At 46.6% G+C, this 144,179-nt stretch overlaps 3 protein-coding genes across 8 annotated transcripts; all 3 read right to left on the bottom strand.

Moving 5' to 3' along the window:
- Window positions 1-58,780: 58,780 nt before the first annotated feature.
- Window positions 58,781-87,405, bottom strand: USP18 (ubiquitin specific peptidase 18). 5 transcript variants are annotated; one of them, XM_057556729.1, is made up of 11 exons: window positions 87,384-87,405; window positions 75,946-76,053; window positions 74,699-74,795; window positions 73,079-73,224; window positions 67,791-67,870; window positions 67,382-67,528; window positions 66,929-67,024; window positions 66,326-66,493; window positions 61,814-61,945; window positions 61,301-61,350; window positions 58,781-59,406 (listed from the first exon to the last, which is right to left on the bottom strand). In XM_057556729.1, the coding sequence occupies exons 2-11, from the start codon at window positions 75,947-75,949 to the stop codon at window positions 59,361-59,363; spliced, it is 966 nt and encodes a 321-aa protein (XP_057412712.1). In that variant the 5' UTR covers window positions 75,950-76,053; window positions 87,384-87,405; the 3' UTR covers window positions 58,781-59,360. The 5 variants fall into 5 exon arrangements, with proteins under 5 accessions (XP_057412712.1, XP_057412713.1, XP_057412711.1 ...); XM_057556730.1 differs by lacking the exon at window positions 87,384-87,405 and adding an exon at window positions 87,332-87,381; XM_057556728.1 differs by lacking the exon at window positions 87,384-87,405 and adding an exon at window positions 87,134-87,360.
- Window positions 87,406-101,232: 13,827 nt separating this feature from the next.
- On the bottom strand, window positions 101,233-118,269 carry TUBA8 (tubulin alpha 8). Its single transcript, XM_007178629.3, has 5 exons — window positions 117,858-118,269; window positions 108,065-108,287; window positions 106,468-106,616; window positions 104,431-105,111; window positions 101,233-101,544 (listed from the first exon to the last, which is right to left on the bottom strand). Exons 1-5 carry the CDS (start codon window positions 117,858-117,860, stop codon window positions 101,251-101,253), a joined length of 1,350 nt encoding a protein of 449 aa, XP_007178691.1. The 5' UTR covers window positions 117,861-118,269; the 3' UTR covers window positions 101,233-101,250.
- Window positions 118,270-127,029: 8,760 nt separating this feature from the next.
- PEX26 (peroxisomal biogenesis factor 26) lies at window positions 127,030-136,026 on the bottom strand. Of its 2 annotated transcripts, none has more exons than XM_007178630.3 (5): window positions 135,476-136,026; window positions 134,304-134,444; window positions 133,572-133,867; window positions 131,943-132,089; window positions 127,030-129,538 (listed from the first exon to the last, which is right to left on the bottom strand). In XM_007178630.3, exons 1-5 carry the CDS (start codon window positions 135,688-135,690, stop codon window positions 129,435-129,437), a joined length of 903 nt encoding a protein of 300 aa, XP_007178692.2. In that variant the 5' UTR covers window positions 135,691-136,026; the 3' UTR covers window positions 127,030-129,434. The 2 variants fall into 2 exon arrangements, with proteins under 2 accessions (XP_007178692.2, XP_007178693.2); XM_007178631.3 differs by lacking the exon at window positions 127,030-129,538 and adding an exon at window positions 129,565-131,837.
- Between the last annotated feature and the right edge of the window lie 8,153 nt (window positions 136,027-144,179).

Genomic DNA, 144,179 nt, shown 5'->3' with positions numbered 1-144,179 from the left:
CCAATAAACACATGAAAGAATGCTCAACATCACTGATCATTAGAGAAATGCAAATCGAAATTACAATGAGGTATCACCACACACAGGCAAGAATGGCCATCATCACAAAAATCTACAAACAATAAATGTTGCAGAGGTGTGGAAAAAAGGGAACCCTCTTGCACCGTTGGTGGGAGTGTAAATTGATAGAGCCACTATCGAGAACAGTATGGAGGTTCCTTAAAAAACTAAAAATAGAACTACCATATGACACAGCAATCCCACTACTGGGCATATACCTGGAGAAAACCATAATTCAAAAAGAGTCATGTTCCACAATGTTCATTGCAGCTCTATTTGCAATAGCCAGGACATGGAAGCAACCTAACTGTCCATCAACTGATGAATGGGTAAAAAAGATGTTGCACACCTTCAATATAAAATGGAATATTACTCAGCCATAAAAAGAAATGAAATTGAGTTATTTGTAGTGAGATGGATGGACCTAGAGTCTGTCATACAGAGTGAAGTAAGTCAGAAAGAGAAAAACAAATACTGTATGCTAACACATATATGTGGAATCTAAAAAAAAAAAAGAAAGAAAATGGTTGGGAAGAACCTAGGGACAGGACAGGAATAAAGACGCATACATAGAGAATGGACTAGAGGACATGGGGAGGGGGAAGGGTAAGCTGGGACGAAGTGAGAGAGTGGCATGGACTTATATATACTACCAAATGTAAAATAGCTAGCTAGTAGGAAACAGCTGCATAGCACAGGGAGATCAACTCAGTGCTTTGTGACCACTTAGAGGGGTGGGATAAAGAGGGCAGGAGGGAGATGCAACAGGGAGGAGATATGGGGATATATGGATATGTATAGCTGATTCACTTTGTTATAAAGCAGAGACTAACACACCATTGTAAAGCAATTATAGTCCAATAAAGATGTTAAAAATAAATAAATAAATAAATAATTTATGCCCCCCCAAATTAAATCTTTTTTAAAAATAAATAAATAAAAAAAGCACTCAATGACATGGAACTCTAAACCTAAGTATTTTCAGTACTATAGTAAATGTAAATGGATTAATATCCTATTAAAGTGTAATTTTTTATATTATGTGCAACTAAATTTTTTTCACAATATACAGGTAAAATAAAAGAATTACATTAGAAAGGAGAAAACATTCCATGTATTTAAAAACAATAAATCAATAAGCATATAATATGCATCTTAGATATAAGTAGTCTAAGTTCAGAACAATTTGTCATTATTGTAATTAGTATTATTATACCAATTTCTTAAAAACATTTCAATACTTTTTGTATTTGAAAAACTATTTTAATATTTTTTTCTTCGCTCTTTTGTGGTCTAATACATGGTAAGTATTTAGATGCTAACATAACCTAAAAATATATTTTGTTTTTTTACAGCCGAATAAAACTGAATCAAGAAGAAATAGATAACTTGAACATACTGATCACTAAAAACAAAATAGAGGGCTTCCCTGGTGGCGCAGTGGTTGAGAATCTGCCTGCCAATGCAGGGGACATGGGTTCGAGCCCTGGTCTGGGAAGATCCCACATGCCGCAGAGCAACTAGGCCCGTGAGACACAACTACTGAGCCTGCGCGTCTGGAGCCTGTGCTCCGCAACAAGAGAGGTCGTGATAGTGAGAGGCCCACACACCGCGATGAAGAGTGGCCCCCGCCCGCTGCAACTAGAGAAAGCCCTCGCACAGAACGAAGACCAAACACAGCCAAAAATAAATAAATAAATAAATAAATTTTTTTAAAAAATAGAATCTGTGATTTTAAAAAACTCCCTACCAACAGAAGTCCAGGATCAGATGGTTTCACAGGCAAATTCTACCAAATATACAAAGCAGAACTTACACTGATTCTTCTCAAACTCTTCGAAAAGAATGAAGAGTAAGGAATACTTCCAAAGACATTCTATGAAGCCACTATCACGCTGATATCAAAAGCAGATGGGGGGGGGGGGAACTTCCCTGGTGACACAGTGGTTAAGAATCAGTCTGCCAATGCAGGGGACATAGGTTCGAGACCTGGTCTGGAAAGATCCCACATGCCACGGAGCAAATAAGCCTGTGTGCCACAACTACTGAGCCTGCGCTCTACAGCCCACGAGCCACAACTACTGAGCCTGATAGCCACAAATGCTGAAGCCCACGCACCTAAAGCCCATGATCTGCAACAAAAGAAGCCACCACAATGAACAGCCTGCAAACCACAACGAAGAGTAGCCCCCGCCCGCCACAACTAGAGAGAGCCCGAGCACAGCAACGAATGCCCAATGCACCCAAAAATAAATAAAGAAAGAAATTTACTTTAAAAAAAAACAAAATAAAACAGATGGGGACTTTTCTCATGGTCCAGCAGTTAAGATTTTGCCTTCCAGTGCAGGGGGTGCGGGTTTGATCCCTGGTTTTGGAGCTAAGATCCCACATGCCTCACAAACAAGAAACCAAAACATAAAACAGAAGCAATATTGGAACAAATTCAATAAAGACTTTAAAAAAAAACACAGAGAAAGACACTACCAAAAAAGAAAACTGCAGGCCAATATCTTTGATAAATATAGATGCAAAAATTCTCAACTGAATATTAGAAAACAGAATCTGACAACACATAAGAGGATCATACACCATGACCAAATTTGATTCACCCCAGTGTCACAAAGTTGTTTCAACATATGCAAATCAATCAACATGATACACCCCATCAACAAAGGAAAAACACAAAACAAACGATCATCTCAATAGATGGCAAAAAAACATTTGAAAAACTTCAACATCCATTCATGATAAAAACACTTACCAAAGTGGGTATAGAGGAAACATATCTCAACATAATAAAAGCTATTTATGACAAACCCACAGCCAATATAATACTCAATGTTCATAAGCTGAAAGCCTTCCCGCTAAAATCTGGAACAAGACAAGGATGCCCACTCTCACCTCTTCTCTTCAACATAGTATTGGAAGTCCTAGCCACAACAATCAGACAAGAAAAATAAATAAAATCTAACCAAACTGGAAGGTAAGAGGTAAAGTTGTCATTATATGCGATGACATGATAATATATATAAAGGAAACCCTGAAAATTCCACACAAACACTACTAGAACTGATAAACAAATTCAGCAAAGTAGCAGGATACAAGATTAACATACATAAATTGGTTGCATTTCTTGGTTTTTCTTTTTTTTTTTAATTTATTTTGGCTGCATTGGGTCTTCATTGCTGTGCACGGGCTTTCTCTAGTTGTGGCCAGTGGGGACTAGTCTTTCTTGTGGTGTGCAGCCTTCTCATTGCAGTGGCTTTTCTTGTTGTGGAGCACGGGCTCTAGGCACGCAGGCTTAAGTAGTTGTGGCACATGGGCTCAGTAGTTGTGGCTCACTGGCTCTAGAGTGCAGGCTAAGTAGTTGTGGCACACAGGTTTAGTTGCTCCACAGCATGTGAAATCTTCCTGCATCAGGGCTCAAACCCGTGTCCCCTGTATTGGCAGGTGGATTCTCAACCACAGAGCCACCAGGGAAGTCCCTGGTTGTATTTCTTTACACTAACAATGAAATATCAGAAAGGAAATGTAAACAAGCAATCCTTTTTTAAATGGCATCAAAAAAATAAAATGCTTAGGAATAAACCTCACCAAGGAGGTGAAAGACTTATATGCTGAGAACTACAAAACATTAGTAAAGGAAACTGAAGATGATTCAAAGAAATGGAAAGACATCCCACGTTCTTGGACGGGAAGAATTAATACTGTTAAAATGGCTATACTACCCAAAGCAATCTACAGATTTAATGTGATCCCTATCAAATTACCCATGACATTTTCCCCAGAACTAGAACAAATAATCCTAAAATGTATCTGGAACCATAAAAAGTCAGAACTGTCAACACAATCCCTAGGAAAAAGAACAAAGCAGGAGGCATAACCCTCCTAAACTTCAGACAATACTACAAAGCTACAGTAATCAAAGCCACATGGTACTGGCACCGAAAGAGATACATGGATCAATGGAATGGAATAGAGAGCTAAGAAATAAACCCACACACCTATGGTCAATTAACCTTCGACAAAGGAGGCAAGAATATACAATGGGGAAAAGATAGTCTCTTCAGCAAGCGGTGTTTTGAAAGTTGGAGAGCCGTATGCAAATCAGTGAAGTCAGAACATACCCTCACACCATACACAAAAATAAACTCAAAACGGCTTATATGCTTAAATATAAGATAGGACACCTTATAACTCCTAGAAGAGAACATAAGCAAAACATTCTCTGACATAAGTCATACCAAGTTTTCCTAGGTAGTTCTCCTTAGGCAGTACAAATACAGTAAGCCACCTACATACGAACCTACAAGTTGCAAACTTTCAAAGACGCAAACGTCCATTCGCATGTCCAATCATGTAAGTTAGTTCACGTGTCTGGCATACATTGTCACGTGCGTGCTTCCTCTATATGTGGTTGTGCTTTTGTGTACTTTACAGTACTGTATAGAGTACAGTAGTACATTACCTTTATTTCAAGCCCAAGATGTCTGGAAGCAACCGTAAAAGCAGAGGTGATGTAGCTGGTACTGTTAAGAAGCGCCAAGCGATAATGATGGAAACAAAAGTGAAAGTCATTGAGAGAGTGGAGCGAGGCAAAAAGATGTTAGACATCGCTCATTCTTATAACATGAATCATTCAATCATTGGCACGAATCTAAAGAACAAGGACAAGATCATGGAACATGTGAAGTCTGCTGTGCCAATGATGTTGACAAAATATCGAAGAAGCATGGAAAAGTGATGGAGGAGATGGAGAAACTTCTCAGTGTGCGGATGCAGGATTAACATCAGTGCTGAGTCCTGCTCAACTTAACGCTGATTCAAGAGAAAGCTAAAAGCCTTTATAAAGACTTGAAGAAGAAACACGGCAAAGAATCAGAGGGCACATCTTTTAATGCCAACCATGGCTGGTTTCATCGGTTCAAGGCTAGAGCCAACCTTCACAATGTAAAAGTAAGTGGAGAGACAGCAAGTGCAGATAGGGTAGCTGTCCAGGAACTTCCAGAAACACTTTGAGAAATTATTGATGATGGTGTGTATTTACCCAACCAGGTTTTTAATGTGGATGAGACACAACTGTACTGGAAACTGGAAACTATATTCAATATCCTGTGATAAACCATAATGGAAAAGAATATATATAGATATATAGATATACATATATATATAGATATATAGAGAGAGATAGATATAGATATATATCTATATATCTATGTATATATAAAACTGAATCACTTTGCTGCACAGCAGAAATTAATACAACAATATATAAAGGCTGCAGAGGGTGTGGAGAAAAGGGAACCCTCCTGAACTGTTGGTGGGAATGTAAACTGATACAGTCACTATGGAGAACAGTATGGAGATTCCTTAAAAGCTAAAAATAGAACTACCATATGACCCAGCAATCCCACTACTGGGCATATACCCAGAGAAAACCATAAATCAAAAAGATACATGTACCACAATGTTCACTGTAGCACTATTTACAATAGCCAGGACATAGAAGCAACCTAAATGTCCATCGACAGATGAATATATAAAGAAGATGTGACACATCTATACAATGGAGTATTACTCAGCCATAAAAAGGAACAAAATTGAGTTATTTGTAGTGAGGTGGTTGGACCTAGAGTCTGTCATACAGAGTGAAGTAAGTCAGAAAGAGAAAAACAAATACCGTACGCTAACACATATATATGGAATCTAGAAAAATGGTACTGACTAACCTAGTGACAGGGCAGGAATAAAGACACAGATGTAGAGAACGGACTTAAGGACACAGGGGGAAAGGGGAGACAGGGATGTAGTGAGAGAGTAGCACTGACATATATACACTACCAAATGTAAAATAGCTAGTGGTAAGCTGCCACATAGCACAGGGAGATCAGCTCGGTGCTTTATGTCCCCCAGAGGGGTGGGATAGGGAGTGAGAGAGGGAGGCTCAAGAGGGGGGGGATATGGGGAATATATGTATACATATAGCTGATTCACTTTGTTGTAAAGCAGAAACTAATACAGTGTTATAAAGCAATTATACTCCAATAAACATGTATTTTAAAAACCCACAACATTGTAAATCAACTACACTTGAAAATATTTCTTAAGTGCAAAAAATTTTCTGAACGTAAGTTTTATTGTGTGTGTGTACCACAGGTTCAATATATATGAATTATGTCAAATTGATTACATTGCTTTTCAAAATAAAGAATTTTTGATATTTTACATCAGCTTCATATTATAAATGCAGAAAAACTATATTATTTTTTTCTAAAGTTCAGAAATAGCCATTTTGCTCATTCGGTATACTATAAACCACTAACTATTAAAAAGGGATTTGTGACCTCTTCCTTCCAAAGAAATATTTCTCCACTCACACAAGTTTAATAGAATGTTCCGCCATGAACTGACTTCCCACCTTAGAGACACGAGATTTGAATTCTGAAATCTCTTTCTTGCAAAAATGTCCAATTAGCATCCTAGCATTACAGAAAGGAAATGCTTTTTTCCAGATCTCAAATTCCATACAACTTTAGTCAAGACATCATGTATGTTTTTTTCACACACACAGACTGTATTTTATTTTTACAAAAGATAAATCAACTGACACCAAGCATTGTAAATGGATGACCACAACAAAAGCAACAATGATTGCAATTACCAAACATGAAACACACTCATACTGTGTCATAATATTGACATTCAGTCCAGTAATCCTCCACTGTAACAGCTCCTTTACTTTGCAGTGAAAGACATCATGTATTTTTAAATAATCAGCACTCACCTGAGGTCTTTAAAAATCAACATAAACATAATTTTGTGTTCTCTTTCATTTATTCTGGTTCTAAGTGGTCATTTCTAAACGAAAGTATTTAAGTATGTTAACGTCATCTTATAACATCGTATTTCAAATGACTACCGTATCTCCAAAGATGAAATATGAGGAACTCACAATTAGGCTCTCCAAAGTTTTGCTCTCTGAATGTGTATGACCCTTCTGCTGAATCCACACTGTTCATTATTCTCTGAGAATATTCTTTTTCTTGTATAGCCATCTCACATGCTCTTTCATTTCATGAAGTTTTTTCCTACAATATTATGTCTAGTTTATTTCTGAGAATATGCATTATTTCAGAATGATATTTATAGACACAAAGACTTCTCTATAATTCCCTGAGAGTTTCAAGAACTCCTTCTTTTTTTTTTTAATACCTAGATTCTGAAGCTCTCCACAAAGCATTACTAAACTTGCATTTACATAAGTATCTACATATTAATCACACATTAATGCATTTACAATTGTATTATGATTTATTGCTAATTTTGGAGCATAAATGCAGCTGTCTTATTTACCACCCTTTTGGAAATCACTTTAATATTTGCACTTAGGACTTGAAAGAGAATGGATAAATAAAAACCTGAAGAATATGCAAATACAATTTATATATTTCTCATAAAATTAGGTGATTATCTAACCTTTATCCAGAAAAAAAGAAGAGCCCAGATACTCTGCAGGCATGATACTCGAGAATGTGTGGTCTTCCAGCAGGAAAACATGCAGTAATCCATGTGGCAGAGTTTACCTGTGACCAGCTGGGGTTAGTGACCTATGCATTCCTTACATGCAACATATCAGGAGTGGAAAAAGGGAATTTTGTCAGTTGTGGCAATAAGTATAATGAAGATTTGTAGCAGATCATGCTCCTATATTCAACACAGGTACAATCAAAAGTTTGCTCAATTCTGGTAGATCTAAGTCTGTATCTGTTACCTTGTCTTTAACGAGGAAATGTCAGAACTGACTTCCAAAAAAAAAGTGTTTTGTTTGTTTGTTTGTTTTAATTGGAGTCACGGTGAGTAAGACAGAGCTCAGAACAGCTACTGTGGCTTAGTGATTCTCTCATCAGGAAATACAGTTTCTACTTCCTTGTTTATTCTCCACATCCTGAGGTAAGTAAAGTTTCAGTGAAAGATAAATCTACAGGGTGAAAAGAAAAGAAAACTTACATGTGCTGTTAAGATCCTTTTGACAGGTTGTACCACGTATGTCAGTGTTTCTGGGGATGGACACAAGCCAGAACTCCCTACTCTGACATTTTCACTGATGTCATTCCCCTTGATCCTCAATTTGAAAGTGGATAAAAATGTTTTCTATGTTTTCTTCTTTAAGAAATTAAATAAAGAATGCTTTCTAGACATGATCCTCTAATGATTTTGAGTCAGTGGTCATCAACAGAGGAAAAGCACAGAATCTCATCCCCACAGAAGGGTGACATCCAGTCAAGTTAGAAAATTCTCCCCGAAATCAGAGTTTCATCTTTAACATGCAGTCAAAGGCTTTCATGGGTTCTGCATCACTCTGCACTCAGCCCTACCATATGGGATTGGCTCTGAGAATCTCACATCAGATGACTGACAAACATGTCATAGTACACTGATCTGGTACCAGATCCTGCCTCTCTTAATGATCTCCTGCAGGGACACTGGAATATTCTAGGATATTTCCTGGAGCCCTCTATTCTACACAGGTACACTTCCAAGTAGAAGCAGAAGCTTGGATTCTCACTGGGACCCCTGCTCTGTCCAACCAACCTCTCTAGAAATATGATGTTCTAATCTCTCCTGATTAGAACATTTCAAGGTCTCTCCCTGTGCTAATTTAGTAAAGGTAAAAGAGAAACAAGAAATAGCAAACTATGCAGGGAGCAATATATAAGATTCCTTTACTTAATGTATTTATCTGATATACCCAAATATTGAGAAATATAGATTCATTTCATAATGGTCAAGAAAAGAGGAGGAGGAACCTCCATGCCAACAGTATATATAAAATGGAATCAATATTGCATAAGCTCCAGCTTAAGCTTCGCTACGAGGTACTAACTCTTCTCATAAAGAAGCAATAGTTCTCCATCATTTGAAGCACACTGAGGACTCAGACAGCTGGACACTGAGGGTGTAGTCTCCTCACTCGAATTCTGTACCTGCATCACAGAGCCATGAAATATTCCCAAAGAATTATTAAGGATGAGGTGGGGAGCCGAAATAAAAGAGATGAATCCATAGTCTGTCCTGCCATCTGTTCTGCTGGATATTACCACCATCTTGGCCCAATATGACCTTCCCACTTTTCTCTGGGCCTCCCTACTTTCCACCTCCATCCTCTCATTATATCTTACCTACACTTGGAAACGACTCTAGTTTTTCCACTTATCTTTATCAACAAGTAATCCAAATAGCAACTGTGTGTATAACTCCTTAGAAACCTCAGGTCTGACTCAGTAATAATACATGACCTTCGAAGTCCAAAGTTTTCCTAATTCCCTTTATTATTTTTTTTCTAATTTCCATGTACTTACACTCTTAACACCTCCACTGTTCTCAGGTTCGTCTTCCCTGCAAAATCTGTCAACCTAGACATAGACTTAAGTACCACCCTCTAATTATCTCCTAGGGAATCCAGTTTTTTAAAAAGCCTCAGCAAGCCTTATGGACTTTATTAAAGACTCTTTAAGATAACCCAATGGGAGATAGCAGTACACCTACAGATATCTATCTAATACACCCTCAGAGTATTTTTTTTTCTTTTTTGTAAAGTCTCTTCTGGCCAATGAAGACTCTCAGCTCTTCTTCTTCAACATATGCAGTGTCTCACCCTGCTGATTACTCTCTGCTCTATCCCAGGTCCACTCCCTTTCCTGATATTACATTCTTTCCCAATTTTGTATGTTGGTAAAATCAAATAACATAAAATATAACATGTTAATTATTATAAAGTGCACCGTTCAGTGATATTAAATACATTCATATTATTGGGCGATCAACATCGCCATTTATCTTTCTAATTCTTTTCTACGTTTTAAAACTGTAACTCTATATCCTTTAAACATAACTTTCCTTTTTGGTCCATAGCCACCTGAAAAGCATCATTACCCTCCCAATTTCTATGGTTTTGACTACACTAAGTACCCCATATAATTGAAATAAGTAGTTGTATTGTTATGACTCACTAAAAGTCACCAAAATGGCATTTTTGTTAGCTAAATTTCCTCAAGATTCATCCATGTCGTAGCATATTCCTAGATCTTTTTCTTCTTAAGGCTGAATAATATTGTATTATATGGGTATACCACACTTTGCTTATCCAGGAACTAGTGGATGAACACTTAGGTTGCTTTCATATTTTAGCTACTGTGATTATTACTGCTCTAAACACTGGAGTACAAATATTTCTTTAAGACCCTGATTTCAATTCCTTTGGGTATACCTCATAGTAAAATTCCTGGATCATGTAGTAATTCTATTTTTCAATATCTGAAAAATTGCCATACTCTTTTGCAAAGCAGCTGTATCATTCTACATTCCCGCTGACATAGCACAATGGTTCCAACTCCCTCACATCCTCACCAATACTTGTTTTCTGCTTGTGTATGTGTGTGTGTGCTTGTGTGTGTATGCATGCACACGAATATATAAACATGCATTTAGTGATATGGAACATCTATTCAAGTGCTTAGTCATTTGTACATCTTTTTGAAGAACCATCTATTCAAGTCTTTTATCCATTTTTGAATCATGGTGTTTGCTTTTTGTTCAGTTGTAGGAGTTCTCTGTATATTCTGAATAGAAATCTCTTGTCAGATAGATGGCTTTCAAATATTTTCTCCCATCTTGTGCATTGCCATTTTATTATGTTTACATTTCTTTGATACACATTTTTTTAAAAATTATGTACTGCAAATTGTTAGTTTTTTTGTTAGCTGTACCTTTGTTGTTCCTTCGTTTCATATTGAGGAAAACACTTCCAAATCCAATGTCATGAAGCTCTTGTCCTGTATCTTCTTCTAAGACTTTTTATTTTATTAGGTCTTATATTTAGTTTCTTGATACGTTTTCATTAATTTTTGCATATGATGTTAGGTAAGGGTCCATCTTCCTTCTTTTGCATGTTGACCACAAGACTTCTCAGCACCATTTGTTGAAAATACTATCCTTTCTACTTTGAAAAGTCTTAGCAACTTGTCAAAAATCATTTGGCCATATATCAGGGTTTATTTCTGGGTGTTCTATTCTATGGGTCTTGAATAAGGGAGAAAATAGTATAACTTATCCAGGTTGATGAAGAACATAAAGACCAGGACTGAGAATTAGGAGGGCAATATAAAACAGCAGGGAGTAAAAGACAGTGTGAGAGAAGATCTTGTATTTGCGAGTTCATGGAAATAGGATCATGCTAAAACTACTAAACGCCTGACTTTGAACAATACGGTAAATGTGCCAGCAAGAAACATAACACTTACCCATCTCTGGGAAATATAGTATGGGCATAAAGATAAACTACACACAAATATATTAAACAGGGAAGGGTTTTCATGGTGTGAGAATATTGTGGGATTTGAAATACAATTTACTTCTGTTCTACCATTGTCTCTAAAATTTATCAAAGTGTATATACAAGCAATTCCAATTCTGGTAATGTGCTTGACAGGTTTATATATGAACTTCAGCAGACCAGTAAATGTACATTCATAGTAGGACTGTTCCCTAAACCAAAAAACAAAACTCAAAAACTGCAAAGACTGGAGTTCACTTTGTCAACACACATACAGATGCAATGATGGTTAACGGTCCAAAAAGAGAAAGTGAGCATGGGTGCAAGAGGTTAATCCTCAGGCTGGGGTGGGGTGCAGAGTTTGAGGATAACACAGGTAGAAAAGGCTTTTGTCCTATCCTTGATTTTTGAGGTATGGAAATTCACAGGGCACACTACCTTCATTTCAAAATGAATGAATGCACTATCCAATTTCTTTAAACAGGCAAAGTAAACATGAGTGATAATAAATTTCAAACTGTCGCTAATCAAATAAGATACTAAGAAAAATTAAATAATATGATTTAAGAATGAAGTAGAGAGATTGTCCAACAGGGTAGCATTCAAAGGCCCAGAGCTTGATGCCTCTCATGGGCACACCAAAGTCACAACTGTTTACAGAGCAGCAATTGATGAAAAAGGCTGGGACCTACCATAAAAGATGTTTTACAGCTAAAGATATAAGGAAGGCACCTCAACAAGACAGGAAGGAAGGGCAAAATCTCAATAGTCAAGACCCATACCACCAGGTGGGTGGCCCACAAACGGGAGAATAATTACAATTTCAAAGGTGCTCCCAGGTAGCAAGGGGTTTGAAGCCAACATCAGGCTCCCAAGCCCAGGGATCCTGTGCTGGAAAGAAGAGTTCCCAGAAAGTTGGGCTTTGAAGACCAGTAGTGCTTATTTTCCAGAGAGCCAGAGGGTTGTGGGAAATAGAGATTCCACTCTTAAAAGATGCTCACAAAATCCCACATAATCCGAGAATCAGAACAGAAGCAGTCATTTGAAAGGATCCCAGGTCACACCTACCTCCTGATCTTGGAGAGTCTCCCAGAGAGGCAAGAGGCAACTACAGCACAGCCTCAGGGACAGAGACACTGGCAGCAACCATTAGGGGGAGCTCCTTCTACCTCGTGGACACTGGTACCAGCAAGCATAATTTCAGAATCCTCCCTCTATTTTTTAGCCTCAGGACCGAGCCCTACCCATTTCCACCAGACTATAGACACAAGTACTAGGATGCTGCAGGCCAAGCAACTAACTGAGCAGGGTATAGCCCCACCCACCAGCGAACAGGCTGCCTTCAGACCCTCTCAATGCACAGCTGCCCCTGGACATGGGCCCAGCAACCAAAAGCCCCAGGACCAGCCTCCACACCTCAGTGGACAGGCACAAGCCCCAGAGTCCCTGGCGCCTCTGACACGTGAGCCTACTCTGGCCTTGGAGTCAGCCTCACCATCGGCAGGTGATAACTGCACAGGGACTGGATGGGGCTTGGACCTACCCAACAGCAAACCTGCTCGAGCACTGGGATCAGCCTCATACACCAACAGGCACACACCAGCTCCAGGAATATCACAGCCCAGCAGCCTGTGTGACCAGATCACTCACTTGCAGGCCAGAAGCAGCCATGGACTCAGCTGGGACCTGACCCTGCCCATCAGAATGCCAACATAAGATTAGGGATACCCCAGACCCTGCAGAGAGCTGTGTCAGGAACAGTGATCCAACACCAACTCTGCGACTCCTGGGCCCTGCAGCCAGAACACAGGACATGTCTCTTCCTCCCAGTAGCCAGTATAGCCCCAGGACTGGTGACTGGGCACTAGCCCTGACATCACCTGGACGGCAGTTCTACCCATAAGTGAACCAGCACCAGATTTGGTGTCCCCCAGAGCTGTGCAGCCAGCTGCCTTATGATTTAGTCTCACCAAGCAGCACAGACAGCCTCCATACAAGGCAGAGCCTGGCAAACAAGCAGTCTGGGGGCAGCCAAGCCTACCAGACCACCCACAGTAGTCAGCCCACCACAGCAGAAGAGCCCAAGCAGCCCACATAGGGGGTACACCTAGAATATATAGCTCCAGTGACCAGGGGAAAGGGGGCTGCTGGGACCTATAGGACCTCTCCTACAAAAGGCCACTTCCCCAAGGTCAGGAAATGTAACAAACCTACTACATACATAGCAATAAAAACAGCAAGTTAAGAAAAATGAGGTGACACAGAAACATGATCCAAATGAAGGAACAAGATAAGAACTCAGAAGAAGATCTAAGTGAACTGGAGATAGCCAATCTACTCAAGAAAGAGTTCAAGGTAATGACTGTAAAGATGATCAAAGAACTCAGGAGAAGAATGGACGACCAGAGCAAGAAGTTAGAAGTTTTTTAAAAAGAGTTAGACCATTAAAGAACAACAAAACAGAGATGAGGAATGCAATAACTGAAGTGAAAATACACTAAAAGGAAACTACTGTAGACTAAATGATACAGAGGAATGAATCAGAAAACTGAAGGACAGAGTACTGGCAATCACTGAAGATGAACGGTAAAACGATAGATTAAAATGAAATGAGGAAAGTTGAACAGACTTGTGAAACAACATCAAGTGTACTAATATTTGCATTATACTGGTCCCAGAAGCAAAAAGGAAAGAGAAAGCAGTGTAGAACATACCTGAAGACATACAAGCTGAAAACTTCCCTAACCTGGGAAAGAAAACAGACATCTAAGTCCAGTAAACACAGTAAGGCCAAAACAGGATCAACCCAAAGAGGACCACACCAAGACTCACTGTAATTCAAATGGCAAAAAAATAAAGACAAAAAGACACTATTAAAAGGAGCAAAGGAAAAGCAACAAGTTACAAACATGGGAACTTGCATAAAGTTATCAGCTGACTTTTCAGGATAACCTCTGCATGCCAGAAGGGAGTGGCATGGTATATTTAAAGTCATGAAAGGGAAAAGCCTATAACCAAAAATACTCTACCCAGCAAGGCTCTCCTTCAGATCTGATGGTGAGATCTAATGTTTTACAGAGAAGCAAAACTAAAAGGGCTCAGCATCGCCAAACCAGCTTTATGAGAAAACTTAAAGGGGCTTTTCTAAGTGAAAAAGAAAAGGCCATGACTGAAACATAAAAATTAGGAAAGGAAACTTACTAAAGGAAAAACCTCACTGGTTAAGGCAAATATTCAACAAAGGTAGTAAATCAACCATGTACACAGCTAACAGGAAGGATGAAAGAAAACAGTAATAAAATCATCTATATTCACAATAAGAAGTTAAGGGACACACAAAACAAGTAGATGTAAAATATAAGGTCAAATTCAATAACTGTGGAGGAGGAGAGTAACAATGCAGGGTTGGTAGTGTCCATGTGAAATTAAGAGCTCAGCAACTTAAATAATCACACACACACTCACACAAAACTGAAAGAAATCCAAACATAATATTAAAGATAGTCCTTACGTCACAGATGAAGGGAATAAAAGGGGAAGAAAGGAACACTGAAGAAATTAAAGAGGGATTCTAAAAATACCCAAGACAAATGAAAATGAACACACTATGATCCAGAATCTATGGGAGACAGCCAATGCAGTTCACGGGGGGAAGTTATAGTGATACAAGCTTATTCTTAGGAATCAAGAAAAATATCAAATAAACAACCTAACATTACACCTGAAGGAATTAGAAAAAGAAGAAAAAACAAAACTCAAAGCTGTCAGAAAGAAAAATTAAGAAAACTATACCATATGCAATCACATCAAAAAAAAATCAGATACCTAGGAATAAACACACCTAAGCAGGTAAAAGACATGTGCTCAAAAATCTATCAGCCATTGGTGAAAGAAGTTGAAGGCAACACAAAAAGATGGAAAAATATAGCATGTGCATGGACTGGAAGAATTAATACTCTTAAAATAACCATACTACCAAAGACAATCTACAGATTTAATGCAGTCCCTATCAGAATACCAAAGCATTTGCACAGAACTTGAAAAAGTCATTTTAAAATTTGTATAGAAACACAAAGACCCCAAATAGCCAAACAATCTTGAGAAAGAACAGAGCTGGAGGCATCACGCACCTTGCCTTCAGACTATACTGCAAAGCTACAGTAATCAGAGAGAATCGTACCGGAGCAAAAACAGACACAAAGATCACTGGAAGAGAATAGAGATCCCAGAAATAAGCCCACACACTTATATTTAATTGATTTATGACAAAGCAGGCAATATGGAGAAAAAACTGTCTCTTCAATAAGTGGTACTGGGGAAACTGGTCAGCTACATGGAAAAGAATAAAATTAGATTATTTTAGCATACCATATATAAAATAAACGCAAAACTGAATAAACACCTAAATGTAGGACCAGAAACCATAAAACCGCTAGAGGAAAATATAGAACATTCTTCAACATAAATGATAACAACAGGTTTAGGTTCAGTCTACTAAGGCAAATGAAACAAAAGCAAAAATAAACAAATGGGACTTCACTAAACTTAAAAGATTTTGCACAGCAAAGGAAACCAAAGACAAAATGAAAAGACAACCTGCTGAAGGAGAGACAATATTTGCACATGATAAGAGGTTAACACCAAAAAGATGACCAAGCAAGGGTTCATATCTAAACTACAGAAACAGCACATACAACTCAATATCAAAAAAACACCCAAAATATTTTTTTAAAAAATGAGAAGACCTAAATAGACATTTTTCCAAGAAAAAAAATACAGATAGACAGCCAGAACTCACAAAGATGCTAAACATAGCTAATCGGCAGTAAAATGCAAATCAAAACTATGAGATATATCACCTCAGTCTTGTCAGAATGGCTGTCATCAAAAAGATCACAAATAACAAAGGTTAGTGAGGATGTGGAGAAAGGGAAACTCTTGTACACTCTTGATGTGAATGTGAAGTAGTGCAGCTACTGTGGAAAGCAGAATGGAGGTTCCACAAAAAAATAAAACTAGAACTACCATAATATCCAGCAATTTCACTCTTGGGTATATCAGAAGAAAACAAAAACACTATTTCAAAAAAAATAACTGCACACCAATGTTCATAACAGTGTTATTTGCCATAGCCAAGATATAGAGTCAAACTAAGTGTTCATCAATAGCTTAGTGGATATAAAAGATTTTTTATGATGACTTCAGCAAAAAATGAAATTTTGCCATTTGCAAGAACATGGATGGACTTGGATGGTATTATGCTTAGTAAAATAAGCCGCAGAGAAAACAAGCATGGTATGTTATGAGAAAACAAGCATGGCATGTTATGAGAAAACAAGCATGGTATGTTATCACTTAGAGTGGCATCTAAAAAATTGAATACAACAACAACAAAAAACAAAAACAAAACAGACTCACAGATTAAAGAACAGACTAGTGGTTACCAGCAGGGAGAGACAGGGTGGAGAGCAAAATAGTGGTAGGAGATTTTGAGGTACAATCCACTATGTATAGAATCAATAATCTACAGTGATGTACTGTATAGCATGTGGAATATAGCCATTCTTTTATAATAACTATAAATGGAGAAGAACCTAAACATTTATGAATCACTATGTTGTACCTCTGAAATTAATATAATAATGTAAATTAACTATAGATCAATAAAATATAAAGTAAGAAACAATAAAGGGGAGACACAGATTATTAGATAGAAATCAATTAAATAAACACAAGTTTTAGAAATCAAGGAATTAAAAAACAACATGTAAGACACAACATTGGCATTTAAAGTGTACAATCTATTCATTTAAAAGAAATCATTTAAGTGGTAAAAAATGGTACCCATTCCCACAATTTTGTATATCTAGGATAAATTATTATCTACAAAACTATGTTACAAATATTCACTCAAAAAGAAAGAGAAAATTTGGATAAAACCATTTTAGTATACAAATTTAATATCAAAGTCTCTATGTAAAATTGATTTGAATAAGTTCTGTTAGCCACTTCTAGTTTCTTTGTGATGTAAAATCTTTTAAAGCATAAAAATCAGCCTTTCTATATTATTCCATTAGACATACATAAAAGTTAAAAGAAATGAGAAGACAGAACAATCAACCAGGAAGGTGAATTTACTGAGAAACAGTCATTCGTTCTCCCTCCTCCTTTTCTTTTCCTCCTTTTCCAGGTCTCTTTCGGTTCCAATCAAGAGAAGTCTTGAGAGTTCTGAGAATATTTCTTTGAGGGCTTCAAATCACCATACTTACATCCTCTGCCACAACTACACACACGGGAACAAAAATAAACCTCTGTTATCTACTCATGTAGGAGGGATTCAGGCAAAATAAATTCCTACATGGAGACCAACAGGTGAGTTTTCTACCTGTTCTTTATAATGTCCTTCCATTATAGTAAATCCCATACATTATGAGGAAGAAGCGGTTATGTGAGCTTTTCCTTGAAGTCAAAAAACTTGCATTCATTTCAAGTACCTGGTGATCATAGGGTACAGCCAGGGAAGGTGCCATCCCCCTTGGGGGGAGGGGCGGTGGATGGGCTCCCGCACCCATGCACCTCCTGATGCACAGATTCTGGAGAAACAAAGGGCGGTCACACCGCAGTCAGCCTGTCAGGCTGTCGGGCCACTGGGCAACCCGACCAGCCTGGAAGTGCCCCATCAGTTTGCTGAAAGCAAAACTCTGTCCCCCCTGTGAAGCCAGGCAATTTGGGTCAGAGAGTCAGAGGAGACCGGTAATCAACTCCTCCTCTCTGCTCACCTCCTTGGGGTTACAGCAACCCCATCTCCAAACCCAAATCTGACCCTGGAGTGCCAAACTGGGAGTGGCAGGTGGGCTCTGCCGGTGCTTCAGCGCCCTCTGGGGGTTGTCTGCTCTAAAGCCAACTCTCAGCCCTTCCTCCTCCTCCTTCCCTAGTCCTGGGGGCTGTCTTGCCTCCTGCAGCTGCTGGCCTGAATTCATTCTTCTTTTTTCTCCAATTACAATGAAGTGTCTTACAGAGGTTTGGAATCTCTTGAAGAAGGAAGATCTTTTAGTCAATACACCTTAACCGTGAGAAGTTGGTTTCAAGAATGAACCTGAGGCTTCCCTGGTGGCGCAGTGGTTGAGAATCTGCCTGCCAATGCAGGGGACACGGGTTCGAGCCCTGGTCTGGGAAGATCCCACATGCCACGGAGCAACTGGGCCCATGAGCCACAATTACTGAGCCTGCGCATCTGGAGCCTGTGCTCCGCAGCAAGAGAGGCCACGATGGTGAGAGGCCTGCGCACCGCGATGAAGAGTGGTCCCCACTTGCCGCAACTAGAGAAAGCCCTCGCACAGAAACGAAGACTCAACACAGTCATAAATAAATAAATAAATAAATAAAAGACCGTGAATTTCTTTAAAAAAAAAAAAAATGAACCTGAAATACTGTATTTTTCTCCTGATGATTCCAAGGAGAGACAGCTCAAGTTTTCTAAATCATAACAAAAACCAAGGTAAATATGATATTCTGAGCCAGAGATGAAAAAGCAGTTTTTAGCACCCCCTCCTCATGTCATATGACCGGGATTTAAATCAATCAACTGCCACTGGTTTTTAAATCACATGACCCAACTTTAAATCAATCAGCTGCTTCCCTGTAACTCACGTGACTTGGCTTTGAATAGTAAGAAATGCAGAGGTATAAAAATGATGTTCTGAACAATAGATGGAAAAACAACATTTTAGAAAGTTTTTTTCTTTTCGAATGGACCATTCATTGCCTACAGAATAAAGGATTCTCTTGTGGATTTCTTGAACTGTAAACACATACATTGTCTCCGTTGGCTTGATTGACTTAGATGTTGGGGTTTTTTTGTTGTTGTTGTTAACATCTTTATTGGAGTATAATTGCTTTACCTTGTTGTGTTAGCTTCTGCTGTATAACAAAGTGAATCAACTATTGGTATACATATATCCCCATATCCTCTCCTTCTTGTGTCTCCCTCTCACCTACCCTATCCCACCCCTCTAGGTGGTCACAAAGCACTGAGCTGATCTCCCTGTGCTATATGCAGCTGCTTCCCACTAGCTATCTATTTCACCTTTGGTAGTGTATATATGTCCATGCCACTCTCTCACTTCATCCCAGCTTGCCCTTCCCCCTCCCTGTGTCCTCAGGTCCGTTCTCTACATCTACGTCTTTATTCCTCTGCAGCGACTCCTGCTAGGGACGGATACTTCCTTTTATGCTCAGGGAAATCCCCTAGTTTGAATATGATTTGAGTTTGATCCTGTGAAACCATCAGAACTTCCCACCAGAGATAAATGAGGAGATTCTGGCCTTTATTAGTATGCATGATGAACACGGGTGTCCTGGCTGTACTTGCCAACCCTCCTATTTACCCACCTATTTTTATCCACCTTCCTCCCTGTGAGTACCTTTGACCAACCCTGGGCTCAGACTCCTGACCTATTACAGTGACTTTGTCACCCTTTCTTTAAAAATGGACAGGTAAGAAAATGAATTTAACCTAGAAGCAGCAGCTCAGTAAGGGAAATAAAATCATCAGAAGTTATCTAATCACAGCCACAGCCATCCAGGGCTCTGTCTTACCTGCTGGGTCATAAGAATGGGACCTTCCTAAACTTGAACGGCATCCAATAAAATAAGTAAATGTCTGCTCACCTCTGGCTCTTGGAGGGACTGCTAGGCAGTCTACCCAGTGTGTACTAACTGCAAAACACTGTCATGGTTGTGAAACACCTATGTTCCAGGAAAGCTTTTTGGGGTGCATGGGGAAGGTTTCTTTTTGACATCAAGCAAAAAATAAATCACCAAGCTCTTTGGGCACAGGGGTTCTTAAGAGGGCAGTAGAAGGAAGGAATGGGCAGAAAAGACGATCTCCAATGAAGTGAAGGCCGTTTTTCCAAAAGAGTAGGATTTAGTCTCAGTTTAAGGAGAACACTTTTAAATAGCTGGGACAGTTCCAAGCTGCAGTTTAGGGAACGAGTGCTTCAAAAGAACAGTGCTTTAAAAGTCCTGGCAAGGCAGCAAGAGGATGAAGAGTTGGTTTTGCATAGTTTTGAACACAGGAGTAAAGAAGCAGAGGCATCTCTGACTAAAAGGCCCTGAGATCCTATGGCATCAATGGGTCAGTTGCAGGGGCAGGGGGTGTGGGGGGCGATATTTCTCTCTCAACGTCTCCCAGGGCAGCCACCCCTCCCGACCCCACCCCCCCACTCCCTTCACCCTTCCTCCCTCCACTGTTGGGTCCCCAGGGACAGCACTTTTCAAGCTGGAGCGCTCAGGCACCATCTCTGCAGTCTGGACTCTTCCTGGAGCCTGGCAAGTCTGGGACAGGAAGGCGGGTCTGCAAGGCCGCTGCGGTGCAGTCGGACCTGGAGGCCTGGAGGGGAACTGGAGCCCTGAAGCCCACCCACGTCCTTGAAGCCGAGGGAGGAACACATCCTCCTAACAGTACTTCTCAGGGGTCAGCGTGCTCCCCACCCGACGGTGATCCATACTCACTTGAGGCAGCAAGGACTGCCTCTAACTGGCCCCCTCGATTCCGCCTTAAGGGTCCTCGCACATGTGTGATAGCGCAGGCCCCGGATCTCTTTAGTCAGCTGAGGCCAGTGCTGCCAGCGTCCCTCCAGTCCCATCCCCCAGCCCCTCCCTCTGGGACTGTATCTAATAGAAGAAAGAGCACAGAGGAATTGGCTGAATCAAGGAACCTGGGAGCCTGGGGATGAGATTGAAGACCGAAACCTAAGGCGCAATTACATATTATTGGAAACTCTTGTGGGGTGTGTGGGGGGAGGTTAGGAGGCTGAGAGGCTGAGTCGACCTGGTGAGTCCAGCCCCAGGACACCACACAGCCCTGTCCCCCTTTCCCTGCCATCAGACAAGGGGTGCCGCAACTCCAGCCGGGACTCTGCACTTCCCCCTCCCTGATCCTCCAGAAGAGCAGGTGGCCCCCCTCTGAGGGCAGGGGCAAGACCACAGACCAAGTCCCCCTGCACTAAGGCGCTGCTGGAAGCTCTTCCTGAACAGCAGTGCTGGCTTGGAGCGAACCCGTGCACCGCCAAAGTTGGTCTCGTCCTGCAGCTGAGGGACGCAGGCTTTAAGTCAGCTGCCTTGGCTTTAAATCAATCAGTCCCCCCTTTAAGTCAGGTGACCCGACTTTAAATCACTGTGTGCCCCTCAAGCCTGCAACTTCAAAAGTTGGGAACTTCACTTGGATCCCAGCACCTCACACAGCTGAATGCACACTGTAGTCACCCCCAAGCCTGGCTTAGAGGCAGGATATAAGGTAAGGGGATGGGCTGCACACGTGGTGAGGAGGGTGCACCTCATGTACCAGAACGGTCCAGGGACTCTGGGTACAGCAAGCAGTGCACGATACAGCAGCTCCCTGGCCAAGCTGGTGATGCACAGGGGGAGCAGGCACACCCAGGCACGCAGAGGCTCCAGGCCGGGAGCTGGGGCACAGCCAGCCGGGAGGGTGTGAAAGCCGAGGACCTGAGCCTTCTTGAGAAAGGCAGACACAGAGGATGGATGAGAAACAAAGACCAGATGAAACATGGATTTGAAAAACACACCCTGCTCTTGAAATTGGGGTGGGGGCACCCCAGATTTGAGTCTTCTTACTCCCCAGTACCTAGTGCTTTGGCATTTGCCCAATTACTTATAAAATGTGACTGATAATATCTAACCCATAGAATACTGCATTTGGAGTGGTTTTGCGTGTTTATGTTTCTATAGTGGAATAATCTTTGCTACAAGAAAAATGTACACAATCTGAAATAAATTCAAACCCCTTTTTAAAAAGTACTATATCGGACTTCCCTGGTGGCGCAGTGGTTAAGAATCTGCCTGCCAAGGCAGGGGACATGGGTTCGAGCCCTGGTCAGAGAAGATCCCACATGCCGCGGAGCAGCTAAGCCCATGCGCCACAACTACTGAGCCTGCAGGCCACAACTACTGAAGCCCACGCGCCTAGAGCCGGTGCTCCACAACAAGTGCAGCAAGAGAAGCCACCGCAATGAGAAGCCCGCGCAGCACAACAAAGAGTAGCCCCCGCTTGCCGCAACTAGAGAAAGCCTGCGCATAGCAACGAAGACCCAACGCAGCCAAAAACTAATTAATTAATTAATTAGTTAACTATTTTCAAAAAAGTACTATATCCTTCTGTACAACTTCTCTGGGAAGAACAGAGAGATGGCGTAGGAGAGTGAGAAAGACCAATACTTAGTGCACATCCCTGATGCAGGTGCTCTGCTGGCTCAGATAGTTTTATCCCCACTTTACAAAGGAGGAAATAATCTCAGAGAGGTTTAGTAATTTTCCCAAAGCCAAACAGCTATTGAGTGGCAGAACCAAGATCTGAACCAAGTCTGTTACCTTCAAAGCCTAAGTCCTCATCACAACAAAACTCAATTAATATTTACATTTATCGAATTACACTGCAACCTGGGGAGTTCTTGGCATAATCCTGAGTAAGAGTGAGAAAGAAAGAAATAGCATTGTTCCTACAGTCAACCAAAATTTTTGGAGCAGCTGCTAGATGCCTGGCCCTTTTTGGGGTTCAGCAGTGATCAAGACAGGAAGAGTCCTGCTTTCATGAACCATGTAGTGGGGAGGAGAGACGGGTGCAACTTGGGTGAGGGATTTCACCTTGCTGGGCCTCTGTTTTCTCATCTGGAAAATGGGATGGGTGTTCCTCATATTCTGGGATTGTCCAGCCCTCACATTCTCTGATTCCATAAGAAGCATTTGTTTTCCTGTTTCTTTAAAATTCATTCAGGCCGTGAGCTGTGATGAATGTTGTTAGCTGCTCCCCAAATCGCTCTATTTCCACCCTTTTCCTGTGATCAGGTCTTTCCCGAAAGATGACCACAATCAATCAAGTCACAACCTAAGGGACACCCAGCAGAAAAATTCCAACCCTTGCTTCCCAGGAGCTCTGCGGTCTACCTGCCAGGTAAACTTAACTCACCTGGCACAAGGTGGCCATCCCTGGTTTCACATCTACATGATCTCAGGCACAAACCTCCTTGTTTTTCCATTTTGTCTTTAAGTTACTTGTTGAAACAACTGCACAAATATGACAAAGATATAAAATCAGGCATCTTCTGCCCCCAGTGCCTACTAATAAATGATTTTCTGCCACTTTAATGATAAAGATAGAACATTTCAACATTCTGCTGCCCTTATTATTTGTCATTTTTGTTGATATTTCTATTGAATACATCTTTCAGTATTTTAACAATGGAACATTTATTTAGGTTGTTCCAGACCCAGCCTTTAGTGGTAAAGGTTTTGTTGTTATATTTCTATTATGTTTCCTTCAAAAATCATTATCCTATTTAAATGGATTAGGTCAATTCTATAGGCATTTATCTTATGATACTGATGAAATTGATACATAGAGGGCAGCAGTACAAGTTGATTGGACTTGAGAACCTCTATTAGCACAGTTAAGTATAAATATTATCTATATGTAAACCAAAGTACATGCCGAGTGAGATTCTCCGACTTTTTTTCACTGTCTGCCCCTCAAGCCTGTGAGAAATGGAATATTTCTTGCCATATCAGTAAAAAAAGGATGTCACAGTCGTCAGCACTTGCAGCCCTCCAATGTGAGCCGGCGGGCCCTGAGGCACTCAGGATATGCAAATACAGAATGCAGGCCCCAGAGAGCTGAGGTGCATATCAAAGGAAGGATTTCAGTGAGCCCAGACTCTTGCATCTTCCCAAAGAAAAGCATTCCATTCCTCACCTTGGGAGAGCTGGTTTTCCTTAGTTAACAATCACCTTTTTTTTTTTTTTTTTTAATTTATTTATTTATTTATTTGTTTATTATTTTTGTCTGTATTGGGTCTTCGGTTCGTGCGAGGGCTTTCTCCAGTTGCGGCAAGCGGGGGCCACTCTTCATCGCGGTGCGGGGACCGCTCTTCATCGCGGTGCGCGGGCCTCTCTCCACCGCGGCCCCTCCCGCTGCGGGGCACAGGCTCCAGACGCGCAGGCTCAGCAATTGTGGCTCACGGGCCCAGTCGCTCCGTGGCATGTGGGATCTTCCCAGACCAGGGCTCGAACCCGTGTCCCCTGCATTAGCAGGCAGATTCTCAACCACTGCGCCACCAGGGAAGCCCAACAATCACCTTTTGATGTTCCCCATTACCTGCGCCAGTCCCCTGCCCTGTCCCCTCCCCCCGGTACTTTAGCTCAGGGAGGAAGGAGCGCAGATGGACTCGGCTGAATAAGGGGCCTGCGCGCCTCGGGAGGAGTTTTCGGCCGCTTTCCCCACAGTCGGGAGGAGGGGCGCTGACGCTGCAGCCGGACCCTGCGCCTCCCTTGCCCCGTTTCCCCTCAGGACGCTCAGGCCGACCCCCTCCCCACGCCCACCAGGCCCCGCGAGCCAGGCCGAGGGCAGGGGCGAGAGGAGGGACCGAAGTTCCCGGGGACCAGACGCTGGAGGCCGCTCTTCCTGCACAGCAGCGGCGGGTGGCAGCGAACCCCTGCCCCTCAGAAGCTGGTCTTGCGCTGCCGCCCAGGCACCGGACCAGGAGGAGGGTCGGCGCCCACTTACCCGGCCCGCCGTCCCCAGGACTGTCGCGGCTTCGGCCGCCGGGGCCCCTCCAGAGCCGGCAGCCTCAGTGAGGCCACCCTCCCCTCGGGCTCCGGGGCAGTTCCGTGACAGCGAAGGGAAGAGACCCCTCCCGAGCCGGGAGTTCCAGCTCTGAGGAAACGCGGGCTCTGTTCTGGGCGCAGGGCGTGGGACCGCTCTGCCCCGAGGCCTTCCGGGAGGGAGGGGGCGCCGGGGGAGGGAGCCGCCAGGAGCGCAGGGCCCCGTCGGGGGTCCTGGAGGGGCGGTCGGGCCTGGGGGCCACGCCCACTGTGGCCGCAGCCCAGGCCTTTTTCCTGGAATCCTACACAAAAAAGTTAGAAAGATACACGGTCTATAGTAAATATTCACAAATGATTGTTGCTGCTGTGCTTACTATTCTATTAAAGGTGTAAAATCCATAAAACACTTTAAGTTCAAAGTTAAATATGAATTTTTACCTTTCTAATTATGTCTCTTCTATTCACAATTGTGGTTAATGAATCAGAGACTGTGGCATCACTAGTTAAAAATGAGCTTGTTAAAAAAATAGAACTCAGGCCCACCGGACCTACTGAATCACAACCTGCACTTTTACAATCTCCCCAGTGTACTTGTGTACCCATGAATAGTTGAAAGGTACATTTCTACCTCGACATGTCTTTTCTGTCTGAGAAATACACACATTTTATCCAGTTTGATATAAATAAAACACTCAAAAATGCATATGCCTGTGTTGAAACCATCATCTTATCATTTCTTTTCCAGACAAGTATAGTCTCTATACTGGTTTTGTGGATCACACGCCATACTCTTTTTTTGTAGTTAGAAATAAGGTAGAGAAAGTTACTTTGTAAATATATACATATATATATATATATATATATATATATATATATATATATATGTATGTATATATATGTATATATATATATATATATATTAGTGGATAATTGCAGACAGTCTTCTAAATTAAAACCAGTTCTCTTACCTTGCTGTTTTCTTCTTGGGTCACATTATGAACTCTTCCCGTGGCCACATGGCATGTGTACTTTTGATTTCAGGGACTGCTGACATTCCAGGATGTGGCCATAGATTTCCCTCAAGAGGAGTGAGAATACCTGGACCAAGATCAATGGGAATTGTACAGGGATGTGATGTTAGAGAAGTATAGGAACCTGCTCTCCTTGGGTGAGGATACCTTCCTTCCAGAATTCCTTATCCAACCACAGGGTTTGGAGTCCTTCATTTGTAGAATGTCTCCTGGAATCTTCTGCTTCCTACAATAGGGTTTCAGTTTGCAACGTTTCAGGAAAGATTGGGAGTTTGTGGGTATAATTTATCTTATTCTTTTCAAATTGCAGCCTCCCTTTTAATATACTTTGTAACTGCTTGGGATGTGTCTATATGAACTGTGTACTATATGCTTCTGTTATAGTCCTTACAATATTTTATTGTCTTATTTTCTGTAACACTTTTCCATGGATTCTTTGGGCTTAAGGTATATTAAAAGGGAGACTGCAATTCTGGGACTTCCTTGGTGATGCAGTGGTTAAGAATTCGCCTGCCAATGCAGGGGACCCGGTTCGATACCCTGTCGGGGAAGATCCCACGTGCCACGGAGCAACTAAGCCAGTGGGCCACAACTACTGAGCCTGCGCACCACAACTACTGAAGCCGGCGTCCTTGAGCCCGTGCGCCATTTATTTTTTGGAGAATAAAACCGCCTCCGAGTGATTAAAATTTAGACCAGCTAGTCAAAATGCTTTATCACCTGTTCTTCTAAAACACTGATCAACGGAACAAGTTTTACTAGGGATAACAGTGTAATTGTATTCTGGAGTTCATATCGGCAATGTGGTTTATGACCTTGATGCTGGATCACGACATTTCAATGGTATAACTGCTATTAATTGTCTGTTTGTTCAGCGATTAAAGTCTCACGTGATCTGAGTTCAGACTGGAGTCATCCTGGTTGGTTTCTGTCTATTGCAGATTTCTTCCAGTATGAAAGGACAAGAGCAATTTGGCTTACTTTACAAAATGTCTTCAAACTAAATGATGATATAATCTACATTCAATTAATTTATACATACCCTACTGTAGAACAGGGTTTGTTACGGTGGCAGAGCCCGGTAATTATGTAAAACTGAAACCTTTATCTGCACTGGTTCAAGTCCTCTTCCTAAGAATATGTTTATAATCAACATTCTTTCACAAATTACCCAATTTAATTCACCATAGCATTCCTCATGTTAACTAAATGGAGAATCCTAGGCTATATACAAATCCAGAAAGGGCCAAAAATCATCAGCCCCCATGGATTATTACAACCCATTGCTGAGACATTCAAATTATTTATTAAAGAACCACCATGACCATCAACATCATCAATTTATATATTATTGCCCCAATGCTAGCCTTAACCCTGGCTCTCACAACATGAATTCCTCTTCCCATATCTTATCCACTAATTAATATAAATGTAGGCATACTATTTATATTAGCCATATCAAGCCTAGCCATTTATTCCATCCTCTGATCTGGATGAGCTTCAGATTCAAAATACTCACTCACTGGAGCTCTAGGGACAGTAGCACAGACAATCTCATATGAAGTAATGTAACAGTTATTCTATTCTCAGTCCTACTGATGAATGGATCATTTACACTTTCAACAGTAATTTTTTTTAAACATCTTTATTGAAGTATAATTGCCTTACAATGGTGTGTTAGCTTCTGCTTTATAACAAAGTGAATCAGTTATACATATACAATATGTTCCCATATCTCTTCCCTCTTACATTTCCCTCCCTCCCACCCTCCCCATCCCACCCCTCTAGGTGGTCACAAGGCACCGAGCTGATCTCCCTGTGCTATGCGGCTGCTTCCCACTAGCTATCTATTTTACATTTGGTAGTGTATATATGTCCATGACACTCTCTCACCCTGTCACATCTCACCCCACCCCCTCCCCATATCCTCAAGTCCATTCTCTAGTAGGTCTGTGTCTATATTCTCGTCTTGCCACTAGGTTCTTCATGGGCTTTTTTTTTTCCTTAGATTCCGTATATATGTGTTAGCATACTGTATTTGTTTTTCTCTTTCTGACTTACTTCACTCTGTATGACAGACTCTAACTCCATCCACCTCATTACAAATACCTCCATTTCATTTCTTTTTATGGCTGAGTAATATTCCATTGTATATATGTGCCACATCTTCTTTATCCATTCATCTGTTGATGGACATTTAGGTTGCTTCCATGTCCTGGCTATTGTAAATAGAGCTGCAATGAACATTTTGGTACATGACTCTTTTTGAACTATGGTTTTCTCAGGGTATATGCCCAGTAGTGGGATTGCTGGGTCGTATGGTAGTTCTATTTGTAGTTTTTTAAGGAACCCCCATACTGTTCTCCATAGTGGCTGTATCAATTTACATTCCCACCAACAGTGCAAGAGGGTTCCCTTTCCTCCACACCCTCTCCAGCATTTATTGTTTGTAGATTTTTTGATGATGGCCATTCTGACCGGTGTGAGATGATATCTCATTGTAGTTTTGATTTGCATTTCTCTAATGATTAATGATGTTGAGCATTCTTTCATGTGTCTGTTGGCAATCTGTATATCTTCTTTGGAGAAATGTCTATTTAGGTCTTCTGCCCATTTTTGGATTGGGTTGTTCGTTTTTTTGTTATTGAGCTGCATGAGCTGCTTGTAAATCTTGGAGATTAATCCTTTGTCAGTTGCTTCATTTGCAAATATTTTCTCCCATTCTGATGGTTGTCTTTTGGTCTTGTTTATGGTTTCCTTTGCTGTGCAAAAGCTTTTAAGTTTCATTAGGTCCCATTTGTTTATTTGTGTTCTTATTTCCATTTCTCTGGGAGCTGGGTCAAAAAGAATCTTGCTGTGATGTATGTCATAGAGTGTTCTGCCTGTGTTTTCCTCTAAGAGTTTGATAGTGTCTGGCCTTACACTTAGGTCTTTAATCCATTTTGAGTTTATTTTTGTGCATGGTGTCAGGGAGTGTTCTAATTTCATACTTTTACATGTATCTGTCCAATTTTCCCAGCACCACTTATTGAAGAGGCTGTCTTCTCCACTGTACATGCTTGCCTCCTTTATCAAAGATAAGGTGACCATATGTGCGTGGGTTTATCTCTGGGCTTTCTATCCTGTTCCATTGATCTATATTTCTGTTTTTGTGCCAGTACCAAACTGTCTTGATTACTGTAGCTTTGTAATATAGTCTGAAGTCAGGGAGCCTGATTCCCCCAGCTCCATTTTTTGTTCTCAAGATTGCTTTGGCTATTCGGGGTCTTTTGTGTTTCCATACAAATTGTGAAATTTTTTGTTCTAGTTCTATGAAAAATGCCAGTGGTAGTTTGATAGGGATTGCACTGAATCTGTAGATTGCTTTGGGTAGTAGAGTCATTTTCACAATGTTGATTCTTCCAATCCAGGAACATGGTATATCTCTCCATCTATTTGTATCATCTTTAATTTCTTTCATCAGTGTCTTATAATTTTCTGCATACAGGTCTCTTGTCTCCTTATGTAGGTTTATTCCTAGATATTTTATTCTTTTTGTTGCAATGGTAAACGGGAGTGTTTTCTTAATTTCACTTTCAGATTTTTCGTCATTAGTGTATAGAAATGCAAGAGATTTCTGTGCATTAATTTTGTATCCTGCTACTTTACCAAATTCATTGATTAGCTCTAGGAGTTTTCTGGTAGCATCTTTAGGATTCTCTATGTATAGTATCATGTCATCTGCAAACAGTGACAGCTTTACTTCTTCTTTTCCGATTTGGATTCCTTTTATTTCTTTGTCTTCTCTGATTGCTGTGGCTAACACTTCCAAAACTATGTTGAATAATAGTGGTGAGAGTGGGCAACCTTGTCTTGTTCCTGATCTTAGTGGAAATGGTTTCAGTTTTTCACCATTGAGGACAATGTTGGCTGTGGGTTTGTCATATATGGCCTTTATTATGTTGAGGAAAGTTCCCTCTATGCCTACTTTCTGCAGGGCTTTTATCATAAATGGGTGTTGAATTTTGTCAAAAGCTTTCTCTGCATCTATTGAGATGATCATATGGTTTTTCTCCTTCAATTTGTTAATATGGTGTATCACATTGATTGATTTGCGTATATTGAAGAATCCTTGCATTCCTGGGATAAACCCCACTTGATCATGGTGTATGATCCTTTTAATGTGCTGTTGGATTCTGTTTGCTAGTATTTTGTTGAGGATTTTTGCATCTATGTTCATCATTGATATTGGCCTGTAGTTTTCTTTCTTTGTGACATCTTTGTCTGGTTTTGGTATCAGGGTGATGGTGGCCTCGTAGAATGAGTTTGGGAGTGTTCCTCCCTCTGCAATATTTTGGAAGAGTTTGAGAAGGATAGGTGTAAGCTCTTCTCTAAATGTTTGATAGAATTCACCTGTGAAGCCATCTGGTCCTGGGCTTTTGTTTGTTGGAAGGTTTTTAATCACAGTTTCAATTTCAGTGCTTGTGATTGGTCTGTTCATATTTTCTATTTCTTCCTGGTTCAGTCTCGGCAGTTTGTGCATTTCTAAGAATCTGTCCATTTCTTCCAGGTTGTCCATTTTATTGGCATAGAGTTGCTTGTAGTAATCTCTCATGATCTTTTGTATTTCTGCAGTGTCAGTGGTTACTTCTTTTTCATTTCTAATTCTATTGATTTGAGTCTTCTCCCTTTTTCTCTTGATGAGTCTGGCTAATGGTTTATCAATTTTGTTTATCTTCTCAAAGAACCAGCTTTTAGTTTCATTGATTTTTGCTATTGTTTCCTTCATTTATTTTTCATTTATTTCTGACCTGATCTTTATGATTTCTTTCCTTCTGCTAACTTTGGGGTTTTTTTGTTCTTCTTTCTCTAATTGCTTTAGGTGCAAGGTTAGGTTGTTTATTCGAGATGTTTCCTGTTTCTTGAGGTAGGCTTGTATTGCTATAAACTTCCCTCTTAGCACTGCTTTTGCTGCATCCCATAGGTTTTGGGTCGTCGTATCTCCACTGTCATTTATTTCTAGGTATTTTTTGATTTCCCCTTTGATTTCTTCAGTGATCACTTCGTTATTAAGTAGTGTATTGTGTAGCCTCCATGTGTTTGTATTTTTTACACATCTTTTCCTGTAATTGATATCTAGTCTCATAGCGTTGTGGTCGGAAAAGATACTTGATACGATTTCAATTTTCTTAAATTTACCAAGGCTTGATTTGTGACCCAAGATATGATCTATCCTGGAGAATGTTCCATGAGCACTTGAGAAAAATGTGTATTCTGTTGTTTTTGGGTGGAATGTCCTATAAATATCAGTTAAGTCCATCTTGTTTAATGTATCATTTAAAGCTTGTGTTTCCTTATTTATTTTCATTTTGGATGATCTGTCCATTGGTGAAAGTGGGGTGTTAAAGTTCCCTACTATGATTGTGTTGCTGTCGATTTCCCCTTTTATGGCTGTTAGTATTTGCCTTATGTATTGAGGTGCTCCTTTGTTGGGTGCATAAATATGTACAATTGTTATACCTTCCTCTTGGATCGATCCCTTGATCATTATATAGTGTCCTTCTTTGTCTCTTATAATATTCCTTATTTTAAAGTCTATTTTGTCTGATATGAGAATTGCTACTCCAGCTTTCTTTTGATTTCCATTTGCATGGAATATCTTTTTCCATCCCCTCACTTTCAGTCTGTATGTGTCTCTAGGTCTGAAGTGGGTCTCTTGTAGACAGCATATATATGGGTCTTGGCTTTGTATCCATTCAGCCAGTCTGTGTCTTTTGGTGGGAGCATTTAATCCATTTACATTCAAGGTAATTATCGATATGTATGTTCCTATTCCCATTTTCTTAAATGTTTTGGGTTTGTTATTGTAGGTGTTTTCCTTCTCTTGTGTTTCTTGCCTAGATAAATTCCTTTAGCATTTGTTGTAAAGCTGGTTTGGTGGTGCTGAACTCTCTCAGCTTTTGCTTGTCTGTAAAGGTTTTAATTTCTCCATCACATCTGAATGAGATCCTTGCTGGGTAGAGTAATCTTGGTTGTAGGTTTTTCTCCTTCATGACTTTAAGTATATCCTGCCACTCCCTTCTGGCTTGCAGAGTTTCTGCTGAAAGATCAGATGTTAACCTTATGGGGATTCCCTTGTGTGTTATTTATTGTTTTTCCCTTGCTGCTTTTAATATGTTTTCTTTATATTTAATTTTTGACAGTTTGATTAATATGTGTCTTGGCGTGTTTCTCCTTGGGTTTATCCTGTATGGGACTCTCTGTGCTTCCTGGACTTGATTAACTATTTCCTTTCCCATATTAGGGAAGTTTTCAACTATAATCTCTTCAAATATTTTCTCAGTCCCTTTCTTTTTCTCTTCTTCTTCTGGGACCCCTATAATTCGAATGTTGGTGCGTTTAATGTTGTCCCAGAGGTCTCTGAGACTGTCCTCAGTTCTTTTCATTCTTTTGTCTTTATCCTGCTCTGCAGTAGTTATTTCCACCATTTTATCTTCCAGGTCACTTATCCTTTCTTCTGCCTCAGTTATTCTGCTATTGATCCCATCTAGAGTATTTTTAATTTCATTTATTGTGTTTTTCGTCATTGCTTGGTTCCTCTTTAGTTCTTCTACGTCCTTGTTAAATGTTTCTTGCATTTTGTCTATTCTATTTCCAAGATTTTGGATCATCCTTACTATCATTATTCTGAATTCTTTTTCAGGTAGACTACCTATTTCCTCTTCATTTGTTAGGTCTGGTGTGTTTTGACCCTGCTCCTTCATCTGCTGTGTGTTTTTCTGTCGTCTCATTTTGCTTATCTTACTGTGTTTGGGGTCTCCTTTTCACAGGCTGCAGGTTCGTAGTTCCCGTTGTTTTTGGTATCTGTCCCCAGTGGGTAAGGTTGGTTCAGTGGGTTGTGTAGGCTTCCTGGTGGAGGGGACTAGTGCCTGTGTTCTGGTGGATGAGGCTGGATCTTGTCTTTCTGGTGGGCACGTCCACGTCTGGTGGTGTGTTTTGGGGTGTCTGTGGCCTTATGATTTTAGGCAGCCTCTCTGCTAATGGATGGGGCTGTGTTCCTGTCTTGCTAGTTGTTTGACATAGGGTGTCCAGCACTGTAGCTTGCTGGTCGTTGAGTGAAGCTGGGTCTTGATGTTGAGATGGAGATCTCTGAGAGATTTTCGCCGTTTGGTATTACGTGGAGCTGGTAGGTCTCTTGTGGACCAGTGTCCTGAAGTTGGCTCTCCCACCTCAGAGGCACAGCCCTGATGCCTGGCTGGAGCACCAAGAGCCTTTCATCCACACAGCTCAGAATATAGGGGAGAAAAAAATAGAAAGAAAGAAAGAGGATAAAATAAAATAAAATAAAGCTATTATAATAAAAAATAAGAAAAAAATTATTAAGAGTAAATGTATTCAGAAAAATTTTTTTTAATTTTTTTTAATTTTAAAAAATAGATTTATTAATTTTTATAGTAAAAAATAAGAAAAAAATTATTAAGAAAAAATTATTAAGAAAAAATATTTTTAATTTTTTAAAATAAAAAATATGAAAAAACTTATTAAAATTTTTTTTAATTTATAAAAATAGAAAATACGGAAAAAATTATTAAGAAAACATATATTAGGGGAAAAAATTAAAAAAAAAAAAAAACGGACGGACCTAACCCTAGGACTAATGGTGAAAGCAAAGCTATACAGACAAAAATCTCACCCAGAAGCCTACACATATACACTCACAAAAAAAGGAAAAGGGGAAAAATTAATATATCCTGCTCCTAAAGTCTGCCTCTTGAATTTGGGATGATCCGTTGTCTATTCAGGTATTCAACAGGTGCAGGCACATCAAGTTGTTTGTGGAGCTTTAATCCGCTGTTTCTGAGGCTGCTGGGAGAGATTTCCCTTTCTCTTCTTCGTACAGCTCCCGGGATTCAGCTTTGGATTTGGACCCGTCTCTGCATGTAGGTCGCCTGAGGGCGTCTGTTCCCGCTCAGACAGGACGGGGTTAAAGGAGCAGCTGCTTCGGGGGCTCTGGCTCACTCAGGCCGGGGGGAGGGAGCGGTACGGAGGAGGCAGGGTGAGCCTGCGGCGGCAGAGGCCAGCGTAACATTGCAGCAGCCTGAGGCGCGCCGTGCGTTCTCCCGGGGAAGTTGTCCCCGGATCACGGGAGGCTGGTAGTGGCGGGCGGCACCGGCTCCCGGGAGGGGCGGTGTTGAGAGTGACCTGTGTTCGCTCACAGGCTTCTTGTTGGCGGCAGCAGCAGCCTTAGCGTCTCCTACCAGTCTCTGGGGTCCACGCTGATAGCCGCAGCTCGCGCCCGTCTCTGGAGCTCGTCTACGCGGCGCTCTGAATCCCCTCTCCTTGTGCGCCGCAAAACAAAGAGGCAAGAAAAAGTCTCTTGCCTCTTCGGCGGCTGCAGACCTCCTCTCGGGCTCCCTCCCGGCTAGCCGCGGCACGCCAACCCGTTCAGGCTGTGTTCACACCGCCAGCCCCAGTCCTCTCCCTGCGATCCGCCCGAAGCCCGCGCCTCGGCTCCCAGCCCCCGCCCGCCCCGGCGGGTGAGCAGACAAGCCTCTTGGGCTGGTGAGCGCTGCTCGGCACCGAGCCTCTGTGCGGGAATCTCTCCGTTTTTCCCTCTGCGCCCCTGTTGCTGTGGGATCCGCGCTGATACCTGCGGCTCGCGCCCGTCTCTGGAGCTCATTTAGGCGGCGCTCTGAATCCCCTCTCCTTGCGCGCCGCGAATCAAAGAGGCAAGAAAAAGTCTCTTGCCTCTTCAGCAGCTGCAGACTTTTTCCCGGACTCCCTCCCGGCCAGCACCAAAGGCCGAGCCTCAGCTCCCAGCCCCCGCCCGCCCTGGCGAGTGAGCAGACAAGCCTCTCGGGCTGGTGAGTGCTGGTCGGCACCGATCCTCCGTGCAGGAATCTCTCCGCTTTGCCCTCCGCACCCCCGTGGCTGCGCTCTCCTCCGCGGCTCCGAAGCTCCCCCCTCTGCCACCCGCAGTCTCTGCCCGCGAAGGGGCTTCCTAGTGCCTGGAAACCTTTCCTCCTTCACGGCTCCCTCCCACTGGCGCAGGTCCCGTCCCTATTCTTTTGTCTCTGTTATTTCTTTTTTCTTTTACCCTACCCAAGTACAGGGGGATTTTCTTGCCTTTGGGGAGGTCTGACGTCTTCTGCCAGCGTTCAGTGGGTGTTCTGTAGGAGCAGTTCCACGTGTGGATGTATTTCTACTGTATCTGTGGGAAGGAAGGTGATCTCCGTGTCTTACTCTTCCGCCATCTTGCCCCTCCTCCCAACAGTAATTATTACACAAGGACACCTATGACTAATTTTCTCCTGACCCCTACCCAGAATTTGATTATCTCCACAGTAGCAGAAATCCAATGAAGCCCCACTTGATTTAACAGAAGTAGAATCAAAACCTGTATATGTCTTCAATGTAGAAAATGTAGCAGGCCCACTCACCCCATCCTTCCTAGAGAATATGTCAATTTCCCTATAATAAACATTTCCACCACAATCTATTTTTAGGAGCATTCAACAATACCTAGGTGCCAGAATTATATACAGCCCAAGTCATCATTAAAACACATCTAAAAATCTCCTTTCTATGAATTTGAGCATCCTACCCACAATTTTGATATGATCAACATATACATCTCTTATAAAAAGTTTTTTTACTACTAACATTAGCCCTATGTATATGAGAGTTTTCACTACCTGTCATCATACCAGGCAACCCACCACAAACTTAAGAAATATGTCTGACAGGGCTTCCCTGGTGGCGCAGTGGTTGAGAGTCTGCCTGCCAATGCAGGGGATGCGGGTTTGAGCCCTGGTCTGGGAAGATCCCACATGCCGCGGAGCAACTAGGCCCGTGAGCCACAACTACTGAGCCTGCGCGTCTGGAGCTTGTGCTCCGCAACAAGAGAGGCCGCGAGAGTGAGAGGCCCGCGCACTGCGATGAAGAGTGGCCCCCACTTGCCGCAACTAGAGAAAGCCCTCGCACAGAAACGAAGACCCAACACAGCCAAAAATAAATAAATAAATAAAAAATAAAAATAAAGGAATTCCTTTAAAAAAAAAAAAAAGAAAAAGAAATATGTCTGACAAAACAGTTACTTTGATAGAGTAAATCATAGAGGTTTCAAGGCTCTTATTCCTGGAATTGAATTCTTCCTAAGAATTTTACATTCTCCATGCTACCACATTACACCACATGCTATATAGTAAGGCTCTCTAAGTAAGCTTCAGGCCCATGCCCCCAAAATGTTTTTGTATATCCTTCCTGTGCTAATAAACTCTCATTGTTTTTACTATCATTCTACTGACCATTATCTCAGGAAATATAATGTATAACAAGCTCACACTGGTTAATGGTATCCCCATTTTAATAAAAAACATGAACCCATAAGCTACAGAAGCATCCAACAAATATTTCCTAAAACAATCCACCACATCAATACTTATAATGGCTATTATCATTAATCTAATATACTCTGGTCAAAGAACACAATGAATAACAAAAATCTTTAATCCAGCAGCATCCATCCTCATGACAATCGCCCTTGTCACAAAAGTAGGACTTCCCCCATTTCACTTCTGAGTACCTGAAGTCACACAAGGCATCCCGTGAACAGCAGACCTGATGCTATCAACATCACAAAATTGCACCCCTATCAGTTTTATACCACATGTCACCATCCATCAACCTAAATATACTATTAATCATAGTGATATTATAAATCATAGCTGGAGGCTGAGGCAGACTTCGCCATACTCACCTGGAAAGAATTACACCCTCCTCATCAATTGCCCATATAGGATGAATAACAGCTATTATAATGTATATTCAGATTATAACAATCCTAAACATACTAATTTATATCATAACAACACTATCTTCTTCTTATTTATGCCCAGATCACATACTACAAGAGTATCATTATCACACACATGTGATAAAACACCTCCCATCACAATCCTTTTCCTCACCATTATAATATCATTAGGACATAGCCCATCACTATCAAGGTTTTGACCCAAATGAATAATTATCCAAGAGATAACAAAAATGACAACATCATTCTCCCAACACTAATAGCCATCATAGCAGTCCTCAGCATATATTTCTACTTGCAGCTAACATACTCCACATCACTAACTATATTCCCTTCATTAAACAACACAAACACAAAACAATTTGAACATACAAAGAAATAACCTTCCTATCATTACCAATCCTAATACCCATACGATTACTACACACAACACCCATTCTATTGGTGCTGGACTAGGAATTTAGGTTAGTTCAGACCAAGAGATTTCAAAACCCTAAACAAGTAAAATTTACTTAATTCCTAAAAATAAGGATTGCAAGACTTTATTCTACATCAATTGAATGTAAAGCAAACACTGTATTTAAGCCAAATCTTTACGAGACTGATGAGTTTTAACCCCAGGAAACAGTAGTTAACAGTCAAATCCTCTAGTCAACTGGCTTCAGTCTACTTCTCCTTCATTTGAGAAAGAAAAAAAGAAGAAAAAGGCAGGAAAATCACCGGCAGAATTGAAGCTGCTTCTCTCAAGTTACAATTCAATTTGTTGATTCACCACAGGGTTTGCCAGAAAGAGGGCTCAATCTCTGTCTTTAGATTTACAGTCGAATGCTAACTCAGTCATTTTACCTCTGTTCATACACTGCTGATTATTTTCAATAAATCACAAAGATATCGGCATTTTATATTTACTATTTGGTGCTTGAGCTGGAGTAGCAGGCAGCACCTTAAGTATATGAATCCAGGCTGAGCTATGCTAACCCGGAGCGCTACTTGGAGATGCCCAAATCTGTAAGGTAGTCATAACAGTCCCTGCACTTGTAATAATTTTCTTTATAGTTGTACCCATTATCATTGCAGGCTTTGAAAACTGACTTGGGCCACTAATAACTCGGACACCTGAAGTAGCATTTCCCCAAATATATCATATAAACTTTTGACTACTTCCCCTATCATTCTTACTCCTACTCATATCACCAGTAGTAGAAGCTGGTTCTGGTACCAGTGGAACCGTGTATTCAGCTCTAGCCTGCAATCTGGCCCATGCAGGAGCCTCTGTCGACCTAACTGTTTTCTCCTTACATTTAGCAGATGTCTCTTCAATTCTTGGTATTATTACTTTTATTACTACAGTCTTTAATACAAAACCAGCAGTCATATCCCAATACCAAACACCATTATTTGTTTAATCTTCCCCAACTATAGCCATATTACTATAATTACCACTCTCAGTCCGAGCAGCCAGAATTGCCATACTGTTAAGAGATAGAAATCTAAACACTACTTTCTTTGACCCTGCAGGAGGAGACCGAACCCTATACCAACACCTATTTTGATTCTTTGCTCACCCTGAAGTCTGTATTCATGGCCTACCAGGGTTTGTTATAAACTCACATATCACTACATACTATTTAGGACAAAGAGTGCCTTTCAGCTATCTGGGAATAGTATGAGTCATGTCCACTGGTTTTTTAGGATTTCTCTTGTGGGCCCATCATATGTTTACCATAGGGATAGCTGTGGACTCAGGAGCATACTTTGCTTCAGCTACCGTAATTACTTCTATCCCTACAGGAGTAAAAGTATCTAGCTGATTAGCAACTTTTTATTTAATTTTTCTTTTTCTTTTCTTTTTTTTTTTTTGGCTGCATTGGGTCTTGGTTGCTGCACGTGGGCTTTCTCTGGTTGCGGTGAGTGGCAGCTACTCTTCGTTGCGGTGCGCGGCCTTTTCATTGCAGTAGCTTCTCTTGCTGCAGAGCACGGCCTCTAGGCACGTGGGCTTCAGTAGTTGTGGCTTGCGGGCTCTAGAGGGCAGGCTCAGTAGTTGTGGTGCACGGGCTTTTTGCTCCGCGGCATGTGGAATCTTCCCAGATGAGGGCTCGAACCCGTGTCCCCTGCATTGGCAGGGCAGATTCTTAACCACCGCGCCACCAGGGAAGTCCCTGGTTAGCAACTGTTCACGGAGGTAATATTATATGACTTCCCACTATACTATGAGTTTTAGGCTTTACTTTTTCTTTTTACAGTAGGTGGTTTGACAGGAATCATCTTAGCCAGCTCATCCCCAGACATTGTCCTCCAGGATACATACTATGTAGTAGCACACTTCCATGACCTAATGTCCATGGGAGCAGTCTTTACTATTATAGGAGGCTTCCTACACTGATTCCCACTATTCTCAGGTTATACAGTTAACTCAGCATGAGCAAAAATTCACTTCACAAGTATATTTGTAGTAGTAAATATGACTTCCTGCAGCACTTTCTTGGCCTCTCAGGGATGTCACTGCGTTAGTCTGAGCACCCTGAGGCTCACACAACATGAAATATTTTGTCTTTAGGCTCATTCACCTCAGTAGCAGCAGTAATGCTAATAATCTTCATACTTTGAAAAGCATTTGCGTCTAAACAAGAAGTCTTAGCAGTGGAAACTGCTACTTCTAACCTAGAATGGTTACACGAATGCCCTCCACCATATCCTATGTTTCAAGATCCTACCTATGTAAATGTAAAATAAGGAAGGACTCAAGTCCTTTTCAACCAGTTTCAAGCCAACACCATAACAATTATGTCTTTCTCAATAAATGAGATAAAAGTAAAAAGTGATGTCGCTTTGTCAAAGTTAAATCATAGGCTAAAATCCTGTATATCACTAAGGCATATCAATTTCATCTAGGCTCTCAAGATACAACATCACCGATTATGGAAGAACTTTTACATTTTCATCATCACACATTAATAGTGATTTTTAAAATAAGTTCTCTAGTCCTCTATATCATTTCCCTAATATTGACATCTAAACTAACTCACATGCATACAATAGATGCACAGGTAGAGAAAATGTGAACAATTTACTAGCCATTATTGTAATCTTAATTGCCCTATCATCATTATGAATCCTTTACATGATACATGAAATCAATAACTCTTCCCAAACCATAAAAAACTATGGGTCAGTAATGATACTGAAGCTACAAATACACAGATGATGAAGATTTAAATGTTGACTCCTCTGTAATCCCCACATCAGAGCTAAAACCAGGAGAATAATGACTAATAGAAGTCAACAACCGAGTAGTTAGAGATAGTCATTGAATATTAGTTTCATCTGAAATTGTTGTACACTCCTGAGTTGTTCCTTCTCAGGCCTAAAAAGAGCTGCTATCCCAGGACGCCTAGCTGAAAGAATCCTAATACCAACAGGACCAGGCCTATGTTGTGGACAAGAGAGCTCATTTTCCTGACTTCAAAGACAAGACAGAGGGATACGGCTGAGATATGGGGTGAATCTGGAGCCCATGGGGATGCACTCTCCAAGCTCCAGGATAGGAATGGGGCCTCTAGGGTCCCAGGCCACCCACCACACCCTCCCGAGCAGTATCTGGGCAACATTCCCTGTCAGTGATGAGGCAGCCCTAGCACTTGTCACGCCCCGATGTTGTGTCCTGTGTGGGCCCCATGTTCTTGGGACCACACCCCACACTCTGCAGGTGCATGCTACAGGGTCCTTCGTGCCTCAGGAGTAGAGACCACACAGCAAGCAGTTCCCTCCCCCACCAGCAGGAGGAGGGGAGGAGAGCAGGGGCACCAGGGGAATCTCGCTCAGACAACAACACCCCAGCGGTGCCAGCGGGGACAGTGATGATGCAGATGAGGCACAGACCAAGAGATGGGACCAGAGGACCCAAAAGGCAGCTGGTCAGATCCTGGCTCACCTGCAGCCCGGACACCTTTGTCCCGCATACACCCCCTTCCTCATACACCCTCTCCTTAAATGCAGATTCTTCAGATGCAAACAGGCAGAGCTTCAGACTGAAAGTCAGCTCTTCCAAAATGACCCGTCAGCAAACACTGCAGGATTCCACTCCAGTGGGTGCCCTGGAGTCGACAACTCAGGGACTGAAGTGGATATCGGTGCCAGGGGCAGTGGGAGGGAATGGGGAATGAGACTTTCATGGTTGTGGAATTTCGGTTTTGCAAGATGAAAAGTTCTAGGGATGGTGGTGATGGCTCCACGAGAAAGTGAATATATCTGATGCCTCAGAAACGTGCACTTAAAATGGTGATGATGGTAAAGGGGATGTGACGTGTGTTTTATCTCACTTAAGATAAATTCTTAAAATAATGTCTTGTTAATTGAGATTCCATTTCGACTCCCCTTCATCACAAATGTCTGAGGCCCAGACACAGTCCCCTACCTTAGGGGCCATCATGGTACCCTCACAGAGCACGTGGGAGACCATTCTTAGGGGGGGCTAGTCTGTACTCACCTGACCTCTGTCCAGGGGACCCAGGCAGCGGTGACCCCCATAGATTAGACATATGATATGCTATGATATTAATATGATACCACCAAGTGTTGTCACTCACCGGAACACAGAGCAGCAACCCACTCAAACATGCCTGACCTCATATGATTGTGACAAGATTAAGAGAAGAAAAGGAACCACAGGTTAATCAGGGCAACACCCTTAATGCAGAGGTTGGAAACCTCAAAGGGGACAGGACACACTGCAGGCAAAGAGCGCATATGCGGTCTCCCCATACATGTGATCCTGACCCATGCAGGTGTGGTGAGACCCACACAGTCCCCGCACCCTATACCTGGGGTCACACATCCACACTCACCAGTGTGACCCACCTCCCCAGACCCTGCACCTAAAGTCACACGTTCTCTCTCACCAGGTGACCCCTCCTCCCCAGACCCCTCCACCTGGGTCACATGTCCACAGTCCCAGGGTGACCTCACCTCCCCAGACCCTGCACCTGGGGTCACACGTCCCCTTGGTCAGGACACCATGGCTCTGCAGGGGGCTCCCCCAATGCGGAAACAAGCTGGGTCCCTGGGACCTCCTGGGATGGGAAAAAGTGTCAGGTGGGTCTCCTCTCCCCACACTTGTCCCAGAGGAGTCCTCCTCTTCTCACTTTGGTTCTGTGTGATTTTAACTGTTTTTAAAGCTTTCATGCTAGAGTTGAACACACGACCTTGGTGCTGGCAGGCTCAGTCCTTTCTCGTCTCACTTACATGTTGAGAAAACTCACAGGACAGCAGGGCTGAAAGCCGAGGGGCAGCTCTGGACTCTGCTGAGAAGGGACGGTAGACTGGAAGGAGAGCTCAGCAGCAGCCTCAGCTGTTACCCATCGGCCTTTTGCCCGATCTGCGTGCCCTGCAATCAATTCACCAGCTAAACCTGCCTTCCTACGCACCATGCACATGCTGGTAAATTGGAATTATTGCCAGGTAGCCCTCCTGAGGATTCTCCACGAGCCCCAGGGAAGGTGAACCTTGCAAGGATTAAGACTAAGGCCCCGACCATAGCACTGACCCTTGGGAGGACCAGGTCACCACACTCAGAAGAAAGGCTGTTACGTAGACAAGCCCACCTCAGCTCCAGACCCGACATCTAAGCACTGACCTTCAGATGCAGGCACGGAGCTTCCCAGTACTGAGGCCAGGCCGGGTGTCTACCCAGGTGTCCATAGTCCCAGCGTACACAGAACATGGTCAGGTCTAAATCTTATTATAGACAACACATGGTCAGCTCTAAACATAATCAGTAGACAGGACGTTCAAAACTGGACCCTGAATGGGGCTTAAAGAAGGTGTGAAGGATGTTACTGAGACAGTGACAGTCATTGGAGGACAGACTCTGTGTCAGGACATCCTGCTCCATCCATTTAAATCCCTGAGATCTGTGACCTTTACGTGGCTACGCAGGATTGTTAGAGCAGCTGCGTGCGGATATATCTGGGGCACAATTCAGTCTGCAACGAACGTGCAAGTGGTTCCAGCAAACACACAGGTGTGCGCACGGGCAGGCACAGCACACACACAGACATATGCACGTGCACAGCACAAATATATTCACACACTAGCATGTGAACACACATGCACGCATATGCCCATGCACACACTAATGTGTGCAAGTGCACATACCTATGCACATGCACAGCATATGTATGCAAACAGGCACATGCACACACATAGCACACACACAGGGAATAAAGTGAATCCGTAAAGCATTAATCCATGAACACAAGTGAAGCTGACATGTATTTTTCCCTTTTCTTAGCTTTGATGTTTTTCACAATAAAAAGTTTAAGAAAAAAGTTAATGGCAAATGACTTTTGATTCATATGACTTTCTGACATTATTCCACAAACATTATGACAGGAGAAATGAATGTAGATATTACATGTGTCCACTAATGGATGAATGGAGAAGAAAAACACGGTCCACCAATACAAGGGAATGTTATTCAGCCTAAAAAGGAAGGCAATTCTGACACAGGCTGCACCAGGGATGAACCTTGAGGGCATTATGCTCAGTGATGTAAGCTAGACACAAAAAAACAAACAGTGCTTGATCCACTCATACAAGACCCCTAGAGCAGTCAGAACCATAGAGACAGAAAGCAGGATGGTGGGTGCAGGGGCTCAGGGAGGGACAATGGGGAGTGAGTGTTTAACGGGGACTGTTTCAGTTTTGCAAGATGAAAATGTTCTGGAGAAGGATGGCGGTCAGGGTTGTACAACAGTGTGAATTACTTCATGACCCTGAAATGTGCACTTAAACATGGTTAAGATAGTAAATTTTATGTTATGTGTATTTGACCACAACTTTTAAAACTTTTTTTAAAACAACAGGAAATAGTCCATGAATACCACAAGATGCACAACTTCCCTAACAACCGAGGGATTAAAGCCATAAGAAAAATACTGTGCATACACCTACCAGAATGGCAGACATGAAAGACATAGTATCAAATATCAGCAGGATGTGGAGCAATGGAAAGCCTGGTACGCAGCGGGGGGGATGCAACCACTTCTGAAGCAATCGGGCCTCAGATAGCGAAGTCCGTGCACAGAGACCCACAGTGCTCCTCCCAGCTGAACACAAACCCACCAGCCCTGCACCAGGACACACGGACATGGACTCTGCAGCCACAGGAGCCAAACCTGAAAGAACCTGAAGGCCATCACAAGCGGATGCAGAAATGAACCATGCATGCTCCTATGAAGGAATATTCCACAGCAATGGAGTATATTTTGTTTAAAGGTAGTAAAACTATAAAAATTATTTTTTAAAAATACTATATTCACAAGATGAAAGAATCTCACGGACACAATGCTGAGCCATCAAGAGCAATAAAGCAGCAAGCACGGTACACGCACTTACCGACTTTCGAACTAGGCAAAGCTGGGCTGCGTTGTTTAGGGATGCGAGCCTGGGTGTAAACTATGAGGACAAGTCACTGACACAAAATCAGGAGAACAGCTACCTCACAGTGGGGAGGACGCTGTGACGAGGGAAGGGCACTCCTGGGTGTCCACTCATCATGTTCTGTTTCCTGATCTTTATGATTATTCTTTACATGTATATAACCTAATCCTTAATATGTACTTACAGCTTATCATTATTGTTTATTAAAAAGGGGGTCTCCCCAACAAAGTAGAAGGAGACCTGCTTCTCCCAGGGAAGAAAAGGAATAGTTTCTACCAGTGAAATCTCGATACCATGGCTGCTTCAACCATCAAGCCTGACAACAACTCCCGTGAGCGGGGCACCGGGGCCACGACACTCAGAAGGAGGCTCTGGGACCTCAGTCCGGGGTCACTGCCTCTGAGGAGCCCACGGCAGCTGGTCAAAGTTCTCAGTCATTCCGTGCATGACGCTTTTGCCTTCGTTGCTGTGGCACAGCTCGGCCAGCACCATGGCTGGGAGAGAAAGAAGAAACGTGCAGAAGAGGGAAGTGGTGTTCAAGCTGATCCACCTCCTGCTACAGTGGAGACGATGCCACAGTCCCTAAGAGAGGACAGCAAGCATGGAATCCAGCCTCTCTGCCTGAGGCCTGGCCACACTAGCGTCCCACACTTCTGATGCCACAGGGAGAATTTCGCAAGGTGCCCTCAGACCACCTGGTTGGACACATGGGTCTTTCAGACACACAGGTCCTGTCCGACCCCGCACCTCTGGGGTCACATTCTGGAGTTGGGCCTGGAGGCCTCCAGTTTTTCACTTCTGATAACATCTTTATTGAGATTTAATTTCCATACCACACAGTTAACCCATTTTAAGTATTAAGCTCAGTGGTGTTTTGCATATTCACAGGGTTGTGCAGCCATCAGCACAATCCATTTGACAACATTTCCATCATCTCCCCAAAACCCCACTCTTTAGAGGTCACCCCTCATTTCTCACAGCCCCAGCACCACCAATCCACTTTCTGTCTCTACGGACTTGCCTGTTCTGAATGTCTCATGTAAGTGGAATCAACTAATTGTCCTTTTCTGTCTGGCTTCTTGCTCTGAGCATCATGTTTTCAAGGTTCATCCATGTTGCAGCCTGTGTTGGTGTTTCAGTCCTTTTCATGGCTGAGTAATATCCCCCGCTACTTTTAACTCTATAATTAATTGTGACTCTCTGCCTGCACTGCACAGGGCTGATGAGAAATTCACCTTCCATCATTTTTAGGGTGTAACCTGACTTTTAACCAACACCCAGGGGTCCTGTGCAGGGGCCAAAAGCTCAGGCCCACACCGTGCATAGTCACCCTGCGTGACCAGAGCCCAGGAGGAATGTTGACACGAGCCTGTATGTCTAGAGGACCAGCCCTGTAGTCTCATGTGACACCAACTCGCTGGTCAGTGTCCTGTGAGAGCTGCTCCCCAGGGCACCATGCGGGCAAGACAGAATGGTCAGGGGCCACGGCACTGCCTTCATTTAAGGCCCACCCATGGCAACTGTCTACTTGGAAAGTGCTGAGGCTCCAGGGGAGGGTCCTTCCCGCCTCTTCCAGCTTCTGGGGACTCCAGGCATCCCTGGGCTTGTGGCCGCATCCCTCTTGTCTCTGCCTTCGTCTTCATGTGGCTTCCCCTCTGTCTCTGTGTCTCCCCTCGTCTTGTAAGGACACAGTCACACAGGATTAGGGCCGCCCTAATGTCCTTGTCTTAACTACTTACAGGACCAGACCCTACTTCCATTGAGGTTCCGTCCTGAGGCCCTGAGGGTGCACAATCCCCCTTCACTCTGAGATGACAGATCCCATAGGACTGGTGTCCTTACAAGAAGAGCTCAGGACACAGAGACACCAGGCAGGTGCCCAGGACCAAGCGAGGTGACCAAGACTCTCCTCAATCCCAGGCCCCGTGCTTGGCCTCTATCTTGGCCTCAACCTTGGCCCCATTGTGTCCCCTCCAACTGCTGCAGGCTGACGTCACGTTCCCACCAGCTGCTGCAGGCTGACGTCATGTCCCCTTCCCTCCCAACAGAAATAGAGCTGCTCTTCCACAGGATTCCAGCATGAGGCCCTGCCCGGGACCTGATTGGCCACTCCCCCAGCCCTAAGCCAATCACAAGTGGCCAGGGAGGATGGAACATGATGATTGGCCAGGTCAAGGTCATGTGACCATCCTCTCCAGGAAACCTGTGAGCTGCTCGCCCTGTGTCCCAGGGTGAGAGACAGTGTGATGCCCAGGGAGCAGGGGTGAGGGTCCAGCTGCTGCGCCCTCTGTGCTCAGTTTCCTGGGATGTATCTGCTCACATCCTCCTCCCACACCCCATTGTCCTCTGTTTACAAAAGAATTCATGACGCGTTTCTTTCTTCTCTTCCCAAGCCCTGTTTCACCCACCCACACCAAAAAGGAGCAAGACCTCCTGTTTGAAGACAGGACTGGGGATTCACTCGCAGCCTCAAGGCTTGTTTTTTGTCTCCCATTACAATCATTTATTCAGTCAACAAACGATCATTTATTCAGTCAACAAATGTCTACTGAGCACCTACTACATGCTGCTACGGGTTTTCAGGACTGTTAATTGTTCTGAGTAGTGGGCATCAACCAGGGGCCTCCCAAAGGGAACAGGTTTTGTTTGAGGAAGCATCTGGAGGTGACCTTCCAGTCCCACTCTGCCACCCACTGTGTGGCCCTGAGGAATTCCTCCCCCTCTCTGGGCTTCTAATTTCTCATCTGCAAAATGAGGCACTGGGGCAAATGAGGTCCTGGAGCCCCCTCAGCTCTGACATACTGTAGGTGGGTCTTAGAACATGTCTCTCCAGCTGAGTCAGCCCATGAGCACCATGGACAATGGCCACAATGCTCCCACGGCAGGGCTGGGCTGAGATGAGTCCACAATTACACAGCTGTGCATCTAGATCCTTCCTCTTCGTGGCTGCTGAGAGCAACCAGGGCAGACGAGGATCAGGGCTTTCCGTGCCTGTGAGGACCCCAGGCTCTGGGTCCCTATGAGGCTGCCCTATGCTGCTGCTGCTCCAGAAAATCTCTTTGGGGACATTTTTGATTCCCAAGCCTTCCCACCTCTGAAATTCAAGTTTGGGGCTCTGAAAGGGAAGTAGAGGGAGGCCACATGGAGGGGAGGGAGGAAGATGTGGAGGTTCCACGGAGCCCATCCATCATCCACCTCCCTCTCTCCCTCCTCTCCTTTCTCTGTCACAGATGAAATTGGTCATGGCTCCCTCGAAGAAAAGAGATACTGGTGTGTTGATGAGGAAGGGAGGATCCTTCTGAGGCAGGCCCGGTGGAGAGTCTGTTTTCTTCTGGACAAGTCTAGTTCCTCTTCACTCTTTGAACATTTGGGGACATGAATTAATTCCCCTGGTCATTCTGTAATTTATTGTCAGTTCACTCAGCAGCTCCTCACCTTATTAATCCATTTGTTCCCTCCTTTATATAGCTCATGCTCTTTTTTAAGCAGGAAGGGAGATTTATTAGAACACAGGGAACCTAAAAACAGAGAGTAGATTACCTGGTCTTCTTAAAAGACTGGAGAAACAGCTGGTAAGACAGGAGATGCCAGGTCTGCTGCGTTTCTACCACCCTCCTGGGGCCACATGGTCACTCACCTCTGCTTCTCTTTGCACAGCACTATGTCCTCCTGTCTTTAAGTCTATTGGTTTCTCTCCAGTTCCACTGCCAGGGACCCAGTCTAAAGTACTATTCTTTGTCCCCAGAAAACTGAAATGGCCTCCTAATGTTTCTCCCCACGTCCACTCTGCTGTTCTCCTCACTACAGCCAGAGTGATTTATTAAAAACGGAAAATGTACTCCACTGCTCCTAAGATAAACATCAAAATCTTAAGCTTAGTGTGCAACCAGATTACAATGCGTCCACATTCAGTGCCCTTTGCTGTGGCCCCCCTCTCACTGGAGGATTATACAGCCCTGCCCTTTGTTTCTCTCAGTCATGGCAAAGGTGCTGGTGAACAGTGAAAGACATGTGAGCGCACGCTTAAGAACCAGTGCATGATTTACCACTTCTTTTCCTTCTTCCACAGCATTGGCAGTATCCAGATAGAGACTGCTCCGTCAGCCCAAATCCAGAGGTAAGATGACACGGAGCAGAGCCATGTGGGCATGTAACAGGAGAGGTAAATAAGCCTTACTGAAGGCCGCTGAGGTTTGGGAATCATTTGTTACTCAGCATAACCCAGCCTATCCTAACTGATGCACATAATCCATGAGCTTTTGCTTTTGCCCCATCTCTTTGCTAAAGCCCCACTGGCCTTTCATAGTTACACAAATTGCTCCCTCCCACCTTAGAACATTTGTCTGTTATTCTCTCTCCTGGGAAGGTTATTTACACCCTTTTTTTGCGGATTGTCTGATTGTCTGATCTGTGTTCAAAATACCTTGAATGCACCTTGTCATTAGATCTCTTTCACTAAACTATGAGGTTCATGAAGACAGAGACCAGGTAGTTATCGCATGTATTCTGGAGGCCTTGCTCTATTCCCACTACATGCCAGAGCCCATGCTGAGGGGCCGGAGGTACTGGGTATGAATCAGCCATGAACCCTGCTTCCACAAACCCACCTCATGGCAGAGGAGACAAACACACAAGCAGCAGCATTTGAACCCATTGTGATCATTTTAGCAGGAAATGAATATTAAAGAGGCTGGGGGGAAGGCAAGGGAGGCTGCCTGGAGGAGGGGGTATCACAGCCTGTTCTGGAGGAGGCGTTGGAGTTGTCCAGGTGGGGAGCTTGCTGAGGGATGTGGTGGGGGGATTGTAGATCAAGAAACAGTGTGCCCAGGGTTTCCAAGTCTTGAAAAAAGATTAGCCCAGAAGCAGCCGGGACCAGAAGTGAGCATCTGTCATCTGTGTTCCTGTGAACACAAGTGTTCTTGTTCAGGTGACTTTGCCAGTGAAAAACAGCTCGTGGTGTTTGCTTCTTGAAGCTGATGGACAGTAATGAGAAGAGCAGATTGCAGGCCCTTCCGCACAATGGGTGTCATGGCGCACTCTGGTCTGGGGGTCAGGTGAGTCCCTTGTGGGCGCATGGGTGGCTTTGTTCTGGGATGAAGCAGCAGGAGACAACATTGTCCCCACCCTGCTCACTGGCGGTGTCTGGATGCCTTAATTCCTGTCCTTGTTTTCTAAGAACGTGCCATAGTTTTTTCTAGTATTAAATCAAAGCTTCCTGAGCACACAGCCCCAGCTGTCATTTAACATTTGCTAAGATGAATAAAGTGTAAGCGAGATGAATCACCAAACACACCATGTACTGGATATAATGTCTCTCGCTAGGATCTTGTTATTAGCATAACCTGCAGGCAGCCGGATGAGCCGGGACAAGTCCCGCGCTCCGTGACTAGTGACTGTGGTCACTCGGTGGTCCCCTGCTCCGGGGAGGGAAGGGTGTCCACACAGGACTGGGGCTTCGGGGCCAGAATGTGGCAGGAAAGCCCCCAAGCCTCCCAAAGGGTGGGGAAGTGGGCAGCGACACTTGTGGCCCTTGACTTTTCCCCGTTACGATGCAGAGTGAAGCGCTGCCCCTCACCGCCCGCTGCCCTGGTGTGAAGCTGATGCAGCCAGTGGCCAGTGCTCGGAAAAGCCCGCTTATTCTGAGGAATTGCTGTTGTTCCTGATGGCGCTAGTGTTTTCATGCCAGTCGTGAGGCAGGTCTCTGACCTGCGGGGACAGGCACCCACAGAAACTGGACGCAGGCCCAGCACACATATTCTCCATGAGAAAGCTGACCTCTGCCTCGTGGACATCAGGAGGAGGCACGTTAGCTGCTGCTGGGGAGGAAGGTGCTGGGGCAGCACAACCCAGGATGGCTTTTTTGAGCTGTGGCCACGAAGGAGGAGAGATGGGGGCCCCAGGCAGGCAGAGCATAAGAACAAAGGCCTGGGGCCTAAGAGGCAAAGGTGGTGAGAGGAACGCAGTCCGTCTGCCTGGGGGAGACTGGATAAGGCTCAGCGGGCCATTCCCAGTGGTGCCCTCCGGACTAGAGGGTGATGATGATCCTGCCGGGCCTTCTGTGCCGGCAAAGCTGTTTTCAACTCCAGCGAAGATCACAAGCATAGGGTAGACATGAGCCTGCCCACCCAAAAGGTGGGAACACAGAGGCCCAGGAGGATGGTGCGTGGGCAGTGAGGGGCTCTAGAGACTGGAGGCCATTGGGGGGAAAGGGGGGTGCTGTAGAAGCTGATGTTCCCCACTGCCAGGATCTAGCCAGGGCCGGCTGCAAAGCCAGTGGGCTGCTTGCTCCCTGACTGCCTTTCAGAGCAGCTCCTGCCTGCCAGCCAGGCTTCAAAACTCCCAGGCCAGAGCTGAGGGACTCTCCAACTCAGCAAGTAGGTGTCATTTAGTACGCCATCTATGATCAGCCATCCCTGGCAGCCTGAATGCCAAGCTAAGAAGGAGTCCAAAGCTGTATATGTGCTCAGCATTAAAGAGTGCTGCAATCCGTTAGTAATGTCTGTGGTGGAGGATAAAGGGGTGACCTGTGTTATGCATGCCAGCCATTTGTCATTCCCGGTGCAGCCTTTATTTTGCTTACGGGGAAACAGGCCCAGGGGGAGGAATGCCCTCATCCAGTTTCTGGTCCTTCCACTTCCTGAACCAACCTCCCCAAAGACCTCTGGGTCCCATTGTGACAAAGTGAAAACAAGGAACTGTGTGACAGGGAAATCGTACTGGATCTGTCTGGATCCACACATTGCTCCTCCTCTATAAAGGAAAATAAAATAACAAGCACCTGCGAACGCACCACTCAACTCCAGAACTAGAAGTTTCTCAATGGTTTGAATCTGTGTGTTTGCACCACTATCCTGAATTTTGCATTTGTCTTCTGGGTTTACTATATATGTCTATCCAATATACTGTTTTGTTTGTTCTTGAGTTTGATAAAAATGGTACACTCGATGTGGACTGCTAAGATTTCATTTTTTACTTGGTTTTCCTCTTTGGGTTGCTCCTGTTTGGGATTCTCTGTGCCTCTTGGACCTGAATGTCTGTTTCCTTTCCCAAGTTAGAGAACTTTTCAGCTATTTCCACTTCAAATAAGTTCTCTGCCCCTTTCTGTCTCTCTTCTTCTGGGACCCCTTTAATGTCAATAATAGTACACTTGATGTTATCCCAAAGGTCTCTTAAACTGTCATTTTTTTAAACATCTTTATTGGAGTATAATTGCTTTACAATGGTGTCTTAGTTTCTGCTGTATAACAAGGTGAATCAGCTATACGTATACATATATCCGCATATCCCTTCCCTCTTGCGTCTCCCTCCCACCCTGCCTATCCCACCCCTCTAGGTGGTCACAAAGCACCAACCTGATCTCCCTGTGCTATGCAGCTCCTTCCCACCAGCCATCCACTCTACATTTGGTAGTGTATATATGTCAATGCTACTCTCTTGCTTCGTCCCAGCTTACCCTTCCCCCTCCCCCTGTCCTCAAGTCCATTTTCTACGTCTGTGTCTTTATTACTGTCCTGCCCCTAGGTTCTCCAGAACCATCTTTTTTTATTGACTCCACATGTATGTGTTAGCATACGGTATTTGTTTTTCTCTTTCTGACTTACTTCACTCTGTAGGACAGACTCTAGGTCCATCCACCTCACTACAAATAACTCAATTTCGTTTCTTTTTATGGCTGAGTAATATTCCATTGTATATATATGCCACAACTTCTTTATCCATTCATCTATCGATGGACACTTAGGTTGCTTCCATGTCCTGGCTATCGTAAATAGTGCTGCAATGAACATTGTGGTACATGACTCTTTCTGAATTATGGTTTTCTCAAGGTATATGCCCAGTAGTGAGATTGCTAGATCATATGGTAGTTCTATTTTTAGTTTTTTAAGGAACCTCCATACTGTTCTCCATAGTAGCTGTATCAATTTACATTCCCACCAACAGTGCAAGAGGGTTCGCTTTTCTCCACACCCTCTCCAGTATTTACTGTTTACAGATTTTTTGATGATGGCCATTCTGGCTGGTGTGAGGTGATACCCCATTGTAGTTTTGATTTGCATTTCTCTAATGATTAGTGATGTTGAGCATCCTTTCATTTATTTGTTGGCAATCTGTATATCTTCTTTGGAGAAATGTCTGTTGAGGTCTTCTGCCCGTTTTTGGATTGGGTTGTTTGATTTTTTGATATTGAGCTGCATGAGTTGCTTGTATATTTTGGAGATTAATCCTTTGTCAGTTGCTTCGTTAAACTGTCATTTTTAAAATTTCTTTTTTCTGTGCAGCTTGGGTGACTCCCACTACTGTCTTCCAGCTCACTTATCCATTCCTCTGTATCATCTAATTTGCTGTTGTTTCCTTCGAGTGTATTTCCTATTTCAGTCATTGTAATCTTCAACTCTGTTTGCTTCTTCTTCTCTCTGTTAAACTTCTCATTGTGTGCATCCAGTCTCCTCCCGAGTTCATTAAGCATCTTTATGATCACTACTTTGAACTCTATTGGGTAGATTGCTTATCTCCACTTCACTTAGTTCTGGGTTTTATCTTGTTGCATTGTTTGGAACATATTCCTTTGTTGCCTCATTTTGCCTAATTCTCTGTATGTATTAGTTAGGTTGGTTATGCTTCCCTATTATGGAGAAGCAGCCTTATATAGGAGACACCCTATGGGGCCCAGCAGCACTCTCTTCTGGTCACCAGTAATAGAGCTATATGATCTATGGGTGCCCCTGCGTGGGCTGAGTGGGGCCTCTGTTGTGTTGGGGCCTACTCTTGTGGGCACTCTGGTAGGCAGGACTTGTCCCTGGCCTGGGTGGCTGCCAAGCCCTGCCTTGTGGCAGGACTGGCTATGGGGCCTGGGGGGCCTGGTGCTGGTGCCAGCCCACTGGTGGGTGGGACAAGGCATGGCTTCTCTGCCCTATTCTTTAAATATTTATTTATTTATTTGGTTGCACTGGGTGTTAGTTGCAGCAGGTGGGCTCCTTAGTTGTGGCTCCAGGGCTCCTTAGCTGTGGCAAATGGGCTCCTTAGTTGCGGCATGCATGTGGGATCTAGTTCCCTGACCAGGGATTGAACCTGGGCCCCCTCCATTGGGAGAGCAGGGTTTTATCCACTGTGCCCTATTCTTTATAGTCCTTTTTTTTTTTTTGGCCACGCTGCGTGACCTGCAGGATCCCAATTCCCTGACCAGGGATCAAACCTGCGCCCTCAGCAATGAAAGCACAGAGTCCCAACCACTGGACCACCAGGGAATTCCTTAAAGTAGTCCTTTTAAGAAAAAAAAAAGGGGGGGATGAAGGTACTGGGTGTACATGCTGAAGAGGTCTGGGGCAACAAACAGCAGGGGTATATGGGGGTAAAATTACAGTAGACCCCAACCCCTCAAAACAAGAACACAACCAAGTTCACACCAGGTTTGGGCACCAGGCATCACTGTGAATTTTTGATTTTTGGACAAATGGATATATGGATGAATATGTAGCTCTTTAGAGAAGAAACAAAATAGTTAGAAATCAGCTACTTCTAGAAATTCAGTCAGTTGATTCCTTTTCCTTCTCCTTGAATCGAGGACATTAAAAATTATCTGTTATCGCTGTTCCTCTTAATTCGGAGTCCATATGTAACTTCTCCCACCTCCTGCTGCTCTTCTGTCTCTGTGTCCCACTCCTTGCTACCCTCGCTTCCAAGATAATTCTACCACCTGTGCTCTTCATCACTTTTCCTCCTGTCTCCTCCAAGTCCCTCGTTTCAGTAATTAGAGTCCATTTTCTTCCTTCTTCTATTCCTCCTTTTTAAGGGGTCCTTACCTTGTTACAAACTGACTATGGTTCTCCCTCCTATAAAAGTATTCCTTTGACACTATTTCCATCGAATGTAATAAAAATAACAGGATTTTTATTCAAAATGGTAAAGGGTGATATTTTGATGGTATTTGACCAGAGACTCAAGAATATCTGCATCCAGGGCTTCCCTGGTGGCGCAGTGGTTAAGAATCTGCCTGCCAATGCAGGGGACACGGGTTCGAGCCCTGGTCTGGGAAGATCCCACATGCCGCGGAGCAACTAGGCCCGCGAGCCACAGCTACTGAGCCTGCGCGTCTGGAGCCTGTGGTCCCAACAAGAGAGGCCGCGATAGTGAGAGAGGCCCGCGCACCGCGATGAAGAGTGGCCCATGAAGAGTGGCCCCCGCTTGACGCAACTAGAGAAAGCCCTCGCACAGAAACGAAGACCCAACACAGCCAAAATAAATAAATAAATAAATTTAAAAAAAAAAAAAAAAAAAAAAAAAAGAATATCTGCATCCAGCTCAATATCAAAAAAACAAACAACCCAATCCAAAAATGGGCAGAAGACCTCAACAGACATTTCTCCAAAGAAGATATACAGATTGCCAACAAACACATGAAAGGATGCTCAACATCACTAATCATTAGAGAAATGCAAATCAAAACTACAATGGGGTATCACCTCACACCAGTCAGAATGGCCATCATCAAAAAATCTATAAACAATTAATACTGCAGAGGGTGTGGAGAAAAGGGAACCCTCTTGCACTGTTGGTGGGAATGTAAATTGATACAGCCACTATGGAGAACAGTATAGAGGTTCCTTAAAAAACTAAAATTAGAACTACCATACGACCCAGCAATCTCACTGCTGGGCATATACCCTGAGAAAACCATAATTCAAAAAGAGTCATGTACCACAATGTTCATTGCAGCACTATTTACGATAGCCAGGACATGGAAGCAACCTAAGTGTCCATCGATAGATGAATGGATAAAGAAGTTGTGGCATATATATACAACGGAATATTACTCAGCCATAAAAAGAAACGAAATTGAGTTATTTGTAGTGAGGTAGATGGACCTAGAGTCTGTCCTACAGAGTGAAGTAAGGCAGAAAGAGAAAAACAAATACCGTATGCTAACACATATATATAAGGAATCAGAAAAAAATGGTTCTGGAGAACCTTGGGTCAGGACAGGAATAAAGAGGCAGACGTAGAGAATGGACTTGAGGACAGGGGGAGGGGGAAGGGTAAGCTGGGACAAAGTGAGTGAGTGGCATGGACTTATATATACTACCAAATGTAAAATAGATAGCTAGTGGGAAGCAGCCGCATAGCACAGGGAGATCAGCTCAGTGCTTTGTGACCACCTAGAGGGGTGGGATACGGAGGGCCGGAGGGAGATGCAAGAGGGAGGAGATATGGGGATATATGTATATGTATAGCTGATTCACTTTGTTATAAAGCAGAAATTAACACACCATCGTAAAGCAATTATACTCCAGTTAAGATGTTAAAAAAAATAGAATACAAAAAAAAATTAAATAAATAAATAAAATTGTTCCCTTGATTAAAAATAAATAAATAAATAAAAGAATATCTGCATCCAGCCAGTTCTCTTCAAGGAAACCAGAAGAGATTTATATAAAGTATACAAAGCAAGCAAGGTAACATTTCACTATGAGCTGGAGCTTTGACCCCCAAATGCCAGTACAGAACTCCAGTGGCTAAGCCAAGCTAAGTGGAGGACTCATTTTTCCAGTATCAGACAGGCCTCTGTATCCTCTGTTCAAAGAAGATCACAAGCCACTCTGTTATTTCCACCCTGAAGTCCAATCAAGGTCTTATCAATCTATCAGAGCCAAAGGAAGGAAAGAGAGAAAAACAGAGCAAGTTTGCCCCAAACCTGGTATGAAAGGACAGAACTCCCAGATGGGAACCACCTCCAACATCTTACCTAACCATGGAATTGTCCAAAAAGACTGTATTCACATGCACACCAGCTTTTCACTCCCCACAGTTACTCCACCCACTAGCAGGTATAACTAGGTAGAAATGTTACATTTCTGCAACCTAAAGTAATAATACTAACGAATAAACTAAAGTCAAGCAACAGACTGGGGAAAAATATTTGCCACGTATGTAATAGATAAAATTATTATCCTATATGAATCAATAACAAAAAAGTAAAATACTACAACAAGGACAAAGTATATAATAGGAAATTCATAGAAGAGATACAGATGGTTAATAAACATATGGAAAGATACTCAACTGTATTAATCTGTAAATTAAATCTGATCTAATTTAATCAATAATGAGATTTTTAAGGCTTCCCTTGTGGCGCAGTGCTTAAGAATCCGCCTGCCAATGCAGGGGACACGAGTTCGAGCCCTGGTCCGGGAAGATCCCACGTGCCGTGGAGCAACTAAGCCCGTGCACCACAGCTACTGAGCCTGCGCTCTAAAGCCCACAAGCCACAACAACTAAGTCCACGTGCCACGACTACTGAGCCCGTGTGCCACAACTACTGGGCCCGCAAGCCACAACTACTGAAGCCCGCGCACCTAGAGCCCATGCTCTGCAACAAGAGAAGCCACTGCAATGAGAAGCCCGCGCACCGCAACGAAGAGTAGCCCCCACTCGCTGCAACTAGAGAAAGCCCACGCGCAACAACAAAGACCCAACGCAGCCAAAGATAAATAAATAAATAAGTAAATAAATAAATTTATTTTTAAAAAATGAGATTTTAAAAATCTATCAGACTGACAAAAATTAAAACTTAGTAAGCAATTGGTGTTAATTGGAGTCAACTTGGCAGTACCTACCACAGTTTTAGACACTCATGCCCTTTGATCCAGTACTTTCACCTCTCAGTACCTGCAGAATACTTACTCATGCACAAAAATACATCTAAAGGTGTTCATTCACTCTGCATTTTAAATAGTGAAAAAATGGGAATGCCCTCAATATTTACCAATATGGGAATGGAAAAAATATAGTATATTTATGGGTTAAATGTAACAATTTAAAAGAATATTATCCATCTGTATGCAGACTTGGAAATTTTCCTAAGACATTATTAAGTGAAAAAAAAACGAGCAGAATAATTTGTACAGTAGAATTTATGATGTAAAAATTATTTGTATCTGTTATATACACGTATGCAAATGCCTAGAAAGAGGCCTAGAGGGATATACACATTTTACTACTCTGGATAGTATGCCCCTAAAATTCCTATCCACTTGGAATCTCAGAATGTGAACTTATTTGGAAATAGAGTCTTTGCAGATGTAATCAGCCAAGTGAAAACGAGGCCACGCTGGATTAGGATATGGGCCCTAAGTTGTGGCTGGTGTCCTTACACTAAAACACACAGGGAAGACAGACATGGGAAGACGGAGGTAGAGACCAGAGTGACCCAGCGACACGCAAGAAATGACAGGCAGGGCCGTACCACCAGCCGCCAGGAGAGAGGCCAGCCAGACTCTCCTTCACAGCCTCCAGAAGGAACCAGCCCTGTGGCACCTCGAGTTCAGACTTCTGGCCTCCAGACTGTGAGAGAAAAAAATTCCTCTTGTTTTTAGCCAAGCACTTTGTGATAATTTGTTACGGCAGTGCTGGGAAACGAATACACACCTGTTTAACAATGTTTACGTCTAAGGAAGAGGTTCTATCAATATATTTTACAGTGAGAATTTATTCTTGCATGGCTAATTTTTTGCCAATAAAAATAAAATAACAGGGCTTCCCTGGTGGCGCAGTGGTTGAGAGTCTGCCTGCCAATGCAGAGGACACGGGTTCGAGCCCTGGTCTGGGAAGATCCCACATGCCGCGGAGCAGCTGGGCCCGTGAGCCACAATTACTGAGCCTGCGCGTCTGGAGCCTGTGCTCCGCAACAAGAGAGGCCGCGATAGTGAGAGGCCCGCGCACCGCGATGAAGAGTGGCCCCTGCCTGCCGCAACTAGAGAAAGCCCTCGCACAGAAACGAAGACCCAACACAGCCAAAAATAAATAATAAATAAATAATAATAAATAAAAATTTAAAAAAATAATAAATAAATAAAATAAAATAAAATAACAAACCACCCACATTTCACATTGGAAGTTTCGGCCCCTGCCACTTACCAAGTATGAAACCTGGAGCAAGTCGTTAAACATGTGAAGGACTCAGTCACTTCATCTGTAAGACGAGGGTGTCCACGTACTCACCTCCCAGGTTGGTATGGAGTCTCCCGGGACCGCCCCTCACCGTCCACGTTCTTCCTCTAACGTGGCTCCAGAGACTGTGAACGCCCTTCCACCCGCTCTGCCATCCCGTCTCTAATCCATGTCGCCAGCCCTGGCAAATCCATTTTACGAAAACACCACTAACTGTTCCTTTCCTTTTTGAACCCTTTCCAAAACAAAAAAGAAATTCCTCATTACTTATTAAATTAAACCCAAATTTCTGAGCCTAGATCAAGACCTTCTACATTCTGAGCCCCACTTCCCTTCCATCCAGGTGGGTGGATGATCTTTGGACCTTGAACCTTGCCCTTTCAAGCATGCCACTGGGTATGCTTCTCCCTGTAAACTAACTGTCCTCACTCTAAGCCCCTTTTCAGCCTTCAGTCTTCTCCCATGGCCCCAAAACAGGAGCAATTTCACTTTCCTTTGAATTCCTGTAGCATTAACCCTTAGTATAACCCCCATTAAACTAAAAACTCCTTTTGAGAGAAAGAACTTTATTCATTATTGTGTCTGGCACACCATCTCATGGGGAGTAGGTGATCAATACATATTTGCCAAATAAATGAATAACAATTACAAAGCACTTGAGTTTTATGTAATTGATACAGGTTCTAAAATTTTTTAAATTATAAACAGAAATGATATACAGCCAGTACCAACCAGTACAGTAACCTTAGCTGTAAAATATGGAAATAGTTCCCTACCACTGCCCCTTGCCACCTGACTGCCCCCTGCTACCAGTGCTGGCCTGGTCTCTACTCCCCTGGGAGCCCCTGGGCTCCGCAATCTCCCAGCTAAAGGACTACCCCTTGCACAGCAGGAGTACTCTGGACGTGATGCAGCCATGGGGCCAGGGTCCACTGGTGGAAGTATCCACTCTGACTGATCCAAACATGCACAGTGTCACTGTTAAATATTTTGACAATCATCACTGATTATAAATAAAGTTTAATTAAACAATTTCAAAACGGTGCCTCTCCTCACTGCAGAATATCTTAAAAGAGTCTGCAGATCCAGGAACAGAAAAGGAAAATGATACTCTGTAGGTCTCTGAAGGTTTAGGGTACATCCATTAGGACTCAATCTTCATGTAAACCAGAAGATAAGCAGTTTCCCGCCTAGGAAGAAAACAATTGCAACAGTGTCACAGAAATGAAACATTCATAGTTAATTAATACATTATTAATTCACGATAGGACACCCGTCAGAAAACTTTCCAGGTTATTGGATCAAGTAAGTCTTCATATCCATCACCTCAGAGGGGACAAAACTGGTGACCTGGGAAAATAACTACTATTAAGCTGCTAGTTAATGTCTCAATCAGGGGTTGACAAACTATGAGCCTGTGAGCCAAATCCAACCCTGTTTTTGCAAATAAACATAACTGGAACAAAGCCACGCTTACTCACTCACATATCATCTGTGGCTGCTTTTGTGCTGCAGAGGCAGAGTTGAGGAGCTGCAACAGAGACTGTGTGTCCCAGAGGCTGAAACATTCACTCTCTGGCCTTTTACAGAGAAAGTCTGCCAAACCCTGATCTAAATAATGGGTTATCGGGACCTCCCTAGTGGTCTAGTAGTTAAGAATCCACATTCCACACAGCGGTTAAGAATCCGCCTGCCAGTGCAGGGGATACGGGTTCGAGCCCTGGTCTGGGAAGATCCCACATGCCATGGAGCAACTAAGCCCATGCACCACAACTACTGAGCCTGCGTGCCACAACTACTGAAGCCTGCGTGCCTAGAGCCCATGCTCCGCAACGAGAGGGCACCACGATGAGAAGTCCACGCACTGCAACGAAGAGCAGCCCCTGCTCGTCACAACTAGAGAAAGCCCACGAGCAGCAAGGAAGATCCAATGCAGCCAAAAATAAAAGTAATTAATTAAAAAAAAAAAAAAGAATCCGCTTTCCAATGCAGGGGACGTGGGTTCGATCCCTGGTCAGGTAACTAAGATTCCACATGCCGCAGGGCAACTAAGCCTGCGCGCTGCAACTGCTGAGCCCACGTGCTCTGGAGCCTGCACGCCACAACTAGAAAGAAGCCCGTGTGCTGCAATGAAAATCCCTCGTGCCACAACTAAGACGCCACGCAGCCAAATAAATAAATAAATATTTTTAAAAATAATAATAATAATGGGGGATCACTGACAACCAAAAGGTGACAAAGAGTGGGCATCTAAGGGAGATGCTTAGAAGAAAAGGAAGAGAAGACGAAAGGTACAAGGTGGAGGCGGGGAGGATTTCAAGCACGAATTTCACCTAATTCATTAGTTTCCAAGTGAAGGTCTACGTGTGCAGCTGGGGTCATCTCGCACATCATACTTAGTGTACAATGTCACCTCTAAGCCAGAAGCTTAGCAGGAAAGACTTACAAAGTCTCTGCTTTACCTTCACCCAGTTTTTTTCTCTCCAGCTTCCCCTCTGTAGTTATTGATTTTTAACAATTTAGTTATTGTTATTTACTACATGCAAGCCACTGTACCAGACAAAGAAGGAGGAAAAGAGTGATCCTTGCCTCCAAAGAGTTCACGGTTAATGTGAAAGAATGTTATGTAGGCGAACAATTACAGAGCAGTGGGATCCTTGCTGTAAAGGAGGTGAGCTCCAAATGCAGGGAAAGCATCTGAGAAGCTCCTACAAACCTGCCCGGATGCTGCTGGGAAGGCTTTACAGAGGAGGCGGGCACGAGCGGACGTACCAAAACACGAGAGGGGCTTTGCCGCAGTGACAAATTAGGGAAAGGCAGCACAGTCCGGGAACAGCATGCGCAAAGCCATGGACAGTGTGATATTCGGGAGCCACTTATACTTCAGTACTGTTGGAGTCTAAACTGCAGGAAGAGCAGTGTGGTGGGTGGTACTGAAAGATGAGGCTGAGCAGTATTCACTAGGGGGCCATCCAAAGGCGAGTGGCAGCTGAGTCCGTGAGCGCTTCATAGAGCAGCTAGCACCCTATGCTGCTCAGGGTGTGTGAGCGCGTTGGGACCCCACCACCCCAGTGCTTCTCTCACCAGCGGTAGCTGTGATCTCCATAGGTACACTGGACGTCTTCCCAGGACACCTGGAAGCACACAGACAGACAAGGTGAAGCGGCCCTCCCTCACTCACCCAGACAAACCCACCCCCGTTACGCCCGTGACCTGGATCACCTAGTGACAGGTGCCATGTGTATGAAGTCTCTTTAGTACACTGTCCCTCTGTTTAAACTTGGTGTTGCCAAGCCAAGATTTTCTAACTCCTCTGACTCTTCTTGCTTTCAGTAAGCTTCCCCCAGAGCACGAGGCTGCAGGGCACTGAGCCTAGAATCCCAAAAACCTAGACACTGAGCTAAGTGGAGTAGCAGAGCGCTGTAAACCAGACAGGGGCTCCATGAAGAAAAGGGCTTCAAACCCCACGAAAGGCCCCACACACAGAGAACAGGACCACAGGGTGTCTGGGCCTTGAGGGCCCATCTAGTCCTGGCTCAGAACTTATTAGAGATGGAGAATCCAGGGCAAGAGGCAATTCTGGAGGATGTTTCTCACCCAGCAAACATTGGAGTCGTTGAAGCAGAACCATTTTCCATTCACAGAACTCCGGACATAAGCACAGTAGTGACCGAAGTCAGCCTTCCCCACATGGGCAATCACAGCGAAGAGTTCATACTGTCCCCCATGCTGAAGGACACAAGGACAAAGAGACCCCCATCATCCCTCCTCTTCTGACCCTCGTCTAGAAGGAGGAAACTATTTCATCGCGCCTTTGCTTATTCAGTGCCTTTCTCTGCCAGGCACTGGTGCTTCCGGGGCACTAGAAAACCGTCTTTGACCACAAGGCTCACAGCTAATTATGCCAGAGCTGTAATGCCATGTTTTATACCAGATGCATTTGGAGGTAAATTTGGGAAGAACCACTTTTTGCCCCAAAAAGGAGAAGGAATGACCAGCCGAGGAAAGCCCCCAGAGAAGACGTGCTTGAACCGATCCTGAAGGGCCATCATGGCACACGCGTGATGGGGTACGGACCAGGAACTGCGGAGGCCCGGTGGGAACAGGACAATGCACCCGGAAACGCAGCTGGGGGTGCTGGGAGCCATGGGATTAACGTCCACAAAGGCCCAGTCAGGAATCAGAACTTTATCCCGAGCGGTGGGAGCCGTCGGAAGGCTTTACGCAGGGGAGCAACGTCATCGGATTTGTGTTTGAGAAACACTGAAATAACGTGGCGCGAAAAACGGACTGAGAGTTCAAGTGAGGCAGCGCCAACGAGACAAGTCAGGGAACCACAAGGGCACGAGGAAGAAGTGGTGAGAGCCCAGCCATTACTACCGGGAGCAGCCCCTAAATGATAATAAGCATTAATAACACGGCAATTACCAGCTGACTGCCAGCACCCGGCTCAGTCTTCACATGCATTGTTACATTTAACAGCCACAGCAAACCTGTAAACTGGGTGCCAGCAGAAATCCTACTTTGCAGACGTGGAATCTGAGCTCAGGGAGCAGAGTAATTTACGCAAGGGTCAGAGCTTACGAAGAGAAGAGGCCGGACTTCAACCCCGGGCCCGCCCGGCTTCGAAGCCCAAGCTCTCGACCCCTATACTGAGTAAGTGAGGGCAAACGTAGAGGCGAGAGGACAGATTTGTGCAAAGTTAAGGAAAAATAATAAGTTCCTTTGCAACTGATGGCTATGGGGGTGGGGGAGCAAGTAGGGGGCACTACAAGGATGAACCCCAGATTTTTGGCTTGGAAATTAGGAAGACGCTGCTGCTATAAAGTCACACATGGAACAGAGGTGTTTGGGGATGAAGACAGTGCATTTGGGGACCGTGTGACAACACTGAGTAGGAGGTGGACACACCATTTGGAGGTCAAGAGTGAGACCTGGGCAGGAGACAGGGGTTGGAAGTCTTCAGTTTGAGGTGATTGAAACCATGAGAATTAATGAGATGACATTCAACAAATGGGAAGAAAAAGGAATGTAATTAAAACTAAATACCAATAAAAATGGGCAGTAAAGGATCCAGCAATGGAGAAAGAAACCCCAGGTGAGAGGCCTAGAGTAGGCAGATTTTGAAGGAGAATAGGATCAATAACAGAATATCACAAAAAGATCAAGTAAGGGAAAGACCAAAAAGTATTCACTAGGTTTGGCAGTAAGTCTTTCTACTCCCTCAAATCTTAGCAAGTCAAGATAAGAGAGAATTCTGTGAAAAGAGAGCAGTGGCAAGAGAAAGAGTTTTCACTGACTGTGAGCAAGATCTCCACATGAGTCGGGAAAACTGTACTTGTTTTCTCAACACAGTCAAATAATATCCCTAACCTGAGACTTTGAAGCAGGATCGTGAAAGGGACAGGATGAGGGTAGGACAAACGAAGCTTAGTCCCCCAAAAGGGAGGGCTAAAATCATTCTCTATTCTCATGTGGGGATGTTACACTGGATTTTTTTTTTACATCTTTATTGGAGTATAACTGCTTTACAATGGTGTGTTAGTTGCTGCTGTATAACAAAGTGAATCAGCTATACATATACATATATCCCCATATCCCCTCCCTCTTGCATCTCCCTCCCACCCTCCCTATCCCACCCCTCTAGGTGGTCACAAAGCACCAAGCTGATCTCCCTGTGCTATGCGACTGCTTCCCACTAGCTAGCTATTTTACATTTGGTAGTGTATATATGTCCATGCCACTCTCTCACTTCGTCCCAGCTCACCCTTTCCCCTCCCCGTGTCCTCAAGTCCATTCTCTACGTCTGCCTCTTTATTCCTGTCCTGCCCCTAGGTTCATCAGAACCTTTTTTTTTTTAGATTCCATATATATATGTGTTAGCATATGGTATTTGTTTTTCTCTTTCTGACTTACTTCACTCTGTATGACAAGACCCTAGGTCCACCCACCTCACTACAAATAACTCAATTTCATTTCTTTTTATGGCTGAGTAATATTCCACTGTATATATGTGCCTCATCTTCTTTATCCATTCATCTGTCGATGGACACTTAGCTTGCTTCCATGTCCTGGCTATTATAAATAGTGCTTCAATGAACACTGTGGTACATGACTCTTTTTGAATTATGGTTTTCTCTGGGTATTTGCCCAGCAGTGGGATTGCCGGGTCATATGGTAGTTCTATTTTTAGCTTTTTAAGGAACCTCCATACTGTTCTCCATAGTGGCTGTATCAGTTTACATTCCCACCAACAGTGCAAGAGGGTTCCCTTTCCTCCACACCCTCTCCAGAATTTGTTGTTTGTAGATTTTTTGATGATGGCCATTCTGACTGGTGTGAGGTGATACCCCATTGTGGTTTTGATTTGCATTTCTCTAATGATTAGTGATGTTGAGCATCCTTTCATGTATTTGTTGGCAATCTGTATATCTTCTTTGGAGAAATGTCTATTGAGGTCTTCTGCCCATTTTTGGATTGGGTTGTTTGTTTTTTTGATATTGAGCTGCATAAGCTGCTTGTATATTTTAGAGATTAATCCTTTGTCAGTTGCTTCATTTGAAAATATTTTCTCCCATTCTGAGGGTTGTCTTTTTGTCTTGTTTATGGTTTCCTTTGCTGTGCAAAAAGTGCGGGGCAATCTCTGGATCTAACTCTCAGTTCACAAGAAATACCAGGGCTAGAGGAATATGTCAAATAAGACCTGCCAGCCAATTCTGGATATACATTTAAAAAAACCTTCAACCAAATAAATTTCAAGGAAAAGAAAAGGAGTGGAAACATCAAAGAAACTTAACCTGAAGAAGAAAGAAAGGCAAGGGGGAGGGAGGGGGGAAAACAAAGGTAAGCAAATACAAGTGTAGACTTTACTTGGCTCTATATTCAAACAAAGCAAACAACTTACAGGACAGTCAGGGAAATCCAAATATTTACCAGCTATTAGAGGATATTAAAGAATCATAAGATGGAATTGGTCATGTTTAGAAAAAGAGTGCTTATTCTTTAGAGAGACATAATGAAATGCTTACAAATGACATGTATGGTGTCTGGGATTTGCGTCAAAATCATCCAGTAGAGGTTTGGAGAAAGAAGAGGATGGGGTGTAGGTAAAGCAAGACTGGCCATGAGTTTGGGTAACTGTTTAAGCCGTTGGTGGATGTGGAGATTCATTATATAATTCCTCACAAGTCTTTTCAAGAGGAAAAAAATTTTAAGATACATTTCATTAGGTAGGCTGTGCAAGTGGAAATAAGGAAACTAGAAGGAAAGAAACTGAGAATCCTATGAAATGTACGTGCCCTGAACAGGGAAGGAGCCACTATAACACGTTGTCAGGCCTCAATTTTTAAAAAACCATGGTTCTAGAGCATGGATAGTAAACAGCCCAGTGGAACAAAACAGAAAGTCCAAAAAATGGACTCACATATGTATGGGAATAAATGTAGCATTTTAAACCTATGGAGAAAAGACATTTATGTCACTTTTTTCTCAGAATTTCCCAACAATTTATTAGCTCAAGACACCTGAATCCAACTTTACTCTGAATCAATTTGGCCCAACGTGCTGGCTGCTTTCTTATTATCCCCAAGGTAAGCATAAGCTGCCTGAAGTAGAACGTTAGGCTGGGGCTCTATTTAGAACCCAGGGTGCCATGGTTACCTGTGGCTACGTAAGCACTGCACATCCTATTTAAAAGGAAGGTTCTGACTTATGGGTTCCTTCCCTCATTGCTGTGAGGTAGATGAGTGCAAATCCAATCATCAGAAATAAAGTCTTTTGAATCTTAAAAGAAATGCAACTGCCAACAGCAAATGTTGGTGGCAATGTGAGGCTAACAGCCCATCGCTGTTATTCGAGAGACTCGGGTTCCCATCATTAAACTCCTTTTTAGAGAAACAAGTGTTTCTCGAGTGTATGAACATGTTTCTATGAATCATACCAAGCTGTTGGTGAGCGTCCCTCCGTGTCCTGAGCTCAGCCACCGGAGGAAAGAAGGATGCTCAAAATGCATCTCCGGTGATCTTGACGCCAATCAGCTCGGGGGAGGGAAGACAAACAAAGGATGGGCTGTCTTACGTGGTGGGTGGAAGGGACGCGAGGGGCCCTCACCTGCTCCTCAGCAGCGCACGGCTCTCCCTCCATCTCAAGGAGCTTATTTAGATCCAAGTTCTGGGGGAAACACAGTGAGTGGCAGATTTTTTCTGTCCGCAGATTTTTGCTGGAGAAACGCATGAGGTGGATGGTCAATGTCTGGGGCAGGTGGGTCAGCGTCAAGACCTGGAAAAAGCAAAGTCACCGTGGAGACGAGTCCCAGGCATTTGAAACAGGTCAATTCCGAGAAACACCAGGGCCGACGGTATGTTCTTCTTCCAAAAAAGAAGGGAGCGGAATGGAATCACACGGTAAGGGCCCCACCTGCTGGATCTGCTGGGCCTCCCACAGAAGGCTCAAGAAGCCCAGGGCTCCACCCAGGAACCCAGAAGAACTACGGGGTCTGCTCCCCTCCCAGGGGAGTCTGGTCCTGAGGGGAAAACAGCCCCCGCTCTTGTGCCTTCCCCCGTCCGTCTCAGTGATGGGGTCCAAGGAGCGTATCCACAGCCCTGGAAGTCACAAGCCCCAGGATCCCCAGCCTGAAGGGATTCCCTCCCTCAGCGGGAGGCCCCCAAGGGGAACCCCAGACGGGCCAGAAGCATTCGGTTTGGGAGCAAGTACCTGCTTCCAGCAGGTCTTCTTCTCACAGTTCCCACAGAAGCACTTGTCTGCGCTGGACAGCTCCCTGGGCTGGAAGAAACAGCGGAGAGCGTCCTCCTGTCCCAGGGGAGCAAAGGAAAGGCAGGGTTATTTCCTTCTGGGTACAACCCCTCACCCTGCCGATGAGCTTAAGCTTCTCTCCTTGTTTTCCCCAGGTCCCCTAACATCCAGCCCAGCGTGGTACATGTGCCAGGGTCTCAGGAAAGACCTACGTTTTGGAGGAAGCAGTGAGGATAAGGGGCCGTAGGAGGAGAAACGTTTTTTCCCCCCGCAAATGAAAGGAGAACTTAGCCAGAGCCATGCAAAGGAAACGGAAATGATTTTTTAAAAGCCAAGGGTGGATTAAAGAAGCAAGGGGGCACCAGCAGCGCTGGGCTGTGCGGGAACAGCAAACTCCCCACAAGGACCCCTCACCAGTGTTTTCAGGGGCTTTGAATCCATGTCGAAGAGAGAGACGGGGAGGGTCAGCATGCTGCTGCTTCTGTCACTCTCCACGGTACATCCAAGGCAAACGAGGGACTCCCTCACGCGCATGGCATAGAGGGCCTGCAGCCTCGCTACCTGCAAAAGGGAGGGGGAGGAGGATGAAGGTGCAGAGAAAGCCGCGAGTAAGCAGGTCCGGCCAAGCTCCAGCGCTGCGGCCGCCGCACACAGCTCCAGAAGGGCAGCCGCTCTCCGCTCGCTCACAAAGGCGCAGAGAAATCACAGCAACTGCACTATGCAGTCGTGATAAGCATTTTACATGCATTTCCCCTTTCAGTCCTCTCTACACGTCACACAGACAGCATGCTCACCTTCTGAGCTCTCTCGTTCTAGGACTTACCAAGTCCACATCTGTGATTTGGTCTTTAATCAGGTTCCAGACTGTGAGGTAGAGCTGGGCAGCATCATGCTGGACAAACACTGGCCAAAGAGAAAAGCAACGCCCAGGGTGAGGACCCAGGGACACCTGTCATGCCCTCCTGCCCCAGCTACCTAGATGCATGCGAACACTCGTCACGTTGTCTTTCCCCGCTTTCAGGCTAAGTTTCCACAGGATGTTCGGTCATAAAAATGAAAGATCAGCTTGGTATTGATTTTGAGAACTCCTTTTAAAACTCAAAGTCCAGCCCCACCGCATCACACAAGTCTTCTGTCCTCTGAGTTGCCACCCACCCCTGCTGGCCTCCGCTGGGGAATCCAGCTACACAAAACCAATAGTCAGCGGTGGATTCTCTCCTATGTCCCTGCCAAGCCTCCAACTGGACTCCTGTGGCCACTGACTTCTCTATGCCTCTCCATATTTTCTTTATTCACTCCCCTAAAAATTGAGCAGTTTCCCAACACTAATACCTGACCCAGGTCTTCCCCAAAGGTGTCCGGGAGAACAAGAAGGGAAATAACCTTCTCAGTGTTAGAGGGTGCTGGCGGAGAGGAAGCAGGAATAGGCCATGAATCCTACACACGTGAACATCAGGCTACAAGCGGTGCACAGGGGTGAATGAATCCATGTTCCCGAGTCGCAAAGACGTTGCAAGAAAAGGTATTAAACATTCATATCTGCTATCTCAACACAATTTCCTTCGTGATACTTATCACAATCTGTACTTAATGTTTTGGGGTTGTATTTTGTTTTGGCCTGTGTCTCTCCTCTAAACTGTCAGCTCCATAGAGGCAAATACTCTGTCAGTCTAATTCCCTTACCAGCTCAGTAACTGGCACATAATAGGTGAACATTACATATTTGTTGAATGGTTAATTAATCCACATTCCAAGCTAATAATCCCAAACCGTAGACAAGCAGGCTGGTAGCAGGCTGCACTGATGCAGTCTCTAGGGAATTATTTTCAGAAGGCTGCCCACCACACAGGACATAAAGGGAGTCGCGTCAGCTTGCCACGTAGAGCCACCTTGCCGCACCTGACCATCCCAGAACCAGGAATCCCGATTCATCTAAGAAATACAGGGATGCTTGCCCAACCCATAACTTCCTTCACACCTGCTACGTGCAAGGCATTGCACAGGCCAGAGAAAGTTCCTGTCCCCAAGAAACCTATAGTCTAGTGGGAGGCAAGTATCCATGTACTCACAATTCAAAGAAGAATAAGGCCACCAGGCCTTCCCTGGTGGCGCAGTGGTTAAGAATCCACCTGCCAATGCAGAGAACATGGGTTCGAGCCCTGGTCCGGGAAGATCCCACATGCCGTGGAGCAACTAAGCCTGTGCACCACAACTACTGAGCCCACGTGCCACAACTACTGAAGCCCGCATGCCTAGAGCCCGTGCTCTGCAACAAGAGAAGCCACCGCAATGAGAAGCCTGTGCACTGCAAAGAAGAGTAGCCCCTGCTTGCCGCAACTAGAGAAAGCCCGCACACAGGAATGAAGACCCAACTCAGCCAAAAAAAAAATTAGTAAATAAATTTATTTTTAAAAAAAAAAGAAGAATGAGAAAAATTCCCCAGGTGTACAAACTGCTATGGAAAGCTAAAGAAAGGTGACATACAACTGGGACAGTGGAGTGCGGGTCTCTGTAAAAGCAGGATGCCTGCTTTCACCACTTCTATTCAACACAGTACTGGAAGATCTAGCCAGAGCAATTAGATAAGAAAAGAAATAAAATGCATCCACATTGGAAAGGAAGAAGTAAAATTACCGTTGTTTGCAGATGATATGACCTCATATATTAAAAGACTCCACGAAACAAAGCTTTTAGATCTAATAAATGAAATTAAAAATATGATACAAAGTCAACACACAAAAGTCAATTGTATTTCTATACATACATGAACAATAAACAATTTGAAAATGAAATAACACAAACAAATCCATCTATAATAGCTTCAAAAACAATAAAATACTTAGGAATTAACTCAACCAAATGGGTAAAAGACTTGTATTATGAAAACTACAAAACACTGCTGAAAGAAATTAAAGAAGACGTAAATAAATGGAAACACATTCCATGTACATGGACTAGAATATTTAGTATTATTTAAAAGTCAATACTACCCAAAGCAATCTACATATTCAATGCAATCCCTAACAAAATCCTAATAAGATATTTGCTGAAATAGAAAAACTCATCTTAAGATTCATATAGGGGCTTCCCTGGTGGCGCAGTGGTTGAGAGTCTGCCTGCCGATGCAGGGGACACGGGTTCGAGCCCTGGTCTGGGAAGATCCCACATGCCGCGGAGCGACTAGGCCCATGAGCCACAATTACTGAGCCTGCGCGTCTGGAGCCTGTGCTCCGCAACAAGAGAGGCCACGATGGTGAGAGGCCCGCGCACCGCGATGAAGAGTGGCCCCCGCTTGCCGCAACTAGAGAAAGCCCTCGCACAGAAACGAAGACCCAACACAGCCAAAGATAAAAATGGATAAATAAATAAATAAACTATACTCTCCACTCACTCCTCTAGCTATAAGCAAAATTGTTAAAAAAAAAATTCATATAGAATCTCAAGGGACCCCAAAGTGCCAAAACAATTCTGAAAAAGAGTAACAAACTGGAGGACTCACACTTCCTCATTTCAAAACTTACTACACAGCTACAGTAACCAAAACAGTGTGGTACTGGCATAAGGACAGACATACAGATTGATGCAATAGAATAAAGAGTCCAGAAATGAATCCTCACATGTATGGTCCAATAATTTTTGACAAGGGAGCCAAGAGTATACAGTGGGGAAAGGATAGTCTCTTCAACAAATGATGCTGGGGAAACTGGATATCCGCATGCAAAGAAATGAAGTTGAACGCTTCTAACTGCATATACAAAAATTAATTCAAAACAGATCAAGGACCTAAATGTAAGACCCTAAACAATAAAATGCTTAGAAGAACACATAGGACAAAAGCACACGACCTTGGATTTGGCAAGTACTTCTTGGATGTGACACCAAAGGCACAGGTAACAAAAGAAAACATAGAAAACTTCGACTTCACGAAAATTTTTAAAATGTATGCATCAAAAGACAGTATCCCCAGAGTAAAAAGGCACCCCACAGAATGAGAGAATGTATTTGCAAAGCATATATCTGATAAGGGATTAACATCCAGAATATATAGAACTTTTAAACTCAACAACAAAAATAATCCAATTCAAAAATGGGCAAAGAACTGGAATATTTTTCCAAAGAAGACATACAAATGGCAGTAAGCACATGAAAAGATGCCCAGCATCACTAATCATTAGGGAAATACAAATCAAAACTACAATGAAATACTACCTCACAGCCCTTGCAGCTACTTCAGACCCCCTGCAGCTCTCTCCAAGGATGGCACAGTTATCGAGGTCGTGGAGCCCAGCAGCCTGAGCCAATGAGATATCACACCCACCCAGACCCAGAACCACCACAAGCCTCACAGCACTACACCTGGATCACAGCACACCCCAGCTGCAGGTGAAGGTCCTTCTTCGCAAAGTCCCTACACAAGTCTACAGGGATCATGGACAATCAGGGAAACATGATACCACCAAAAGAAAACAGTAAACTTCTAGTAACTGATCCCAAAGAAATGGAGATACCAAGTTGCCTGAAAAATAATTCTAAATAATTGTTCTAAAGATGCTCGGAGAGCTACCAGAGAACACAGATTAACAATTTAAATAAATCAGGAAAGCAATACAATTAAAACAGAAGTTTGACAAAGAGATAGAAAACATAAAAAAGAACCAAAGAATATCGAACTGAAGAATCCAACAGAGAGCTTCAAAAGCAGACTGGACCAAGCAGAAGGAATCAGTGAACTAGAAGGCAGGTCATTTGAAACTGTCCAGTCAAAGGAGCAAAAAGACTGAGAAGGATTGAAGAAAGTCTATGGGACTCCATTAAGAGAAACAACCTACACTTTAATGGAGTCCCAGAAGAAGAGAGGGGAAAGGGGGCCGGAAACTCATCTAAAGAAATAGTGGCTGGGACTTCCCAAATCTGGTTAGAGATTTAGACATTGAAGTTCATGAAGCTCACTGGTCCCCAAACATATTCCCTTTGAACAGATGTTCTCCAAGACACATCATAATACTGTCAAAACTACTGTCGAAAATCAAAGACAAAGAGAGAACTTAAAAGCAAGAGACAGGAAGTTTATCACCTACAAGGGAACCCCCATAAGACTATCAGCACATTTCTCAGCACAAACCTTACAGACCATGGGAAAGTGGGATGATATATTCAAAGTGATGAAAGGGAAAACTGCTGATAAAGAAAACTGTATCCAGCAACACTATCCTTCAGAAATGAAGGAGAGACAAAGGCTTTCCCAGACAAAGAAACACTGAGAGCTCATCACCACTAGACCTACCTTACAAGGACGGCTGAGAGGAGTTTGTCAAGCTGAAATGAAAGGATGCTCGTTGTAACAAGGAAAGAGACTGAATCAATTCAGTGGGAAAAGAGTAGCATTTTCAACAAATGGTGCTGGAACAACTGGATGCCCACATGCAAGAGAATGAAGTTGGACTCCTATCTCACACCATTCACAAAATTTAGCTCTAAGTGAAACATGGATCTAATATAAGAGCTAAAAGTATAAAACCTAGAAGAAAACAAAGGAGAATGACTGCTAATGGGTATGGGGTTTCTTTGGGGGGTGATGAAAATTTGCTAAGTTTAGTTTGTGATGATAATTGCACAACTCTGTGAAATACTAAAAACCTCTGAATTGTACATTTTTAAATGACTGAATTTTACAGTATGTGATGTATATCTCATTAAGGCTGTTTTTTAAAAAAAACTAAGCTATTTAAGAGTTTCCTTTTGTAGAACATGGTTTCTCCTTATGAAGCCTTTATTCTGTTTCCCTAGAATCCTTTACCTGCAGTTGAATCAGCTTTGAGGAGACTCTTAGGCTTACTTACTCCACCGAGAGGCAGAAAAAGAGTGAGTGTGGAAGTAATACATGCATAAATAACACCAGTGCTGCACCTGGAAGATGGGGGCTCCTTAAGATATCTCACATCCACACACGTGCCTCCAACACATGGGTTTCCTTCCTGTTCACTCACTGAGCATCCGTCCCCCTCCTCTCCTCTCCTCTCCTCCGCTGCCCCCTCCCGTGTCCCCTCCCCCTCGCGCTCCCCTCCCTCTCAGAGCGCCAGGCCAGGAGCCCGAGCAGGAGGACCGCCTTACGTGGTACGCTGTATGTCTGGAGACAGTAGGCCAGCCCCATGGGTTGCACCGCTTTCTCCCGGCTGTCCTGCATCTTCTCCAGCAGCAAGAGCAGCTGGAAGGGGACACTTCTCCTCCGCTCCTCAGCTCCCCTGGGCACCGTTATCCTGCCGAGTGAGAACAGCCACGACCCTCCCTGTCGCCACGGTTCTCAGTACCAGGGGCACACCAGAAGCACCTGGGAGAACTTTCAAAAATCTCACGTCCAGGCCACTCTGCAGATTAACTACATCAGAATTTCTGGGGGTGGGCCCAGTTCCCAGGATTTTTAAGTTTCCCAGATGATTTACACATATAGACAAGGTTGAAGAGCTACCGTGTTAGCAAATCAGCTATAGGGGAGTATCCTCTCGAGAGGGGGATCAGCACAGCTGCGGCCTCACCCCTCTCCCCACCCTGCACGGCAGTCACACCAAAACGAAGGGCAGGTGCAATAGGTCCTGCGTCCACAGCAAAATGGCCAGCCTGAAGTTCTCCAAAGGCCAAAAGTAAATATGATCTAGGTTCTGGGAAGGACACATGAAGGAATGTCAGTGTATCTTGGCAATGATTTGTTTAATCACTGGCATCTCTCAACTGCCCATGCCCATGGAAGGGGAAAAGGAGAAAGCAAAAGGCAGAAAAGAATGAGTGATAAAGTTTATGTATGTGAATATATACATATGGGTGTGGTGTTTGGGTTCCCAAGGAAATTTGCCAGTCAGTCCTGGCGGAGTCTCAGCCTCTCTCTGCAGAACCGGTTGAGAAGAAAGAAGGGTTCTCGGGCTTCCCTGGTGGCACAGTGGTTAAGAATCTGCCTGCCAACGCAGGGGACACAGGTTCGAGCCCTGGTCCGGGAAGATCCCACATGCCACGGAGCAGCTAAGCCTGTGCACCACAACTACTGAGCCTGTGCTCTGAAGCCCGCAAGCCACAACTACTGACCCCACGCACCACAATTACTGAAGCCCGTGCGCCTAGAGCCCGTGCTCCGCAACAAGAGAAGCCACCGCAGTGAGAAGCCTGCGCACCGCAACAAAGAGCAGCCCCCGCTCGCTGAAACTAGAGAAAGCCCGCGCACAGCAACGAAGACCCAAAGGAGCCAAAACTAAATAAAAATAAAATAAAAATTTTTTAAAAATCATTTAAAAAAAAAAGAAAGAAAGAAGGGTTCTCACGGTGTGTATACTGTGTGGATGTGGATGTGTTTCGTTTGAGAAAAGTCAATAGACTCATAGACCTGCCCGTTGATTTGACACTGGCAGGGTCCCCACTTCCTTTTAACCAAATCAGTGGCTGCCAATCTGGCTACACTTTAGAATCACCTGGGGAATCTTCTGAAAAGTACGAATGCTTGGGCCCCACCCTAGACACCCACCTAGGCCCCAAGTGAAACCAAATATCTGGGTGTGGGATCAGCATTTACATTTTTTAAAAATCATCTTAGATGATTATAGTATATAATCCAGATTGTGCAAAACAAGATCTTTTCTCTGTTAGCTTTTGGAAGTAGACTTCTAAAAGTCCAAACCACTGTGAATAACTGAATAATTGAAAACATAAAATAATATACACATTTATCTGCCCGAACAATTGCCTTACCTCTTCAATATCTTGGTGAATTCCATGTTCATAACGAACACCTGGATCAGGGAGTTAAGGCAGCAGGTCTGTCCAATGTTGTGTAAACCGACCGGGCCTATGAGGAGCAGAGGGAAGATACTGAGGGAAAGCCCTGCCACAGAATTCAACAAACACCAAACATTTCTCTGGACCCTCCTAAGGACATGAAATTCTATAAGGTACTCCCAGAGGCACAAAGAATTCACTAAGGAGCTTGGAAACAAATTGGAAAGGAGAGAGAAACACGAGCCTCTGCAAAGTGAAATAGCAGCAGAAGTTTTAACAGTCCATTAGGAAAAGAGAGGCCACAAGGAGGTGTATCACTCGTTGTCAAACTGGTAACCCAAACAACAGTAAGAGCAAAGGAAGAGAAACCTTACAGACAGCGCATCGGGGAGAACTAGGGGCCCTGCCCACCCAAGCTGCCCCTACAGAGCTGGCTCACAGCGGGCATCTACGGGCTCAGAGGCGAGAGTCATCTCCCAGGCAATCTACTCTGGGCCCCGGGGGTAAGGCCCCTGCCCAGGCCCTACCAGGTGGTGGAAGGGAATCAGAAGAAAGCTCTGGGTGAGATCCACCTCATCTAAATTCACCTTGAGAGGCTGGAAGCCACAAGGAACTTATGAGGATGTGAGAAAACCAAAAGGTAGTATTTCTCTGACCCACTAGCAACCAACCTCCCCTTTCCCACCCAACCTTGGGCTCCGCAGACCCCACAAGGTGCGTAATTTAAGAGGGAGGGAGTCCACTAATCTCAGAGCTCCCGGGGAAAGGGCTCTGGTGTACGAGCTGGGGCAGTAAGAACGTAAGAATCCGTGGTCAGCAGGAACCCGATCAGCAGAAGCACTTTGTCACCAGACACACTAGCACCCGGGGGAAGGCTGGGGGCCACGACATGCCAAGCACAGGATTAAAGCAGCTTCCACAACAACCTCATTATTCTTCCCAACAATCCTATGGGCTCAGGAGCATAATCATCCCCATTTCACAGATGCAGAAGTGGAGGCACAGAGAGCAGCAACCGTCAACCACAAAGCTCTATGGTCTAGCGGACGAACAAAGCATTTCTGCGCAGTCAAGAGAGAAGACTGGGGTTCTCGGCTCATTGGGAGCCCGGGCTCGGGGCTCCCTGTGCCTCTTCCCATTGCTGCCCCGTCCTTCTCCTAATGGGCTCTGCTGAGAAACGCTGAGACAGCCAAGACCGGCCTAGGGACCCGGCACCTTACCCATCAGCAGTCACTCCAAGACCCCCGGACGGCAGCTGCAGGGCGTCTTCAGGACGGCACGACCTCACTTCCGGGAAGAGCTCTCATGAGCCGGGCTTGGCGGGACCTCTGTGAAAGCACACCGCAGAGGAAAGGATGAGAGAAGGGGAAGCACGTCCATGTGATCAGTTCTGATCCCCAAGAGCCAGGCTTGGGGGGAGACCAGAGTCTGGGGAGACTGGGCTGCAAAGCTCTAGGGCGAGAAACGACAACTCGGCGAGACTCCGTCCCCTTGGTCCCTCAGTCCCACCGTGTCCTCATTGGGACCCACGGCCCCAGCCTCTGTCCTGGGCCCTCTGTTCTGGCAAATGGCTCGACGTTCACCAAGGGGTCCAGACCAGACACCTGGGTCTCCCTGCTCCTCACTCCCAGGCCCTCCACTGCCTGAAGGCTGCTCAAAGCCCTCTCCTTGCCGTCCACACGCTGGGCCCAAGGAAGCCTGTCCTGGCTCCCGGGGCGGGGGCTGCTGCGAACGCCCACGCGTGTTGTACACAGCGCCGTTCAAGTAACTGGGGCGGGGAACAGCTATGTCTGCCTGTAGCGGAAGGTGGTGACCACTCACACTCCGGCAGGACAGGAGCCCTTCCCCAGGCCGCCGGGTGTTGGTGCTCGACGGCCCCCAGCTGAGGCCCCCTCCAGAATTCACCCCAGTGAAGAAAGCTGGCCCGGTCCCTATCCAGAGTCTGGACGATGAGGGGGCCTAAGGGCCTTACCACCTGCCTGAAGGGTCGCCCAGCCCCCGAGCTACCCTTAGCATTGGCTGAGGCCTCTGTCGCAAATTTTGGGAGTTCAAGTCCTCCGTTTGCCCACCGGCTGTGCTCACCCCTGGGTGTCGTTCCCAAGCGTGCTCCCCAGGAAACCTTCCCCACGCACAGCTCAGCTGGGACTACACCGTCAAAGGAGGGCAAATCAATGGCGGGGCCTTGAGTCTATTGGGCTTTCTCAGACAAAACACACACACACACAGGGTATAGAGACTTCTTCTCAATGGGCTCCATCAAGAAACGCTGAGACTCAGCCAGGACTGGCTGGCAAATGTCCTTGGGAACCCAAACACCATGCCCATATGTATACATTCACATATATAAACTTTCTGACACATTCTTTCCTGACCTGGGCCTTCTCCTTTTTCCCTTGCATGGGCACAAGCAATTGAGAGAGGCCTGTAATCAAATATTCTTGTTATAATGTGAAATGGAAAAAGCAGTATATTTTCAACCATTTCACAGTGATGCCTGATATAGCAACAAAACATTGCAGAATATTCTGGCTGTTTTCAATTTTTTGCAGTTATAAAAAAAGCTGCAGTGAACATTTTTAGGTATAAAACCTTTTTCTACCTATGTGATTTTTCCTCAGGCAAACCAAAGGTCATGGACACAACAAAACTGCAGCTGTGAACCAGGTCATGTTAACCAGAACCCATGTCTTCCTGGCAACACAGGCTTCAGCCACCTGTAAATTCTCCCCAGGTGTGTGGGAATCTCAGGAGTCTCTTGTGTTTCGGAGCGAGGTCACAACCACCATACCCTGTCCCTACCTGCCCTGGAGCGCCCACTGGTGTCTGCAGGGCACTGCCCGACACAGCAATCCATGCACAAAGGTTCCCTCATATCTAAAAGCAGGGCCTTCACGTGGAAGTGGGATCCAAGCCCAGTCCTCCCACTGCCTCATGCCTTTTCATTTCACCAAGTTCTTCAGCTTTGCGGGCAGCCATATCTCCCCAGGGCTCAGGCCTGCCCCCGGGTCTAAGCTCGGGCACAACCCATGCTGTTTCTTCAATCGCTCTGCTGTCCCCGTGCAAATAAACCTGTGGCCTTCAGATACAACCAGACGCTAAATCAATGTCTAGGAGGGGGGCCTCCCTGGCAGTCCAGTGGTTACGACTTCGCCTTCCAATGCAGGGGGTGCGGGTTCGATCCCTGGTCGGGGAGCTAAGATCCCACATGCCTCGCGGCCAAAAAACCAAAACATAAAACAGAAGCAATATTGCAACAAATTCAATAAGGACTTTAAAAATGGTCCACTTCAAAAAAGAATCCCTAAATACCTAGGAGATATTCTTTTTTTTTAATAAATTTATTTATTTATATTTTTATTTTTGGCTGCATTGGGTCTTTGTTGCTGAGCGTCTGCTTTCTCTAGTTGCGGTGAGCGGGGGCTACTCTTCGCTGCGGTGCACGGGCTTCTCATTGCGGTGGCTTCTCTTGCTGCGGAGCACGGGCTCTAGGCACGTGGGCTTCAGTAGTTGTGGCATACGGGTTCAGTAGTTGTGGCTCACGGGCTCTAGAGCACAGGCTCAGTAGTTGCGGCGCACGGGTTTAGTTGCTCCGCGGCATGTGGGATCTTCCCGGACCAGGGCCCGAACCTGTGTCCCCTGCATTGGCAGGTGGATTCTTAACCGCTGTGCCACCAGGGAAGCCCTAGGAGATATTCTTAAAAATATAATTACAAGGTCACAGTGTACGAAGTTTAAGGCTCTTAATATACGTAGCTAAATGACTTGCCCCCGTCTGTACTCTAGCCAGTGGCTCAGAGGCCCGTCAGGACTCAGTGGTTTAATGAAGTAACCTAAGTTCACTGATGTTCACGAGGGTAGGGTTCGTGGGAAAAGTGAGTCTGGATCTGAGTTTATTAAAGAGGAAAGGGTATGGTTTAAAATAAGGGGCACCTTGAGGCAGGGCAGGTGTTGTGCAAAAAAGCCCAGGGGTTTGGGGGAGAAGCGTGTGGGGAAGAGTGTGCAAAGGACTGTGAGAAGACCTGCACGGGTGCATCCAAGCCGGGACTGGAATAAAATGTAGACGTTCCAGAATTTTAGTTTTTATAAAAAGTAAGTGGTCACTAGTGGCCAGGGAAGTGCAAACCTTGACCATAATGAGATACCATTTTACACTATTCAACTGGCAACAGTTAAGAATTCTGATGGAACCAAGTGTTGGAGGGGATGTAGATAAATAGGGTCTTTTATACACTACTAGGGGAGGGTGTAGAATGGTACAGTCGCTTGGGAAAACAACCTGGCATCATCTTGTAAAGTTAAACATTCACTTAACTTCAACCCAAAAATTCAAAAGAGAAATTCTTACATGTGTCCCTGGAGACATAAACAAGAATGTTCATAGCAGTGCTGTTTGTGCAGCAAAAACATGGAAACAATCCAAGCGCTCGACCCAAATGTCAGAAGAATGGGTACATGAGCTGTAATAAATTTACACAATGAAATAATATTCCTCAGTTGCACCTGACTGAATATGTCACAATAGGGTGAATCTTAGAAACACAATGCTGAGTCAAAAGGCAATTCTTAGAGGATAATATCTAATATTTCTTTTTGTAGATTCAAACTCAAGGAAAATGAGACATTATGCTGTTTAGGCATCAACGTGCATGTGTGACAAAGATTTTTAAATGCATAACGAAGATCAAAAAGACCAGGTCAAGGACTTCCCTGGTGGCACAGTGGTTACGACTCTGTGCTCCCAATGCAGGGGGCCCAGGTTCAATCCCTGGTCAGGGAACTAGATCCCACATGCATGCTGCAGCTAAGAGTTCGCATGCCGCAACTAAGGAGCCCGCCTGCCGCAACTAAGACCCGGAGCAGCCAAATAAATAATAAATAAATAAGTATTAAAAAAACAAAAAAAGACCAGGTCATTATCTCCAATGGGCAGGCAGAGGGATGAGACAAGTAGAGAGCATGTAATCGCCAGTAATGTTCTAGTTTGGGGGGAAGGGTTTCATAAGTGTTTATTTTATCATTAACTAGTTAATTAATTAATTGGAACTTGGAGTCAAGGCCAGTGGTCTGAGGCAAACAGACATGGTCTGATGCGGGTGTGGAGTCATTCTCCGCAAAGAGCACACACACAGCCCAGCAGTGAAGGCACAGCTAACTCAACTGCTGACAGATCCGAACCACAAATCACTTCCAGGACTTTCCCCAACAAGCTCAGTTTTAATTGACTAGAGAAGTCCTTAAAGGCAGATGCCCTTAGATCTCTCTCTCCAGTGAGAAAAGCAGAAGCCAAACCAGGCGTGGGAGTGTTGGCATTGCCCCCTAGTGGATACATGGGAATGTCCCGGTGGACGTGGGCTGAAGACAGACTGCCAAGGCTGGTACCAACTAAACAGACAGGAGCACACACCCAAGGACAGATAATAAAAGACCTAATACGAAAACCCTGAATCATACCGAAAGACCAGTCGTTCCCACCTACTGCCAGAGCACTTAATGATAGTGGCACTGCATCCAAATGCATGCTAAACGTTGTATGAAGACTTACGTTTTTCAGATGAAGTAGGAAAGTACCAAAGCGTGGCTTCACTTTATTATTATTCTTCATCTGAGATCTGCTCCTTGGCCTCAGCCTTTGAAAGGCCATCCACCAAACGCCCACCTCGGTCCCCTTCTGGTGTCCCTGTGCTGGTACACAATCAAGTGATCACTTCGGTTACCACCCCATGTGACCAGTGTAACAAAAAGGGGGGGGGGGTCACTTGGATTAACTGTTAATATCTGAATATCCAGTTGCAAATGATCCACACAACTTAGGGTAGAAAATCTCATATATTGTACTTTGTATGTTGAGATATAAAAGCATAATTTTCACTGCAAAAGAAAGATGCTGTAACAGTGAATGGTCTGGGCCATTATATGCATAAAATTATTTTAAAATCTTAAAAAAGGAAAAGAAATTAATACATATAGTAAAGAGAATAAGTTTGCTAAATAGTTTATAGAGGATACTATATCTTTTTTGGCTTACAACTTTATTAAATTTTAAAAGTAATTGAGAATAACAGAGTTAGACGGTATCAAGTCTAACAGAGTTAGACTTTGCAAAATTGTTTGGTATGCCAGCCTTCTCATAATATTAAACAAAATAATCTTTAAGAATTGTATTTAAATTTTAATTATTTAATCCCAATTAAGCCATGAGTCTTTCAAGAAAAAAACCCTATTTGCGGGCTTCCCTGGTGGTGCAGTGGTTGAGAATCTGCCTGCCAATGCACGGGACACGGGTTCGAGCCCTGGTCTGGGAAGATCCCACATGCCGCGGAGCAACTGGGCCCATGAGCCACAGCTACTGAGCCTGCGCGTCTGGAGCCTGTGCTCCGCAACAAGAGAGGCCGCGATAGTGAGAGGCCCGCGCACCACGATGAAGAGTGGCCCCCGCTTGCCGCAACTAGAGAAAGCCCTCGCACAGAAACGAAGACCCAACACAGCCATAAATAAATAAATTAAAAACAAAAACAAAAAAACCCTATTTGCAAATTCTTCACGTCTTGTGAAGATGAATTAAAACCAGAACATCAACTTTACCACTTATCATGAGGAGGAAAAACTCCAAACATATCTACAAAAAAATCAATAATTAAATCATCATTCAATCCAGGTGTGATAAAGAATATAAAAAATCTGAAAAGAACCAAAGCACCCAAAACACAGTTTGTTCTCACTAGTCAAACTTCAAAAACCACAGACTACACACATGAATCAAGCACACTGCTCTTTGTAATGTCTGGTCTACTTATGGAGGCTAAAAACTGTTGTTCAAATGATGGCTTTAGATTGTCACTCAGTTTAATAGTTGGAAATAAAACTCTCAACTTTTGACAGTTACCCAAACTATGAATCCTAGGGACAATATTGCTCTGGAAAATACATTCCTAAAAATAATTTTCCTGAATTATACTCTGCTGTGCGCACCAAAAAAAAACAGTGATAATTTTAAATGTGCTACTTCTATATCATGTATATCAGGCATCTGAACAGGCAGAAACAACCAGAGCCTCTTTTAAACAGCACGGTGGGTTAATGGTGAGTTCGGTCAGATTCTCTCCTTGCAAGTCTGATTGAAGAAATATTTATAGACTGGAAAACCCATTTTTTAAATGTCAACACCATACAGTTGTCATCAACAGTGGAACAAAGAAGATGCAGGCTATGAGTGGTTTGGGAATCACAGACTTAGTCAGGGCTGACTTGGTGAGTACACAACCTGTGTAGCTGCACAGACTTGCACTCAGAAGAGCCCGGCTTGGTTTAATGCTCTCCTGTTGCAGTCCTGAAATTTTTCACAATTGTTTAATAAGGAGCCCCACGTTTTTACTTTACTAGGGGACCTGCAAGTTATGTAGACTCTCTTGTATATAGTGTTTTGTTCACATCCTTCAGTATGCGTACAGGAGGGTAATTATAGCACAGAAGAATGTAACAAGAAATCCTGGTCAGAGGAGAAAGATGGGGAGACGGTTTCATCATCCTTTGTCAGAGACTTTGGAATAGTCTCGTCAAGTACTTATGTGAGATGTTCAAACACTATGGGGTAGCAGACACTATGTGTTTAAAAGGCTACTGAGACAGTAAGGACCACAAGGGGGGGGGGAGGAAGCCCTAATGCTGTAGTTTTCAGAACTTAGCACCTGCAGTTTGTTCACTAGAAACTACACTGAAAGTCTTCTTGAGAATCCAAATATTTCTCATGCGATACCTGCTGTAAGAGCCTCCCGTTCTTCAGTCCCAGTGATGTGCTGAAATTGGTGTGGGTTTAAGCAAAGGTGAGGGGCAAATGGTCTCAACTGTAACCAAATACTGAGTCTAACACTCAGCCCTTCAGTGTTCTGCCAAAAGGTGTAAAAGCTTTCCTGAATGCACAGAGATGTTCAGTGTGTTTTCTCAATTAATGGCTACTAAGAGTTCAGTTCTTATCTGAAGGGGAGCTGGGTCCTCAATTTTTTTCTTTTGTTCTGCTAAAATATTGGCATCCACTGGTCCAGCATCTCGGAAGCAGGTAGGCAGGTCTCTGGACCAGCCGCAGCAGCATCACCTGAAGTTTGTTACAAAGGCAGGATTGGAATCTGCCTTTTGACAAGATTGCTAGGTGACCTACGCAAGCATTAAGGTTGAGAAGCTGTTCTAGACAAGCACTGACCAAGCTCAGGCTGCAGGGGACTGGCCACTGGCATAGAGGATTTCCTGCAGACCAGCTACCTTCAGGTCATTTCACGAAGACTGTTTTCAGTTCAGTCCCAGCGTTGCTCTCCCTAAAGGTGCATGATTCCCGGCTGCTCTATTTCGATTTAAGGGGTCACCAGTGAAGACCTCCCGGTGTTACTTGTGCAGAGAGATCGTTCAGTCCGGGTGCACAGCAGCAGCGAGCTTCTTATTCACACACTGCTACTGGGAGTGGACACTGCCACAGCCAGCCTGGACGACCACTTGGCAACGTGTACCGCGACCTTGAAAATGACCCCAGTGGACGCCTGTCATTTCTGCCAGCCCAGTGCCCCACCTTGTGGTAGCATACTCACCTTTTCTTTACAAACACTATCTCCACTTTCAGACTATGAGGATTGGGTGGAGCCCACACGCTGCCTGGCTCAAAGGCCTGGCCACTCAGGACCCAAGGGGACTGGTTCAGCAATGGTCACGTGACCCACTCAGGGCTGATCATACTCAGCCTCTTACAAGGCGTTTTAAGCCAGAAGAACATAAATCAGGCCATCTTTTCCACCACAGGAAGAAAAACCACCAGCCAAGCAAAAGAGCCAATGACAGGAAACAGAACCAAGAGATGGAGAAAGAGACAGAACCCTGAGGCTGCCAGCTGAAGCCCTGGATCCAACCCAGCCCCCAGCTGCCTGCCACTCACAGTCGCCTCTGCTGTTCTTAACATCAGTTTGAAATGGGTTCCTGTCACTTGTAGCTGAAAGACTACTGATTAACACTGATTCTACCTTAGGATTCTATCTTCAAGAAACAAAGACACAAAGATCTATGTAAAAGACTGTTCACCAAAATTCATTTTTACAGCCTGTTTTCTTTATGTGTTTTACAAATTGTATAGTCTGAACACAATTTTATAAAACATAAATCTAACTACATATACACACAGAAAAAGGACTGGGACAAAACATATCAAAAATGTCATTAAAGGATAACTCATTGGTGGGATTACAAATCATTTTTGTCTTTTTCTGGATTATTTCTCTTAATTTCCAAATTTCCTATAATTAATTAATATGTGATTTAAAATAAGCAATAATTCATTTAAGGCACAGATTTAATTTCTTTTAAGGGAGGCTTTGTTTGGCAATAGTGTTCCTATTCCAAGATCCAAAAAATTAATGAATTGGGGATGAGAAGTCTTAGAATTTTTTTTCTCAATTCTGTTATAAAATGTGAAGGAAGGAGAACATCTGAAGTTGGGAAACAGCTAAATATAAGTGGCATAATTAACAGATTCATGTTAAATGGCTCAGATAACAAAATCTCTTTTCTTAGTAAATATTTACTTTCAATAGTCATAAACAGCTGTTCCTCTTACGAGGCTCAGCCTAGGGAAGTCAAACTGAGAGAGAAATGATGGCAGTTGACAACTCCATGAGCGAAAAATAGGACTTTGAGACCACATTGAGGGAAATCTGATGAAACAGTAGAAAGGGACCAGCCTATTTTCCAGAGACATTATTCTGCACTGTGCCAAAACCTCGAAAATACGACAGTAAAACCCAGGAGGCATCATTTGGGCCGGCTGGCAGGCCAGATCCCAAAGAGCAACAGAAAAAGGCAGGAAACTTCAGCGCTGATCACAGATGAGAGACAGGTTAAGTGGGGCAAAAAAGGAAGGAAAATAACAGAAGCATTCTCTATGAGCAGGGATGCACTTCAACCAGTTGGCCAGTAATCACCCCCAGAGTTCCTTGTCCTGAAGCCTTTGTGGTGTAAACAGAGCAAATAATGAGAGCTGTGTCCTTTGTCCTCTCTTCCAAGGAAAGAGTGTAAAAGTTGTTTTAAAGGAAGTCTGAATTTTGTGGTATCACTCGGTTTTGGCCCTGTGTCCATTTAGATTTTAGCCTGGGATTCTTTGGGAAATTGCACCCCTGGAAGAAAATGAGGATTTCTAAAAGAATTGTTTCAGCAGCTGTTAATGTTAGTAAGAACACAGCAATGTCTTTGAAGATTCTTTAGACAGCAACAGCATGCAGGATTTCACTTTTGCGACGTTAGTCTTTTCCACTGAGAGACTGATTTGAATTATATTAGTAAAATAGCGTCCAGTTTTAAATTATTTTATAATTTTGTATTGTTGGAAAACACTCAAACTTTGATTCCTGGGTTTTATCGTGTGTTTTTAGTTTTAGGCATCAAATTAAGATCTTTGCATTTAAATGGTTGAAGAAAGCAAATTTTAATTTGTTTTCAAAATATTATCATTAATAAATAGTGATCCTATCAAAAAAAAAAAAAAAAAAGGAAGGAAAGGGAAACTTAAAGATCTGAGAAGGATGGGGAAAGGCAAAGTGACCTAAGCAGCTGGTGACAGGGAAAAAGAGAATGGATATATCCCAAGGAAGCTGAATTTTCAAACTCAAACCCTGACTCAGAAAATGGGGTCCAACACAGGATTCTTAGGGCAGTGAAACTATTCTGATACTATAGTGGTGGATACATGTCACTGTACATTTGTCAGAACTCACAGAATGCAGAGAACAATGAACCCTAACACGAAGAATGGAGTTTGGATGATAATGACCTAGGTTCATCAGCTGTAACAAACTGTTAAAGCTGGAGGCCGCTGTGGAGTCAAAGGAGGCAGCAGGGCATATACAGGAACTCTCTGCACTCACTCAATTTTGCCATGAACCTAAAATTGCTCTGAAAAGTGAAGTCTAGTATTAAAGTCTATTATTTAAACAAAATTTTTGGTTTCAAAGAACTAAACTAACATAGCTCCCACCCTTCCAAAAATGTTTGCCCTTAAAATAAATGGGAGGGGCTTCCCTGGTGGCGCAGTGGTTGAGAATCTGCCTGCTAATGCAGGGGACACGGGTTCGAGCCCTGGTATGGGAAGATCCCACATGCCGCGGAGCAACTAGGCCCGTGAGCCACAACTACTGAGCCTGCGCGTCTGGAGCCTGTGATCCGCAGCAAGAGAGGCCGAGATAGTGAGAGGCCCGCGCACCGCGATGAAGAGTGGCCCCCTCTTGCCACAACTAGAGAAAGCCCTCGCACAGAAACGAAGACCCAGCACAGCCAAAAATAAATTAATGTTTTAAAAAACACACAAATGTTCAAGTACAATTGGTGTCTTTAAAAAAATAAAATAAATAAAATTAAAAAAATAATAAATGGGAGACGTGAATGATAGAAACAGCTGGCTTAGACTGGCCATCACTGTAGTCACAGAAACAACTGGGGTCTTCGGAGAAACAACATAAGACACGACGGAAACCTGGGCTGGCCCTGGTCTCTAGCTGGGCTCTTCACTCACCACTAGATTCTCTACAAGGAGGACTGACTCCATCCTTAAATGCTCAAAGAGGAACAAAATCATCATGCCTGGAACATGACACAAGCCTCACAGTCTTCTAAATCCAACCCACCATGGCAACGACAGATTCAGACCTCATTCTTAATCATTCGTGTGTGTTTCTCAAGTGATGGTAATGTGCTGGGCACACAGAACACTCCAGATGAAACCCATTTTCCCCTTTGCAAGCTCATCATTGTGTAAAAGTGCCCAAACTGTGCAACGCATTTTTCTTTAGTGAAAATACAAAAAGCGGGGTTTTTTTTCTTCAGTTATTTGATAGTGATCCAAAAACCAAGATGGATCTGTGCACATGTATTAGTCCGATTTGTATGAGCACATTAGACCACCTGGATGACTAGGTCTGAACCCTCCGCTTCACTCTCACAATATAACACCAGAAAGAAATGTTTTAAATATTTGCCTCTTTTTTGAACAATTTCAAAGTATAACTACCTCAATGCTGTAAAGCATGAAGTTAAAGGCTCTGCTTTAGTTTTCAGAACACTTTGAACCCACATTTTTCAGGGGTCATAGAATAGAGTTTTAGGTTTAAAGGTCTAAATTTAGCTTTCTTCCAGGAAAAGAGGGAGACGGTAGGAGGCGGATTTTGCAATTTCTTCTTTAATTAAAAACAGCCGTGCAAAAAAAGTCCAAATAAATATATCAGCGTGGGAAAATTTCACTGATCTAATATACGTATTAACGAATACAGACCATTATTATAATTCGCTCAGCCCAAAAGAATCCCATAATTATCCACGTGGCATCTGAGCACAGCCCCGTTGTGCCTTCCCTGGAAAGAAAGCTTCCAAAAGTATCACCAAACTTGCCTCAGGTGCAGCGAAGCATCAGACCCGCGCTGCTAAATTGGATGAGGGAGAAACTCAGCAACCGCGTCCGGTCCTCCAGGCAGCGGCGTGGCGGGCGCTGCGGGCGGGGTGAGCGGGGCCCCGTCTGTCCCCGCGTCTGCCTCCGCGCCTCTGTCCCCACCTCGGCCCCCGCGTCTGCCTCCGCGCCTCTGTCCCCACCTCGGCCCCCGCGTCTGTCCCTGCGACTCTGTCCCTGCGCCTGTGTCCCCACCTCGGTCCGCGCGCCTCTGTCCCCAAGCGCCGAGCACCTCTGTGCCAGCACCTCTGTCCCCGCCTACGTCCCCGCCCCGCTCCGCCCCGCCGCCCAGCTTTCGTTTCCTGCGAACCGAAAGCGAAACTCAACCGAGGCTTCGCCTCAAGGGCCCGCGTTTCGCCCCCGCGCGCGGGGCAGGTGCAGCCGAAGCTGGTTTCGCGCTTAAACATGCGCGCACTTTGCGTTACATGCCCTTTCCCAGCGGTTCCTAGAAGAAGCGCTTCTTTTGACATTAGAAGATCCTCGTAGTAATTAGGGGGCGTCTTACAATCGTTTGGCATTTCGTAGTACACGTGGCAGCATGTTTTTCTTTTTTAAAGCCATAACATAATTTCTTAAATTGGGTACCTTAAAATCGATGGCTTGTAGATTCGATGAAATACGGCACATGGGTACCAAGCCGTTATCACACCGTTCTGCTCGGAGGGGAGGACCCACTGTGATGCAGAGCAGTTGGGGAAAAGAAAGTGAACTGCCTCTTCCTGCTTAGAACCTAACATACACTGGATCCCAGAGAAATGCCAGGCTCGCTTCTAAACTCTAAACCTAATTCAATCTATGCAACAGTCTCCTGATGTAGGCCCTATTTTTATCCCAATTCTATAGGAGGGAATATTAAATTTCAAAGAGGTTAAGTGACCTGCCCAAGGTCACGAGATTACAAGTAGTAGAGCCAGGATTCCAGAGGGGTCTTAACCTTCGGTCTTAACCCCCCACTGCCACCGCCTTGACTTTAATTTCACCCCTTCATATGAAATGCCAGATCTGTGAAATCAGGGGCTCCACCGGGTGGGCATGCAGATAGGTTAAGGTTCAAAAAGGGATGGACAACTTGCACGCGTGAAACTCTTGTTACCTCTTTAGAATGCACTTCACGTGTGTAGACCCGCGGGTTGGCAGCAGAAGGGTTGTCTGCCAGGGGCCTCAGATACCCTGCTGGACAGTGGTAGACTTGTGCAGGGAAGCAGAATGGAATCTCCTCACAAGTGCTCAGCCTTTTGGAAAGCCATCCACTGGCCAGGTGTGAGGGTGAGAGGCTTCAGAAACCCAAAGCCGCCAGGGCCTCACTGAGGCTGCGGCGGGTTTGCAGTGAGGTATTCTGTTCGCATTGCCCTGGTGTGAAGGTACACGTAGCATAACGTGTCTGTTAGAAGCTTGAGCAAGGCACATGTATCCATGCTGCATATACCTGTCCGTGTGCATGAATGCATGTACACGCTGCACATAAGCTAAGGAATGGAAAGCGGGAGAGTGCACCGCAGGGCACATCCTCTCCAGACCGGGGGTGAGTGTATGCAGCCCGTGCTTACACAGGTGCAGTGAATGCAGAGCAATCAATATAACCAACACCACCCGTCAGTACACAGGAGCCTCACGCCCCTGAGGTGAGGGCATGGGGAGAGGGTGTTGTGAATTAGGTGTAATTTCTAAGTACTTTAAGTCAGTAGAATTCTAAGGAACAGTTGTATCTGCCTTCAGTGATTCTTAGCAGATGCTACTTGTAGTCAATCACTTCATTCTATTTGAATCTTGGTAACGCAGTGGAGCAAAGGAATTGGCATTGCTGCCCCGGTGTAGCATGGTCAGGGTCAGTCTCGGGGCTGGAGACTGGACTACACAATGTAAGAATCCATAACAATTATTATGAGGCCTGAGCAAGGGTGTTGGCCCCCAAGTAGGGTGAGAAGGATAATTGGAACCAGATTTGTCACCATCAGAGAGGCAGATGGGAGAATGAACCCTACCGTGTTGAACTGGAATGGGAGTTAGTGTGGACTCATGATTTCAGAATGTTTAGAGAGATAGGCAAAGAAACAAATAGAGCAGTAACCGTGTGTATGCATACCTGTGTCCCCAACTCTGTCCACTGAGAAGGCCTGGACCAGTGAGAGCCTGATAGCACTGTGCCCATCAAGCGCCCAGATTTTGGCTTCTAATTGCCATTCTCTAGTTACAGGAGCCAGAGTGCTTAGAGAAACTGTTGTTTTCAGGGTTAAGTACAAGATGAGCCTAGGACTCCTTGTTCTGTCGGAAAGTAAGAAAATGCTCAAAGAATGATGAGGACATGTCAAAAGGACATGGAAGCCAGCTGGAAGGCACTCCCATTGGCCCAACCTAGAACAATTTGAGCATCAAAATAAGTGACAAAACGGACAGATTATAACTCACTAGATAAATAGGAACTCATCGTCCACACCAATAAAAATAAATAATTGAATAAGCTCCAAGTTTCATGAGGAACAGAATATTTACACAATTTTAAAACACTTTCCCACCAAACACATATTATTAATTACTAATATTATGCATATGTAATATACATTATACTTACAATTAATGTAAATGTTAATTACAAATGGGAAAAGAAGTACTTTCACTGGACACCATCAGTGATGGGAAATTGAGTTATGTGCCATCTGTTAGGATGAAATTGGAGGAACACAGCATCACTTCTGAGATGCTCCTGTAAAAGTACACAACCTGAATCCATCCATGAGGAAGCACCTGACTAACCCTAGCTGAGGAACATTCTACAGAACAGCTGGCCTGTAATTCTCAAAAGCGTCAAGGTCATAAAAATTTTTTAAAAGAGGCTTGAGAAACTATTCCAGACCAAAGAGATAATTACAAGTAGATGCAACAGGAGATCCTGAACGGGATCCTTTTGCTATAAAGTACGATATTGGGTCAGCTGGTATAACCTGAATGGGGTCAGAGGACTAGGTAGGTAGCAGCAGCCTCATGCTAAGGCATTAGGAGAAATGAAGCACCATGCGGAAACTTACTCTCAAATAGTTCAAGGAAAAAAAGGTTTGTCCTTTTCTGTAAGTTCAGCATTGTTTCAACATTTTTTAGTGTAAAAAAGTAATATGGGTTGGTAGTGGTTTTTTCTGAAGTCTATTAAAAAGATTGTGCTCTTGGAGAGCATTAGTTGAAAGATTTCTGAAAACCTTGCCAGAAAGAGTTTAAATTGAAACTGCATAACACCTGTTTCAAAAGAAAGTTTGGGCCCCGAGTAGCTCACACAGTATTTCTGCCTATTTAGGAATTTTTTTGGGTGGCGGGGGACCGCGCCCCGCAGCATGTGGGATCTTCCCCCATCAGGGATGGAACCCGGGCCCCCTGCATTGGGAGTGCAGAGTCTTAACCACTGGACCACCAGGGAAGTCCTGGGATATTTTTAATGTCACTGAAATTCTCAGCAGCTGGATTTCTTTCTCTTTATCCTTTTTTTTTTTTTTAATTGGATGTATGAGGCAAGAAGCCACACCTACTGCCTCTCTTGAAAATTCTGCCTAAAAACTTGCTCACAGGAGAAGGCGCTTGACGGCTTTATGGGATAACCTAGTTCTCCTTCACGGTGGAAGCTGCTTTAGAGAAGTTATGTGTCCAAGGTGAGGAGCAATTTATAGAACCTGACACTAATTTTTGCTCTACGAAAAGGGAAAGTGGTGTTTTAAGAAAAAGAAAAGGAAAACAATGACTAATAAAGTTCACTTCTCTGCAAACAGGTGGTTCTGTGTGACCTGTCCGCCTCTTCCCTCTGCACAACTCCTGCCCATTTTCCTGTCTGCATTTTGTCAAGATATGCCTTTTTATTTTAAATTTTACTTTATTTTGTAGGGTTCCAAAAACAACTAATAAATTTGCCTTTAAGGTGTGTAGATCGAACCTCCCCCACAGGATTCATCTGGGTGAACAGACTCCTGAGGAGGAGGGCTGGGAGTAAACGGAGCAAACAGGTCTCAAGGCAGCACCGAAACAGCTGGTGGCTTGGTGTCCCTTACCATCCCTGGTCATTCTCTGTCCTCTGGTGATTTGTTGCCTTAATGGAGAACTTTTTTTAAATTAAATAGTTTATTTTGGGACTTCCCTGGTGGCGCAGTAGTTAAGAATCCACCTGCCAATGCAGGGGACCGGGGTTCAAGCCCTGGTCTGGGAAGATCCCACATGCTGAGGAGCAACTAAGCCCACGAGCCACAACTACTGAGCCCTCGCACCACAACTACTGAAGCCCGCGCGCCTAGAGCCCGTGCTCTGCAACAAGAGAAGCCACCGCAATGAGAAGCCCGTGCACCACAATGAAGAGTAGCCCCTGCTCGCCACAACTAGAGAAAGCCCGCGCACAGCAACGAAGACCCAACGCAGCCAAAAAATAAATAAATAAATTTATGTAAATAAATAAATAGTTTATTTTGGGAAATAAATTTTAGGGACTTCCCTGGTGGCACAATGGCTAAGACTCCACACTCCCAATGCTGGGGGCCTGGGTTCCATCCCTGATCAGGGAGCTAGATCCCACATGCCTGCTGCAACTAAGAGTTTGCATGCTGCACCTAAGGAGCCGAGAGCTGCAACTAAGACCTGGGGCAACCAAATAAATAAGTAAACAAATAAAATATTTTAAAAAATTTAAACGTACAGAAAGGTTACAAAAATATCACAGTGACGCCATATACTCTTCACTCATTATTAACATTTTGGCACACTTTATTACTTTTCTCTCTTATACACACCCACACACCCTATATCGATATATATTAAATCAGCTTTTTCGTTTTTTGTTTTTGCTGGGCTATTTGAGAGGAAATAGCAATCAAGATTCGTCAGCCCCAAATAATCTAATATATCTGCTAGGGCCAAAAACATGTTCTTATATAACTCCAGTGTAATTATTATCAAGTTCAGGGAATTTAACACTAATACAATATTACTGATATTTTCTAACATACACAGTCAATATTCAAACTTTGCCAGTTATCCCAGTATTGTCTTTTATATCAACTCTTTTTTCCAATACAGATTCTAAGCCATAATCTCATTCATTTAGGTTTTTTATTATTAAACTTTTTATTCTGAGATAATTGTAAGAAATAACACAGAGAGATTCGAGTTTTCCCATCTTGTAGAACTGTGGCACACATCACAACCAGGATATTGACGCCAATGCAGCCAACGCCAATACAGAACATTTCCATAGACTCAAGAATCCCGGGACTTCCCTGGTGGTCCAGTGGTTAAGAATCGCCTTCCAATGCAGGGGACGCCAGTTCGATCCCTGGTCAGGGAACTAAGATCCCACGTGCCACGGGGCAGCTAAGCCTGCGTGCCACAACTAGAGAGAAGCCCACGCACCACAGCAAAATATCCCACTTGCCGCAACTAAGACCCGACGCAGCAAGCAAGAAAGAACGAGAGAAAGAGAGAAAAGAAAGAAAGAATCTCGCAGGTTGCCCTTCATAGACACACCTACTTCCTTCCTGCCCATCCCCCTCCTTAACCTCCGGCAACCACTAATCTGTTCTCCATTTGTATAACTTTGTCATTTCAAAAATGTTATATAGGGGGACTTCCCTGGTGGCACAGTGGTTAAGAATCCACCTGCCAATGCAGGGGACATGGGTTCGAGCCCTGGTCCGGGAAGATCCCACATGCCTCGGAGCAACTAAGCCCATGTGCCACAACTACTGAGCCTGCGCTCTAGAGCCCATGAGCCACAAGTACTGAAGCCCACGCGCCACAACTACTAAAGCCTTGATCCCATGCTCCACAGCAAAGAGAAGCCCCCTCAATGAGAAGCCCACGCACCTCAACAAAGGATAGCCCCCGCTCGGCACAACTAGAGAAAGCCTGCGCTCAGCAACGAAGACCCAACGCAGCCAAAAATAAAAAATAAATAAATTTTTAAAAAAACGTTGTATAGGGGAATTCCCTGGTCGTCCAGTGGTTAGGACTCCGTGCTTCCACTGCAGGGGTCACTGGTTTGGTCCCTGATGGAGGAACTAAGATGTCACAAGCAGTGGGGTATGGCCAAAAAAAAAAAAAAAGAAAGTTATACAAATGGAGTGACACAATATGTAGCCTTTGGGGACTGGCTTTTTTTCACTCAGTTTAGCTCTCTAGAAATCCATCCAGGTTGTTGAGTGTATCAAGAGTTTGCTCCTTTTTATTTTAATGGACCACAGTTTGTTTATCCATTCATCTGTTGAAGAATATCTGGGTTATTTCCAGTTTTTGTCTATTACAAATAAAGCTGCTATTAATAATCATATGTGAGTTTTTTGCATGGACGTAAGTTTTTATTTTTCTGGCATAGTTGCCCAGGAGAGCAATTTCTATGTGGTAGGATGGTGCATGCTTAATTTTTTAAGAAATTGTCAAATTCTTTTCCAGAGTGGCTATACCATTTCACATCCCCACCAGCAGTCTGTAAGTGATCCAATTTCCCTGCATCTCTGCCAGGATTTAGTGTTATCAGTGTTTTTCATTTTAGCCATTCTGATGGGTTTATAGTAATATCTCATTGGGGTTTTTCATCTAGTTTTAATGTCTCTTTAGTTTCCTTTCCTCTGGGGTTGACCTTTTACTGTCCTACATGACACTGGCATTTTTAAAAAGTACAGGCCTCTTGTTTTCCAGAATGTTCCTTAATTTGGGGTTGTTGGCTTGTTTCCTACTGATATGATTCAGGTTCCACATGACTGACGGCAGTGCCGTGTACACGACGTAGCCTCTGTGCCTAAGTCAGGAGCCACCCAATGGCCATTTGTCTTGTTATTGGTGATGATAGCTTCCATCACTTGATTAAGATGGTGTCCACCAGATTTCTCCACTATAAAGGTAATCTCCCTCCCTTTAATTAACGAGTAATCTGAGGACAGATACACTTTGAGAATATGTAAATATTCTTTAACCCATGAGAACTCTAAAAACTTTGCACACGAACACTCCATCCAAACCCCTGAACAAAGAGACTTGATCAAAAAAAAAAAGGGTAGAAGTGGGGGGAAAAAAAAACAGAGACTTGACCAACTTTTAACACAGCTTCTAGCAGCAAAGCCACATCCTTGGGACACCCAGCCCTCTCTTGAGTTCCTGTCTGGAAAAGCCTCAGGGCTGTCAAAATAATTTACTGTTTGTTCTGATACCGGAGGGTAGGCCCCGACCTCCGTTTCTCAGAGCATTTACTCAAAAGGGCTCACAATTATGAATCCTTTCTGTGTCCCTCCAAGATGTATTTGTATCTCCTTCAATTCAGGAGCATCTTTCTCAAGGACCTGAAAGCCATTCCTTCGCAATGCGGGCCTCTGTCCCCAATCTCTGTGGGGACAGAACCCTCCCTGGGAGCACTGCCACCTGCAGACACAGCTGGCCTGGTCACATTTACACTGACCAACCCTCTGTGACTTTTCATTTGAGCCCCCTCCCTACACCCTCATTCTCCCCTTGAAATGCCCAGTCACCTCTGTGCCAATCAGAATGGAGTTCAGCTCTTTCCCCTACTGTCAGTAGTTACTGAATAAAATCTGTTTTCACCTCTTAAAGTAATAGCTGGCTTTGTTTATCTTTGATACCCAAGAACCTTTCACCTAATGGTTTTAGCTTCCCCTAGTGATTCTGTCATGGTTCTTCTTTATTAGTTGGCATTCTACTAAAAAGAAGAGCTTTCTCTTCTCCCCCTCCTCTTTGCTTCTTTGTTTAGTCATATTATAAATGCAAAAATTCATTTATACTCAATGTGTACTGCCTTTATTAATTTTGGTGCTCAACTGGCCAGTAGGAGCTCTGTCAAACTGGCTCCTGTGTCTTTATGACATGTTTTCCATCGTTTTTTGAGCACTTCTTTACCTTCTGGCACAAGATGTTCCAGGTTCATCTTGTACTTTTCCTGACTCAGCCCTGAAATCAGCCAGTTCTCCAATGAGTCATAATTCCTTTTAGAGGGGAATGGTATTTAGAAACCAAGATACAAGCACTAGATGTTCTCATTGCTATGCTATGGGGTGTCATTGCTGCTAGGTCCTTTCAAGGGCAGAGCTAAAGAAAAAAAAAAAAAAACCAAAGAAGCAAACATGAGGGACTTCCCTGGTGGTCCAGTGGATAAGAATCCACCTTCCAATGCAGGGGACACAGGTTCAATCCCTGGTCGGGGAACTAAGATCCCACATGCCACGGGGCAACTAGGCCCACTCGCCGCAACTAGAGAGCCCAAGTGCCACAACTACAGAGCCCATGCGCTCTGGAGCCGGCGCACCACAACTAGAGAAGCCTGTGATCTGCAACTAGAGAAGCCTGCACGCCACAACTAGAGAGAAGCCCGCACACTGCAACGAAGAGCCCACGCACTGCAACGAAGACCCAGTGCAGCCAAAATTAAAAAAAAAAAAGAAAAGAAGAAACATGAGTTCATACTGAAGACTCCAATTTCACAATATGATCCACTATTACAGGGTTGTTCTTTGCTCTATCCCATTCCATAATTGTATATTCCTTCTTCCACAGTGAGAACTCTGGTTCCCATTAATATGAATCTATTTCTTTCTTTGCTCAATCTGAGAACACATACACGGTAGTCTGAGAATAGCTACACTACCTACCAACAGCAAACTTACTAAGTTCAAGAAATTTTTTCCATTCTTTATATCTTTACACAGAAGATATATCGTCAAAATACTGTGTTCAGTACTGTGGATTATATTTTCTTCTATGTGGTGATGGTGTCCATCTGATACACAGTTCAATGTATTTGTTTCTGGTGATGTAGTTTCAGGATGCCAGTGGTATCCTAGGTGTCTCTGCTATGGATAAGAGTAATATAAGGAAAATAGAACAAGATTACCATCAGAAAATGACAAGGGCCGTTTGAGCAAAGAACACATTGAGCTTATGGTCCAAAAGCTGAGAAGTACAAAGCTGAATATGAGAAGCAGAGGAAGAGATGGCTTCCAGAAATCCACTTGAATTCTGTGCATTCAACATGAAAGCAAAGGTTGAAGATGAGAGGCTCAAAGGCAAGATCAAAGATGAGGACAAACAGAAGATTCTTGACAAGTATAATGAAATCATCAACTGGCTTGATAAGAATCTGACTGCAGAAAAGGAAGAACTTGAACTTTGGCAGAAAGAGCTGGAGAAGATTTGCAACATCATCATTATCAAGTTGTAGCAGAGTGAGAGGAAGGCCTGGGGCTTCCCCGGTGACGGAGCTCCTCTTCTGGGCCCACCCTTGAAGATGTAAGTGAAGCCAACCTGAGCATAGATAATTTAGCACTGTTCCACAGTTAAAAAAAAAAAAAAAAAAAAATTGAAGGAGCCAAATTCACAACAAATCCAGTGACAGTCTTAAGGTTGAGCTACTGAGTAATTCAATACTGTACTGAATTACTGGCTTTCTCATTACTTAGGGAATATGTGCACAGGGAAAGGAAATAACATTGTATTTTATTAACGTGTCGTAAAATGCAATGTATTAAATAAAATCTGTATTTACAATCAGTGCCCATAAAAGCTTATTAAAAAAGAAAAAATTGTTTGGTCATGCCAAAGTTTCAAAAGGAAAAAATCGCTGGGTGATCTCAACAGAAGAGAGATGACAGGAGAAAGAATCAATGAATTTGAGGATTGAACAATTGAAATTATCTAATATTAACAACAGAGAGAAAATAGACTGAAAAATGTTAACAGAGCCTCAGTGGCCTGCGGTACTATAATGAAAGATCTAACATTCACTGAGCTCCAAATAAGAGAAGAAAGTGTGAGGCTGAAAACTATTCAAAGATATGACAAGCTGCAAATTTCCCAAATTTGGCAAAAGACATAAATCTGCAGACTTAAGAAACTGGGTGGACTCCCTAGATAAGGCCAAAGAAACCCACATCAATATACATTATAGGACTTACCAGGTGGTGCAGTGGTTAAGAATCTGCCTGCCAACACAGGGGACACGGGTTCGATCCCTGGTCCAGGAAGATCCCACATGCCACAGAGCAACCAAGACCATGTGCCACAACTACTGAGCCTGCACTACAGAGCCCGCGAGCCACAACTACTGAGCCCGTGAGCCACAATTTCTGAGCCCGTGTGCTGCAACTACTGAAGCCTGTGTGCTGAGAGCCTGTGCTCTGCAACAAGAGAAGCCACTGCAATGAGAAGCCCGCGCAATGCAACAAAGAGAAGCCCCTGCTTGCCGTAACTAGAGAGAAAGCCCACGTAGAGCAACGAAGACCCAGCACAGCCAAAAAATAAACAAATAAATAGATAAAATAAAATTACTTAAAAAAAAATACACTGATGAAATTCTTAATAACTGAACCACGGTTGAATTCCTGGAATAAATCCTTCTTGGTTGTGCTATATTTTTTAACATGGTATGGACTCTGCTGATATTTTACTAATGGTTTTTGCATTGGCATTAATACAAATCTTGGGGTTTGGGGGATTTTTTTTTTGTATTTTGGGATTTTTTTGGCCACACCACGTGTCATGTGGGATCTTAGTTCCCCAACCAGCGATGGAACCCATCCCCCCTGCACTGGGAGTGCGGAGTCTTAACCGCTGGACCGCCAGGAAAGTCCCTGGCATTAATACAAAAGATCACTTTATGTGTTTTTATTTCTCCCCACTGCAAGACAATAGAACCTGCTTGGAGAGACAATGTCTTGTCTCATTAACCATGAGCCAAACAAACAGCCTTATATTTTAGACTTCAGTGTCTAAGCCCCAAATACAATATATAGAAGGTCACATAAGGAGTTTCATTCTGCATATTCATGAAAAAAATGTGGATAAGTGAGGACTCACCTTAGCTCTTGGGGGTTCTGTGTATATGGGAAGGAAGGATGAAATAAACTCTACAAAATTTAACAGTATCCGTATTGATATCCTCCCCTTTTGCCCCATTCACTCTTTCACCTTCATCCCTAAAGTGGTCGACATCATAAATTTGTCACAAGACCTAAAAATAAAAAACTAATTATAGCACTGGTTTCTTCGTTTTTTGTTTTTTTAATGTAGACGGTTTAGACTGAGAACTTAAAAAGGGAAGTTTTTGGGAATTCCTTGGCGGTCCAGTGGTTAGGACTCTGCTTCCACTGCAGGGAGCATGGGTTCGATCCCTGGTCGGGGAACTAAGATCCCTCATGCTGCGCAGTGTGGCCAAAAAAATAAAAAAAATTTTAAAAAGGGAAGTTTTTGATCCCTTTAGTAGATTAGCATTGTAATAGGAAAGACAATTGCATGGCATTGATCCAGTGACCCTTAAAAATTCAGAATAGTGGGGTTAGTGGCAATTTTGTATTAAAGTTAAATGTCGATCAAATCACTGATAGAATCAGAAGTTTGGAGAAAATAAATATATAAACATACTATCTTTTTGCTCAGTAGGTTCTTTTTGGAACCTAAGCTGACTGCGGTCAAAGGCTGGAGATCTGTCCCTCTTGCTGAGAAGGACCCAGACTGCAAACACTGGGGTGAGGAGTACATATGAATATGCATGTGGATTTCACTAGATATTACGTTAACTATGGGCTCTCCTAATTCCTGGGGTAAAATAGTAAAAAGTAAAAAAGACTTTTTTTTTATCAGTAGAAATTACTTAGGAATCCTTCAGAGATGGCATTAGGATTCAAGAAACTGGATAACCCAGGCTAAAGTCCAGTGAGCTAAACAAGCTGCCTACCACAGGCCGTGGCCCAATTCTGGCATCTGCCAAACTTACTTTACCGTCTTAAGAAGGCTCTAGCCAATCCCGTGCTGGAGAATTATGAAGCTGCCTTTTCTTGGGGGACGCTAGAGAATCATCCACTTTCCTATTCACCCTCTTTCTAGGGATGCATTACTCCAGTTCTAAAATTCAATACTCCTGCTTCGTGAACAGAGATAAAAGCCAGCAGGACTAGACGGGCCCAACCCCATGATCAGACAGGGACTCAACAAAACAAGGGAAAATGGAAGAGAAGAAACTGGGGGGAAATACATCCAAGGCCCTAAAATATCATCCCTCAAACTCCCCCTTCCCCATACCTCTCAGACATCACCTCTGTGACTTTGCCATTCGTATTTTTTTTTTAACTTTTGGGTTCATTTTATTTATTTTATTTATTTATTTATTTATTTATTTATTGCTGTGTTGGGTCTTCGTTTCTGTGAGAGGGCTTTCTCTAGTTGTGGCAAGTGGGGGCCACTCTTCATCATGGTGCGCGGGCCTCACTATCGCGGCCTCTCTTGTTGCGGAGCACAGGCTCCAGGCGTGCAGACTCAGTAGTTGTGGCTCACGGGCCTAGTTGCTCCGCGGCATGTGGGATCTTCCCAGACCAGGGCTCGAACCCGTGTCCCCTGCATTGGCAGGCAGATTCTCAACCACTGCGCCACCAGGGAAGCCCCCACCATTCGTATTTCGTTTTAACCTAATTCACATAAATCTAGAGGGAAGGAAGACACTGTAGGTGATTTCCCCTAAACCCTGGCCTCAGGGGTCTGTCACTCTCTCCCTAATTAGGTCCTAGTTACACACTCGGGAAGTCCTTCGAGGCTTATCTGAAACCCGTGGGTAGGTCTCTCACTTCTGTCAGAGGAGAAATGCCCCTTCCTGAGATGGGCCACAGCTCCTGACCCCAATTCTCTGCACAGCTGGGTCTGTCCCTGCAGCCCCTGCGGGACTTGGTGAGGCGTGACCTCGGGCAAGGGGGTCCTGATGGGCAGAGATCTGTACTCCTCCTCAGCACCACGATCTCCTTCACAGAAGAGCAAGAAAGTGTGGTCTCTCCGCAAACAGGCCTCAGCAAGTGGTCAGCGTCACTTCCTGCCTGGTCTTCCTTTCCTTGGAACATTTTATTCTATTTTTCTCGGGGCCTCCAAGGAATACAGCGTAGAAACATGTAGGGCAAGTCCACAATTGACGAGCTGTACATTTAACGCACAGGGACCTGCTATGGGCCCAACCCTGGGTGTCTTATCAGTAGTTTAATCAGAGCAGCCTTTTGATTTCTCCCAAAATCCTACCGGAGCTGCCAACTTCAGGGAAGAGATGCATTAATTTGTCCTCTCCCTTGTAATAAATGGACTTTGCTTCTCCCCACCCTTCATTTTATGAGGCAGCGGTTGGAACCGGACACAAACACCAACGGTGGAAAGAGTGCAGGGTAGCCGAGAGAACAGACTCTTGGCCCCGCCCTTTTGTATCTCCAACACATAAACTCCCTACACCTCAGCTTCTTCATCCATAAAATGAGAAGAATATCCATTTTGAGATGGTTGGGGGTTAGAGATAAGGTATATGTGTATATAAAGCATAGTAGGTATTCTGCTTAAAGCCTTCCAAATTCCAAACAGAAATGTTGTGTTTCACTTAGAGAAAACCTAAACTCCTTACGTCCTCTGCAGGATTAGCCTAAGTGTGCCCTGCACCCCGTGTGGCTCTTGGTCGCATCCCTCACCTCCATCCTCCGGGGACCCTGGCCTCCTCCCTGCTCTTCACACACCCACCCAGCGTCTCTGACTCCAGAACCTCCGGGGTGGCTCCGAGCTGCACCCGGGTCTCCACGAGGCCTTTTCTGACCTCACCACCCACTTCTCCCATCACTGCTTTTTTGCTTCACAGCACTGAACACTGTCTGGAATGATCCCACTCGTTTATCTGTGTATTTACAAGGGCAGGAAATGGGCTCTTGCTTCTAACTCTAACTCTGAGAACACTCCCTTTCCAGAATCTTCCCCGCGCCCAGATCTCACCTTTCTGCTCCCCAGCCAGCAGGCTGTGTTTGGGGTGAGCCCAGCCTAATAGAGAATTTTAAATCCCGCTTAGGTCTCCGCACAGGTGTGACTGGCCTGCACCCTAACCCAGAGACAGTGACTCTCGTTTCCTTTGGTGACACGGAGCTGCGCTCCCCCACGGGAGGGTCTGGCAGAGCTCAGCGTCCGTGCTGGCCCCGTCACCCACAGGTACTGGTGTCGGGACCCAGGCTGGGGTCTGCTGCTCTAGGAAAAGTTAAACGTGCTTGGAGGGGCAGCAGGAATAAAGAGACACAGCCACGAGGAACGTTTGTATTTAAAATTCCTCCCCTTCATTTTCTTCTTCAAAAGAATCAGTCCCCACTTCCTCATAATCCTTCTCCAGGGCAGCCAGGTCCTCCCGGGCCTCGGAAAATTCTCCTTCTTCCATCCCCTCTCCGACGTACCAGTGCACGAAGGCGCGCTTGGCGTACATGAGGTCGAACTTGTGGTCCAGGCGGGCCCAGGCCTCGGCGATGGCCGTGGTGTTGCTCAGCATGCAGACGGCCCGCTGCACCTTGGCCAGGTCTCCCCCGGGGACGACCGTGGGGGGCTGGTAGTTGATGCCCACCTGGGGAACAGAGGGTGAAGATGCGGCAGTCAGCAGATAACACAAGCTGGGGCACCTTGGTCACATGGTGGGTGGGGCAGCAGGCCTGGATGTGAAGAGGGGGATCAGAGGGGTCACATGGTGGGACGGCGGGTGGGTAGAGAGGTGCGTGTGGGAGAGAAAGCAAAAGCAAGCGGCATTGGGCCGGGAAGCTCAAGGGGAGGGGAAGGGCTGGTAGAAACCCCAGTGGGAGACTCAAGCAGACAAATGAGGGGGGTCAAGCAGGGTGGGTGTGCAGTGCCAGTAGATGGAGATTATTATAAATTCAGTCCTTCCAATGGTATCTCGGGTTCCTCTTAGTTATGCTGTCAACGGGTTTAGGGCAGTTTCTCTGCCAAGGGTGAAGGGCTGTTTAAAAGATCAGGGAGAGGACTTCCCTGGTGTCACAGTGGTTAAGAATCCACCTGCCAATGCAGGGGACACGGGTTCGAGCTCTGGTTCAAGAAGATCCCACATGCCGTGGAGCAACTAAGCCCGTGCGCCACAATTACTGAGCCTGTGCTCTAGAGCCTGCGAGCCACAACTACTGAAGCCCGTGTGCCACAACTACTGAAGCCCTCGCGCCTAGAGCCCGTGCTCAGCAAAAAGAGGAGCCACCGCAATGAGAAGCCAGCGCACCGCAACGAAGAGTAGCCCCCGCTCGCCACAACTAGAGAAAGCTCGCGCACAGCGACGAAGACCCAACACAGCCAAAACTAAATTAATTAATTAATCAATTTTTTTAAAAGATCAGGGATATATTCTCAAGCAATAAATAAAGAGATGCAAAAGGTTCTGGGGATGGTGTCAGCATTTACCAGGCCCTCTATCTCTGGGGAGTGGGGTTTCTTGGAAGAAAAGCATGGAAATCAAAGAAAGTCAGTTAAAACTCTTGCTGGATGAGCCAATCCCCCAAGCTCTGGCAGCATGGAGGGTCCTCCAAGCTGATCCAGCCCAACCTGACGAGGGGGCTACTATCCCGGAAATCTCCCTTCTCCCCACACATACCCCAAACTGGAGCCGACCCCAGGAACTCTAGGAACCTGGAAGGGGCCTCAGGTGACGACTGTGATAATACTCATGGGACACTGAGAACCATGGAGCTGGCCCCAAAATGCCTCTCCACCAGGCCACCAGGTCTTAACTGCCAATCTCTTCAATTCATAGCTTTAAAATGCACGTCCTCTGAGAGGTGGAGGTGGGAGTGGCAGCAGGCTGTACAGCCAAGGTGGGTAACCCACTAAATGAATTCACAATGATCTATCATTCCTCTTAAACAAAAGTGGCATCTTGGGGGTGGAGGTGATGCTGAGACAGGGGCAAAGGACCAAAGTGAGAAGGGAGAAGGCAATGCCACGTGACATATTTCACTAGACCAGCCAACTCTGCTCTCTTTTCAGCAGTAGCATCCCTAGACCCTGGGGAGGATGGTACAGGGTGAAGTTCAACACCATCCACCCCCACGGCATGTGCTTTTCTGAGAAGCAGCTAAAGGTTCTAGCACTGCCTTATCTTTCTGGTCATAACCCCAGAGCTCCAGCTTAAAATAAACGGGCGAGAATACAGGGGCATCTCCTTTTTTGTTAATTTCTCCACCACCCTCATATCTCATTCTTTTTTTTTTTTTTTTTTTGCCTATTCATTTTACTACTAGCTTGTTTTGTTGCTTGTTTCCATTTGAAAGAAAAAAACCCAACAACTTGGGGGAAGATCCTGAATGTTTTCGCAAGAGTGACCAGAACTGCCACATAAAAATAGGCACAGTCCAGGGGAAAGGATTCTGTACGTGGCTGGGAGCAGAGCAGGGTGGGGAACGCTCCCCGCCGTCAGCCTCTCAGCCGAGAAGCCAGCATGAGGTGTCTTGTTTCCGTAAGTCCCAGCAGGGAAAACTGAGATGTGCTCATCTCTGTCTCAAGCAACTGTCACAACCACCTCTGGTGTTCAACAAACCCCTAAATTATTAAAGGCCTGCCAGGGGTCTAATAACATGAATGGTGGCAGCTGCTTTGATGGTGGACTCGGATGAGACCATGGGACACAGGACAAAGCAGTCAAGCAGGCACGAGTGCAGGGGCAGCTGCCTGCCCGGCCAGGGCGACTCGGGGGGGTGGCTTCCAATGCTCGACACCTTCTGGTCCTGGGAGCTGGGGGCCTTCCCTGGCTATTCTGTACCCACACCAACCCTCATAGTCTGGTGTTCCCCAGACTGCAGACCTACAACAGGCTCCCAGCTCACTCCCGGTTAGTGGAAATGTCAGGGCTTCATAATGTGAATCACAACCATATGATAACCAGGAAATTTCTTATCCTTACTCTAAATTGATGAAAACTTACTTACAAGGCGAATAATTTTTCAAAATAAACTGGGGAGAGAAGAACACATCTTTTGTTGGAGGAGGGAGTTACACCTCTCCGGCAACTGGAATAATCTGGTTGCTGCATTCTCTGATCTACTGTCGGATCAGAGCCACTCCCACCCCATCATCCTCTTCATCCCACTTGCACACAAGTTCGTCCTAGCCCCGTTCACTCCTCCCTGTAAGAGAAAAGTCCTTTCTGCCTGACCTTTGAGATGTTTGCAGATCTCAGGGCAGGAGCAGGTGGGGCCCTTCTCCCTACTGCACTAGCGCCCTCCCCCTCTTCCAATAATCCTCTCAGAATCTCTCCTGACCTAAAATAAGTGAATGAACAAATTAATGAATGAAATCAGTGTTACATTTGGCTGAAGCCCCTCTTCCCATCTCACCCCAAAGCTCCCAGGGAATGTGTATCAGTCCAAGACCCTGAGTTTCCACCGCTTTCTCCCCATCCTTGGTCTCTCCCTCTGCTTCTCTAGTTGTCTGTCTCCACTGAGTCACCAGCTCTCACCTTGAAGCCTGTGGGACACCAGTCTACAAACTGGATGGTCCTCTTGGTCTTGATGGCGGCAATGGCGACGTTCACATCCTTGGGCACCACGTCCCCCCGGTAGAGCATGCAGCAGGCCATGTACTTGCCGTGACGGGGGTCACACTTCACCATCTGGCTGTTGGGCTCGAAGCAGGAGCTGGTGATCTCGGCCACGGAGAGCTGCTCGTGGTAGGCCTTCTCAGCAGAGATGATGGGTGCGTAGGTGACCAGGGGGAAGTGGATGCGGGGGTAGGGCACCAGGTTGGTCTGGAACTCGGTGAGGTCCACGTTGAGGGCGCCGTCGAAACGCAGGGAGGCCGTGATGGAGGACACGATCTGGCTGATGAGGCGGTTGAGGTTGGTGTACGTGGGCCGCTCGATGTCCAGGTTACGCCGGCAGATGTCGTAGATGGCCTCGTTGTCCACCATGAAGGCACAGTCCGAGTGCTCCAGGGTCGTGTGCGTGGTCAGGATGGAGTTGTAGGGCTCCACCACGGCCGTGGACACCTGCGGGGCCGGGTAGATGGCGAACTCCAGCTTGGACTTCTTGCCGTAATCCAGGGAGAGGCGCTCCATCAGCAGAGAAGTGAAGCCGGAGCCGGTGCCGCCCCCGAAGCTGTGGAAGATGAGGAAGCCCTGCAGGCCTGAGCAGGCATCTGTCTGGGAGCGGAGGACACGAGACAAGGCTCTGAGGACTCCCTCATGGGCCTCTCTGTCTGCCCCACTCTACCCCTCAACATTGTCAAGTGGGTGAAATCAAAACAGCCTTGAAGGAGTAAGGAAACACAAAGGAGCCTCGGCGGGCTTGGGAGGAACCGCTAAAATACGGGCAGCAAACCTGCACACACCTCCGGGTCCATGAAGCTTCCAGCCCAGTGGCCTGGTTGGACCAGGAACGAGCTTCCAGAACCACGGTGGTTAATGACTTTGCCCCATGAGGGCCCCAGCTCCTTGCCCACTTCCCCAGCCCTAGTCATTTGATCTTGCGGGAACTGCAGACCTACACATCCTAGCCCAACCTTGGAAGGTGGCTCAGGAAGATAAGTGGGCCAGAGAACCTGAGATTTAACATCAACTTTGCCACTTCCGAGTTGTAAAAATTCGAGCAAGTTACTGAACCCTCCAGACTCGTGTTTCTTCTTGGTTAAAGTGAGGACAATAAAAAATATTCATCTCATGAGGTTACTGTGATAATTAAGCAAGGACCTGACAGTTAGCTCTCAGCAGAACTAAGAGAATTCACAGGTCACAGAACCTCCCCATTGGCCGTGATCTATGACTGTGTTCAGTCCCGTGGTTCTGAACTGTGGGGGTCACAGACGGCTCTGAGACTGATGAACCCTACTAGCCCTCCTCTAAACAGAAAATTCGGCATTCTTAGCTCCCAAGTAAAGAACCCCTGATCAAGCCCAACCTTTTCCGTTGTACAGATTAGGAAAGGGGGCTCAAGTAGACAAGTGACCCACCCTGAGCTTTCTAGTCAAACCAACCCGGTTCAGATCCTGACTTGGCCACTTTCTAGCTGTGGGACCCAGACCAAGTTATTGAACCATCCTGGCCCTCAATCTCCCCATCTGTAAAGTTCAAGGACAAGACCTCCTTTGTATCATTATTTAGGGGATTAAACGAAGGAACGTATTTGACACTGGTAATGGCGTTTGTAAGCACTGAAATAGATCAATGATATTCCTCTTCTCTTCCAAGTTAAATGCTTTGTTAACCTGTGCTGCCAGGAAGCAAAGAGCTTCGCCTTTCTCACACCTGGAATTTCCCCAGACACCACCGTAGAGCATCTGTAAGTGCTACTGGGGCATCACCTGGAGGGCAGCCCACACTGTCCAGCCAGAGGAAGGGGCGCCAGCCCTGTGAATGCCTCTTACAGAACATAAGCAGAAATTCCCAAATCTTAGGCGTTTATCCTGCAGCCGGGGGGTCACGTGCCTCTACCCAGCCTGTTCAGAGAGGTGGATCCCAGCGCGTCCAGCTCAGCAGCTCCCTGCCCTTGTAAACACGCACCAGCTTGCGAATGCGGTCCAGCACCAGGTCGATGCTCTCCTTGCCCACCGTGTAGTGGCCCCGCGCGTAGTTGTTAGCTGCGTCCTCTTTTCCTGTGATCAGCTGCTCTGGATGGAACAGCTGGCGGTAGGTTCCTGCCCGAACCTCATCTACCAAGAGAGCGGACCATCAGTCTTACTACCTGGTTCCCAGAAGAGACGCTCCCTCCCCTCTAGAACACACACGGCACCCCTACCTACTGAACTCCACTGAGGTGGAACCAGACAACCCTATCATACATCTGCGAGGCTAAGAGAATTCCAGGGTAACCCAGGCACTAACAGAGCCAGAAGCCTGGGACTCAAGCAGCAATGAGAAGCCAGCTGCTCTACTGGCTGGCCCTTAAAAAGCCTTGGGTTTACAAAGCTGGCCAAACACCAAAGTTGACTGACTCTTCCCCCTGGACCCACAAGGCTTCCCTCTTGTTTTTCATTCATGCTGCAAAATTCACCCCAGAATTTAACCCGATTTCACTTGCATCCAAATGTTCCAGGGACACAGAGAAAGATTCAGAATGATATGCCTGGCTCCTAGGCTCTCCCGGAATTGTCCCAGCCCTAACCTCCATCTCTGGTGGCAACAATACATGTCAGGCATTAGAGATACTGCAGAACAACTTTGAAGCAAAGCTATGTTCCAGGCTCCAGAAGAGCCGGAGCCCAAGAGAGGCCGCGGGGCCGGGGGCTCTGCTCACCTCCAAGGTCCACACAAAGTGGACGCATGGCAGCCCAAGGTGCCTCAGGCCCCACCTACAGCCCCTCTCCTCTACAGGGTCCCTCTGCTCCCCCAGGGAAAGCACCCATCTATGCAGTGGCCCGGGAAGCTCATCCGCCCTTTCTGTATTTGTACAAGTGTCCATGGGATAGAGGGCCTGGGGTCTGTGGCCCTAGAAACAGTGTTCAGGCACCGCAGGCAGTGTTCAGACATCCCTGGGGGACTTGTCCACCTTCGCTGGTGAGCAGACTTTGAAGATGAGAAAATCATGTTGAAGAGCGAGGACTGACCCAGGGGGTCCTGGGGCCGGGGGAGCTGGGAGAGCAAGAATCCTGCCCCAACACAAGTCAGAATTCCTGTTCCCTAAGATCCAGATGAGGTTCATTCTAACCTACGGCAGCCTCTGGCTGTAAGAGAGAGTGCCTGCTGCTATTTCGTCTCGTGTGCAAGATGCTGCAAGGTTCTACCAGGCCGCCGGGACAGACTGCAATTACCGTAGGATCGGAAACATACACTTTGGGAAACTGACTGTTTGAGGGCGTCTTATAATTTCTGAAATTATTTGTATTTTGACTCTTAGTATTTAATAAACAATCTCGGCAATGTCGGTCTGTCTCAGCAGATTTCAGTGGAGAGCACTAGGTTGGAGCTTTAATGGGGAGCAGACAGAGATCTGTGATCCCCACTTGAGATCCCGAGACTGCGGAGAGCTCTAGGAGCCAAGAGTCATGTGGTGGGGGGCTCCGGATGAGCCACCCCTTCCACGTGGAGATCTGCTTCCCCAGCCACCACGGCCTCTGCAGTCCAGTGCTGTCCCTGTGCGGGGACCCTGGCCCACACTCACCCACCACGGTGGGCTCCAGATCGACCATGACGGCCCGGGGCACGTGCTTCCCGTTGCCAGTCTCGCTGAAGAAGGTGGTGAAGGAGTCGTCGTCCTGGACCTTGCTGGCCTGCGTGCCAAAAGTGCCATCGGCCTGGATGCCGTGCTCCAGGCAGAAGAGCTCCCAGCAGGCATTGCCGATCTGGACCCCTGCTTGGCCCACGTGGACGGATATGCATTCCCGCTGCGGGGAGAGAGCAGCCCGGTCAGAGCCCCAGCCCGGCCACGCCTCTGCCCCAGACCCCCAGGCCCCCAGGCCCCCAGGCCCCCACCTCTGAGGACTTGTCCATCCCTGGCACTCGACCGGCAGGACACCCATGCCTCCCACCATGCCATGCCCCAGCCACGTGGGGTCTGGGCACCACAGCATCTGGATCAAGACTCGGTTCCAAAGAAGCACCACAGCTTTGTGGTTTGCTGTAAAGATTGCTTTCCAGGGTTAATCCTTTGTGTCAAGAAAAGGAAAAAGAGGGCAGCTGCGTAGAGGAAACTGTGCTAATTCCAAACCACGAGACTCTTGCACGGATGGAGCCGGTCAAAGGATGAACCAGTGAGAACAGCAGGAACCACCCCCAAATCCACTGCCGTGGCCGGCGCAGTGCTCACGTTCCTGCTGCAGCCTGAGTCTCCCAGACGCCGCCACACACACACGCACGCACACACACACACGCACACACGCACGCTCCCCATCTCCACATCACAGAACAGAGAAACACCCACGGGGGAATGTACTTTGGAGTCTGTATCATGGGTGTCATTAGTGTTCTGGCTACAAATGTAGGAATAAGAAAGGATCAGTACGTCAGCAAGGGAGGGCTGGGAGGGGACAAAGTAGGCGCCTCCTGAACTCTAAGTGACTGGAAAGTTCCTCTGTGGCCACCATAACCTGCTCCTTCGCCCACATCGGGCCAAGTGCTAAATAAAGTTGACCTTTAGAGTGTCCTTTTCTCCATGTTACTCTGGTGTGAAGCTGCAGTTACCTGATTGGTCCTGGTACTAACAGCTTAGGATGGGGAGGGGTGTGCGTGTGTGTTTGTGTTGTGTACGTTCATGTGGTGTGTGTGTGTGTATATATGTGTAAGTGTGTGTGTGTGGATGTGAGCGTGTGCGTGTGTGTTATGGTTCTGCTGGGACGGTGTACTCGTCACCCCCAACACCCCACCAGGGAAGCAGGGGTCCCGCAAGGAGACTGTGTGCTCGAGACGGAGCTGGGCAGGGAAGCACGTGCCTGTTGTGTGGGCTTCTATTCTTAACCATGACGACCTGGCATTTTCCAGCTCCGGGGAACCCAAGCCAGGAGCAGAGCCTCCAGAGACCGTGGCTGGGCATGGGGTATGGGACTCCTGGGACCCTGGGGCTCCCTGGGTGTGGGCGCAGGGAAGCCAGCGGTGTCAGGAGCCGGTGCCCTAACACTTGTACAACGTGGCACTGCTCCACACCTGTCTCTGTGTCCTGGCCTCTGTGCTTCTGTGAGCCTGGTGGCCAGGAAAGGGCTTTGCTCACAGTCACCCACACCCCAGGGCACAAATCTTGCCTCTCAAGTTACGTGCTGTGCTGTGTGACCTGGGCTGAGTTACGTAAACCCCCTTCACCTGAAAAGCATAAGTGACCGTGATTGTTTTTGTTGCGGTTGTCCTTATCTTTATCCTTATCATTATGCATTTTCATTATCAGAGCTTCACTCCCCACCTGGAAGAGGCACACGTGGAAAGCCGGAGACCTCAGGCTACGTTCCCCTCACAATGAAAGGACTTTATCTTCAGACTCAATTCAGGCCTAAGGCAGCAGGGTCCTTCTCCCAGGAACCCCCCATAACCAGCAGCTACCAACCAGACCACACCTTCACAGGCAGCTGTGGCTTCCTCCGGGGGGTGTGAACTGAAGGGACCCTGGAGAGACCTGAAAGGAGCAGGTGCCACATGTTGTCCTGTGACCCCACCCCCCAACCATCCTCCAGGCATCCCCTGGGCCCTTCTGGAAGGATACACGGGTATTTCAGGAAGATCAAGGGTCAGAGGAGGAAGAGTAAAGGATCTCAGGGCCCTGAAAACCAGCAACGTGGTGATACAGAGGTTTTCACACTCCTTTAACCTCATGCTAGTCAATGTGCCAGTCTCCACAGATGAAATCAGTCACACACACACACACACACACACACACACATACTCCTTAGGAGGAGCAGTTTTCCCTGTTACACTAATTCACAAGAGTAACCAGAGGTATAAGATAGACTCAGAAGCGGCCTCTCAGTGCCATTCTCCACCAGCAGGATCCAGGGCTCCCTGGAGGGTGGGGTTCCAGGTCTGGGGCCAGGGATGCACAGGATGACCTGGAACGTCTTTGGGGGCCTGAGAGAATAGACGCCGGAAGGTCTCAGACACCAACCAGAAGAGGCTCCCATGGCCAAAGGTGAAACAATCTGAGGGTCAAAAAGAGGAACAGCGCCAGTCGACTGAAACAGGATGGACACGTAAAAATCTCCATGTCCTTCGCGTTATTAAGAAAGAAAACTCCCACTAAAGAAACTCATTTGTCCCCATCCAAACAGCCCTTTTGAGGAGGGAAAGCTCTTTTTTTAAAACAGAAGACTCCCAGCTAGTCAGTGTAGAAAGAATGATATATTAAGAAATATTGCATGTTAGAGTTTCTGATTACATAACTGATTTGGACAAGGATTGATGGGGAACTAGATATTCACACAGCGCCAAAGAATCACTGTTACTTAGGTTACTTGTGTGTCACAAGGGGAAAATAACTGCAGCGGTCACCAGCCTCTGACACTGGGTTGGATCATAAACCCCACAATAGTGAGATAACCTCACGTGATGCAGTAGGACACACATGACACCTCCCACGAAGGCTTCTTGTCAAAAATACTCAGCCTTAACGCATTACACCCTTTATATGTAGCTCCCACTTTATAGAAAACACAGGGGTCGAAGGGATAAGGGACATTGGGAGAAAACAACATGAATCCAGAAGGTGAGACATTTTACAGGGAAATTGACCCAATCTTTTTAACTCATGAAAAACAAAGGTGAAGGAGGGACTGACCCACATCAAGAGGAACTTAAGACACATAACATCCACATGGAGTATGTGAGTTTTAACTGAATTCTGGTTTGAACAAATCAAAATATGGCGTGGGGGGGACTTCCCTGGCGGCGCAGTGGTTAAGAATGAATCCGCCTGCCAGTGCAGGGGACACGGGTTCAAGCCCTGGTCTGGGAAAATCCCACATGCCGCGGAGCAACTAAGCCCATGCGCCACAGCTACTGAGCCTGCACTCTAGAGCCCGTGAGCCACAACTACTGAGCACGCATGCCACAACTACTGAACACAAACACAGCAGGTAAAGTAAATATGGCAGAAAAATAGTAATTATTAAATCTAGATGATGGATATATGGGTGGCGATACACTACAGTACTTCTCTGAAGGTTTGACGGTTTTCATACTAAAATGACAAAAATTAAAGAAAGGAAACAGAATAAGAGCCAAGTGAGGGCTCCCCTCACCCTAATGACCCATCGCAAAGGGCCAGGCTCTTCCTGTCCCTTTTCACTTCGTCATTGATTCAACTAACAATGACCAAGAGCCCAGTTTGTTGGGGCAAATGAGAACTTTAAAGTTACACGAGGGCGGAACTTCCCTGGCGGTCCAGTGGTTAGGACCCGGGTGCTCTCACTCTCGGGGCCAGGGTTCAATCCCTGGTTGGGGAACTAAGATCCCACAAGCCACGCAGCACGGCCTAAATAAATTAATTAATTACGTAAAGTCATATGAGGAAATCACCAGTGAAATGAAAAGTTAGGTGAGCCCCCTCATTTAACTAATGGTGCTAAGGTCTGTGCACCATTTGCACCTGCTGTGAGGGGACAAGGACCCCACGGTTCCTCTGGCCACTCTGCCTCGTTGCCATCCCTCCTTCCTGCCTGGAGGTTCTACACAGGAAAACGCAAAGCACCCCCAGTGCTGACGGCCTGGGGGCCGGCCCTCATGCCCAAGACAGGTCACCCATCTGCCATGACCAGGGACATTATGTGAGCTCAGAGCCTTCAGGATTCTAGAGCTGGGCTGGCCTCACGGATCACCGAATATGATTCCCACCCCATTATTTTACAGGTGAAAAAGCTGAGGCTCAGAAAGGTAAAGGGGCAGACTGGAAATTTCACAGGGAAAGAGCCTGGCCCCAAATCCAGGTCTTCTGACCTCGGCCCGAGTCCTCTCCTTGACACCACCCACCCTCCTGCCTCGTTTGCACTCTTAACCCCCAGGGCCCTGGTGGGCCACATCTACAGCAGCACAAGCCTGATAGCAGAGAGCAAGGCAAGCTTGGACGGCAAACCTCCAAACCAAAGAAAGCTCCATCGCAGAGAGAAACAGAAGGGCTCACGGTGGGAGCCTCTAAAAATGGGCCACCCTCCCTGGAAGACCAGGACTGTTTCTCCGGGTGGTGTGTGCCAAGGCCGGGGCTGGAGAGGAGGAGCTGACTCAGCAGAGGGTATTTACATCATGTGTTTGCTCCAAACTCATGTTTCAGATTCCCTCTCTGGCCGGGCAGAGCTCCTGCTTTCTCTCTCACGCTGTTCCTCCCTCAGTTCTATTTTGACTCTGGGCTTGTAGGGCTCAGGCCAGCTTTCTGCTCCTGGGCCCCTGTGAGATGAAGGGGGTCCCGCCTGTGCTGCTGGAGCCTCCGGCCCAGCAGTCCAGGGGGTGAAGGTGAGGGAGCTGGAGAGACCTAACACAGGAGCGCCCTTCCTCGAGGAAAGCATGACACCCCTCCCCAGACCTAGTGCTGGGTGGCTACCAAAGTGACCTGCTCTGTTGGCTCCTGCAGCACAGAGCTACTGTCGTTGTCTGCAAGAAGGCATCAGGAGGGACTGGGCCAACTCCCACTCGCCCTTCAAGTCGCTCATTAATCATCCCCTCCTGCAGAAGGTCTGGAAGGCCCCGCACCAGCCGGGGCCCCACGGCGCGCTCCCTCAGCCCCCGCCTCCCCATCACTGCTCTACTGCACGGCTCCTAGCCGCTCTTTTGCTTTTCTGACTTCCCCGGTGGAGAGCAAGGAGCCCCCATTTCCTGGCCAGATACCCAGCATCGAGTACAGGGCTCGAGTGCAGCAGGGGTGATTGGAAAGAAAACCCTGCCGAGGCTTAGGGTCTATCTAACAAGGAGGGGAGTGGCCAGGGCCTGAGAGGCAACAGGAGCTCAAAGGAGAAAAGACAGCTTGCAGCTTGGTTTCCCCGAGCAGGAATATTCGCAGACATCTTGGAGAACGTAGATGTGTCAGCAGGTTTTTCAGCTGGATTTTGGAGCAGTGTGAACGAGACGCGGGAGAATTTAGGGCAGGTCCCACAAACTGCTTAGTTTGTCCGAAGCGCAGGCTTGTGAAGGCAGAGCGGAAGCAGCGTCAGAGCTGCCCACGAGCGTCCTCCCCGGGGAGGGTGCCCAGTTCTGCAGGACGGCAGAAGAAAGACACTCCAGAACCTGACAGTCCTCTTAGAACTCCACTGCCAGAAATCTCTCCTGAGGTCAACCTTACATTATTTCTGCTTTAATCGTTTCCTTTTCATTTGCTCTCAGAGGACTCAGATGAGCTCACTGCAGTCCTCTGCAGAAGGAGGCTTTGTAGCTTTAAAAATAGTTTTGAACTATCACAAAACAGTGAAATTGGCATATTATCTTGGAAGGGACCTGACAGTGTAGGCCAGTGAAAACCTGAGACCAGGCCACATACCCCGACCACCTGGGGGTCAAGGGCCACACAGTTGCCTTCAGGAAGCATATTTTTAGACCCAATTACTTCTAGCTGTCAGGCTAGGATAATAAATCACCTACACTTCAGGATCTAGGTCAGAGATGACAGGTAAAAAGTAGAGCCAGTGTTCCAGAGGGATAGTTAAAGTAAGAACAATGTGGTTCACGAAAGATTGCACTATCTCTGCTCAAAATCCTTCAATTAGAGCATATTTGGACTCAAAGAATAGATAGCAAGCCAGAAACAGCAGGAACAGAGTCGACCTAAGTTAACATCAGGCTGCAGGCACTGCAGCAGGGTAGCAACAGGGGTGGCAGAGACGGCCCTCGGGGGTGGCCGGGGCTGGTCGTAGACTCCTAGACTCTCTAGACCCTTCGAGGCCAAAGGCCCTTGAGCTTCAGCTGACACTGGGGTCAGGTGCCGGAGAGAGCGAGCAAGTGTTAATCCGCCGCACACGGTGCCCACTCTCCTCCTGGTCTCTTCATCTGGGAGAAATTCTAACAGGACACCGCCGACGGGGGACGTCAGCCACAAAGGCCACAGACAGTCCTGTCAGTCCCTGGTGGCCAAAGGGAAGGAGCAGTGGGTCTACTCTGCCCCCAAGAGTCACATCCTTCCACCCACCCCATCACTAGCCCTGTACTCACTAGCTCTTTCCTCCTCAAAAATTACCGCCACTTTTCCTCTTCCTCTCAAGGTCACTGAGGTCACTGAGCCGCAGCACCACTCCCGGGCTCTGCGTGGGCCCGACCGTAGCCCAGACGCTCCCTGTGGACACGGTGCCTGGGGGTGGGGCCTCCGCTGCCACTCGGAGCATGTGCCCAGGGACCTCTGGGGACCCGCACTTAGTGACCGCAGCCCCCGGGGGGCTCGGAGTCGGAAGATAAGCCCGGGCCCTGTGGGGCTCAGCCGCGCCGCCCGCTCAGGGCGTCTGCAGAGGCCTGTGGACTCGGAAGCAGCATCCACCTCGCGCCCAGGACACTCTCCCTTCTAGCTGCCCATTTCTGCAGGAAGACAGGCTCTTTGTTGCCATCGGATGCCAGTTCCCACCTGAACTCACGGGCCCGCCCCACCAGGAGGAGTGCAGTTGAGGAGGCTGTGCTCTCAACTCCCCCCGTGCACCACAGACACGTTCTCTGAGGCCTGGAATCACCGACACCAAAGAAGGTGTCACAGTCTCAGTTCCCAGGAGAACTGCTTACCAGAGGGCCCCTGGGAGCAGATGGGAATGCTCAGTTACAGGGTTAGTCCTAAAATCCTCACCTAGAAACTACAGAAATGCTGCATCCATCCTCAACACGGGCAGCCTTCCCCAACCCTCAGGAGGGAAGCCCAGCCACTGCAGGAAGGCAAGTCCTTTCAGCACAGGTGGAACTCTGGGTCCAGGTGTGCACATGTGTCAGCCTAGCCTTTCAGGAACGAGTCAAGGGGTTTTAAAAAAGAGGTTCTGGGGACTTCCCTGGTGGTGCAGTGGTTAAGAATCCTCCTGCCAACGCAGGGGACACGGGTTTGAGCCCTGGTCCAGGAAGATCCCACATGCCGCGGAGCAACTAAGCCCGTGTGCCACAACTGCTGAGCCCATGTGCCGCAACTACTGACGCCCACCCGCTCTAGGGCCTGCATGCCTCAACTACTGAGCCCACGTGCTGCAATTACTGAAGCCTGAACGCCTAGAGCCCATGCTCCGCGACAAGAGAAGCCACCGCAATGAGAAGCCTGCGCACCACAACGAAGAGTAGCCCCTGCTCGCCACAACTGGAGAAAGCCTGCGCACAGCAACGAAGACCCAACGCAGCCAAAAATAAATATAAATAAATAAATAAATTTAGATTCTGTGAGTGTGAAATGGTCAATAAAAAATGCTTTCCCGGGGTTTTCCTGGTGGCGCAGTGGTTGAGAATCTGCCTGCCGATGCAGGGGACACGGGTTCAAGCCCTGGTCTGGGAAGATCCCACATGCCGCAGAGCAGCTGGGCCCGTGAGCCACAATTACTGAGCCTGCGCGTCTGGAGCCTGTGCTCCCCAACAGGAGAGGCCGCGATAGTGAGAGGCTCACGCACCGCGATGAAGAGTGGCCCCCGCTTGCCGCAACTGGAGAAAGCCCTCACACAGAAACGAAGACCCAACACAGCCATAAATAAATAAATAAATAAATAAAAATTTTAAAAAAAAATGTTTTCCCATCAAGACAGTGCTGCCCATGTACATAAATATTCCAAATAGAACCTGCTATACAAAATTCAGTGTTTCAAAATATTCTCTTTCCAAAATATACAGCCATAGGTTTTCAGTTAAACATCTTTCAAATTATTTAGCACATTTAAAATAAGGTTTTACTTTACATTTTTTGGTTTATTAGGTATTTTCAGAAACTGGCCTATTGAATGCACGTTGAAGTTTGCTCAGAGAGCTGGATTAGGATCATGGGATCCCCTCTAAGACTCACTACGGCTCTCAGGTCAGAATTAAAACATGCAAGAGACAGCACTTTGAAAATTATAAAGCACTAGCTATGTGCTAGATATTATAAATATTAAATATCAAATCTTGAGTATGCTGCCTAGGATTTGCTTCAAAATAACAGGGAGGGGGGGAAGGGGAGTAAATGAAGCAAGACTCATCATAAGTAGGTAACTGTTGAAATTAGATGAGGCATATACAGGGGTTCATTATAACACTCTTCTTTTGTATATGTTTGGAATTCTCTGTATAAAAAGGTAAAAATAGTAAAGCTAGGTGGAGCCTTGGAAACTTGAACCATAAGCCCTCTTCATTTTGTAGATGAGAAAAACCACTTCAGAGAGGTTAAGTGACTTTCTTGAAGTTACACAGCTAGCTGCAGAGACAGGAGCCAAAACTCTGAACTCCCAGCTCAGCTCCTTCCGTGGCCCCGCACCAGGGGCCTCAGGCAGGAGTGCATTCCTCTGGCCACGAGGAGGCTGCTCTGGGGAGGGAGGGTGCCGGACAGACCTGGACTAGACTCAGCAGAGCTGGGGCCAGAGCCAGGGGCCCTGGGCACTCTCCAGAACGAACAGAGGCCGGGAGGAGGGCAGTCCTCACCTGTCCTTCTGGTCACTGACACCGGCGCAAGAGTGCAGAAAGCCTGACCTTGGCCTGTGAGACTGCTCGCTCTGCCCCCTTCCCCACCCAACCTTTCCACCCCCCTCCCAGTGGCCCAGACAGCCGGGCTCTGGACGAGGAGATTTCTGGGTTTCCAGGCGTCAGGGCAAATGTATTGGAGGCAAATTTTACCCAGCCCAGGGCGTAGGGGGTGAAGGGAGGAGGTGGGGGAGGTCCTCTCCAGCAAGTAAGTCCGCGAAGGAGATGGACAGACCAGAGGCCAGGGTAGGACACCACAGGTCTGAAGCCCACCCCACCCCCGGCCTTCCGGAGAGAGAGCCCTGTGGGCCAGAGTCCTCTGGCTTGGACCCCTGGAAAAACTGGGGAGTTGGAGCGGGTGCCAGGGGCCTGGGAAGCCCAAGCCAGATGGCCGGGGTAGGGAAAGGAGAACGAGGCCCCCAGGCGTGGGGCTGTGACGCCCTAAGTCCCCTGACACGTTCGGGGCTCTGTCACATTTGGCTGGGTGTAGGGACCTGACCGCCCACGACCCCAGCCGCCGGGAATCCCTGGACTGCCTGCCCCTCCCCCACTCGGATTCCTGAGTTGCCCCAAGGTGATGCCTCAGAGCCTCACCTCTTCTGCGCGGGGCCCCCATGTCCCCCTTCCCCTCACCTGAGTGCGCACATCTCCCTTGGGTCCCTTTAAGGGGCCACTCGCCCCCGTCCCTACTTTCTCTCTACGAGAAGGGGCACTGGCACCGGCTTGTCCTCCGCCCGAGGGCACGAACCCCTCGACCCTGAACCGACACCCCCAGGAGACTTCGAACTCCGCAGATCCAAAGCGATGGCTGCTAGCCCCCGCGTAGACGCGGCCCTGCGCTGGGCGCCGCGTGCCCCCAACCCCCAGCGCACCGCGCCCCGGCCCGGCAGGCTCACCATCGCGGCCGCTCCCGTAGCTCGCTCGCTCCCGGCTGGGCCTGCCCACTCCAACTGCTCCAGATACAGCCGCCTCCGCTGTGGTGACACCAGGCGGGAGGGGGCCGGGGACAGACACGCTGGGCCAGCAGCTGCCCTGCAGCATCACAGTGCCGGCGAGGGAGGGACCGGGCAGGTCACAATCGCTCCTCCCCGCCCACCCGCGGCTCGGGTCCCCGGCGCCGCACGCGCGGGGTTGCGCGGCTGGGCTCCAGGTTCCCACGCTATGCTCTGTAGGATCAGCCTTTGTAATTCCAGCCGCTTAGGAAAGAAATGTAAAGTGCTGTTAGAATAAACGTTCACGGTCCCCAAACTTTCATCCTCTTCCTGCGGCCAAACACTAGCTGCGCCAGTAAGGACCGCCCAGGCAGGAAAGGCACCTGCTTGGGGCTCAGCTCGCGCAGTCACCCCCAACCCGGGGGAGTGCAGGAGTGGTGGGGCAGGGTGCCCGGTGGGAGGGACAGGCTCCGAGCTCAGCTCTGCTGCCGCTCGTCAGCCTGTGCTGAGTGGGGGGTGGAGCCTCTGCTCTGAAGCCCGCTGCACCTCCATCAAGGCCGGCCTGGCTACTGGGGGATTAACTGAGATAAGAATTAGTGAGACCCTAGCAGGTGCTCAGGGCGTCCTCTGTTCCTGCTTCTACTCCTCCCTCCACCATTATTTTCAAGTTTCTTTCTTGATTCATTTCTCATCACTCCCTCTTCCTACTTTTTTTTTTTTTTTCCTCTTCCTACTTTTAAGCCCAGAACGTGCACAACGATACCAGGATTCTGGTTGCCTCTTTGCTCAGTAATAAGCCTTCCTCTTGGTGGCCACAAGTGATGCTGAAGGGCCAGGGGCTTGCCCCGCTTCCCCTGGTTGGAGGGGGTGGGGACAATGGGTCTGGGCCTCTCTTCACACTTCAGATTTTGTCCACCTTACTGAACTTCCCTCACTCTCCCCTCCCCTCCCCAGTTTAGTGGTGGGCAGGGCCGACATTGATCCTTGGTCTCAGTGCAAACTTCCCCACCAGAGTCCATTCAGTGCTAAAGAGCAAAGGCACTTCTGTCTCCTCTCCCGCTCTCCTCAGGCCCCGACCACCAACCCCATGTCACTCCAGGCAAATCCGTGGCTTTTCCGCAAGGTGTTACCACATAGAGCTGCTCTGGCCGGACGTGGCGACTCGCCAAGTGTCCAAGCACAAACACAGATTCACTTTCCCTTCCCTTCCCGACAGGTGCCTATCTCCGGCCAGTAAAGAGTGAGAACACTTTATTTTATAGCAATTTGTTCTGCTGAGCACCCATTCCTATAGTTGCCTATTTATACTATGAGTTTCTAGAGGACGGGACACGTGTCTTAATCATCTTTGCATTTGAGAGAGTCTCAGACACAATGCTTTACCCATCGATACATACAGTGCTTAGTAAACTATGAGTTGACTTTTGTCTATCTTATAATGTAAGATCCTAAAAATTGAGAATCATGATTAAGCTAACTGCCAAGCACATGGTAAATGCTCAATAAAGGATGATGACTATTATCAACTATGTATTTATCTCTCTTCCAAACTCCCAGAGTGTACATTTATCACTTTATCACTTCCATTACATTTATCACTTTCCACTTCGGATTCTTGGTATGTGTACGTGTGCATGTGTTTAAGTATTCCTACAAAACTGGTACACCTTGAAGGCAGGGGTTGTTATTCATCTTGGTTCCCTCCCCCTCAAAAGTAGCCAGTCAAGTGCATCAAAGATGCTCAATAAACATTGCTGAGTAAACTGATTTTTCGAGTTCTCTTTGTAAACCACCAAATATGTTATGAACAGGTTCTTAATGTCTTGGGATAAAAATGATAATGACAACAGTGGTAATTATGATGGCATTCAGCAGCCTTCATTATAATTCACTGAACCTCATCATCTTTCCTCTTTATGGGGTTAAGGGTTGGAAGGAGCCACGTCTACACCATAAATGCTGAATATGACATCTTTTGGTTCCAGGGAGGTAAAAAGATGGGTAGCTCCCCGCCCCCTCCAGTTTATATATGAAGCCTTAACCCTCAGTGTGACTGTACTTGGAGATGGGGCCTTTAGGGAGGTAATTATGGTTAAATGCAGTTATAAGAGTGGGGCTCTGACCCAATAGGACTGGTGTCCTTATGAGGAGAGGAAGAGACACCAGGAGTATATGCACAGAGGGAGGCCAGGTGAGGACACAGCAAGAAGGTGGCCGTCTGCAAGCCAGGATGAGAGGCCTCACCAGAAACTAACCCTGCTGGACCTTGATCTGGGGCTACCTGTCTCCAAAACGGTGAGATGGTAAGTTTCTGTTGCTTAAGCCGCCTGGTGTGTGGTATTTTGTTATGGCAGCCCATTCAGACTCAGATAGTGAAAAAAAGACTCAGATAGTGGCCTGACCGTCTTAAGAGTAAAAAACATCTACTCCTTTTTGGTTTTTAAGTCCTCTGTCTCACAATTATTTGATCTGTGGCAACCTGGACCCCACCTCCATCCTATGCCTTTCTCCCTGAGTAGAAGTTTGGCAAGGAGGAAGGACATGTGTCTTCAGTCCCCGTGATGGCTAATTTTATGTGTCAACTTGACTGGACCACAGGACACCCAGACATTCAGTCACACATTATTTTGGGTGTGTCTGTGAAGGTGTTTCTGAATGAGATGAACATTTGAATCAGTAGACTGAGGAAAGCAGATTGTCCTCCCCAGTGTGGGTGGGCCTCATCCAATCAGTTGAAGACTTGAATTAAACAAAAGGGCTGAGTAAAGGGACCAGCTGCCTGCCTGACCGTTGAGCGGAGACACTGGTCTTCTCCTGCCCTTGGGCTGGAACTCACACCAGCAGCTACTTTGGGTTCAGCTTGCAGACTCCAGATCTTGGGCTCCAAGATCATGTGAGCCAATTCCTTATTTTCTCTCTCTCTCTCTCTCTCTCTCTCCGTGTGTGTGTGTGTGTGTGTGTGTGTGTGTGTGTGTGTGTGTGTGTGTGTCTCCATATATCCCATGGGTGCTCTCTCTCTGGAGAACCCTAACACAGTCCCCCTTTTTTGCAGGTGGAAAAACTGAAGTCAAATTCAGGCTGTTCACAGAGAAGAGCAGCATTGCTCTAATAGCTGTAAAGTTCCCTGCTCCCTGTAGAGATTTTTAAAAATCAGCCTCGAGGGCTTCCCTGGTGGAGCAGTGGTTAAGAATCCGCCTGCCAATGCAGGGGACACAGGTTCGAGCCCTGGTCAGGGAAGATCCCACATGCCGTGGAGCAACTAAGCCCGTGTGCCACAACTACTGAAGACCACGTGCCTAGAGCCCGTGCTCTGCAACAAGAGAAGCCACTGCAATGAGGAGCCCACGCACTGCAACAAAGAGTAGCCCCTGCTCGCTGCAACTAGAGAAAGCCCGTGCACAGCAACGAAGACCCAACACAGCCCCCAAATAAATTAATTAATTAAATTAAAAAAAAAATCAGCCTCGAAAATAGGTGATTTGGACCCAACTGGGATCAAGAGTTTGTTCTGTTCTTATAAAAAGAGTGAAATAAATTAGCTTTTGCAATGATTAAAAAAAAAATCTGGGCTATTCATGAGAAGGCAACCTCCCGGCATGATTTAGGCCTTGTAAAGAGATTGCTCCACATCCACCAGACTCCAGAGACCATGTTATTTCTCCTTGCGTGGCTTTTGTGCTATGGGGTCACCAGACTCCAGAGACCATGTTATTTCTCCTTGCGTGGCTTTTGTGCTATGGGGTCATGTTCTCCAGTACAATACTTACAGGGACGCCTACAGTGTTGGGCCACACGCATCTGAGTAGCAGGCAAGATAGTTCCTATCAATCCCCCAGGAGGAGAGTCAGGCTTCTGTTTTGTTTTAATATTTATTTTAGTTATTTATTTGGTTGTGCCAGGTCTTAGTTGCAGCAGGCAGGCTCCTTCGTTGTGGCTCACTGGCTCCTTAGTTGTGGCATGTGCACTCTTAGTTGTGGCATGCGTGTGAGATCTAGTTCCCTCACCAGGGCTCGAAGCCGGCCCCCTGCGCTGGGAGCGCAGTCTTAGCCGCTGCGCCACCAGGGAAGCCCCTGGGGTCGGTCTTCACGATGTGTGTGTTCCTTACTTACACATTCCCTGACTCTGAGCACTGTGTGTGTAAGATGCTGTGCTGGGTGCTTATCTCTTTTACTCCTCGCAACAAGCCCCTGAACTTAACACCCTTATCACCCCCATTTTACAGGTGAAGAATCTGAAACTTAGCAGTGTTAGCTGTCATTCCGATCACACGCTGGTAAGAGACAGAGCTGGGGTTTGCACTCAGGGGGTCAGACTCCATGCTCAGTCATCACCTCCAGACTGAGCCTCAGGTAGAGGCCTGTCCTCGTGCTCGGCTAGACTTGGAGGCCAAATGTCTAGCTGCTCCAGGGGGTGGGTATTAAAGGCGGAGCTTACGGCAGAGGGCGACGGGTGCCTGGAGGAAGAAGACCCGGTACTTCCCGGGCGCCCACGCTGCTGGGGGACTCTGTTTCATAACCAGACTATCTAGATTTAGGCACCTGCCACATGGATTTAACTCCGGTGACCGCCTGCCATAAGACCACTCGCATTTGAATACTGGACTCCCCGCTTGTGTCTCAGGCGCTGCAGGGCGCTGGATGGGCAGGGGGCATCGATGGCCACGGGGTCCCGGGTGCAGTGGGTCCCCTGAGGGCGGACGGCTGCGGCACCGAAATCCAGAGGCGCAAACGTGGAGCCGCACGGTCCAGCCAACCCTCCTCCAAGGCGCGTCCCCTTCCAAAGCCAACCGTGGAGGGTCTGGGTGGCCTTGTTTTAAGCTGGGGACGGCGGCACTTTCCTAACGGCCCTGATTCTCCTCTTGCTCCCCTCCTGCCAACTGGCTGATGTCAGAAGTGGGACACTCCATGGCATTGCCTTTGATCCCTGCTAAGCTCACCTCCCAGGGGGCAGCCCATTAGGCCATCACCCGTCAGGCACACAGAACTCAGCAGAAAGACAAGGCAGCCGGGACGGGAGGCGAAGTGCAGAGAACCCTGAGCTTGGTGAACTAAGAAAAACTCGTCTCCTTCACAAACCGGGGCAAGCTGCTCAGAGGCCAGGGGAAGCCCCCGCCCTCACCCAAGGCTCTGTTACCGATCCGGTGACCACCTTCTTCAGCTGCCAGCCCCTCAGAAAGCACCAAACGAGCTGCGCGGGGTAAAGCGGCACCACAGAAAAGGTAAGGCGGTCAGGTCAGGTCTTCTCTGAGGCCTTGGTGCTCTGCATGCAGCTGATTCTTCACTTGTTGGATATCTGCCTCCTATCGGACACTGAAACGATTGCTGGATTCTCTGTTCTCCAGATATTTCACATAATGCTGTGGGTATCACAGATATCCAGCCTTTCTGGGCCACACCCTGGCAGCATGTTAAAAGAGCTGGAAAACGGCTCTCACTGTTGCCATAAATCTGCTTCAGAAAACTATCACAAGAAAATAACCCACAAGGAAAATAACAGTGCCGTTTCATGGCCTTTGTACACACAGTCTGTTCAGAGCTGTTGTTCACATTAGCAAAATGTCAGCAAGATTTAGAAAGGCCAGCACATCAGTAGGAAGGGTTACATGGCTGCTAAAATGGAGAACTGAGACCCCAAAGATTCGTCCACTTGGAACCTCCACTGTCACCTCATTTGCAGGTGTAATTAAGACCTCAAGATGAGATCACCTGGATTAGGGTGTTTCCTAAATTCAGTGACATTAAAAGAGACAGAAAAGCAGAAAACATAGAAACCGAGAAGGCGGCCATGTGAAGACAGAGGCAGAGACGGGAGGGATGCGGCCACAAGCCCAGGGACGCCTGGAGCCCTGGGAGCTGGAAGAGGCGGGAAGGACCCTCCCCAGGGCCTCTGGAGAGAGATGCCATGACTGTGGGCTTCCAGCCTCCAGAGCTGTGAGAGAATACGTTTCTGTTGTTTGAAGCCCCCCAGTTTGTGCTGATTTTGTCTCAGCAACCCTAGGAAACAAATACATATAGTAAAGAAGCAGCAATGCTGAAAACTGAATAGATGATCATATTAAATGAAAAACGCAGAACTGAAAGTACTAGGTATATGTTTATGACAAACAATATGCATGTGTATCGAAGAGAAGATGGAGATGATGTTTCTATGGGTTTTTTAGTCAGGTTGTTTAAATGAACACATTTCATGTCTTACAAACACAATGAGTAACGTGGCCTGTTCACAGACCTGAAAGTAAAGTCTGGTCATCCCATGTGGCAGCAGAGCCAGGCTTGGACCCCAGCTATTTTTCACTCTGGTCAATTTGGTGTCAGAGTTTTGACCCCAGCAGTACCGGCTCACAGATCCACCTCTAAAATTCGAGCGCCCACCTGCACCTGCTTCCCTGTCGTGAACTCTCCCCGCCTCTGAGACAGAGTCACCCCCTCAGACCACAACCCCCAGCCTTTGTCTTTACCAAATATTCTCTCACAGACCCCATCACCTCCCCACTCTCCTCCCACAGGCCCGAAGTAAAGGTGAGGCAGAGAGCATGTCATTTCTTGGCCTAGTCCTGATTATTTTAAACAGCGGAGAGAAAGCGTTGATTTGCATTTGCCTGTGTAACTAGACACAGATCCCTAGTGGGCCATTAATCTTCCTTAATCCAACTAAATGTGCCCATATGGAAAGTCAGTGTCTATGTAACCTATTTCATGCACCTATTTCAAATATTTTAAACCTATTTTATCAAAAAGACTTAACCATCCTATTTTATAATAGTAAATATTTCGTAGTGTTTTAAATACTCCATCCCGTGTATGTATGTATCACTTAATACTTTTCAAAGTTTTTTTAGTGGACTTTTGCTCATATGACACAAAAGTATCATAAAGAAAATAAGGCAGAAAAATTTTATCCCCATTCTTAAGGTACGAAAATTGAGACCTAAAGATTAAGTGCTGGGCTTCCCTGGTGGCGCAGTGGTTGAAAATCTGCCTGCTAATGCAGGGGACACGGGTTCGAGCCCTGGTCTGGGAAGATCCCACATGCCGCAGAGCAACTAGGCCCGTGAGCCACAACTACTGAGCCTGCACGTCTGGAGCCTGTGCTCCGCAACAAGAGAGGCCACGATAGTGAGAGGCCCGCGCACCGCGATGAAGAGTGGCCCCCGCTTGCCGCAACTAGAGAAAGCCCTCGCACAGAAACGAAGACCCAACACAGCCAAAAATAAATAAATAAATAAATAAAACTAAAAAAAAAAAAAAAGATTAAGTGCTTTTTGCAAAGTTATAGAGCAATTCAGCAGCAGAGCTAGAACCCAAACCAGCAAAAGTACACATTATAATAACCTATATTCCTCAAAATCATGCCACTTCTTTGAAAAATAAAAAAGGAATAAAACTGTGTGTATAATATAGTTATTTTTATTTAAAAAAAGGAGAAAATGGGATCGATATCCAAATTTTAAAAAATTTATATGCAAAGAAACTCTAGAAGAAGAAATAAAAAACAAATAGCCTGAGAGGTCAGAGATGGGGGTGGAGACCAGACAGAGCAGAGCTGCCGGCAGAGCCCTGAGGGTGTGCTCCCTCCAAGCACGAAGGCCAAGGGCAGAGGGAAACCAGCCCAAGAAACAGAAAGGGCAGAGTCAGAGCCCTCAGAGGCAGCAAGGAGCCAAGGAAGGGACTACGCTCTGTTGCATCTGGAAAACAAGCCTCTTAACATAAAAGCATCAGTGCTTTTCTCCAGAACTTAATGCAGCTCTGACGGCGAGGCTGCTGGTTACCTTCTAAGGACCGTACACTTTGGTTTTCTGCCTAAGGAATCTCTCCACATCAATAATGCTGGTGCTACTGTTAAAGTGACTCTTCTCTATGCTGACACACTTCTGCAAAAATCCTTTCATTTTTCAACCAAGTCTCCAAATATTACCTGATGCCTGTCAGTCCCCATCTCGGCTGGTAGAAAAAGTGACAAGGGGATGTGAAAAGTTTCAAAGAGGTGCTTGAAAAAGAGGAGCTGGGGAATAGTGGACCCAAAAGAGCCCAGATTTAGAAGTGGAGTGTCCGGAGTGTGAGAGGCCGGCTCTCAGCTCCCCTGTGGCTGAGGCAGTTACCAGGCAGACAGCAGAGGTGTGACCCCCACCTGCTAATCTCAGACTCGGGCTTAGGAGAGGGCGGAGAGGCTTCACGGCATTCAGGGGAAAGGGTACGGGCTTTATACTGTGAGCCTATCATACAACGGAATACAGAGCGCTGGTAAGAAATGAGGCAGCTCTACATGAGCTGATACGGAACAAACATCCAAGATTAAGTTTTAAAAAAACTGTGGCACGTGTGTGTAGGATGCCATCCTCTGCAGAGAGGAAGAGAAGCTTCGTGTCAGAGGTTAGCTGTGGAAGGATATGGATGGCATAGGTGGTAGGCTGGGGCAGGAGGCCGGGGAAGGAAAGACGCTCTTTTTCACAAACACCCTTTTGTGACTTCTGAATTCTGTACTATACACGTAAACCTCAAGTAGTTTTTAAACAGTCTAGACACACACATGTGCAAACACACCCACAGCCCCACCTGCACAAAGCCACGAAATACGCCCTCGGCCCCTCGGCCCCCCTTTCTAGAAGCAGAACCCTGCGTCCTCCCCTCCGCTGCTCCCCACCCCCACCGGTGACCGCCCACCGCAGCCCAAGCCCTCCTCACCTCACCCTGTCCCCCCAGAGGCCCCGCGGCCACAGAACCCACGTCGTATCCTCTCAGAACCTGCAGGGCCAGCCCACTCGCTCGGGCCGAGGTACCTTCCAGACACAGCTGCACGCTGACGGCGAGCTTCGGCGGCTGACCTTCGGGCACGTGAGGGCACCGTGTGCAGCGAGGGGACGCTGGGTGGATAGGAGACCCTGGTCTCATGCAGGCCGTCACCTGGGGGCTCACTTCACCCTGGGGTCCCCATTTCCTTAACTCACAAAGAAGGGGCTATAAGAGGTGGTCTTTCCCGATTTCACGTCTGCAGACCCCACTTTATGGGCCGCTTCTCTGGGCCGGACGTGTGCTGGGCGCTGGCGAGTGCCGGCCCACAGAAACATTTAATCTCCGTGCAAGATTAAACATTCTGGGAGCCCCCCCCCAAAAGTGAAAAGAAACAGGTGAAATTCATTTCAGTAATAGATTTTATTTAGCCCAATATACCCAAAAGATTGCCATTTTAACATGCAATCAATATAAAAATTATCGAGTTTCCACCTTTGTAGTTCTATGTGTTTGAAATCAGCGGTATCGTACATTTTCAGAACATCTCCACATGGACCAGCCACACTTCACGGGCTCAAAGGCCATCTGCAGCTAATGGCGACCTCACCGGTCAGCACAGGCGCTGGTGTGACAAGGCGGCTCTCCCCTCGCTTCGGACCTCGTCAAGCCCAGAGCTGAGGACCAGCCCGAGCAGCAGCTGCATCCTCAGAAGAGGCCTGAGCCACCCGAGCAGCAGGTCCGAGTGCCTGTCTGCCCAGGAGGGCTGGATGCCAAACAAGGCTGCGGAGCTCAAGACAGACAGGAAGCAGAGATCCTCAAGGCCCAGAGCAGGGCCACATGGGGGCTTCCGGGGCGAGAGAAGAGGCTGGAAAGTCGGGGCTTCCACCACACAAACCCACACACGCACCTGTGGCAGAGGCCTCCTGTCATGTCAGTTACATCCGCTTATTCTTTTAAATGCCTCTGAACACCTTCTAACCCCCGGCCTTCGGCCAGGCAATGGGAACACAGCTACCTCTCATGGGAGCTCTCATCCGGAGCAGGAGATGTGCTAACACCGCACTAGAGGCTCATTTACTCACCCAAGTCCCTGTGAGGGGAGAACCAACTTACAGATGCGGTTAAATCACTTTCCAACAGTCACACACCCAGCGAGTGGGAGGGCAGGGATCTACCCTCGACTCAGCACTGCGAAGAGCCACACTCCCCAGCTTCAGAGAGGCCACAGAATCCCACAGTCACAAGGCCGCGGGGTCACCACCACAGAAAGCACACGAAACAGGGGCCTGGAGCAGGGGACACCAGGAAAGGATGCACAGAGGCAACCCTTGGGTAAGTCTGGAAGTTTGAAAGGGCTCACCAGGCAAGAGGGGAGCAGGGCCTCCAGAGGTATCAGCAGGTGCAAAAGGCACAGAGGTGTGAGGGGTGCAGTGCTCAGAAAACTAAGACTATGGGGGGCTGGGCTGGATCAGAGGCCCCACATGAAGTAGGGGTGTCCGCCAAAACCAGTGCCCAAGGGCCCTACATTCCGCAAGAACCTGGGCTTTACCCTTGCGCCAGGGGAAGCCATTAAAGAGTTTTATCCAGGGTGTGAACAGGACCAGATTTTAAAAATCATCCTGAAGGAGAGAGAGCAAAGCTCACTGGCCTCCCTTCCTCTCCGCAGGGCTCTTAGCTCTTGGCTTCGGCGGACCAACCCTAGGACTAACCTCCCAGGCCTTCCACCGCCCGACAGCATGTCCTCACACGGAAACATGGCCACTGACGGGAAGCACTGAAACATTTCAGCTGTTCAACCGCTAGGGCCCCCGTGTCTCCTCCCTGCACAGGAATAAAATCATTCGCTGCCTTCACAGCCTCCCTCCGCCCAACCCCCTCCATACATGCTTCCAGCTCACCTGACTACCCTGCTCCATTTTCAGCTCATCAGCCTTTGAGGCTGGCCTGCTTTTCAAGGTCACAGAAGCAGAAACACTTGCGTGTTATACAGACAGTAGACTATAACTAGAATAACAGGGCATAGGAAGGGGGGAACCAGCAAAGGCGTGTACCAAGGAGGCAAGGATGCAGGCAGAACCTGGTGAGACAGCCATCGGGGCAAAGCGCAACTACCGCACGGCAGGGGGAGGAGTTGACAGGAGGGAGAGAGGGCGGAGACACCGGTGTAACAGAGCCCCACCTGGCCACTGACAACCTGGAAAACTGAGCTGAAGCCCAGGAGGCACCAGGCCAGATCCCCTTACCCAGTGAGAAGTGCACCAGGGGCTCAGGAAGCCATGCCTGGTCTGAGCAGAGAGTGGGCCCACTGCACACCTCGGGGAGGGGTAGGGATAAACCAGACCAGACTGTGGAGCCCTCACCCTGCCCGGGGAGGGCCTGCACTGGGGGCGACCTTCAGAGGTAAGTGTTCCAAGCAAGTGAAAGGCCAAGGTCCCTCCACCAGGACCCTGTTCTGAACTTCCAGCTTCATGAACACCCTGGCCTGAAAAATCAAACCCCTGCCTTTGCAGGAAGACGAAATGTTTCAAGGACAAAGCATTCTCCTTTCCCAAACGCCTCCTGTGCAAGGGGCCTCTGCAGGGCTGTGCATCTTGTTTCCACACCACCTGCCAAGCTGGCCAAAGTGGGGCGCAAAGGGGAGGGCATTCAGGCAGCAAGATACAGTGCCTGGGCCAGGTCAGCTCCTCCTAGAATTAGGCTGGCCACACTGGCAGGGCCCATCCAGCTGCAGGAAACAGGCTGCCGTGGACGACTGGCTCTGCTTGTCTGGCAGCCTTGGGGACCAGGGGGTCAAGGTGGGCAGGAAGACCACTCAGTCATGGACAGGAAGCCGGCAGAGAGGAGAGGTCACGGCCTTGCGGATCCGATGGAAGATCTGAGCCAGCTTGTAGAGGAAGGGCAGGGAAGCAGGAGAAGCTGCAGGGAGAGGTGAGTCAGTGGGCCCCTACCCGCCCAAACTCTCCCACCTGGGGAGCGACCCATGCTGGTGCCCCTCCTCCCCTCCCAACAGTAAAGAATTCCCCTTCCTCCAGGATATAGACTCTGGGATGTATTTTCTTCACTTGGATTACAGTGACCTTCAGCTTGCTCAGAAAAAGATCCAAATTTATTATGTTTTAATCTAACTTTTAAATATACAAAAAACTGGTAACGGTGGCTCCCTCTGGGGAGAGGAATTTGGGAAGAGACTTTTCACTACATTCCTCTTCGTATCTTTTAAATTTGGAGCCAAGTGACAGTATTACCTATTTTTATCATAAGTTAATTATACTGAACATAAAAGTAAAATCCACCTCTTTTGAAAGAGAGCTGAGTTGGCTGTTTGTTTTGGTTTGTTTGTTTTTCCTTATTTGAATTACTGATTTTTAATTGATTTTTTTTTTCTTTCTTAAAAAGAAATATGTTACTGGAACTTCCCTAGCAGCCCGGTGGTTAAGACTCCGCGCTTCCAACGCAGGGGGCGCAGGTTCAATCCCTGGTCGGGGAGCTAAGATCCCGCATGCCGCAAGGCGCGGCCAAAAAAAAAAAAATGTTACTTTTAAGAAAGCTATTATAGTCCACCCTCTTTACATCCTCTCTGCCGAGTTCTAACTGTAGCCCAGCCCTGGGTTCTCGCCACCTCTGCACTGAGTCAAGACTGTCCTGAGGGTGGGACCACAGCCAGGGCTCCCTGATGGAAGAAGCTCAGATGGCCCCTTGCTGTACCCACTCAGAAGACCAGGGTTTATGAGGCTGAAGAACTCATAAGAACCACAAAAAAGTTTCTAAGTTTTACTAAGTCTCTGGAACAAAGTAAAAGGTCAGATGGTGGACAGGAATAAACACAAACTCTCCTCAGCTTCCCTGAGGGCTAACAGAGCTGTTCAGAGGGAACTCCTGCTCAGTGTTCAGCCAAGGGGTCCAAGGGACAACCTGAGCTGTGCAGAAACGGCTCCTGAACAAGCAAAAGGCAAGTGGGGGACACGGGCAAGATCTAAGGCTAAATCAAGAGCAACAGACACACGTTTGTGTGACTCTGGAGTCGTCACTTTTCTCTCTGGTTCTTAGGTTTCTCAACCAAAGACCAAAGAAAAAGAAAATGAAGGGACTGAAACAAGGGTTTCCAGTTTTCCTTTCAGTCTGGAAAGTTACATAGTCCTAAATCTGAATTCATGAGTAGAGATTAGGTCATAACTCACACAGAGCAACACACAGAAAAGTCCACGAGGGAGCACCTAACCGTTGGCCCAGTGCTTATAGGTCTGAGGAATTAACCCTCAGCAAAGAGCACAGCAGAAAACGGAGTAAGAAATCATCAAAATGTTCAACGACAGGGCATTGTAAAATCAATTATGGAAGTTCCTATAATCCGGAGTATTATTTAGCCAGGTAAAGCTTTAAACACATTTCTTTTTTTTTTGGCCACGCTTCGGTATCTTAGTTCCCTGACCAGGAATCCAAACCAGGCCCTCGGCAGTGAAAGCGCGGAGTCCTAACCACTGGACCACCAGGGAAGTCCCTGAAGCCATGTTTTAAAGAATACTTGTAGGGGGATGGGCAATTGGAAGAAGGTACTTCCAGTTATGAGATAAATAAGTATTAGGAATGTTAATGTACAACATGATAAATATAATTAACACTGCTGTGTGTTAGATACAGAAGGTAAGAGAGTGAGTCCTAAGAGTTCTCATCACAAGGAAAACATTTTTGTTCTATTTTTAAATTTTTTATCTATATGAAATGATAAAGGTTCACTAGACATACTGTGGCAATCATTTCATGATGTATGTGAGTCAAATCATTATGCTATACACCTTAAACTTATACAGTGCTCTATGTCAATTATAACTCAATAAAACTAGAAGGGAAAAAAAAGAATACTTAACGACACACAAAATTGCATCTACATCCAGAGAAAGACTAAGTATAACCGTTACAGTGGCAGACTTACGGGCGATTTCTGTTTTCTCCTTTATACTTTTCTCTATTTTCCATATTCTCTAAAATATTATATATTTTTTTTCTATTGTAATTGTATTTCTACAATTTAATATGGTTTCAATTAACATAAATTTTTTACACATTACGATGAAGTTTTTCTTTGTTAACTCTGAGGCTCTCCTCAGAGTTCACCCCTGGATGTTCAGGGTCAACAGGGCAGAGTGGACTTTCTCCAGGACTGGCCTCTCCTTCTAGGTAGGCTGGGCTGGCTCCTGCTCAGGTCCACCAACTCCTCCTTGCAGAAGAGACCAGGGAAAACCTCCACCCACAGGAGGGCTCCCAAGGCCCAGCCCCTGTCAACCGCCCCGTCCCCAGGAGGGCGGGAGGCGTCTTCACTCACCAGGATCAAACCTCACCACCAAGAGGCAGAGAAGCAAGGCAGCCAGGAGGCTCTTTCTGAAGGGCAGGGCAAAGAAGTGGCTCACTGCAGAGTCCCAAAGCTGGCGAAGCAACGTCAGTAGTGACAGGAACTTGTGGGAGGAGGAGCCTGGCCGGGGAGACCGAGCATAACTTCAGGGTAAGAACCAGCTTCCCTGACTCTGAGCTTTGAGCTTGATTATAAAAGTCGAGCAAAAGGGTAACAAGACTGGTTTTCTCATGCAGTTCATAAAGTGGTTCTAAAGGAAGTTCCAAAAGCTCCAAAGATGCTTTAAGGACAGACTAAATCACCAGAATACCATCTCCTTACAAGAGGACTTTGACAGAAACGTCTACTCAGCTGGGGAAACCTTGCACATCTGATGCTTCTTTAATAGCCTCACTACTTTATAGCACTTTGGCCTAAGAGCACAGAGTTACACAGAGCAATAGTTCCTGATGATCAACGAATGCAGAAAATAAAGGGCACCTAATAGGTACAGTGAAGAATTCCAGTCTCGGGCCGTGAGTACAAACATGAACACTACCTCCCAGCCCTGACAGAACACCCTGAACTCCTCCTCCCCAGGCAGTGAACAGGCAGGGGGTCTGGGGAGTCACGTGTGGTCCCTGAAGTCAACAAGCTGTTTGCAAAGAAGTGATCTTAACTCAGCAGGTCCATGCTCACAAAGAAAGCACACAAAGAAAAACACTTTGGAAACAGGACTACAGTCTCCTAACGGGCCTTTCATGTAAAACGGATTAGGCCTAGTCTATGTGTTACCACCAGAAAAAGCAAGAATCAGTGGGTTAAAAACTACCAGAAGGAAACGTTAAACTCAGCCTCAGGAAGAACTTCCTTACAGAACTGTCCCCAGCTGCGTCAGGAGACAGGGACTTTTCTGTCCTTGAAAGTATTCATGTACAGACTAGACGATCGCTCGAGGAAAAGGTGATGAAGAGGCTTCAGGGACCAGGGAAGAGTCTGGAGTAGAGGGCCTTTAAGTCCACCCCCCGCATCCCTGCCCGTGCAGGCGCCCTCGCAGCTGCTACCCAGGTGCACAGTGTTAGGTCTTGAAGTGGTTTCCACCGTTTGTAAAGCTGCACTCTACTGGGCAGAAGCGGGCTGGCCCTGAAACGGGGCAGACGTCAATCCCTGAAGAAGACCCTGAGCGAGAGGTCTGCTAAGGGAAGGCAGACAGGAGGCAGGGCAGGGGCCCAAACTGAATCCCATAAGTCGCGCTAACAAGTTACCGTGTCAGCTGTTCATTCTTCTTTGGCTATCCCCAACTACACCTCAGCGGGGTCTGCATTTGGGCCAGCATTTAAAGGAGTAACATCCCACCCAGGCCAGCACCATGGAGGCAGATCTAACGACAGGACCCCAAGGAGAAGGTGACTGTCAGGAAATAAAAGCCAAGGTTCTGTCTGAGAACTGCGCCACCCGCCTTCCGCTGCCAACTTCAGAGGATCTGGGCTGGGCTTTCTAAGCACCTCAACAGGTTTCTTATTCTGTGATCTGGAAGTTACTCATACAAAGAACTTCTCCAAGGTTCAGGGGAAAGCCCATTACTCCACTGTAGAGAGGCCAAAAAGAAGGATAACGTCTCACCTTCCTGGTTTAGCTTCTGGGTCTCCTCGGAGCCGGACTGTCCGTGTTTCTGCTGTTGCCTTGCCGTGCTAATGGCCTGAAGTGCGTCCAGCCGCTGCTCCTCACTGAAGGCTGCAGAGCCCGCCACCAGCTCTTCAGCCTCCGACAAGCAGCCCAGAGGAAGCAGCACCCGCCGCAGGTGAAGCTCTGCTAAGGCTCTGTACTCCGGAAGGCCCTGGTTGCCAGCGTCTTGGAGCCAAGCACTGACTGTATCCAGCACGGCTCCAGGCTCTCGCATCTTGCTGTATAAAAGAATACTGCAGCCCCAAATAATCCAACCCCGAAAAAAGAGCAGTCAGTTCTTCACAGTTTGTTAATTTCTCATAACCACCACACTCCTCCTACCCAGCCCGGCCCCCGGCCCTCCAGCCCTTCCCTACGGGATGCTGACACAGTAAGAACCAGGAGTTCTTAGGAGAAGCAAGAAGCTCTCTCAGCTCTGACACACCCCACTTCCGTCACCCCACTTCACGTCTCCTATTCCTTCCTCTTTTCCCTACTCCCTTCCTAAATTCCTCCTTCCACATCTTTTATCGCTGTTTTGAAGTCGGGGGTGGCGGGACAGGGAAAGAATCAGATCTGAAGGGAAATGGTATGGAAGGGAAAAGAGGAGATATCAGGGCGGAATCGGCAGAGGACAGGAAAAGCCTCGTGCTCCTGCACTGACCCAGTGGGGAAGCAGTAAGGACCTACCACAGCTCCAGGACTTTGGGGGGCAGCTTCTCAGGAACTTGGTAACACCGAAGAACCCAGGACAGCACTTCTTGCCACCGATCCATCTCTGCCAGCGCCTGGATCCCCACAACACACAGAGAGCATTTCACCTCCAAGCAGCTGTCCGCAGAAAAGCCGATTCAAGTCCAGAAGTGGTTCCCCTGCATTGCCATTCCCACCTCCACCCTGAGACTGTTCTTCGCCAGCTCCCAGCTCAGCAGCCATCACCTCTATCCTCGCCACTGACATTCCAGGGGGCCTCACAATTACCGTCACTCTCACGGGCCCCAACACAAGAGAAAACTGCCCTTTTCCCAGGAGCTAAAAGTTCCTGTAAACCTAGAGGCAAATCGGCTGCTGCCCAACACACATCCCTGTATCCAAGTAAATTCAGGAAGGGTTCATTTACTCCCGAGGGGAAAAAGTCAAAGGGCAGCACAAATGTGTGGGTGGAAAGAGAGCTGGAGCTAAGAGTTTGCTTAGTGAAGAAACGAACAGGAGCAAGGTCTCCGCCTGAGTGCAGCACCCAGAATCACAGCCTTCAGCATTTACTGCAACAAGCCTTCACCGACCCCTCAACACACAGCCAGGGCTCCCCAGTTCATTCATCCTTCTCTGAGGACTCGAACTACCCCCTCCCTACTGCGGCCTAATCCAACTCTACAACCCACAGAGAAATGATGCCCTCAGCTACCGGAGAGGCTAGCGGCATCAGAAAGAGCAAGGCAGGACCAAGATTTCGATTCTTCGATACGCTCCTTCAACAGGACCAGAACACACCCATTTATCAGCCAAGGTGAGAAGGTGACAGCTCGGGGGAGGGGTGCGCCTAGGAGAGGACTTCGCCACCCGCTTACTGAAGTGATTTAATAACTCAATTCTATCTTCCCGTCAGGCATTCTACCCTGGAACAGGGAGAAAGAACTGGCTGTGGGTCCCCCCTAAGCCCGTTACACTCCTCGACCGCTTCCTCCTCACTGGGCAGCGCCTCGTTCTCTCCTCGGAGAACCGGCACAAGGTGAGCCGCTACCTCCGGAGAGTCACCGCGAGAAAAGAAAGCATAAGGCTGGCGTGAGAGACCGGACGGCAGGAGTGCTGGGGTCTGGAGCCCCTCCCACCGCCCCCGGAGGCGAACCGAGCCCACCACGTACGCGCCCGCCGGCTCCTCGGCCAGGCCCTGCCAGGCGCGTTCGCAGGTGCGCAGCGCCGCGCGGAAATCCAGGTGCACCACCAGGAGGTCGGCCGCATCCTCCAGCAGAAGCGCGGCCGCCGACGGCGCCAGGGCGGCGCGCACGGGCTCGGTGCTCCGCAGGGGCCCCCCGAGCCCCCTCATGGGGGCTGCGGAAGCCGCGGGGTCACTCCTCATAGGCGGGCGCCAGGCCGCCGCCCTCTGGGGGCTGCGGGGTGCCCGGTGCGGCCTGGGGAGGAGGGAGAGTCCTCACAGCCTGGCCCACGAGCCTCCCCGAGGCCGCACCCCGAGAAGGAAAGGGGGGCACGGCTGGGCTCTCCTGCGGTTCCGGCGCGGGACAGCCTGGCGCCCTCGGATTTGCGGAGCAATGCGTCCTTGGACACCCGGCCCCACGACAAGGACTGGGACCCCGGACCCGGGCAGGGCCGCTCCCTGGCCTCTCTAGCTGCAGGGCCGCCAGCACTGGCGCGGAAACGCGGGCGCCGACATCGCTGCGCGCGCAGACCCCGCCGACGTTCGGGGCTCGGCGGCGCGGGGCACTCTGGGAGTTGTAGTCCGGCTCCTGAAGCGGCCGCCCTCCCGGCGCAGCTGGGAACTGCGGACTACAAGCCCCGGCATGCCGCGTCCCGGAAGTCGTGGCAGCCGGAGAAAGCCCGGCGACGGAAGCCACGGGCTGTGGGAGGTGAGGCCCAACGGGTTGTGGGCGGAGGCGTAGGTCTCTGGCGCGTGCGATGGGGACGCAGCTCGGGCGGCGGGCGGGAAAGGGCGTCTGTGTGCCGCCTCCCGCCGGGCCGCCGCCCAGCTCCCGGTCAGTCCACACTGGGACTCCGTGCCTCATGCCAAATAGAGAGCTCGTGAAAAACAGCCGTACAGTGTGTAATGCAGTTTGCAGTAAAGCACTGGGACAGAGTAAGTATTCCATACGTTACGGCTGCGATAGTAATTATTAAGTGGTTGTACACAGACACATAAGTTACATTGATTATATTCTGTGCTTCACTCAGGCTTTTTGGGGCCTCCCAAGTTTGTGTTAAGCCCTCAGCTCGGTTCCTCCCCGTTTCTACCTTTGAAGTCTCTGGAAGCGGCTCCCCTTGTGAATAGATGAGACGGACCAGGCTAGGCGCAGGGTCAGGACCTGCCCGCGTCAGCCTCCCCTTCCCTGGTCAGCAGCCTGGGCCCTCAGCTCTCTGCAGAAAGTCCTCCCGGAAAGCTGAGGCAGAAGCATTAAATGTATCAGACTCTGCGGTTGAGAAATGTGGAGCCATAACCGTATAAGGTGATAAAGCCAGGACTCACTTATTCCACAGATACCTAACCTACTAAGTGCCAGGCCTCGTTCTAAACACTGAGGATCCCACTGAACAGAGACAAAAATACCTGCCTCGGTGGAGCTTCCATATAGTGAAAGGAAACAAAATTGAAAATGAGCAAGTGAAATACATACAGTTGTATGTCAGGTGGTGATAAATGCTAAGGAGAAATAAACCAAATACAGAAGAGAGCTTGGGAGTGACAACAGGGACGACAGCTTACTTTGTTTTCTAACAGTAAATCCAAGGCTGGAGCATAACAGAGAGAAAATGTGGCCCTTGTGCTCAGGACTGGCCTCCGTTGGTGGGGTCACTGCCCTTGGGACCAGTATATACTCAGGGTCCACCCTAAATCCCTCTTCAACTCCAGGCGATATTCATTCCCACACAGCAAACTCCAGAGGCAATCAGTCCAGAGGAAAGTGTGGATCAGTTCAAGGCTGAAGTTACCAGAATGTTTTATCAGTTCTGCCTCAAGTCTGACAGCAGCTAATGAAGATCATTAGTAATGACATAATTATTGGACTGCAACAGACAAAAAATCTGTTTCTCAGAGCTGGTTTCAGAAATCTTCCCTGAAAAATCGGGGAAGCAGTAGTAGCATCAGAACGTGGATGTACCAGGCCTGGGCGAGCTGAGACTGGTACAGCCACACCTCAGCCTCCGGAAGTGCCACCTCCAGGCTTTTGCTGCCCGAAAAAGGCCCCTTCCTTCATCCCTAAGGAGAAAGTTCTTGCAATGCCCAGGCCTTTCCAGGAGATGGCAGCACAGCCTTGAAAGAAGCCGACCTGTCAGCAGGTGTAGTGCTGTAGCTGCCAGAATGAGGTCAGGATATTTACGGAAGTGGGAGGTTGCAAAAAGTCATATAAAAATAGGATTGAGTTCTATTTCTGTGTTTCACGCAGTCTTGGACTGTGCAGGGCTACACAGTGATCTGTCTGTCACCACACAACTTCGGCACTGCTGTGCCCGCCGACTGATTCCTGAACACCAGCGCTGTGACGCTCCCCCGCCACCCCCCCACCCCCCCCCCGCCACCGTCTGAACGTACCCAGAACTTCTCAAGCTAAGACGCGGCAGTCCTAACGTATTCCACCTGAGGGAGAGTGAACAGGGGCTCAGGACTCAAGCTTTGAAACCACCTAGCCTCCCCTGGGATAAAATGAGTGGAAACAAGGGGGTTCTCTCAGACCTGTAAGGCCCGACCCATCTCTGGCACTTCCAGCCAGAGCCCCTCTGTACAGGGACACCAGTGGTAAAGCCCTGCAGGCAGTAGGATCATGCCTGGTGTGGACTTTGGCTAGAAACAAGCCAAAAACATAAATACTGGCAGGGTGGAGATGATGCTTTTCCAGACTGGTCACGGGCCCCAGACCTTCGTCAGTTAGATGGCATTTTTATGGCTCGTTTTAAAGCCTGGACTTGGAGTTGAGGGCAGAACTCGGCTTCCCGTCTCCTCCTCTCCAGGTACACACAGAGTGCTCACTTTGCTTCTGTGTGTAAGCAGTGTCGTCATCCCCACCCCGTGCAGTACTTTACAGCGTAGGAACGCTGGCTCAGTTTAGTGCTCCGGCATCAACCACGTGCCGGGCGCTGTTCTGAGTGCTTTACATCCACCTCATCTTAATCACCAGCAGCCCTGCGACAACAGCCCTGCTGTCGCCCCCAAGTTGTGGGCGTAGAAGCCAAGGCAACAGGGCAGTCACACAGGAATGCAGAGGGGAGCTGGGACTTCAACAAGGCAGTTTGGCTCAAGTGTTTTTTCTCAGCTGATAACGTAATTCTGGCTGTACAAGGTGCTCTCACGCTGTTTGAGCCGGACAGCAAACCTGTGAGCAAGGCAATACAGGTATATTATTCTTATTCCTATCGCTAGATGGGAAATTAAAGCTCAGAAACTGTCTGAGTTCAGAACTCACGGTTTCAGCAGCAAAGCTGGAACAGTTACTGGAGACTTCTCACCAGAGCCCACAGCAGGGCATTCTTCAAAGGGCTGGCAATAGCTCCTCCTCATCTGCCCTCAGGGTGACCGGGAGCCCCCCACGCAGACCTGCCCTCCAATTTCCACATGTTCTCACCCACCCCGGGAGCCAGAGGGTTCACCTGAGCAACTCTTCACGATGCCAGACCAGGCCTGATGTGAAGCAAGTAACGGATGCTCACTGGGGACTAGTCAGCCCTGCTCTGTCGTGGAAGGTGGAAGGATGCTGTGCCCTCCTGAGTCTTCCCTGGTCCCACTCAACTCAAGCTAATCACCCCTCCCTTCAAACTCCCCTCTGTGCTTTGCATTTTCTTATAGTTATTTGTGTCATTCCCTTTCTCAGCGGTGCCATTGCCGAGGACAGGGACAGGACCCCTTATCTCAGGACCCCTGTGTATCTGGCATGGTGCAAGGTGGTACACATGCGCTGCTCCAAGGGACCCCGCCTCCCCTGAGCTGTTCTGCATCATTTGATCTAGACTTTCAGCTACCCTCGCTGGTGAGCACTGTGAGAAAGGCTGGAAGCCGAGGAGATGCATGCCCTGACGCATCCCGCCAAAAAGGAGGGACACGTGGCGGTGTTTCCAGATAGTGGTACCCCAGCCTGCCTGCTTGCCTGTGAGTGATTTGCAGTGTTCCTTCTAGTGCTCTCTTCCTTGCTTCCTACGAAATAATCGAATAAACTTAGTCACCCTGAGTGATAGAATTTCAGGGTTGGAAGGAGCCTTATTCTACAGCCAAACTGAGGCCAGGAAGGGGAAGCGACAGCTGCTGTCACCCACTGAAGGACGCAGCACCCCTGCCCCCGATACGCCACCCCAGAGAGGGCCTCGCCTTGGCTTAAAATGTTTCCTCACCAGCCCAGAGATCCCCGTGCTTTGGGGTGGGTCGCAGCATCCAAGGCTGCTGTTCACGCCCAGATCCTGCTGGGAAGAGCACTCCCCACCCCAGGGCTCCCTCCGTGTACCCACCCGCCCCCCCATCCAGAGCAGCTCTGGTCCCCAAAACCTGTGGCTTGCCCCAGCGGGCCCTCGGGAGGGGCTCTCAACATAGTTGTTGTTGTTGTTTTTTAATTTTTTTTTTTTTAATTTTACTTATTTATTTTTGGCTGTGTTGGGTCTTCGTTTCTGTGCAAGGGCTTTCTCTAGTTGTGGCAAGTGGGGGCCACTCTTCATCGCGGTGCGCGGGCCTCTGACTGTCACGGCCTCTCTTGTTGCGGAGCACAGGCTCCAGACACGCAGGCTCAGTAATTGTGGCTCACGGACCTAGTTGCTCCGCGGCATGTGGGATCTTCCCAGACCAGGGCTCGAACCCGTGTCCCCTGCATTGGCAGGCGGATTCTCAACCACTGCGCCACCAGGGAAGCCCTCAACATGGTTTTAATATTTCATTTGTATGGTTACCTGAGATGATGCTATGATTGTTACTGATCAATAGATTTTATTTACTAGAGAAACATTCCAAAAGAGGGTTGATGGAGGGGCAATTAAAAGTGGTCATTTGTATTTAAAAGCCTGGGAACCACTGACAGAATCTTTATGTCCCAAATTATTTCCTGAGGTTATTTCCCCAAATGGAATTTTGGGTCAGCAAGCCCTGATGAAGGCATATGGGCAGTGGGGAAGGAGGAGAAATGTTGGGAGGATTTCCAGAAATCTTCATTTCACGCCTGACCCAGGTGAGGGCAGTGGAAAGGAGAGGGGTGGTGAGAACCTCAAAGAAGCAGAAGGGCGGCGCTCCCAACCCTGGAGGCTTCAGTCAGCCTGAAAATTGGATTTCTTACTCAGCTGACTACAGCAAGGAAAACAAACATGTGCCCAACACTATCCCATTGGTCCAGGGCCTAAAAGAAATAAAGTAATAACTATAAAATAAACAAAAGGAATTGCAGTTTGCCTTTGCATTTGTCTTAATGATTTTTCTCAGACTGTAACCTCAAGGGCGTCTTGGTATCCTCACCCCGAGCCTAGTGCCCTGCTCCACAGATAACCTGACCCCACCCAGCATCTGGTTCCGGGGCAGGTTCAGAATGACACCAGGTGGAATGCTTGAAAGCTGGTAAAGTGAGGAAAACAGGTGTCTGAACATATTTTTTAACCCATGACAATTCAGTTCATTTCAAAAACTGTTCAGGACTACCTGGCCAAGCTCCAGTGTGTTGGTTTTGTAAAAGCCTCTTTCCCTGCGAATCAATCTGCGTGGGAAGGATCACCCCTCCGGGGGGTAAGCAGGAAGCCCCAGGAGGTGCCAGTCCACGAGTCTGGGTGGGGAGGTTCCACCACCACAGGGCCTGACGTGGCAGCCCTCTCTCTGGCCCCAAGTTAACATGGGCTTGGGTGAGAAGTCTTTCTGGGGCAGCCTCAGTGTCTGTGGCAACAGGAGGGAGCCTGCCCTCTCCGGGGATGGGCTGCCCCGGGGCCTGCGTGGACTCGCCTTGGGCGTCCTCTGGGAAGAAGGTCGTGAATGGTGAGGCGTGCATCACCGTCCCTCCTATTTTGTGTCCTGCTGGGAAGCGAGTTTGTTCTTCGTGCGTCTGGTTCTGAAGTGTAGTGGGACAGTGGGAGTGGACTAGCTAGGCTCACCACACCCTTCCCCTAATCCCTCGTGACAAAAGGTGATTCCCTGGGTCGCGCGAAGGAGGGGTGAGTTCCCGAGTCCTAGGCACTGCAGAGACCAGAGGTGGAAAACAGGAGGCTCGTCCTACCCCTCGATGGTGAAACCGCTGTGTGGGTACAGCCTAGGAAGTAAACAGACGTGAAAGCGTCCCTTCCCGTCTTTCTGGGGCCGTCCTGGAGGGACTCCATCCCCCTCTGACTTCTCTTCACAGGCCTCGGGCATAATTTCCACAGACACGCCTAAGAAAACGTTCTCTGGGGTTAAAGGATCCTCCTCACATTTTACAACCTCTAATCTGATTGTTTAGTATCTGCTCTTTTAACTGTTTTTGTTAAAATGATGCATACCCAGACAAGACCAAAAAGTACAAGAATCATCTGAAATCGCACCATCCCTAAGTGACAGCTTTAACCCTTTGATGACCACCCTCCATAAACACACGGCGTGCTCGTATGATTAGACATGACTTTGCTGCCCTGTGACCTGGTGTACGGTGTGCACAGGAGTCCTTCTTACTCCTCAAGTGGACACTGGTACTACTCACACCTAAAACAAGAAATGAATAATCCTGCTGTTCCTGGTGACAGTTTACATGCTTGTAGTTCTTTGTAGTAAAAAGCAATTGTACCTCCTCAATCCCATGGAAACTTGGGGGCGGGAGGAGACCTCTGGGGGTTCCATCGCCCTTGTCTGTGTGCTCAGTTCTAATCACCCCTCATTATTAAGTTGTAAAGTGTAGTTCTTTACAGCTTAGAAAGCACCTTTACATTATTTTCATTGATCATCACAAAATGAGACGGTCATAAACGAGACAAGTAATCACAGTGCGATGATAGTGCATGTGGAAAGTCACGACTCCATGTGCACAAAGCGCTAACAGTCACAGCGGCAGGCTCTGTGCAGGGGGCCTCACGTGGTCTCGGGATCCCCATCCAAGAGAGAATATGCCTGAGGGTCAGAGAAGTCAAGTAGACCGATTGCGTGTCCACAGTGGACCCTGGCAGGATTCTGATCCAGACGTTCCTGACTTGAGCATCCCCTCGGGCAGCACTCGACAACACTCGGACCTGTGTGTCGTCTCCACTTCATAGATGAAGAAACCAAGGCCAGAGGTGAATGACTTGCCTCAAGTCCCAGAGCCAGGATTCTAACCATTTGCTTCTAAGCTGCTGCTTCCACTGCATGGGACCAGTCCCTTTCCTGTAACTAAAGGTGCTGGGTGGCAGAACTCTTCCCTCAAATCTCTGGAGAAGGGAGTTCTTGCTAAGATCTTTCAGGGAATTCCCTGGCAGTCCAGTGGTTAGGACTCCACAGTGGTCGGGGAACTAAGATCCTGCAAGCCGCGTGGCGTGGCCAAAGAAAAAAAACCAAAAAGATCTTTCAAAAGTCCTTCCTGCTGCACTGAAACCTCTGTGCCTTCTTCAGAGGGAGCAAAGGTCAGCCTCTTGCACAGAGACCCAGCTTGCTGCCACCCCCAGGCACGAGCCGTGGAGCTAAGAGCAGGCCCAACCCATCCCTTCTTCGTGACTTTCTTGTGCTTTCAGCATAGGGCAGAGTTGTCTAACTCATCCACTCCTTTCAGAGAGGAGAGAGAGAGAGCGCATTTATTCTTGAGGACATGAAACGAGGGATGATGAAACAAAATGGAATGAGATGCAGGGAAACCATTTAAATGCGGGGTGGGTGGAAGGCACATACAAGGAATGAAACAGCATCTTTTTGACATGTAGGCAAAGGATTGGCTTGTGAAGGCAATGAGGCAATCAAAGTTAACATTCTCTCCTCTTTAAAGACAGCCATTTTTATTTATAAAGCACTCCTTGCTGGCACGAGCTCAAAGCATTTACCGAGTGCTGGATAATTACCCCTCCCAACAAACAATCTGGCAGGTAGGAAAAGAGAGATAATTATCCCTGTTTACAGGTGGGGAGGTGGAGAGCCACAACCAAAACCCGCTTCCGAGACCTGAAACCAGAAGGCGAGCCTCCTCAAGGCACCTTCCACCCCCGCGTCCAGACGTCCTCCTGAGAAAGGACAGCCCACTTGCTGGCGGGGGCTCGTCGGCAACTACAGCTCCCAGCGGACACCGAGAGGGGACGGCTGTGCCCCTAGTGCCCGTTCCAGATTCCCAAATATGGAGAAGGACTGGGTTGGGGAAGAGGAGCCGAATGTTCCCCCTTGAGAGAGGGAGAGGGGGGGAGGATGAGGTAAGTTCGGAATATTTAACTCTGTCACCTAAACGTCTGCCTGGGCTTTGAAACGCAGCAGCCACGGTCACGGCCTCAGTAAATCTTTCTAGAAGAGCTCACCTTGAAATCAGGCAGTTACCTCAGCAGAGCCCTGTTTTCTCCTAAGATTAGGCGTGTGCTGTTCTAGGAGGTCAGATACCCTTTCTCTGAGTCCGACCAGCTCAGAAAGTGATGTTGGCAGTGGCGGGAAAGGAATCCAAGTGGAGGACATCTCTGCTGCCATGGGAGCGACATTCCAGGGGCGGGGCTGGCAGCCGAGCCCAGGATGAGCGGGGAGGACAAGGGTTACTCTTTTCCTGCTGTGGAGGCTGCTGAGCCCACCTGGTAGGAAAGGACTCTTTCCCATTCTGTCTTCATCGTGTCAACAAACATTTCTAAAAGCACATTCACTCGAGGGCCTGGGCCGGATGCTGGGCAGGATACGCATCACCGAGACCAGATCTCTGTCCTCAGGACGCTTTCTACGGGGGAGGGCAGGCACACGAGGAAACGATGCCAGGCGGTGTGTTT

This window comes from Balaenoptera acutorostrata, chromosome 11 (assembly GCF_949987535.1).
Source record: "Balaenoptera acutorostrata chromosome 11, mBalAcu1.1, whole genome shotgun sequence".
NCBI classification, from domain to species: domain Eukaryota; kingdom Metazoa; phylum Chordata; class Mammalia; order Artiodactyla; family Balaenopteridae; genus Balaenoptera; species Balaenoptera acutorostrata.
The sequence above is the reverse complement of the archived record's forward strand: the minus strand, read 5'-3'. Positions and strand labels throughout refer to the sequence as shown.

Bases quoted from the DNA above. Each gene is read 5' to 3' on its own strand.
- TUBA8 (XM_007178629.3), bottom strand. The intron at 105,112-106,467 runs GTGCGTGTTTAC...CTCCGCTCCCAG, and splicing joins TGGACCGCATTCGCAAGCTG to ACAGATGCCTGCTCAGGCCT. The intron at 101,545-104,430 runs GTGAGAGCTGGT...TCTGTTCCCCAG, and splicing joins GGTGTCCCACAGGCTTCAAG to GTGGGCATCAACTACCAGCC.
- USP18 (XM_057556729.1), bottom strand. The intron at 67,529-67,790 runs GTAAGTCCTAGA...TCCCTTTTGCAG, and splicing joins AAATCACAGATGTGGACTTG to GTAGCGAGGCTGCAGGCCCT. The intron at 61,351-61,813 runs GTGAGAAACATC...GTGTGCTTCCAG, and splicing joins ACGACTCCAATGTTTGCTGG to GTGTCCTGGGAAGACGTCCA.
- PEX26 (XM_007178630.3), bottom strand. From the start codon at position 135,690: ATGAGGAGTGACCCCGCGGCTTCCGCAGCCCCCATGAGGGGGCTCGGG. The intron at 133,868-134,303 runs GTAGGTCCTTAC...TTGGGGCTGCAG, and splicing joins CCCAAAGTCCTGGAGCTGTG to TATTCTTTTATACAGCAAGA. The intron at 132,090-133,571 runs GTGAGACGTTAT...CTCCCCGGCCAG, and splicing joins CCAGAAGCTAAACCAGGAAG to GCTCCTCCTCCCACAAGTTC.